The sequence below is a fragment of the Colossoma macropomum genome, unplaced genomic scaffold (assembly GCF_904425465.1).
Source record: "Colossoma macropomum unplaced genomic scaffold, Colossoma_macropomum, whole genome shotgun sequence".
Taxonomy (NCBI): domain Eukaryota; kingdom Metazoa; phylum Chordata; class Actinopteri; order Characiformes; family Serrasalmidae; genus Colossoma; species Colossoma macropomum.
The window spans coordinates 52,306,551-52,450,729 of NW_023494789.1; the positions used below are offsets into that span (position 1 = coordinate 52,306,551).

The following is a 144,179-nucleotide window of genomic DNA, read 5'->3' on the forward strand; positions in this document are numbered from 1 at the left end:
ATTTTGTTTTTTATTTAGTGGGTTTATGTGTTCTGTCCAAATCTATAAATTTTATTTTATAGTGCAATAAAATAACTTTTCTGATCTTCAAATAAATCATCATTGTTGCATATGCTCTTCGTTGTCTCTTTGCATATACATATCTGTGATGGGACTCCTTCTGTGAACTTAGAGGTTAAAATGTACAACCCCAAAAGTTGAGACACTGTCAAAAATGTAAATAAAAACAAAATGCAATGATGTGCAAATCATTTAAACCCTATATTTCATTGAACATGCTTCAAAGACAACATATTGAATGTTGAAACTGAGAAATTTTATTGTTTTTGAAAAATATATGCCCATTTTGAATTTGATGCCAGTAACACGTTCCAAAGAAATTGGGACCACCAACACCTGGTGTTTAATTGACAACAGGTCAGTAACATGATTGTGTATAAAGAGCATCCCAGAGAGGCGGAGTCTTTCAGCAGTAAAGATGAGGAGGGGTTCACCACTCTGTGAAAGACTGCACCATCAAATAGTGAAACAATTCAACAATAACGTTTCTCAACGTAAACAGCAAAGAACTTTTGCTTTTCATCCTCTACGGTACATAATATCACTAAAAGATTCAGAGAATCTGGAGAAATCTCTATGTAAGGGACAAAAACCAGTATTTGCTGGTCGTGATCTTTGAGCCATTTAGAAAACTTGTCTGTCTATGAAAACAGTTAGGCACTGCATCCACAAATGCTAATTGAAACTCATAAATGCAAAGAAGAAACCAAATATAAACAGGATTCAGAAATGCTGCCACCTTCTCTGGGCCTGAGCTCATTTAAAATGGACTGAGGGGAAGTCCTGTGGTCCGACGAATCAACATTTGAATTTCTTTTTGGAAATCATGGACGCTGTGTCCTCCGAGCTAAAGACCACTCAGCTTGTTATCAGTGTACAGTTCAAAAGCCAGAATTCATGATGGTGTAGGGATGCATTAGTGCACATAGCATGGGTGATGTGCACATCTGTGAAGGTACCATAAAAGGAACATGTTTCTGGAGCCCTTACATGCCAAAAATACTTAGGTTTCCCACCAAATCTTTTCTTCTTCTCCCCTTATACAGAAAACTAGGGGTTAACACTGCCCTCTAGCAATTGGGAAAGGAATTTCCCCAGTGACAGTGACTGCATACTGTCACACACCCCCTCCCTCAGAAAAAGGTTTGACCCAACCATAATTTTTTTTCAGATTTTTGACACGGAAAATATCCTTTTTGTCCATCTAACATAGCTACTAAACAGTTTACCCTATTGACGTTTGAGGATCTTGGCAGGACCTTGCCATTTAGGGGCTAGTTTGGCCATGAACGCATCCCCTGCCCGTGACAATGGGTGAGTCTGAATCCAAACAAGATCTCCTTCTTGAAAATGTGGTGATTTGTCTCTTTTGGTCATAATACCTTTTCTGCCAGTTCTGAGCTTTTGCCAAATTAGTCTTCACCCTATCCAACATCTCTTTTTGCCGTTGAATGGTGGTGTATGCCTCCTGACCATGCTCTGGTGGTCATCGACTTCTGCTGGTGTCATTTCTGTGCTTTTCTTGCCATGCTAAATTAATGGCAAAGCAGAATTCAGGTATTCAGCAATCCCAAGCACGAAGGTTGTCTTTTACATAAGAAGCAAGCATGCACTTCAATGTACGATTAATTCTTTCTGTCAAATTAGCTTGAGGGTGATAAATCTAACCATTAATTTTGTGTCACCCCCCATTGCTTACACATTGCGTTCAGAAGCTGCGAAGTGAACTGTGGTCCACGATCAGAAACAAGATAAACTGGAACACCCCAACAAGCAAAAATCTTTTTGGTGGGAATGGAGGATATTAGTTGGCTAAGCGCAGGGGAAACAGTCCCACCCATTTACTGCAGTAGTCCACAATAATGGGACAATATTCATTTTGCTTACTGCTTTTTGGAAATGGCTCCGTGAGATCTATGCCTGGCATGTAGCCTGGCACAACTATAGGGGTTGATTGTAGTTGTCCTGACAGCTTTGGAATTCATGGTTTGTACTGTTGACAGACAGTGCATAATTTACAACACATTCCACACATTTTTTTTGAATCTCTGGCCAATAAGCTACATCCAAAAGTCCTCTGAGGGTTTTCATCTGTCCAAGATGACCACTCATTGGGTTGTCAGGTGCAAAGCTCAGAGATTGTGATCTTAATGTGGGTACCATGATCTAATAACACTGTCCCCCCCTGCTGGGTAGGCACACTCTGATAGCCATTGTGGATTTTGTAGTGGATGCGAGTAGTATCTGGGCTAGCCTCTTTGGCAGCTTGCCATAGGGGTTGCAATGCTGAATCCGCATGTTGGCTTTTACCTGTTTCGTCCCAGCCAACTGGTAAGTCACTGGTAGGAGTATTTGCTTGATAAGCAGCAATGGTTTGCATACTGGTGTCATTAGATAAGCTGCATGACAGAGAATCTGGTACCACATTACACTTGCCCTGCGATACTTGACTGTGAAGTCAAAACCTTGTGCCCACTGGGTTAAATGAGATGAAGGCTTGAGGTGGTTAAAAACCCAAGTGAGGGCGGAAGGGTCTGTTATAACCTCAAAATGATGTCCTTCCAAATGATGTTGCCACCTTTCTACTGCCCACACAACCGCTAGGCATTCCTTTTCAGAAAAAGAATAAGCCTGTTCTGCTTTGTTCAAAAGTGTCCCAGTGGCATAAGCGACCACATGTTCTTCCCCATCTGTCCCTTGCAACATGACGCTGGAAGGCAGCTGCAGCATTTTTAAGTCTAAAAGGAAGGCATGTAAATTCATACAACCCTCGACAAGTAACGAAAGCAGTCTTTGGTATGCTAGCCTCTAATCTAGCATACTACCTAAAACATCTAGTGTATTGATAATGTGAGCACCATGCAAGGACTCAAAGATCTCCTGTATCTGAGGCATGGGGTAGGTATCCAAATGAGTCTTGGTGTTTAACCCATGGTAATCAACACAAAAGTGAATCCCATCATCTTTCTTCGGTACCAGAACAACAGGGGAGGCCCAAGGGGTGATGGAAGGCCATATGATGTTCTTCTCCAGCATGTTGTTGATTTCCTGTTCAACGAACTTCTGCTTCTCCAGTGACACCCTGTAGACTTTCTTTCTGATGGGTATTTGGTCGGTTGCGTTAATCTGATGCTGGAGTCTAGAAGTGAAACCCAGTGCATCAGTACACACGTGTGGCCACTGAAGCAATAAGTGGTGGAGTCTCTCTTTGTCCGAAATGTCCACATCAGCTCTGTCTCTCAACAGGTCAAGATGTAGCAGGGTTAGTTGAGAAACATTTGGCCAAGGCTGGGCTAAACACAGTTGCAGGGTATCTTACAAAATGGTCACCCCAGCACTGTGGAGAAGTCCATGCCCAGAACCAAAGGAAATGCTAGGTCTCTGTTGTCCAGCACATACAATTTCAGATTCAGCCCATGCTCATGGAACCTGCAGTCCCATTCAACCATACCTAAAGCACTCTGCACTGCCCCATTAGCCAAAGAAAATGTCTGTCCTCCCGAAGGCTTCCAGACCTCCCTATGTGCCTTTAACTTCTCTCAGAGAGAATACCTTACGAGGGAATAAGTGCTTCCTGTGTCCACTAGTGCATGTATTATTCAGGACTTGATCTGAATAGGGAAAGCAACTGGCTGCCATGGGTTAGTTCTGCTGACAGGTTGTCCCTCAGTAGCAGGCATAAGGTATGCTAGTGTTTTTTGGCTTGTTGGGGGAAGAGGTCTCTTCTTCTGAGCTTCACTCTTAGCACTTGCATAAAAGGACTTCATCTCAGACATGTCTCTTTCAATGAGGGTCCCCACTCTCACTAAGTCTGCCACAGTTTTCACTGTACCTCTTAAAAGACTAGCCAAGTGAGGATTACAATTTCTCAGTATGGCTTGGACATTGTATCTTTCTGGCATGTTTTGTTTCCACCTGAGGTAAAGAGCACAGTACTGGAAAGCAAAGTCTCTTAGGCTCTCTGTGGTCCCTTTACACCTTTCATGAAGCCTTTTTTCTACTTCTGCCTCAGATTCATCCATTAGAAAGGATTTCAGAAACACAGCTTTGAACTGTGGCCAGGAGCTGATATACCTTCTTTCTGCAGACCACCAGTCCTTAGCAGTCCCCCACCAGAGCAGATGTTAAGACAGCAAACAATTCAGCCTCACTCAGTGGGTGGACAGCTAAAAACTCTTCACACTTCTCCACAAACGTGACTGGATCCATGTCCTCGTCCCTGCAAAAGGACCAGCAGGGTATTCAAGTGGTAGGCTAGGCCCATCCAATACCTCAGGCTGAGTGGCTGCCATGTTGTGTGGTGTTTGGAAAATGCCTGTAGTTATTTCTCAGAAATGGGGGAAAAAAGTCAAAGACAAAAAGTCAAACCAGCCTCTCTTGTCACCAGCAGTTCACAAATAAGCACCAAAAAAGTCCTGCAAACACAGTAATTTGTAAATAAATTAACTGCTGAAAATATGGCCTGCTAACATTAACCTTAGCATTAACATAAGCCTCAACCAATCCCCAACACAATGTTTATACCTAGCACAAAGTTAAGTTTTAGAAAAAAAACAAAACACTTACTGAATGAAAACGGAAGGTAAGTTCCTCAAACAAAGGACTGTGTAAGTTGAACAGCAGAGGCTCCTCCACAACAACAGATGCTTGTTTGTTGGTGTCACTATGCTGCTCAACTTCTACTCTGCCACCATTTTATAGGATATTAGAGACACTTAAAGATGAACTAGCTCCCCCTAGAGGCCTGGGTGTATAAAAACTATATATATATATATATATATATATATATATATATACACATATATATATATATATATGTATGTATATATATAGAATTTATATTTATATATATATTTAATATATAAAAAAATCAATGGTAGCCGATGCTTCATGGCGTTTGTTTCAGTTCAGTGTCTATGAATTTCAAAACATCTGCAGGAGAGGTGAAGGGCTTTGCTCCTTCTGATGGTTTCGGCTGAAGAACACGGTGAGCCCGGTCAATGATCAAGGGTTCCTGGAAGTGCTTGTCGCCCAGCAGTTTAGGAATCAGGGCAGCCTTGAATTCAGTTGGCTTTCCTTCTTCCTCCTCTTCTGGACTGCAGACAACTTTAATGTCATTGCGACGTGACCAGCCCTCTAAATCATCAACGTTTGCCTCAAGCACTTTGTTCGCCTTCCGGGTGTCAGCGAGGGCTACCTCAAGGGAGCTAATACGGGCCTCGTGGTCTTGCACCTGCCCCTCAATAGCCTCTGTCCTCTCTGCAAATGCCTGTATTGTTGTTTGCAAGGACTGTTCGAATTTGTCAAACCTCTCATTGATAGTTTGCAAAATCTTATTCGATATGTTCTCCTGTATCAGTGGTAGCTCTTCATCAGATTGATGGTAGCTAGCATCCTGACTAAGAGAATCATTGCTAGCTGCCGCTGGCTGCTGGCGTTCCTGCAAATGCTTGGATGTTTTCGGCAGCATTACAAAACCATGAATTGCAGTCGCGGCCAGTAAGTGACTGAACTAAACAAATATGTAAAAATTAAATGAGAGACGGTGAGAAAATTCAATTTTATAAACTTAGCGCACAGTAGCTCGGAATATATGCGTCTACTCCATGCACTGTTGTCTAGCGCCCCATTCAGGCATTTTTTTTTGATAGGCTGGCGTGTCCATGTGAGGCTATAGCCTATCAGTTACATTTTAAGATGAAAAATGCTAAAAGAAAATACACAACAACAAAAAAGTAATCACTACAGAAACATAGTAATAAATAGTTATTCATTAAAAATAATAATAATCCAAAGGTGCTACCTGTCACCACTGGTGAGTTAATTAATTTCATTGTTTGCAAATGAATAATTGTGGTCGCAATTGCAAACAGTTTTGTTGGAGTCTGGAACCCTGTAATATAAGATCTGTGTTCTTTGACATTTAAGTGCCTTCAGCTTTTAAGGATCAGTTTCAACTCTGTGTTTTTAAGTCACAGGTCCCAAGTAGTAAACAAACTAGGAAACATGGTACTTCTCTGGTGATAACTTCAGACAATACTTTTTGAGATCTATTAAAACTGTTTAACCCTTTTATAAAGTGCTGCTCTTCGGTTGTTTTTAAAATAATATGTCATCAAGAAAAACCAAGACTTTCAAATGTAAATCTCTTAAATCTCATTTCTCCATTAACCTCTGGATTTAACTAATAATGTTGATGTATTAGTGACACCTTATAGCACTTTCCAGAATGCTAGTGTACAAACAAACACAGCTTTGTGCTTGTCAACTCTTCAACTTCAGCCTAGAAGTGCCCTGATTTTAAATCAAGCACTGAGAACGTCTATGCATAGCTTCACTGCCCAACAGCAATGGGAGATGAAAGAGGAGTGTCTCAGTGTTACTCAATACGTGTTCTGACATTCTTGTGATGTTGCTTGAACTTTTACTGGCCAAGTTGCATTCCAGTATATAAGAATGCATACGTCAATGATGGTTGAGGTACACTGCGTTTTTGTTCCGCCTCAAACGCTTGCCAACATGAAGAAAGGCTTTTCTATCACTGCACAGCCGTCACAACTGGCAGAGGATACAAATCAGACCCACAAATGTAAGTTTATCATTTCTCTTATTTCAAGAAAACAGTGCACTAACATCTGCTTTAAAAATAGAGACAAGAAATAGATAATAAAGTTGTCAAATCTCTGTTTCTTTCATACAAATAATATCTATTATTAAGAACTATAAGTAAAATATTTGGGTATTAAGTGCTGGTGCTATAAAAGTTGCAAGTGTTGTAGCACAAATAACATTTTTTGTAGTGCAGAGTTAAAAAAAAAGGACATAAACTTCTAAAAAATCTCAATAGCTGTAATAATCTTTCATTTTAACTGCGACAAACAGAAGCAGCATGTAAAATGTTTGTTTTTTTTAGTTTTCATTTTGTGAAATACACAGATGAATCATTTTTCCCCCAGATACCCTACACGGGGGCAATATTCACTCTCAAGTAGTGTTTTTTTTTGTTTTGTTTTGCATCATTGAGTGTGAGGAAACCTATTACCTAAAGGTAAGGCTCATTGTTATTTAATGTTATTTTTAATGTAACCTGCTTATTCTTAAAAAGGAGGCTAAACATAGTGTCTAAGCTAAAGATGGCAAAGACAGTAGACAGTCAGACAGCCATAGCTGTGGAAAGAGCTCTTAATAAAGGCAATCCATGACAATGAAACCCACCGAAGACAAATCTGACCTGCGGCAGTTATTTTTAATCGTGACTAACACCGATGGGAACCCGTTACAAAGGTCTGCGGGCAGGAGTGGGGCAAAACGTTTAGGCTGCGAGTGGGAGCTGGACAAATGGTGCAGGTATTCTACAGGAGCGGAATAAAATCTTGCAGGAGTGGGACTAAAAAAATCTGTCCAATGCAGACATCCAATCTCAGTCCATAGAATTCTCTAACCTATGTATCATACTGTTATCTGATGGAATCAGCTTTACTAGTTCCACAAGTAAGAGTATTGATCATATCTTTGTATTTCATATGCTTTGTCTGTTTCCTGTTTGTAATTTAAGTAATTTAGCCCCTTTATTACATTTTAAACCTCAAGACAAACAGTACACATCAAATAATTAAATGTCTATGTTTCTGATTAGGAATGATTAAAAGGGCTATTTAAGGACACATTAGCTTCTAGCAAAGGATATACCTGTAAGCCAGAGACAAAGGTAAGTGGCACTATAGACAGTAGCCTCTGTTCACTGGGCTCTGAGAACTGCACCATAGCAAAGGTACTTGCATACTATGAAGTCTACAAAATCATCCTCGTTTTTTTTTTCAAGTTCTTCCAAGGTAACCTGTTAACAATATTTTTTCCAAAAATTAAAGTTTGTTCTTCAAGTTCTTGACACTGAGAAACTCTCTCTGACTCACTGATGGCTTCAATATTTCGCAGAACTTAAAGGTGTTTTCTTACTGCTCCTATGTCCTGGGGAGAAAGATCATGCATTAAAATGATGCAGTGCTTCACCTTGAATGTTTAACCCAAATCTAAGTCATGGTAGGCAAATACCTTTTGTCAAGTTAAGCTTTTCAGTGACTGACTCTTTCCATTCTGTAGACAATGGGGAATTTCCAAAACCCAAAAACTGATGCTCAGCTTAAAGGCTGAATTCATCTGAAGCTAGTAACTCAGCAATGATACATTTACAGGGCATCATGATCCGTCTCACTGTGTAGGAACTGACTGTGCGTGCATTCACAAAAGGAAGAACAGCTTGAAACAAAGCTTTCTGGCAGTGACAGGGCCAGTGGCTCTGACACTGTACACTTCCTTGTAATCAAATGCTTAGAACTGTATGAATGGTATTTTTCTGTCTTTCCGGTGTAACTGCTGGTTCCTCGGAAAACTATGTCACCAGGCTTAGAGGACCACCTTAACTGACTGAAGTATCTTCAACACTGCATAAGATCCATATAGAAGTGAATAATTCTTAGGAACTTCAAAAGACTCTCCTTACAGAGCATCTAATTTATTGTTCTTTATGAACATGTGACGGACTGTCTAGGGAAAATGAAGGCTATAGAGGAGAAATTCAGAGCCAGCAATTTTTAAGGAAGCTGATGACTACTTTAGTGTGTTTATAAAGAACTGGTTGGCCTTTTTATTCCCTTGGAATTATACGGCTCAGTCTGCATTCTGAGCACTTGGAGATATTGAGCTTTGAAGATTTTGCATTCCTTCTCATCCTAAGAACTTCTGCTTGTAGATATAAAGTTCTGGCAAAACATAAAAGGAAGCAATGATTTTCACGGAACACACACAGTTTACTCGTAATTTGTTTTAAAACATAATATTAATGTTGTAACAGAGTGTCTACATATCTGAAAGTTAAATTCTATGCTTTCTATGACATTTTTAAATGTATTGTTTTAGGACAAACATTTAAATTCTTGAGAGATTATTTACTTAATTAATAGAGATTAATTAATAATTGGTAGGAACCATTAGTTTAAGTTTGCTTTAGTTAGACAGCAAACAGCTACTGTTATAAACTGTCCCAGCAAGTAAGTGTAGCAGGTCTGTCTAAAGGCAGTCTGAGGTTTTGTATCAGAAATGTGACACTTGGAGAAAGAAGAAAAAGAAAGATAGAAGAATGAATGAAATGAATATTCATGTTGTAATTAAGATCCTATCAATTGAAGCGTATACAATTTAATTACCTTTAAGCCTAAACATTTATACAATTTAAGACAATAAGACTTTTTAAAGAGCTGTAAGAAGACAGAGTTTCAGCAACATGTTTTCATGTTTCATAAGTTTTACAAACGCACAGTCACTGAGCAGAGTGGCGACATGACAAAGAAGCAGAACCTGATTGGTCCTTTTGTGTCAGCTGATTGGCTCACAGATAAAACCTTATAGAACTAATTTAGATTTTGGTGATATAACCTTTTTTGTTTTCTAGATAAAGTCTAACGATGCATACAACTTAAAAAACACCTCACCATAATGTTGTCACAGAATTAGAACATGTGAATAATTCAGTTTTGACAAAAATGTCAGGCAGAACCGTTTAATTCCAACGGGATCATTTTCTTCCCCGACTTCAAGTTCGAAACTTTAATGGGTTGTTCACTCAAGTTGGCATGACATAAGAACCAACGAATAGTTCTCCTTGTGAACCAGTGTCTAAAAGGCACTCGTATGCTTCTCTGACAATTTTGATTTGTGTAGTACACTTTGCACTAATTAACCCTTTAGGTAGTGTGTATGCATACCAAGTAGAATAAGAATAGACTGTTGCACCATGTTTTTTACCACCCCATTTCCAAAAAAGTTGGGGACGCTGTGCAAAATGTAAACAAAAACAGAATGCACTTATGTGCAAATCATTCAAACCCTATAACTTCAAAGTTCAGTTTTGAAAATAGTATAAAGACGAAATATCAAAAGATGAAACTGAGACATTTTATTGTTATATATGCCCATCTTGAATTTGATGCTAGCAACAGGTTTCAAAAAAGTATATAATATAACACAACTAACTATATTAATTGGCAACAGGTCAGTAACATGACTGGGTATCAAAAGAGCCTTTCAGAAGTAAAAATGGAGACATGTTCACCACTCTGTGAAAAACAGCACAGGCAAATAGTGCAACAATTCAAGCATAACGTTTCTCACTGTAAAATATCCGTAGACTTGGGGATTTCATCATCAGTGATACATAATATCTTTAAAAGATTCAGAGAATCCAGATAAATCTCTGAATGTAAGGGAAAAGGCTGAAAACGAATACTGGTTGCCCGTGATCTTCAGGCCCTCAGACAGCACTGCATTAAAAACAGACATGATTCTGTAGTGGAAATCACTGCATGGGCTCAGGAACACGAAGGCAGAGACCCGGACAACAGGAGCATCACGTTTAGACAAAGCTTTACTGTTCAATAGTAAACGTGTACACATACACCTTTAAAGGTTTGGGAGTGAAATGGAACAAAGACATAAGACAGCTGACAATAAGACATCCAGCTAGACAAAATCAACAAGATGAACTGGTGACTGGCTTACAGGACTAATCTATGAAGCTCAATGTGATCGAAAAGTTAAACTGACTTTCAGTACTGACAAGGCTGAGAGTAATAGTATTGTATGCGAAGCTAGCTGCAATGGTGGAGTATGGACGGGAGCCAAAGCAACGAAAATAATAAAAAACCTCTAACCTGCCTAACAGGAACTAACCTGCACAGAATACAGTGGGTGGTACTCACCCCTTACCTAGTGTGTCTATACAGTGTGTTACTACAGTGTCAGATATAAAGGTGAGCCCAAACTGCCTGTTCACTCATCGCGCTAGAAGGAGATACACAGAGAGTGAGTGAGAGAGAGCGACAGAGTACGAGAGAGAGAGAACGAGGAAGAGACACAGTGAGGCCAAAGCAGAACTAAAACTAACGGGGCTACAATTTTAATAACAGCATAAGTCACCAAACTGCCAGCAAACCAAAGGCCTCACAGACACACAATGCTGTCCTCCCCTCACATGTTGCCAGATCAGCCTTTTATCTTCAGCCGTGATTCTGATTGGAGGATGAGGGAATAGCAGTAGACATCTTATTGGAGGGCTGCCACTCACACAGCCACTGGTTGGGTTGCACTTGTTAATAAGTAAGGTAGACAGACAGGGAAAAAAAAAAAAGACAAACAAGAAACATGCACGCCGTCCTGGCATGTAATACAGTTCATCACTGCATCCACAAATGTTAAAAAAAAAAGTTAAAACTCTTCCATGCAAAGACAAAACCATAAACATGAACCATGAAACATCGCCGCCTTCTCTGGGCCCAAGCACATTTCAAATGGACTGAGACAAAGTGGTAAAGTGTCTTGCGGACAGACTAATTAAAATTTCAAATTCTTTTTGGAAATCATGGACGTCGCGTCCTCTGGGCTAAAGAGCAGAGGGATCATCCAGCTTGTTATCAGTGCACAGTTCAAAAGCCAGCATCTGTGACAGTATGGGGGGCATTAGTGCACATTGCATGGGTGATTTTCACATCTGTGAAGGCACCGTTAATGCTGAACAATATATCCAAGTTTTGGAGCAACATATGCTCCATCCAGACAACATATTTTTCAGGGAAGGCCTTGATTATTTCAGCAAGACAACGCCAAACCACATTCTGCATGTATTATAATGGCATCACTCTGTAGTAAAATAGTCTATGTGCTAAACTGACCTGACTGCAGTCTGTCACCCACTGAAAACATATGTCACATTAAACTATAAACATGACAAATATGATCTGGTGAGCAGCTGAAATCCTATATCAAGCAAAAATGGGAAAATGTTTCACTTTCAAAACTACAGAAGTTGGTCTCCTTTTCCTTTTTTCCCTTTCATTTGTTGCATAGGTGCTGACTGTGCTTTAAGCTTGGTGATGTCTTTTCAGCAGCTCTGCTTCTGAGGGGAGTTCATGAGAATTCATGTATTTGGCTCTTATGGGATGGGAGACTGCCTGGATGTTGCCTTGAGCTCTGATGACCCAGGATGTCTCTTTCACATTGTTTCGATGGCATGTTTGTCTTTTTCAGTACAGCTCGACAGTAGAGAGCCCTGTCTTTCCACTGCTTTTGTTGAAGCTCAGAGAACAATACATCATCTCTTTATCCTTCACAGCGTTGGTTTTCAACTGCAGTCCTACTGACGCACTGTCCTGAACAGTTTCAGGCTGTCCTTGCTTTACTACATCTGATCCAACTCATCAGCTAATTATCATGCCCTTTATGAGTTTGATTAGGTGTGTTAGAGCAGCGAATACTTGAACCTGTGAAAGGTGGGTTCAAAGGACTGCAACTGAAAAGCGCTGCTTAAAATGTTTGGTGGGTTCTGATGTAGGAAAACCAAGAACTCTGCAACAGACACTCCCTGGTGATGCTCCATGCAGCAGCATTTTGGTCCAGCATGACAAACCCAGCAGAGGCTCTGCAGAGAATAACAGAGACAGCTTGTTATGGGAGAATATTAATCTCTTCAGTAACTGCCATGCCAGAAGAACAGTGCCAGTGTAGTCTGGTGGGATTCTCTCCTCTGTGAGAGGGGAAAACTGAGAGAATGTAGATTCTAAACTGGAGTGCAGCTTCTGGTTCACCTCCTCAGTTTCTTCTCTAAACCTGCAGCAGCAAAGCTCTTTTGGCTCTTGCTGAGTTACAAGTGGACCTGGCTGTACTGCAGGCTTAGCTGATCTCAGATGGTAACAACTGTGAACACTGAGAGGCTGGGCAGCTCTGACCATCTCTACTTTCAAGTTGGTTTGTGGCTCCATTTCTCCTTGAATGGGCCAATAGGTGGATGGTCTTCCGCAAAGCTACATGAATTAAGCAGGGCAGGAATGAACCTCTATCCTCCACCCTCTCATAGTGGCAGCTCATTCCTGAACTCATTAGCTCTCATATGTATACTTCATTTCTTGGCCTGATTCTTTGGTAAATCTTGCCACTTTTCTGTGCAGTTCTGAGCCACTTCCTATTATCCTGTATTTTTTTTTACCTCTGTCTGAGATTTTTTTAGAAGCTGTGGCCTCTGCTTTGAACTTTGTTTATGATTCTTGGTTTACCCATAATAAAGCTTATTTGCCTAATCCCAGCTCATTACAGGATATCACAGTCAAACTTCAGAAACTGTAATTTCACCTGTATAATACGTAATATATATTGCTAAGTATTACAACAAATGGTGCGTTCCTGAAGCTGACTATAAAGAATATTGAAATGTATTTCATTTAAGTGTCTTTGTTTACGTGTTTCCAGCTAAATAGATCAGTCAGATAAGGAGCTCCACAATACATTAATAATTCATCATTGCAAGCTGATAAATGTGATAAGAATTTTTCTAAAGTGAATTTTTTTTTGTAGGTTTCAACATCGTGGTCAGTCATCATGACAGCACATCAGCAACACGTGCCATTCCTAATCATAGCTTTCATTTTGCTAAGTAAGTGCCTGTATTCTACTACATTAAACATAAGTGTCATTCACTAGATAAAGATAAAAGCAACATTTAGGCTATTTGAGGTGATGTATCTGTAAAACATAAAACTTACCTGGAAATGCGTGTTTATCCAAAAAGGATGTGAGCAATGTGTGCGTTTATATTGCACTAGTTAAACAATAATTGTTCATTTGCATGAAAGTTCTTAGATTTGCATGAAAGTTCTTAGATAACCTGCTAACCTATTAAGCCCTCTAGAGCAGGCTGAGCCAGCAGCAGAAAGTTAACCAACTAACAGGTTAATGGTACAAAAGTCAGGCTTTAAGACTTAAAAGAAAGAGTTACTTGAAAACTGAGAAATACAAGGTAAAGAATGTTACTTAAATGCCTGTTACAAGCTTAAAATGTCTGTAGTTAAACTAGAGCTAAGATGAAAATGTGATATAGCACTGAGCTAACCCTGATAGCTTGATGCTGACACACAGTGGTCGATATCTGACTAGCACTATCAAAATGCTGGTTTAAAATGTTCTAAACGTCTGCATTAGACATTGCTGCGTAATGGCACTGCTTTATGGTTTTGACTCTGTGTAAACACAAAAAGCATTTCTCTCATGCAGCTTCAGGTTTTGGTTGACAGATTGATTACAAACAAAAATCTCAACAATAAAGAATGCTTGTTAGGATGATATACAAATGTAACAAATTGTCCGTTTATGCTGTCTGTTTATGTCACTCAAAGCATCATAGGGCGCAGGAATAAGGTGGATAGAAAAACATATAATAAAAATAATCAATTGCAAAAGTATTATAGTAATAAGATATTAAGATAAAATATAGTACGGGGTGTCACAAAAGTAAGGAAACCCATACAAAATGAAAACGAATTGGTAGACAGTGATCCAATTTTAGACACAAGCTGTGGGGGGAGGGGGAAACCTGTTAGGCCATGTCACCAACATGGCGGCCATCCTGAATGCGACCATCTTGGATTCAATTTCAGTTTTACAAATGGGACGATAGATGTGCGACACGTTAAACGGGTAGAGAATTCCACCAGAAAAACAGAGGTGGTATCTCTGCCTGAATGCGAGCACAAGCATCAACAATTCTGTCTTTAAGATGAACAACATTCCAAGTAAATAAGTGCCTTCACATGACCCCTCAGACAGAAATCCAAAGGGGCTATATCAGGAGAATGTGGCGGCCACTCGGTTAGACCCCTACAACAAATTCACTTTTGGAGAAACTGCACATCAAGATAGACAATGTGTCAGTAATTAGGTGGGGTGCATCTTCTTTGAAGAATACAGGAAATATTCCATCCTCTGACAACAATGAAGGAAACACGTCTTCATCTAACAGCCTTTCATAATGGCTTGCACGTAATGTTCCGTCAATGAAGATGGTATGGTATGGTGTGTATGTACCCCATACATGACTTTAGGTGAGGCAACCGTATTAGATGGATCAGTCCAGTGAGGGTTTGTTTCCGACCAGGAGTGGTGATTGTTTGCTGACCTCAGCATTCACAAAGAAATTTGCCTCACTGAACAGCACTTGAGAGGGAAAGCGAGGGTTTACATGAAGTTGCTGTGTCACCCATTCTGCAAATTCTATCCAATGGTCTGGGTTGTCCTCAGTCAGGTGTTGCAGCATTTGAATTTTGTAAGGGTGCCATTTATAGGAAGACAAAACTCGCTGAATTGAGGCATGGCTAACCCCACATTCCAGAGACAGACGACGGGTGCTATGGGGCGGGCTCCTGCTGAATGAGGCCAGAACAGCAGTTGCTACATCCATACCTGTTTTTGGTCGTCCAGCTTTTAGTTTATTGGCAACAGAATCTGTTTCTCAGAATTTGGCAAGAATTTTGGCATCTGTCCTGTGGGTAATGGGATGCCTGTTTGGGTGGTGTTTGTTGAAATGTTCTGCGATGATGTGTGCTCCGTTCACCAGAAATAAGGATGATCTTAATACGTTCTGCTTGGGATAACACCATCCTTCACATCGCCTGTACAGAAAAAAGAGAGAATGAATAAAGTTGCGTTGACATAAAGCACACTACTGTTTTTCTGCTAAAATTCTCTACCAGTTTGATGTGTCACACACCTACCTACACATCTGTAAAACTTAAGTTGAATCCAAGATGGCAGCATTCAAGATTGCCACCATGTTGGTGACATGGCCTAACAGGTTCCCCCCTCCCCCCACAGCTTGTGTCTAACATTGGATCACTGTCTGCCAAACTGTTTTTATTTTATATGGCTGTTTCCTTACTTTTAAGACACAGTGCATAATACTTATACCACTACTAATAATACGAAGAAGTAAAAGAAGTGTAATAGTAATAAGTTGAATCTTAATCATACCAAGGATATGTTATGTTTTTACCTTACACAGGTATCTAAGGTGACAAAAATGCACTGTGTATAATATTTAATTTTTTTTGTCATAATATTTATTTTCTCCCCCTTTGTTTCTTCTGCAGGTGGAAGAGTAAAGACCCAGACTGGTAATTTACATGGTTTGGTTCAGATTACAAAATATTTTAATCTTGTTTAGCTTTGAAAACAACAAAAAACACTTTCCTACATTGTGTGCAGATCACATGGTGCGTGATATATTAAAGTAGCAATGTATTGTAGCCTGAGGTCAAAACACTGTGGGACGTTTGTGCATGTAACAATAGAGGTGAGGAGGCAGGATGCAAGTTAAAGCTAGTTTTTTTTTTGAGGATTAATAGAGTTTATAAAATAGGATGCAAGCAGTAGTAGTGAATGCAAGCAATGAAGAGAACCATAGAAAAACAGGAAACAAACAACAAAGAAAAAATACAAACTAGAAAACTAGAAATTCTCGCTTTCCCAAAGAAGTGCATTGTGAGCTCTTGAGGTGTTTCTCAATGCACTTTCACCACAGAACTTGCAGCTTCACGTAAGCCTCATAGCACAAGCCACATTGGAGCTAGCCATCAGCGAAGTGGAGAAAGCCGAAGTGATCCGTGTCATTACATCCCTTCGTTCTCCTAGCTGCTCTATAGTCTTGCGGGTCAAGACATGATCTTGTACAAAGAATACAAGTCCAGGGACAACTGTGAGAAATTTGGGGCTAAATGTTGGGAGGAACGTAGACTTATTAGGGAGGGAACAGACTGAGAGTGAAATTTTAACATTTTTAATGGCAAAAACAAAGCAAGTTTTTCACTGTGGAAAGATAGATTGCAACTTGCTGTTAAAGCCTATACAGGCACACAAGCTCAAAATATGGCCACAACTCTTCCCAGTAGGCTGAGTGGTGAAGCTTTAACATGTTAGCTGTCTTTACTTCTGTCTGCACAACAGAATTATAAGCAAAGCTGAGTGATGTTTTAAGGAGGAATCAATTTTGGTTTCTTTTCCAAACTTTTGTGAATGCAAGACCCCAAATACCTAAAGAGCCATTAAAAGTCTATGCAGCAGAGATCACACAACTTGTGCTTGAAGCTTGTCCAAATTGTGACAAGCCTGCTATTGCCATCTGATTACAATTACTACTGGGACTGTGCACCACAGCATGCCAGTGCACATCACAGCTCTTCACGGGGTCCAAGACAACACCGCTATTCACCAATCCCTCAATCCTCTCTTCGGCACACACACACACCACTTTCCCAGTGATTATGACCGCGTCCAGCATTTCAGCATTGACCATCTTGCAGAGTTCCAGCTCTGCTTCCAGTACCCAACAAATCATGACAGTCACTTCCCAGCCATGAGGTCTGTTTCAGAGAGGGCCGTATAGAGTCTGTGCTGTTTCTCTTCAGGGACAGATTAGTGTCTCCCAGGAAGTGTGATCAGCATGTGAGCTTTGAGGATGAGGACACTAACCATCATGGAAATACATGACAGTCAAGTCAAGTCAAAGTTTATTTATATAGCGCTTTTTACAACAGGTGTCGTCACAAAGCAGCTTTACAGAAAATTCTGGGTCTGAGCCCCCATGAGCGTCGCCAGTGGCGACAGTGGCAAGGAAAAACTCCCTAAGAGCAAAAGGAAGAAACACAGAGGAACCAGGACTCAAAAGGGGAACCCATCCTCCTCTGGTCCACACCGGATAGCAAACAGCGTTAGTATAAGTATTATAGTACAAAACGGGGAAAACAGGTGGATCAATGGTTAATTAGATTAGTTTTAGTTAATGCAGCAGCAGAGAGAAACCAGAAGGTAACAGAGACATGAGGCTCCCTGAGATGTCGGCGCCCCTCCGCTCCACCGTCAGCAAACCTGAGTTAACACGTGAGCAGCGGGACGACAGCACCAACACTCCCAGTTTACCATAATACTCTCTGACCATGAACCCCAGATCTGCACCTTTTATCTAACAGGGAAAACTAATTACCAAAGGCTCCACTAAACAAGTGGGTTATTAGCCCAGACTTAAAGACTGAGGCTGAGTCTGAGTCCCAAACACTGACTGGAAGATTGTTCCAAAGCTGGGGGGCTTTGTATGAGAAGGCTCTCCCCACTAATGTAACTTTATTAAATCTAGGTACTAGCAGTAAGCCAGTACCTTGTGATCTAAGTAGGCGTGATGGTTCATAGTAGGTGAGAAGTTCACTCAGGTACTGAGGGGCGAGTCCGTTTAGAGCTACTTGTGTTTTGCAGCCCTGATGCCAGCCTTTAGGTTGTCTCTGGTAGTTTCAAGTTTCTCACTGTTGCCAGATGTGAAGACTGTATTGCATACTTTCAGCGGACTGTGGACTTCACTGTTCATCCATTGCTTTGCTTGAGTTACATTATAACATTTCTTGATGAATCCACTGACATGTTGCCAATTCATTTATGTCAACTGTGTCTCTGGTGGCTGCCGTTTTAAACGTCCCAATCAGTTCACTGAAAGCAGTTGTGTAACACTGACTCTGCCCCTTCAGGCCACACACACACTGTTCTCACTGTTGCTTTAACCTGTTTCAGCAGCTGCCAGTATGTGGATACCATTACTAAAGAGATGTGGTCACTCTTACCGAATGAAGGCAGGGGAGTGGTGCTGTAAGCCTCCTTGGCATTTTTGTAAACATGATCCAGTGTGTTTTCCCCACATGCTGGACAGGAGAAGTGCTAACAGAAGTCCCCCATCCTTTGTTTTGAGGGATGTGGCTGTGTGGTCAGTGCAGTTCACTTTCAGTCTCTGTAGCATGATAGCTGAGTCCGGTAGGCTGCTATGAAGCCAGGTTTCAGTAAAAATAAAAACACCATAGTGCCTGGTTTGGTGATCTATCACAAGCCTGAATCTCAGTTCGTCCAGCTTGTATTCAAGACATTTGAGAGTAGTAGGCTGGGAAGTGGTATCCTAGTTAGCTCTGCTAGCCTTGCTTGGACACTCGCTCACCCACCCCGTTCCTGTTTACATTTGCATGCACATGGTCGGCGTATTCCTGCCTGAGGTGAGTCCACAGTCGACTTTAGGCCTCTGGGGCGAGCAATGGGATCAGGAAATGGCAGTCCCTACATTGTTTTCTGATGTCTAGTAATGTTAGTCAGTCCTAAGCAATGTTTAACTTGCACATTTTGTACACAGTGTGAAATGTACAAATACATAAATAATAGGCATAATAAAAGCTGCATGTTAGCAGGAAAGGTAGCCGTCTCCAGCACCATCAGAGGTATTAAGTAGTAATGTAGGCTGCAGCCCTTTAGGACTCATCAAACTCCAGCACCAGTGCCAGGAATCAAGTGTCATATTAGTCCGAGTGATTTGGAGTAGCGTGATCATCTGTGGAGTCAGTTTCAATATCTTCATGGAACTGAAACATCAAAGTTGATGAGTAAAACAGCTCTTTGGCCACAGTTCTGTGCAGCAAAGTGCATTTTGGAGTACATAAACTTGATTTTGTTGACAGTTTCTTACTAGATTGCTTTAAGTATATCAGGAACTTTTTTCTGTCATACACAATGACCCATAGAGTGAACAGCTCATTGCTGGAAAAACACTTGTGAACATGACTTGTGAGTACTTTCTGTTTATGAAGGCTGCATGTTGAATGGCTGCATAGCTACAACAATTATGGAACGTTTTGTTTTTGGGCTGTCTTAGTAAAGGGTGCCCACCTCATCCAGACACTTTGATGTCATACACCATGGAGCCCCATACATCCTGAATCATATGTTATCCTAAAGGGATGACTACATTGGTAGATTAAACTCTCAGGACAATTAACAGAATAATGTAGACTTGGAACCGATGTATTGTGGCTGCTTCCAACTGTCCCCTGTTACTAGTATAAATAACTGCTATGTGCTTAAGATGTTCCCACAACCAGACCTCGACTGCTGTACTTGCCTTCTTGTCTTAAGTGGGGTCAGCTTGAGTGAACTTAAAAAACACATCTGTATCGACTAGAACTTTTTACCTTGAATCACTGGTGTTTTTAATTGGATGAAGTCAAGGACCAAAATTTCAAAAGGTCAATTCACCATAAAAAAAGCAAAAGACATTCGACCTTTCACACTTAGTTTCAATTTCAAGACATGAAGAGACCACAATGCCATCCAGATACAACAAAAGGGAATGGAACCAGTGATCACCCAGAATTCTTTGCATTAGTCGTTGAAAAGTGCTTGGCACATCACAGAACATGAATGGCATCCTATGGAACTTAAACAACCCAAATTAAGCACAAAAAGTGATCATCAGAAAGTGTGGTCATTCAAACAGCTTTATAAATAAGAAAATAAATAGATTATTTACATTCAAATTTAAAGATATGTAATAGAAATTAAAATCACAATTAAACCATCACTATAAACAGTATTTGGTTGATACAGTATTTAGCAGCTAACATTGTTAACAAGTAGTCAGATCTACAAGTTATATCAAATGAAGTGTTTCAGTGAAATGTAATAATTATATTTAAATACGCTGTTCCAGACATAACTTGGAACAGCAAGAAGTGGGGAGAGAGTTAGTCTCATATTGTTATGCGTATGTGGGTCCGTGTGGGTGTCCTTCAATTCAGTCTTTGGTAACTGAGGAATCCGATGGCTTGTGGAAAGAAACTATTGCACAGTCTGGCTGTGAGGGTCTGAATGCTGCGGTACCTTCTTCCAGACGGCAGAAGAGAGAATAGTTCATGTGAGGGGTGTGTGGGGTCAGTCACAGAATTAGTGGTGTGTGGTGTAAATGTCCGTGATGGAGGGAAGAGAGACCCCAATGATCTTTTCAGCAGTCCTCACTATTTGCTGGAGGGTCTTGCAGTTGGAGGCGGTGCAATTCCCAAACCAGGTAGTAATGCAGCTGCTCAGGATGCTCTCTATAGTGCCTCTGTAGAATGTGGTAAGGATGGTGGGTGGGAAATGAGCTTTCCTTAACTTCCACAGGAAACAGAGATGTTGCTGGGCTTTTTTGGTTATGAAGCTGGTGTTCAGGGTCCAGGTGAGGTTCTTGGTGCTCGCAACAATCTCCACAGGGGAGTTGTTGATGGTGAGCAGAGAGTGGTCACTCTGTGCTCTCCTGAAGTCAACAACCTTCTCCTTTGTTTTGTCTACATTCAGATATAGGTTGTTGACTTTGCACCAGTCTGTCAGTCACCGCACCTCCTCTCTGTATGCTGACTCATCGTTCTTGCTGATGAGACCAACCACAGTAGTGTCATCAGCAAACCTCATGATGTGGTTAGAACTGTGAACTGCCGCACAGTCGTGAGTCAGCAGAGTCAACATCAGTGGACTGAGCACACTGCCCTGGGGGGCTCCAGTGCTTAGTGAGATGCTGTTCCTGATTGGACTGACTGAGGTCTCTCAGCAAGAAAGTCCAGGATCCAATTGCAGAGGGAAGTGTTCAGGCTCAGCTTTCCAACGAGATGCTGAAGAATTATGGTATTGAATGCTGAACTGAAGTCTATGAACAGCCTCCTAACATAAGTGTCCTTCTCAAGATGAGTGAGGGCCAGATGAAGAGTGGCGGCTATGGCGTCATCTGTAGAACAGTTGGAGCGATATGCAAACTGCAGAGGGTCCAGTAAAGGAGGCAGCTGGGTCTTGATGTGCCTCATTACAAGCCTCTCCTTACCCACTTGCCAAGTTTAAACAAGAAAAAACTTGAGCCCCTGACAGTGCATCGAAGGACTCCCCAGATCGTGGTAATGGGTAATCTCGGTAATCTTTTCTGATCTTGGCATTCAGCTGCCTTCTTCTTCACCACCACATTGGGAGAACAACAGAGCTGATCAGCCTGGTTCTGAAAGTAAAAAATGCCATTCATAATCACCACAGGGGATTTGAAATTTTCACTGGCCAAGGTAGACTTACCATGAGCTACGAGACTGAGAGACATTGCTAGACACTCTAATGAAGTACGTCATTCTGATTTCGACCTTGATTTAAAAAATCATGCTAAAGAAACTCACTAACCATAATCAGTGACACGGCTGTTACCGTGGAAATTTTAACAGCATGTCGGAAGGTTAAGGCAAATTAAGTCAAATTTTATTTATAGAGTGCTATTTACAGCAGCTATTGTCACAAAGCCGATTTATAGGGGAAGAAACCTTGAGAGGAAGTCAAACTGTGCAGCAGTGTGAAGTTTGAGAGTAAGTTTGTCAGCTCTGTCAGGGCTGGTATAAAGACAGGAGGTACAGGGCTGAGGTGGGTTTTCGCAGACAAATATTAGGTAGCTAACAGCTAACATGACCTACACACAGATCATGGCATCATGCCATGCTGCACGATAAAAACATGTAGAGAAGAATTTCATGAATATATATTTTCTCTTACAGAATTGTTTTTGCTCATTTCCTTAAAGACGGCGAGATTTGCTTTAAAAGAGGGAAATATTTTCTGAGTGTATTGCACTGTTTAATAATAAGCTACAACAGTAGATATGACTAAGCACACTCACTTCATAGGTAGATCATCTCTGTTATTTCTCTGACACTTTTAAAAAACTTTATATTTCAATGCCCAGCAGTACTGACCTGTGAAAATACAAAAAAGAGGGACAATGTTATAATGTTTCAATTTTTTTTTTGTTTTGTTTTGTTGTTTTGCTTAGAAGTAGCAACACAAACACCAACCTACCAATCCCTGACAAGTAAGTTATTCTATTTTTGATATAGCACATTTTATTTGATTTTTAATTGATTTTCATGGCCGAGCTTTAACAAATAATAAGTTGTAATAGGACAATGTGCTTTTTAATGATCATTGTTTAATCATTTTTAAGATCTATATTGTTTTTGCTCAAATTCACATAAATTATTTTTCTCCACTAAAACTATTCATTCTTCTCAAACCATAAAGTGTACAGACATGGACTTTGGTCAATAGATAGTCCTACCTGCTACACGAGATGAACTTAAAACACTGTCAGGCATCGTCAGGCCAATTATGTATTGGCCTAGATCTCCTATACCATGAGGCATACAGACATAATTCTGGATGGTGCTGATTTATTGTTTCATGCTAATCCAAAATTCATCACAAACCCTAAACACCCTCTGCCTTCCCCCTGGAAAAATTCAGCAATATTTTTTATATCTCTCACCACACCTACTTTTGCAAAATTGTCCTAGGTTTTTCATCCAAAATGACTGACCACTGGAGGGCTCAATTTAGAAAATTTTGATTAAGTATATCTCATATAACATTTCACTTCACTTATTAGTCACAATTTAGTGACTAATAATTTAATTTGCTATTATAATGTGTTTTATTCCTTTTACCAAAAATAGTTTGAAAATAGTTCTTTTGACATTAGTGGTATGATATTCATCTAATCTTTTCAAAATTTGTCTTGAAGTAATCTGTGGCATCTGGAAGGAAATGCTTATCAAAAATATCGACTTTTTGCCACATATTAACTAATCATTGTGGCTTTGGCAATTCTGAAACAAATTTCTCATCAACTTAAAATTTAATTCACGTGCACATGAATTGAGATTCAGATAAGGCATGTAAAACTTGACCCAGATTGGCCTTCAAGGGGTGCTACAGTGCAAAATGAGACTAAAAATCATTAAAAATCCTGCAATTATTTCCTTTGTCCTACAAAAAGGTCTCTTGTTCTTCAAACATCTTTGCAATAACTAGTTATGTTAGATATTGAACTGCTTGTCTGGTATTTTTTAATTTTTTGTTCAAATTCTGCAGCTTGCTATAACAAGAACTAACAATCAACCTGTGTTAAACTTGATACATACCTTGACTGATAAATATCTTGACTTCACTTGTTCAATAATCATGACATATAAAGGACTTTTGTGTAGTCTGACCCACTATCATTTTCATTCTGTCTGTAAAAAAAGCCCCAGTCTGGCTCATTAGACCCCTGGTGCTTGGACCCCATGGATTGCCAATTGCAGTTAAATTTTATGTTTTTATTGTTATAATAGCTAAACCAACAGGTAACAGACATTCACGAGTAGATTCAAAATTTAAATAGGTTACTAATGTAACAAAAGTGGAATGCATTATAATATTTATTTTTGCTTATTGTTTTCCTCTGTTTCTTCTACAGCTACAGAAGTAACGAACCAGACTGGTAATTTGGAGCTTTGATTCTGATTAGCAAATTGTTTATATTCTCGCTCTTACATTCAGACACAGATCATGAGGTGTTTGAGAATTTTTGCTTTTTACATTTTCATACCTGAACTTCCACTAGTACATTTTTAAAATTCACCCTTAATTTTACTTAGATCGTTTTCAGGCATAAGCTCGCCAGTCATCAAGTTCAGCTGTACTCATGCTTATTTCACAAGGGAACATGAACTGAAATATTCTAGTGTGACTGGTTTTAGAATTTAGATACTAGTTTAATTGTTTGGCTGAGTGATGCTGCACTCTGATGCCAGTTACTAATTTTTTAGAAGATCTCACCGTTATGTCTGGGGGTCTGATGAGAGGGAGCCCAATGCAGATCATTTACTCCACCAATAGAGTAATTCTAAATAATTATTTAATTATTTTACCTGATTACTGGCCCTAAATTGTCCCGTCCCAACTTCGAAGCCTTTTTTTTTGGAACTGTTGCAAGCCTGAATGGCAAGAATGGATGTATAATTACAAATAAAATGAAGCTGACCAGACAAAACTTGAAATATTTTTTGTTAATACTGTCTGCAATGAAATACAAGTCAAAGTACATCTTAGAAATCACTGCTTACTATTTTCTTTTTGCATTTTCCATACCAAAATTTGAAAACTTGAGGAAGAAAATAATAATAAAAAAAATAAATAAAAGAAAATAAAAAAAAGCCCCATTCTGGCTCACCTCATTGAGCTGACTGGTGTTTGGACCCCATTTACTGCTGCTTGAAATTATATTTTTTGTTTTTATTGTTATGTTAGGAAAAAAAAACCCCAAAAAAACCTACCAGCTACTCACAATTTATTTTCATGGCAGGTTTTAGAAAAGGATGTTAACATCTCATTAAATCTTTGTAACTAATTTATTGAATATATCTTAAATATAAGTAGGTTGTGCCTTAACATTGAAATAGGTATCTCATATAACAAAAGCACAATGCATTATAATATTTCTTTTTGGTCATCGTATCTAAAATTTTCCTCTGTTTGTTCTGCAGGTACAGAAGTGACGACCCAGACTGGTAACTTTGATGTTTTGATTCTGATTTGCCAGTGCTTCATTGTGTTTTTTCTCCTACACTCAGATGGAAATCATGAGGGCTTTTAGAATTTTTACTTTTTACACTTTTCATACATGTTCTGACAGTGGCAGAATTTTTTATTATTCTAATTGTCAACTTAAGTTAGATTTTTTTCAGGTCTAAGTTTGCCAGTCTTAGAGTTCAGCCGTACTCGTTTGTACTAGTTCACAAGACAACGTGAACTGATTTTTTGTGTGACTACGGTTTAAAAGTCTACAGTAAGGCAGAACTTAGATACTACTTAAATTTTTTGGCTGCTGGCATCAAATTTAAAACAGGCATATATTTTTCAAAATACAATTGTGTTATTTTTGTATTATGTTCAGTTAAGTATAGAGCTTAAATAATTTGCATGTCATGGCATTTTATTTACATTTTGCACAATGTCCCAACTTGTCTGGGAATTGGGTTGTATTATAAAAGTTCTTATATACCTGTGTTCTGCAACTAGAACTCATCTCCGTGATCTGTTGTACATGCGGTGTACATACAGTTTGCCTTTTATCTCACTCCTAGGTCTCTGACTGCCTGTTGCCTGAATCGCACATTTAGTTATGGCACTCATCATCTCATTAAATAACTTGTTAATATTTTGATTTCAAACATCACAAGGATATGTAGAAATATCAGAAAGCTTCTCATCACTTGGTGTCTCAAAAAAGCTGAAGGCTGACTTGTTTCCTCTCTCACACTACCAGATCATCCACGCTATCATTTCTGATTGAGCTTGTTGGAATGGCAAATTGGGGTTAAAATCAGTGGAAACGTTGTCTAGTGCAGGCCCAGCTTTAATCAATGATCATTGAAGTTTAGAAAGAAAATGTGCTTTTTCAACAGTAGTATTTTAATTTTTTTTGTTTTAATTCTTTTGCACAAAAGACGTTACAAGATCAACACCAGCACCTACCTACCAATCCCTGGCAAGTAAGTTACTGTTTTTGATATCTACTTTTTATCCTAGTTTTAGGGGTCCAAGCACCAAAGGTCCCCATTGTTTTCACTCATTCACAAATTATTTTTCTCTGCTAAAATTATTCATGCAGACCAAACCATAAAGTGTACAGACATGAAACTTGGTTAATAGATAGTCCCTCCCACTAAATCACAATGGGCACACAAGATGCACATTACTGGCCTGAGGAGGAATGACAGTGTTTTATTTAGTACTTTGAAATTACTAATGATCTTTTAGATGACTTTAGGCCTAAACAAGCCATATGAACTTGGGTTTAACTGACATTAACTAATCACTGTGGTTTTGGCAATTCTGCATTAAATTACTAAAACTCAAAAAGTCTCATCATCTCGAAATTTAAACCACTTGTACTTTAACTGAAATTCAAATAAGGCATGAAAAATCTGATGGAGACTGGCCTTCAGGGGGTGCTACAGTGCACACAGAGACTAAAATCATAAAAAAATCCATTTGCCATTATTTTCTATTTCCTGCAAATAAATTACAGATCTCTCTGATTTAAACACTGTTGCCATTGCTAGTCATGACAGAAATCGCACTGTCTAGTATTTTGGCTTTTTTGTTCAATGCAGCTTAATATGTGAAGATCACAGAACTAATATGTACAAAACCTACATCTTTACTGAAGGCCCTTGTTCAATTATCATGAGATATAAAGGACTCTGATGAAGTCTGACCCTCTATCATTTACATTCTGTCTGCAAAAAAGGCCCCAGCCTGGCCTATTAGGGATAACTGAGCTAACTGGTGCTTGGACCCCACATATTGCGGTATTATATCTATATAAATCTATTTTTGGTGTCCTATTTTTTTCTTACTTCTTCTAAATTTATTTCATGGCAGATTTTATGAAGTGGTTTTAACATATGGTCAAAACTTGAAACAGATTTATTGATTGCATCTTAAATATAAGTAGGTTATGCTTTAACCTTTAAATAGGTATCTAATGTAAAAAATAAAGACTAATTGAATCATAAGGTTTTATATTGAATGTCATATCTATAGTTTTCATCTGTTTCTTCTGCAGGTACAGATGTAACAACCCAGACTGGTAAATTTGATACTTTGATTCTGATTAGCTATTTATTTTCTTGCCTTAGACTCAGATGCTAATCATGAGGTGTTTGAGAATTTTTATTTTTACAGTTTTCATACCTGAACGGACAGTGGCTCAGTTATTTTATTTTCAGGTCTAAGACTGTCAGTCTTCCAGTTCAGCTGTACTCGTGTCTATTTCACAAGGCAACATGAACTGAACTATTCTAGCGGGGCTGCAGTTTAACAGTAGTAGGCAGAACTTAGACACTAGTTTAACTGTTTGGCTAAGTGATGCTGCACTCTGCTACTAGTTACTCATTTTTTGGTAAATCATACAGTTATTTCTAGGAATCTATTCAAGGTCTAATGAGAGGAAGTCTATTGCAGGACACTCACTCCACCAGTGGATGTGACTAAACACACTGACTTCATAAGATAATCATCTCTGTTATTTCTGTGACTTTTTGAACTGTTTCCAGCCTCCAGCAGTGCTGACCCGTGCTACAGCTACACTGTGCTGGACGAACCTTGGAGAGCCACCAACTACTTCAACGTTGCAAATTTGAAGTGTGATCAGTATGTTACATGGGCTGGCTGGTACAGACTCAAGTATTATGGACAGGATGTCCGGATGCCAGAGTCATGTGTTAATATGTACATGTGTGGCACTCACGCCCCCCTGTGGATCAATGGTGCTCACCCACAGCTGCAGGACGGAGTGGTTACCCGCCAGATCTGCGGTCACTGGAACAACGACTGCTGTTACTTCAGATCCAACCCTATTCGAGTGAAAGCTTGCCCAGGAAATTACTACGTCTACGAGTTTGTCCACCCATCTACCTGTTGGTTGGCATACTGTGCAGGTATTTATCTGAGACGATATACTGTTTTTGCAACTGTATAAACATTCTTCAGCTGGGTTTACACTTTGACTTATACATTCTTAACAGATTTCTATGACTGAGATCATCATACAGTTAATGTCAGTCTTTTTCATAATGTCTTGCCTTTTTGTTGTGAGGACAATCACACTACACAATAAGGCAAAGAGAGGGAATCACACACAACACGTTTCACTACAAATAAGCTCTCATCACCCCAAATCTACCCCATCATGACATTGTAGAAAGAGAGCTACTCTGAACCTGGTTTGTGCTTTTATTTGCACAAAGGAAATGTTAAAACTCAAACTTTGGATGAATCTGTGGTTGAGAAACGCATTCTATTCTGTTCAGCAACCAAAACTCACCTCCAGGATCCACAACACATTCAGTGTATATACACTTTGCCTTTTATTTCTCTACTAGCTCACTGATTGGCCGTTGCCTGAACCGCTCATTCAACTATGGCACTCACCATCTCACACTACAGAACTTGTTAATTTTTTGATTTATGAACATCAAATATATTTGGAAATATCAGAAGCGTTCTGATTTCTCAAGATCTAGACTGGAAAATTGAAATAATTTCTTCTCTCACACCACCAGATCAGCCACGCTAATAATCGCTTTTGATCAAACTTCTCACCTGAAAAATTGTGTTTGTGAATATTTGTTGCAATGGGCAAACTGAGGTTTAAATCAGGCTAAATGATGTGGTGTAGGCCTGGTTTTAATATTTCATCATTAAAATATAAGGAAATGGACAGTGTGCTGTTTCAACAATGTTTTAATTGTTCTTTGTTTTAACTGTTTTGCCTTAAAGATGTTGGATTAGCATTAGCAACACCAACACCAACACCTGCCAACCAATCCCTGACAAGTATGTTATTCTGTTTTTTTTTTTACATTCTCCTTTTATCTACATTTTTATTTATGTTCAAGGTTTTTGCACAGATTTACATAAATTATTTTTCTCTGCTAAAACTATCTGTACTGACAAAACCATAAAGTGCACAGATATGGAACTGTACTATGGGTCAATAGATACTCCTACCTGCTACTTAGGCATGAGATGAATCTGATTGGCATGAAGGGGGCGCTAAAGAATAGTGTTTTGTTTTGGCCTACATCTCCCTCAAAATACAGAACACAGACAGAATTCTGGGTGTTGCTGCTTTACTGGCTGATACTAAACCAAATGTCTCCTAAACAGCCCTCCAACCCCGCACCACAATTTTGAGATAATTTGGATTTTTACAACACCTACTTTTGAGACTTTGTCCTGGGTTTATCATCCAATCCTCAAGAAACTAGTATCAAAATATCTGCAAGATCCTGAGCCTCCATAACTATCCAAACAGTATAGACATTTGTAAACAACAAAGCCACCACATGCCAATCAATCCTTCTGGATCACAGCATTGATGACTTAAGCAGCAAAAACAAAAACAATTTGTCTGATTGACGAAACTCTACTGTGTGTCAAAAGATTCTGAGAGCCTGTCAATTTTGGCACATGTATCTCAGTAGGGGGTGCTATTAAAGCTATCCAGCTGTTTCTTAGCATCTTTACAGCCGATCCAGCTTAAGATTGGCACACTGCATCTTTGAGCTTACTTATAACCAGAGATTCTATATGACAGCAATCATCTGCCATTTCGATTTGGGGACTAACCCAGCTTGCGCAATCAAATCAGAACTCAAAATTATATTCAGTTTTTACTAAGTTATTATCACTGCCATTACAAACTACATCTGTTTAGTCCTAAATATACTGGCACCACAAGTGACTTTTACTGATTACTAATGATGCTAACATTTGGTTAAATCTTAACAGATGTATTCATTATGTCTTAAACATAAGCAGGTTATGTTTTAACATTTAAATAATTAATAATAATAAAAATAATTAATAATAATAATAATAAAAAAATAATAATTAATAATAATAATAATAATCTAATTTTAAAAAATGTATTGTCATATTTATTTTTGTCCTCTCTTTCTCCTGCAGGTACAGAAGTAACAATCCAACCTGGTAATTTTGATACTTTGATTCTGATTAGAAAATGCTTGTTCATATTTTTTCATAATGAAACAATCACAATAATCAAAATGAACTGACTGTGGCATATTTTCTTATTGTTCCACTTCAGTTTCCGTTCGATTTTTTCAGGACTAAGTTCACCAGTCTTCCAGTTCAGCCAGGCTCAAGTGTATTTCACAAGGCAGTGTGACCTGAAATTGTAATAGTAATAGGCAGAACTAAGATAGTAGTTTAATTGTTTGGCTAACTTTTTTGGTATAACTCAGTAATTTTTAGGGATCCATTAGTTGAGGTCTAATAAGAGGCACTGCAGGACATTTCCTCCACCAGTAGATATGACTAAGCACGCTGACATCATAGGTTGATCATCTCTGTTGTTACTGTCCCACTTTTTAAAATTGTTTTTATCTCAGTCTCCAACAGTGCTGACCCGTGCTATAGCTACACTGTGCTGGACGAACCTTGGAGAGCCACCAACTTCTCCGACGCTCCGAATAAGAGGTGTGATCAAGTTTCGTGGGTTGGCTGGTACAGACTCATGTATTATGGACAGGACGTCCGGATGCCAGAGTCATGTGTTAATATGTACATGTGTGGCACTCACATCCCCCTCTGGCTCAATGGTGCTCATCCACAGCTGCAGGACGGAGTGGTCACTCGCCAGATTTGCGGTAACTGGGCTGGCAACTGCTGTAACTTCAGATCCAAACCTATTCGAGTGAAAGCTTGCCCAGGAAACTACTATGTCTATGAATTTGTCAACCCAGCGGTCTGTTGGGTGGCGTATTGTGCAGGTAAATATTTGAGAAAAATATATACATTGATTTTTTTGCAACTTTTTAAGTATTCTTAATCTGGATGTACATTATATGACTTTCACAATCCCAACAGATTTCTAAGATTTTCTAAGTTTCACTACAAAAAAGCTCTACAAACCACCAAATCTACCCTGTATCACATTATACAAAGGAAGCTAAACTAGACCGAATCTGTTCGTGCTTTGAAGCGCACACCAGAAACGTTGAGTTTTCTCAAACTGTGGATGAATATGTGGTTGAGAAACACAGACATTCTATTCAACAGCGAGAGCTGAAGAAATATTTTATAACAAACTGCAACTAACATGAAATTGTAAAGACAGTGCCTTAACACATTACATACATTATAAGCAATATAATCAATATAAAGACTCTTATTTGTCTGTGTTCAGCAACCAGAACTCATCTCCACAATCTGCTACACATGCGGTGTACATACACTTTGCCTTTTATCTCTCTCCTAGCTCATTGATTGGATGTGGCCTGAATTGCTCATTCAGTTATGGCACTCACCATCTCACACTACAGACTCATTAACGGTTGATATAGTTTGGAAATATCAGAAGGCCTCTTATTTCTCAGTTCTCAATTGAAAAAGCTAAAAAAAAAAAATTAGAAGTTTAGTCTCTCACACCACCAGATCACCAATCGCTTCTGATCACTGAAATGGGGTTAAAAAAGTCATGTTAAAATCAGGCTAAAAATCTTATTGTAGGCCCAGCTTTAATCTTTTATCACTTTTTCAACAATGTTTTAATTGTATTTGTTTTAACTGTTTTGACTAAAAGACATCAGAGTAGCAACACCGACACCTACCTACCAAACACTGACAATTATGTTATTCTCTGTTGGATATCCTGCTAGTTATCCAAACCTTTATTTATTTTTGTGGCAGAGCATTTAACAAACATTTAATTGCAACAGGATAGACAACTAAGATCTTATCTTAAACTTATGTAGATACATTATAATATCTATTCTTGGTCATCATATTTATTGTTTTTCTCTGTTTCTTCTGGAGGTACAAAAGTAACAACCCAGACTGATAATGTTGATGCTTTGATTCTGATAAGCAAATGCTTGTTCATATTCTTGCTCCTACACTCAGATACAGATCATACGTTTTTTTTTGCTTTTTTTTTTTAAACATTTTTCATAATGTGGTTATGTGCATTACAGCATGTTTGCTGTAAGCATGCAGCATTTTAAAGCAGAGGGATGTGAGGAGGCAGATGGTCTGAGTATTTATGCCTCTCATTCTTGGTCTCCGCTGAGATGGAAACCACTGGAAAATAGAGTGACCGGGATATGACCGGTCAAGCATGATCTTTCCTGCCCTCTTCCTCATCCCAGCTAAGTAGATCTCAAGATCTTTGAGGTTGGAGACCCATCAGTCGATGATTTTCTCTGCACATTGCACCGTTCACTGTAGCTTACGCTTGGTGTGTGAAGATCCACAGCTTAACCAGAAACAGGAGGATGTGATGATGGATTCTATTATGGCAGTGTAGAACTGGACCAGCAGTGCTTGAGGCAGCCCAAATTTTCTGAGCTGTTGCAGGAAATACACGCACTCCTGTGCCTTCTTCATAACTGCTGTATCTGTCCCGTTTGAGGTCCTGCTGATTGGAGGTGCCCATGAATTTATAAGTCTCTGCTCTGCTGACTGTGGACCCGTGCATTTCCAGTAGACGCAGGTTTGGGTTTCTTTGTGAAATCAATGGTCATCTCCACAGTTTTTTGTGTGTTTAGCTCAGGTACTTAACTCTGTACCATGACACGAGCCATATTACTTCCTCCTGGTAGGTCGACTCATCTTTGTTTGAGATGAGACCGATCAAGGAAATGTCATCGGCAAGCTTAATACGTTTAACAGATTCACTGTCAGAAGGGCAGTCACTGGTGTAGAGAGAGTAGGGCAGAGGAGAGAGCACACAGCCCTGTGGAGCACCACCCGGACATACTGTTTCCTGTTGGACAAGAAGTTGTGGATCCAGTAGCAGACAGATGAGGGACATTGAGCTACTACAGTTTAGTCAGGAATGATGGTGCTGAATGCAGAGCTAATGTCTACAATCGGCACCTGGTCATTATTCTTAGGGCCGTCCAGGTGTTGCAGGATGTAGGAAAGGGCCAAATAAACGGCATTATCTACAGACCTGTTAGCGCTATACACAATCTGCAGAGGGTCCTAGGGGGTATCAGTCATGACTTTGGGAGGCTAAAGTAAAACTCTGTCAAAACACTTGACTACAAATGACTACAGATGTTAGGGCAACTGGTCTGTAGTCATTCAGGCAGGAGATCCTCTGCTTTTTAGGAAATTGTATGATGACACAGATCTTAAAACATGCAGGTACGACAGACTGGGTCATGGACTGACTGAAGAGATCAGTGAGGACGGGATAAAGCTGTTCAGAATGGTGCTTGAGTGTTGCAGGTCAGACACAGTCAGGACAAGCAGCTTTCCTAAACTGTTTTCTGAGTACACGGCTGACCTGCTGTTCAGTGATGGAGATGAGAGGGGGTTGTAGGTGTTGTGGAGGTGAGAGCAAATAGGGTGAGGTGGGAAAAGGCTGCAGTGTGTAGCAGACAGACTGAGGATAGACTGGGGGCTGTCCTTTGTATTTCAAATTTTGAATAAACATTACTGCGCTTGTTTGGGAGCAAGTGGTCAGCTGCTATGGTTGATAGTTTGGCCTTGTTTGTTTGGAGTCCTTTCCAGAGGGAGGAACAGTCATTTGAGGAGAACTGCTGCTCCAGTTTTTCTCTGTATTTATGTTTGGCAGTTTGACTTAGTTCAGTGCATACTTTATCCTTTTGTATGTGTCACAGTGACCACTGCTCTGAGCCTCTTCCTTGGGTGTGTGCAGTTTCCTGAGCTCAGTGAAGAACCAGGGTTTGTTAGCTACTGTTTGATGGGATGCAAGTCTCCTCACAGAAGCTTATTTAAGAGGTGACTGCATCTGTAGTCATCCAGGTTATTATTTGCAGTGGTCCTAGTTGGTTGAGTCCAAACACTCCCTCAAACCCTCTATGGCATCAGGATTCTTACTGATTTCACCTGAGGCTTTGTGATTTTAAGCTTTTGCATGTATGAGGGGATAAGCTGGATCAGGGAATGGTCAGAGCTTCCCAGTGGGGTACAGGGGGTAGCCCGGTATACGTCCTTGATAGTGCTGTAGCTGTCTTCTTTGGTGATCAACTGTTCGTATTTTGTTAATTCAGCACTCAGACTGGTGTGGCTTAAGTCTCCCATAATGATGATTGGAGGGTCTGAGTGTCTTGTGGCTTGTGCCAGAGGGGGAACATAGACGCTGATCAGAGTCATAAAGTTAAATTCCCAGATTAAGTAGAATGGCCTGCAACAGATGAAAAGCATTTCCAGTTCAGGAGAGCAGATTCTCACAAGATCTTTGGTTGATGTAAAAAACACACTCCTCATAGAATCAGCTATTCCTGCTCACTTGTTGCAGGATCCTCCTATGTTTTGTGCAGCTCTCCATCAAATGCATATGTAGAGTACATTATGCACATTTGTACATAAATGCATTCACTGTGCAGCTGATGCCTGAAACTGGCTTAAAATGCTCATTAATGAAAATAGCTTTAAATGTCAAAGCAAATGTCTACATCTGTGCATCAAGCCAGCAAAAGTAAGACATAAATGGAAAGCATTTTCATTCTTGCCATGGCAGTATGCTTTAGCCTAGGATGCTTGATGGTTTAAGTTTTAAAGTGTGCAGGTGTTTTCTTACACTTTTGGTGCGTAAATCACAACTGTCTGAGTTCTGTCAGCTTTACTGATGTGCACTGATTAGGCATGATGATAACGACTGTACTGCCATCTGCAAAAGCCTAATGTCAATACATTCTGTGTATAAAATGTTGGGAACTGTTCAGAACCATAATTCCCTAAAATGCACTCTGGTACTTTAGAAATATGGCCATAGCATGCTAAATGAAGCAAAACTAAAGTTTTTGTTCCTGGCCTATTTATTTGTTATGTTTTTATTGTTTTATCTAAAAGATGCTGCAACAGCACATGGACCAATGAACATCCAGCCACTGCCAGGTATTTTTTCCTACATTAGCTTCTCGGGGCAGTTGCCTCAATATTTTTTAAATTTTCATTACAGAGTTTTTAATTAATGGTATTAATGTTTTGCTTACTTTCCAAAGAGCATGTTATTGCACTGAGGATAAGAGTTTCTTCAGTAAATAACCTTGAGCAGTCATCCTCCAGTGAGGGTTTTTTTGAATGAGGTAAGTGACAGTGATCATGGTAACACTGTTAATAAGCAATAATAATTATTGTGGTTGCTCTTGTCCAGTACTGTCAACTTTTCTGATAACTTTTTATATAATCAAGTTTACAAGTGGCACATTTTATCAATTTAAATGAATAATTTGGTGATGCTTTAGTTACAATGGTGTAGTAGCAGTGAATACATTCAGCAGATCAGCAAGAGACTTTTAATTAATTCTGTAAATGAAGTTTGTTTAATAATCTGCTGAATTCAGTTGTTTTTCACTTCATTTGAAGTGTTCACACTCAGATCTGCAGATGTTTAACCTGAGAGGAACTGAACATTAACATGTTTAATACAGACCATCTCAACAAGCTGTTACAGACACACTGACACCATTCTGTACCTGGAGTTTAACTGGATTAATTTAGGTTAAGGTTAGGGTTAGGATTAAGGCCAGGGTGAGGGCTAGGTTTAGGTTTTGAACTGAGGTTAATGGGCGTAGCATTAAGTCTACTTCAGGTAACATCAACAGTACATCTATGTAAATAAGTAATGTTTCAACAGTAGATCTTAAAGATGTTTATATATTCAGATGCTTCAGTACTGCTACTTCACTATGTTGTTCATGCGTTACTGATACTTTGTTAGGAGTTTTTTAATCATCTACAATAGAAAAATGTGTTTAAGATAATGTCTTATCAATAATTTGGTTAAAAAAATTAAATGTACCTTCTTGATTAATTTGCAATTATTTTTTGCTCAGGGTATCCACAGGCTTACAGTCTCCCCCAATGACATTCAGAATAAGGCCTTAAAATATCTACTGACAGATAAAAAACCTTGTCCATTTAAGCTCGAACTGACCCGATTATCATTAAAACTCAGGCTGTGAATGTACATCACCACCACTGTAATGTTCAATGTAACATTGAAAATCCCATAGCGGCTCCAGCAGAAATCTGCTAAAATTTTATGCTCATTACCAAGTGGATCAACAGAACAATGCTTAATCTTTATCATTCTCTAAAGGAAGCAAAATCATGGCCTTGGTAAGGGTTGGAGGGAGATGAGTTGAATTCTGCTTGAAGGCCTAGTAATGATTTTAACAGTTCTGGAGTGAAGTTTATGGCTATTTGCCTGTTTAATTCCAATAATGATGGGAGATATCCTACATTATTTCATGAAGAGCATAGGAGAAGATTTCAAGTTTAAGTTTACCTGAAAAAGGTCAGGTATAAACAAATGTAACAGCTTTCTACATTTTACATGGAGAACAGCTTCAAGTGCTTCTCATAATGTAGAATTAGAAACAGACTCTGATTTATTGTTACCTCACCCCCCCAAAAAACCCAACCCAAAATTTTAAATGGATGTGTAATCAATAAGGGAGTAAGAGTGGTGCACAGGAGAGATAAATACCTGAATAAGAAGTGAAACTTCTTTTTAGGTTGAATGCAGCCATTTTCTTAAATAAAAAGATAAAACATTATGATCATGTTATACATCATCAACCATGTTTGATATAGTAACTTTTTAACAATCCAATCTCTCAACCTGAAATCACTTTTTGTGTGAGTACTCCAAAGTAAACTACTCAAACCTCACAAAAACAAAACCCAAACCTTCATAAACAAGTGAACCAGTCTACAGCATTCTTAAGGGGGAAAATATTCCATGGCAAAAGAACACAGTGGGTAAAACAAAAAAAATGTAAATGAATAAAAAAATAAATCACATTTGAGCAATAAATTAAGATTATCTTATTTGAATCAGCCAGTCCTCTTCTGAACCACATTCAATAAATTCAATTTGTACTTAATGGCCATTTTAATTAGATATTAAATGAAAGCGTGGTCTCTGACACATGTAAATAAATGTAAATAAAAACAGAATGCAATGACCCAAACAGACCCATATTTTATTCACAATAGAACATAGAACACATATCAGATGTTGAAAGTGAGACATTTTACCATTTAATTAAAAATATTAACTCATTTAGAACTTGATGGCCGCAAAGCATCTCAAAAAAGTTGGTACAGGGGCAACAAAAGGCTGGAAAAGTAAGTGATACTAATAAAAACAGCTGGAGGAGCAGTTTGCAACTACCTCACATGACTGGGTATAAAAAGAGTCTCTCAGACTCAGGCAGAGTCTCTCAGAAGCAAAGATGGGCAGAGGTTCACCAATCTGAGATAAAATGCGTCTAAAAATTGTGGAACAATTTCAGAAAAATGTTCCTCAACGTAAAACTGCGAAGACTTTGGATATCCCACCATCTACAGTACGGAATATCATCAAGAGATTCAGAGAATCTGGAGAAATCCCTGTACACAAGGGACAAGGCCAATGGTCAGTATTGGATGCTCGTGATCTTCGGGGCCTCAGGTGGCTCTGCATTAAAAACAGGCCTGATTCTGTACTGGAAATCACTGCATGGGCTCAGGAACACTTCCAGAAATCACTGTCTGTGAACACAGTTTGCCGTGTAATCCACAAATGTAAGTTAAAAGCTGTATCATGCAAAAAAGAAGCCAAATATCAACACGATCCAGAAACGCTGCCGTCTTCTCTGGGCCAAAGCTCATTTAAAATGGACTGAGGCAAAATGGAAAACTTCTGTGGTCAGATGAATCAAAATTTGAAATTCCTTTTGGAAACCACAGATTCCGCGTCCTGCGTTACTGTGGCTTCAAAGAAGAAGAGTCTGGGTGCTGAACTGGCCTGTCTGCAGTCCAGACCTTTCACCTATAGAAAGCATTTGGCGCATCATGAAACGGCATGAAATTCGGAAAAGTAGACTGTTGAGCAGCTAGAATCCTACAGCAGACAAGAATGGGACAATATTCCTCTCCCAAAACTCCAGCAATTGGTCTCCTGACTTCCCAGACATTTACTGTTGTTAAAGAAGAGGAGATGCTACACAACGGTAGAAGCGGCCCTGTCCCGACTTTTTTGAGATGCGTTGCTGCCATTAATTTCTAAACGAGTTAATGTTTTTCATGAAATGGTAAAATGTCTCACTTTCAACATCTGATATGTGTTCTATGTTCTATTGTAAATAAAATATGGATCTATAAGATTTGCAAACCATTGCATTCTGCTATTATTTACATTTACTTACATTTTACACAGTGTCCCAACTTTTTTGGGATTGGGGTTGTACATGAGGAGCATTCAGAATGCAGTTACTGGTTAAACACTTTTAGAATGCTTACCTGCTAAATAAAAAATCAGGGAAGCAAAATATGCCAATTAGAGGAACTTTAAAGAAGACCTCAATTAACAGCTTCTCTATAATTCCTGAAGCTTCTGCTAAAGTCTGAGTAGACTGATAAATCAATGTGATCGGTTATTAATCTCAGCGTTACTGAGCTCTGCTAAAGCCTGAGTAGACTGATAAATCAATGTGATCAGTTATTAATCTCAGTGTTACTGTGCTCTGCTAAAGCCTGAGTAGACTGATAAATCAATGTGATCAGTTATTAATCTCAGTGTTACTGAGCTCTGCTAAAGCCCAAGTAAACTGATAAATCAAAGTGATGAGTTATTAATCTCTTTCTAAAGATTTCCTAGATTATTCTTTTACAGTATTATATTGTGGAGTCTTTAAAAGGCTCTGGATGGTTTGTTATTGTTCAGTTAAGTCCATTTAATTGGCCTTGATTTAAAACACAGATTATGCAATTAATTATTGAAATAATTGAAGGAATGTTTGATTAGTAATATAGTGGAAACTGACAGTCCTAATCACGTTCTAACCTGTTGGTGTGTTTTTATGTTACAGCTTAAGAAAGAACTGATTAGAAAAGGCCTCCCTGGAAACTTTACTCTACATCTGAATAAAGTCTCAAAATGGAATGATGGGAATTAAGCCAAACAGAAACCTGAAAGCTGATAAATCACTTGCTGCTCTCTTCTGATCTCTGCCTTGAACAGATTTAATTGCAGGTTAATCATTTGCTTGAAAATGATGTGAAAGTTTTTACAACGTCAGAGTGGTACAGTTAAAATGTCATTCTGTTATGGTTGAAATGATTATATTACCTTGGCATTCTCATATGTTTGTACTGCACTTTACAATAGTGTAATCAAAAATCTGGACATCATAAAGGACAAACACTCCATAAACAGAGATTTCTGCTAAGAATGTCTAAACACTTCTAATGGTTACAGCCAAATCGCCCAACTCATTCTTTAAGTAATTGCAGAACTTAGAAAGTAAAAAGCATAATCTGATTTTGTTTTAGAAAAGCTTAAGTCATCTTTCTCTCTGTAACACCTCGCCAATAAACATTTACAACAGTTAGACTTTAATACTTAAACTGACACTTTTGTGTTGATTTATGTGCATTACCCCTGATTTACAGATAAATAGCTATATAGATATATAGATTCTTAGATACATACATATAGTCAGTTCTATAATTATTGGCACCCTTGGTAAAATGGGTAAATCAACCTAAAAAAAAAATAATGTAGTAACAAGCAACTGAACTAGTTTTATTCAACTCAAAAAATTACATTGATTGAAAGAATTGTTCATTCAAAGTATTAATTTAGTTTGAATAAAACTAATTAATTTACTTGTTACCGCATGAAGTAATTTTTTTTTAGGTTGGACTGTCGAGCCATTTTTCACAGTGTACGCTGTGTTAGCTGTTACTCTGGTTGTAAAGTATTGGGGCTTTTTTGTATAAAATATGTATTTTTTTGCACTCTGTTTCTCTTCATTTTATAAACAGAGGTAGGTAAGTAGAGCTGTTGGTTAATTGACTTTTTTCTATTTTATTTTATTTTCCTGTATTACATGGAAACATTATATTCTTCATATGCTTACTAACTTATGGGTAAAAATTGGTGAATGAGATTTTGGTAGTTGAGTTGTAGCTCCTGAATACATATATATTTCATTCTACTTTTATTTCTTTTTCTTATGTTATTTGGTCAGTCACAAATTTTGATTTGAATTGCAATAATGACTTTCCTAATCTTCAAATAAATCATAATTGTTGTATTTACACTTCTCTGCTGTCTTTTTGCATATTTTTCTGAGATGAGACCCCGTCTGTGAATTTAGAGATTAAAATGTATTATTTAGAGTCCCAAAGTGACGTGGTTGGGTTTAGACTTTGGAAGCATATTTAAAAAAACTTGTACACATGAATTTGATCTTGAAATGGTCATACACAAATATTCACATTTAAGTAATCATTTATAAAACAGCATTTTGATGTAAAAACGAAAAAAAAACTTGTGTTGAAAACGACGACTTCTAATCAGCATCCAGTGCATTAGTTTACTAGCTCATCGCGAGGCAGCCTAACACAAAAACCTACTGATTTCCCTCTGCTGCTTTTCAATAATAAAACATGCTGCTATATTTTTGTGCAACACCAGTGCTGTCACTGCAGTCCTACATTAATTTTGATCAAAGTCTGTTTTACTTGAATATCAAAATGAATCAGGATATATATCACCAACCTAACTGACAAAACCATCCACATGGTTATATTCACACAATGCAAATAAGGCAATAAAAAACAAAAATGTGGATGCATGGTTTTGGGGCAGAAGCTTTTTTTAGGGCAGAAGATGATGTTTACTTGCTATATTTAAGTGACCTGTGATTTTATACCTGTCAATGTGTTTCTTAAGCACCTTTTCACAGACAAAGACAATGGTTCTATATAGCACCATGAACACTCAAAGAACCCTTTGCATGCTTAAATGGTTCTCTGCATGATGAAATGCTTCTTTAGGTTGACAGAGAATGTGCTGCAAAGGATTCTGCTATTGTTACAATGTCAAGTTTGTAACAACAGAAGAACCTTTTCTGGTGCTATATAGAACCATTTTCAAAAAGGTTCTATAAAGTATATAGACCCATGTACAAAACATTCTCCATCAAACTGAAGAACAATTTCTTCAATAATAAAGTGGTCTTTCATAAAGAACACTTGAAAAAGCATCTTTCGGATTGTAGCCATAAAATGAAATTTCAGAATGTTTTGGAGATTCAACTATTCAGTCTTAAATTAGAATATTTTTAAAATATTTAGCTTGAAAATATTTAACTTAAGTTTTAATAACATTTTGATTAGATTGTATTGTGGCATCGGCCATGAAGAATTTAGGGGGTGTGGCAATAAAAAGTGACTCTCGGAGTGCGCCTCACTCCCAGGTAAGAAGGACACTCATTGTAACTGATGTTGTTGCTGTTATTAGTGTATTTGTGTTGTGTGAAGTAAACTGTGTCTGAGGAGAGGATTTACCGCTTTCCCTGTGTTTTGTGTTGGGTTAAAAAGGGGCTGGGCATTTGTAGCTGCCTGCTGAAGTGCCTGTTAAAAAAAAGAGCATTTGCCCGTACGTATCTTGTTCGTACGATCTCCGTTAATGGTAGGCACTAACGCTGCACCAACTACCCCACAGCCCAGCACAGAATGTCAAAAATAACACATGCTCACCTTTAAGCTGACAACAATGACTTATTTACAGTAAAAGTCTGTCCTACTGCGAGTGATGTGCTTCCCAAGGGCCTCCACATGTGGCCGCTCTGTAACATCCAGTAGCAGGATGCTACGATATTTTAGTCCAAAATCTTCTCACAACTATCAACAGACAGGCAGTGAATTCATAACCATGTCATGTAGGAACTTTCTGTGAGGGAGCTTTTAGAGGTGGACGTCTGGTTCCTATCACCACCACTGTGAACAGTTCTGACTCGGTAAGTTTATCTAGAACGGAGCGTTTCACACCAAACCGCTCTGAACCACTCTGAACCGCTCTGAACCGCTCTGTTACATCTTAAACGTTTAAATATTGTGATATTTATAATTCTTAAAGGCAAATAAATTTCCTTATTCTTACATATTTATGTTTAGTCAGGCATCATGTCAGCACATCAGCACTGCGGGTCGCTCTTAATCATCTGCTTTATTCTGAAGAGTGAGTGCTTGTTTTCTGTTAAACTGAACATTTCTTTTAGACCATGATGACAGAAACTTTGGGCTATTTTGAGAAGATATAAATGTACTACACTAAAATGATCTCCAAGGGTTCTTTACTAAAGAAAGTGGTTCTATATTGAACCATGAACACTCAAAGGACCATTTGCATGATTCATGGTTCTTTGCATGGTGAAATGGTTCTTCAGATTGATGGAGAATGTGTTGTAGATGGGTCTATACAGAACCTTTTTGGGAAAGGTTCTAAATACCACCAAAATGGGTTCTGCTATGGTTATGATGTCAAGCTTCTAACAACACCCTTTGTGGTTCTATATAAATCCATGTTCAATACGTACATATACATATAGAAATATCAATATTTAGGAATAAAACTAAGTAGTTCACTGCAAACATCTTATGCTAATTATAAGAAAAAGTAAGATAAATATGTATAATAGATTAAATCTTAATTTTACGAACATTATAAGAAAGTTTAGCTTGGTTGTTTCAGACATTCTACATGACAAAAACGTTTCCTCCTTTTGTTGCTTCTGCAGGTGGAGAAGTGAAGATGGGTAATTTTAAAACTTTGATTCTGATTTGCAAGTTTTTATTTTTCATTTTATTTACCTTTATTAAATTCTTGTAGCCTGTATATGCAGTGTGGGATTACACCTGTTTACAGCAATTGGGTTTTGATAATTGCAAGGCCTGTACTCCTGAAAAAGATGGTTCTTCAATGGTTCTTTAATAGAGAAATTAATTCTGTCTAGCACCATGAACACTCAAAGAACTCATGATTGAATGTTTGTCATGAAATAGTTCTTCAGACTGATGGAGAATGTACTGTAGGTGGTTCTGTTGACAAAGGTTTTATATAGCACCAAAAAAGGTTCTGCTATTGTTACAAGCTTGATACTGTACACAACAGAAGAACTCTTTTTTGGTGCTATATGCATCACATTCTCCATCAATCTGAAGAACCACTTCACCATTCAAAGAACCCTTTAATCATGCGATTGGTCCTTTAGGTGTTCATGGTTCTATATAGACCCATTTTCTTTACTAAAGAACCCCTGAAGAACTTTTTAAAGAATGTATACTGAAGATATTTACTGTAGTGATGTTTACTGTAGTGTTTTATTGACGTATTGAGAAGTAACAGTTTACTTGTTTATCTGCACTACGCCATACTAAGTACTTTAATTCTCCTTATAACACCCAGCATATTCTGCTGTGGAACCGAATACTGTCATTACTCTCATTAGTCTGTTCACCTCTGCTCTCCAGACTCATTCAGGTATTAGTTTTAAGACTCATCATTAAATAACTACTACAAACAATTCAGCATTTTTGTTTTAAATAAAAAGAAACAGTATGTGGTGGAGAATGCATGAAGTCTGGATCCACTCTAAAGATAACAGGTTGAGAGAGGATCCTGTGTGTTTGCATTATTTTGTTTATTCCAAAACAGCAGAAGCTAAAGCCACAAACACTGTTAAACCCAGACAAACTGACATAAATGGACTTAAAAGTACAATATATGAAGGGTTTCATTCCAAAACACATCATAAACCTTTTCATGATACCCGTTTATGCCAATAGGCTTTACACATGAAAGAAACATCAGTGCTCTGTAATAATTAATATCAACTTTATTAGAGAAATAAACATTTTCCATTATACGGCACCTATTATTCTTTTTAAAAACTCTTTATACCCAAAATTGTCACAAATGGATATGCAGCATTTTGGAATGAAACCATTCATGAAATGTTACAAATTTCAGTTGTTACTGAAGCAAAGTTCCTTGGGCTAATGCTAATACTAATATTAATGCTACGGCTAAAAATATTCCCTCTGTGTTGGGTAGTGTATTGTTCCCATGCATCCACCTTTTTACACAGCGAGAGAGTTTATGTACTAATGTTTGATGGACTGGCTTTGGCAGGGAACTGTGATGTGCTGCTGAAGACCTTAACACCCTCAAAAGACTCTGCATTGCCAAGGCCCACCATCTTTCTTCAGGGCCTACTAGGCTAGTTGGAAGCTGTAATTCCTTCCAACCCCTAGTCATAACACAGGACAAAAAGGACGGCCATTCCTCCTGGTGGGATCAAACATTTACTTATTAATGACTTATTCTTGATATTTATCACCAACTCAGAGACTCTCACATCCATACATAATTCTCCTGTACACAGCTCATGTGACTGTATTGTGGCCTACTTGTTTACTGGGGATTTGTGTGCAAATGGATAGGTAAAGGGTAAAACTTTGTTTAGCATTTTGATTACTTCACCTCTACTGCTTTCTTCTTGGCTGCTTCTATACACAACCTCCAGAAATCATTTTTTCCCCAGGTTCAGGCCATACTCCAGGGGGTAGGTTACATAGTGGTGGTCTGTGCAGCGGACACTGTACTACTGTTTATTGTTGCTAGTTGTTCGGTGTGTTTTTCATTTATCATTGCAGCCCGACACTTGATTTGGGCAGTGGCCAGCCTAATCTGGCAGAGCGACTGCTGGCAATGGAGGACAGAGGCAGCAGCCTTGAGAACAAACTTCAGGAAATCTACAGCCACACAGAGAGTCAGGGGAACAGGAGACCAACTGCAGATCATGAGAGCGGAATTAGAACAAAGTGATAGAGCCACTGAAGACTGACTGATGTACCACTTGGAGCAACAAAATGAGAGGCTGTAGGAGCTGGGAAAGTCAGTATTGGACTGTTTTAAGAGAATGGACAAACAACTGGAGAAACAACTTCAAAGTAGCACTCATAGCATCAACACCACTTCCTTCAGCTCAATCCATGACCTGTACTGCAGACACAGCCCAAACAAGTTCTGCTTTCGATCTGTTCAGCGTACACCTAAAACCACCCATCAAGCTGGAGTTTCCCAAGTATGAAAACACTGATGAAGTGTCAGACCCCATAGCCCAGGCATGTCAAACTGCGGACCCTCCAGGCCAACTGCCGCAGAAATTAGTGTTTACCCTCATTTAACGCTCTAAATCCAGTTCATTAAAGCCTTGCTAATTAGAGGATGAGCTGAATCACGTATTTAATGAGGCAGTGTGCTTAAGTCTGCAGTGTTTTGGTGCACAAGCCTTAGAACCTAACATGTTCTCTAGCCTTCGTTGAGAAGAGTGATGAGTTTTTGGCTGTTCTCCCACTAAGCAACCATGAAATACTGGCAGCACTCACCTCTGAAATATCAGGCACTGCCAAAGATTGGTGGAAGGCTGACAATTAGACTTTAGTCCGGAGCTGGACGACAAAGCTGAAGAGACAAAAAAAACAAAAAAAAAAAAAAAAAAACATCGAAGACAAGGTGTCCATGAAAGTGTCAGAGATTTCCCTTTCCAGTACCACACTCTGTACCTTAGATGGTGGGAGAACATGTCTGAGAAAGATCTGGTGCAGGCCATTCTCAGGAACTGCAATTCATAGCTGGTGAGTTTGCTGAGGAGGACTGTGAGCACAGCGGATAAGCTGGTGAGGATTGGCACACTGGTGGAACAAGACTTGTATGCTGTAAAGTGCTATTACAGGGAAGAAAAGCACTGCAGGCATCAAAAGACTACCAAGATATTACACCCAATCTGATTACATGGCAAACATGCATTTATTCCCTGCACAGAGCATTGTTGAGCCTGTTGATTCATGGTTATGGCAGCAAATGTAGTGTTTAGTAGCAAAGGCAGATGCTACAAGCCTGAACAAAGAGCAGTTGTGGCATAAACTAAACCAGTGGTAATCTCTATGCACCAACCACCTGGGGCGAACAACAGTTGTACTGCATCACATCACCACCATTGATGAACTCCCAGTATGGCATAGACCATACAGAGTATCAGTGCAGAAGCGACAGTTCATCAAGGAGGCAATAGATGATAGGCTCCAGAAAGACATAGTCTAACCATTGTCTTCCCCTTGTGCAGTGCCAGTGGTCCTTGTTCCAAAGAAGGATGGCATCACAAGGACCTGTGTGGACTAGTGTCATCTTAATGCTAAGACCAACCTAGATGTGCATTCAATGACATAGGTGCAGGAGGTTCTTGAATCTCTGCATGGTAAAGCGTTTTCAGTACTCTTAATCTCGAGCGGGTACTGGCAGCGTCCCACAGACTGGATTCACAACCTGTGATGGGCTCTATGAATTTCTAGTTATTCCTTTTGGTCTTAAAAATGCAACTGCCTCATTTCAGCATGTGATGGAGACTGTCCTGTGTCACCTACACTGACGATATTGGGGCCTATTCTGCATCAGTGACACATCATTCTCACCATCTTCAGGAGGTATTTGAGCATCTTTACAGAGCAGTGTTGACAATCTCAAGAGATGTAATCTTCTGCAAAATCGCTTGCCTTCTGGGCCTCATGGTGTCCAGGGAGGGCATATGCACAGCAAAGTGGAAATGGTGTGTGACTTCCCTGAACCACAGTCTGTCAAAAACAAACAGAGATTCTTGGGGTTGGCAGGATGGCACCATCGTTTCATCCCACACTTCTCAGAAAGAGCTGCAGATTAGCATGTTATTACCCATGCCTTGAGGCTCATAAGGGGAGAAGAGAAGAACTACTCCACCTCAGAGGAGTGTGTAGCCATGTTATGGGCTGTAGAGAAGTGGAGAGTGTATCTAGATGGACATTTCCTTGTGGTCACGGACCATGTGGCACTCACCTGGGTAAACAATCACCCCAAACCTCCACATTGACCTGGTGGGCCATCTAGCTCCAAGGTTTTTATCACATTTGATATTTATGTGATAGGGAACTCCTGTTTAGCTGGTGTGGGATTGAGGTGGCCAACCTGCTTCACACCACCTGTTGGCAATGGGGCCTGGTCCACAAACCAACTTTGGACTACAATGCTCAGACAAACCTGACTGAATGGACCAACTGTACCCTCAAGACTATGACTGCTTTATATGTTCAGCATAAGCACTGTTTGTGTGACCAGTGGCTTCTAGAGTTTTGTTTCGCCATTAACACTACATGTCAGGAGAAGACCTGCTGAGGTGACTGGGGAGGAAGCTCAAGAGACCCTTGGAGAGGCTTTTGTCAACTGCTGTGTCTTGAGCATGTAGGTCCTTGAGAGGCAGCAAGCACTTTTACTTTTCCTCTCTTTGGGGAAAGGTGGAGAACACACACACACACACACACACACACACACACACACACACACACACATCTCCAATCCTTCCTTCACACACACACACACACACACACACACACACACACACACATATCTCCAATCCTTCCTTCACACACACACACACACACACACACACCTCCAACCCACCCCTTCCTTCCCACACATATACACACACACATAGATATCTTCAGCTCACCTCTCCCTTCTCACACCCATGCTTGAACTTGGACACAATTAGCCTACAAGACTATGGATTCTGAGGAAAAGGTGAGTAGATAATACATTTCCCACCATTTAGACCTTTGATGTTAACGTTAAGATTTACATTTACAAACGATTAGGTTGGGTGTTTTTGTCTTTCTGGAACGGGTTGTGATTTGCGCCAGAGCAGTCATCCATCTGGCTTGTAGCTTACAGCTCGCTAGGCTGTTTCTAGCAGGGGCATCGCCTGGCCTGGGGCCATCTTTTTAACCAGCCCTGAACCTTCACCCACTATTCAAATGAGAGAGAGAGAAAGAGAAAGAAAGATGGAGAAAAACATACAGCGCTCTATTAGAGTACAAGGGCACAGAAGGCACTGACATCATTTTCCTGTTGGAATATGCTCCCTTAGTTGGACCAAGTGACAAAACATTCTGCAACAAGGCTGTGTTTATTAGGAGGAAATGGCAAAACCTGGAATGAAACAAGAAATTATCTAAAGACAGTTCGATATTAATTCTTTATTCACAAACATCTCCATCCCACCACCCTTCACACACACACACACACACACACACACACACACACGCACAAAAACACGGATATCTCCAACCCCCCCCCCTTCACACACACACAGATATCTCTAACCCCCCCTTCCTTCACACACATACACACGCATCAATATCTCCAACCCAACCCTTCCTTCTCTCACACACACACACACACACACACACACACACACACACCATTCCGTCTAATTTACTCTAACTTTGTCTAATGTTAATTTTAGTTTTCATTTGTAACGTATACAACTAAAGAATAAACCGTTTATATCTGAAACTTCAGGTTTGACATTAGTAACTACTTGCCATATGAGTTACGATTGGTTATCATATAGATTCATGCTAAGATTCTAATTAATACTGATAATTCTACAATTAAAGAAAGGTAAATAAAAAAACCTGACACATTTTGTTGATTTGATGCTAGGTTTCAACTTCCCTTTTCTTCTCTTAAGTGGGCACCTCCCAATAGCAAAAAATCTTTTTTCATCAAAATGTTTTTGGAAAATATCTGATAGTATTGTTATACATGCTGGAAGTCTCTGTATGATAAGTTGAAAACAGATTTTATTCAAAGAATTCCTGCTTCTTTGTGTGATTATCGAGACGGCTAGTAAGAATAAGGAAGTAGAGAAAGCCTTTACAAAATATACTCATCGCAGAAACTTAAGTGTCATTTTTTTGGTTCAAAATCTTTTTATTCAAGGAAAAAGTAGTAGAACTGTTAATCTGAACGACAACTACATGGTGTGTTTTGAAAATCCTAGAGACAATTACAGATCAGCACACTGGCACATCAAATGTGCCCAGGAAACAGGAAGTACTTTTTAGTACTTTTATTTAATGTTATCGAGACGTCACTGCATGACCTTACAGCTAATTATTTGTAGACTTGAAAGCTACAACACCAGAAGAGTTTCATTCTGATGTTGAAGACCCTACACACTTAAAAACAATTCAAGTGTTCTTTAGTAACCCTACAACACTATGTTCTATATTTATGCTCCCTTGCACTGTGTTGCGCTCAATCTTTTTTTTTTTTCATTTCCAAACTGGCCTACACTCTTTAAAAAGATGGTTCTTCAAGAGCTCTTTAGTAAAGAAACTGGTTCTATATAGAACCATGAACAGTCAAAGAACCCTTTGCATGATTAAAGGGTTCTTTGCATCATGAAAGGGTTGTTCAGATTGATGGAGAATGTGCTGTATTGACTCTATACAGAACCATGTTGAAAAGGGTTCTTTATAGCACCAAAAGGGGTTCTGCTGTTATGACTAGCTTGACAATAGCAGAACCCGTTTTCATGCTATAAAGAACCATATACAACACATTCTCCATCAGTCTGAAGAACCATTTCACCGTGCAAAGAGCCATTTAAGCATACAAATGTTCTCTGAGTGCTCATTTCCTTTACTAAAGAATCCTTGAAGCACCATCTTCACCCCAATAAAGAAAGGTTGTATTACATAAGGCATCATCGGGCACATCTCATATTATCCTTGTGTGAACCAACCTTAAACGTTCTCAGAGTGAACATCCTGCTCACGGCACAAGAGCATGAGATTTTGAAAAAATGTTTTGCTCATAAAAGAGTATCTGGACACACAAAAATGAAAGCTATTAACCAATCTGGAGGATCTGTTCTACCCTTACTCAGCATAGCAGTTCCCTTCATAAGTAGTTTCATAGCATCTGGTAGCAATTAAGATGCAGACTGCTAAAAATGTGTTTGGTTCAGCAACAACAACTTAATAAACTTAAACACCTCTGCTGAAAAAGGAAATGTTATAAAGACAAAGGAAAATGATTTAGACGAGATGATTTGACATGTTTTGGGGAGGTTGTATCTAAATGAACATTAGAAGGCCAAACTCTACGCATCAGCTCTGCAAAGGTTTTTAATCCTCTGGGATTGGGGATGCACCAGCACATCAAATCAGATGTTTCTCTGTGTTTCTTTTCATATCTTTGCGATAATTCAGCGCAGAAATACAGTTCAAACACTTCCTGAATCTGTAGAGTCGCCCTTTCCATTCCATCTTATCATGAGATCATACGAGACTCACATCCGGAGTTATGAGCCTATGAAGAGGGGCTGAGATACACGTCATCTGCCTCTGACTATGTGGAACTCGTGAATTCGTGTGTCCGTCTACATTCTGTGTGAAACTGACCAATGAACACTCAGGAAGTCACTAAGAACTGACCATCACATAGAAAACCTTTTTTTTGTTCAGTCACCTCGGATACAGACGTGAATTGGTGTGTAAAAAATGTACAGCTGCTGAAGTTGCTGCAGTGGTTTTGTAAAGTAGTGATGAGGAGAATCTTTTATTTTTTTTAGGTGTATTTAGTTTTATTTTTAGAAAACAATTATCTACTACTTTATTACTACATTCCACTACTTTTGTGAACCTAAGACTTTGGTAAACCCATTTCAAGCACCAAATCAATTTGTCCACATGTATAAAACTATGTTTTCAGAAGAGATATTCAGAATTTCTAAAACTGTATTTCATTTTTTCAGCTCTAGGGCAGAATGACCTCTTTACACAGAGCTCCAGGTCAAAAGTGCCTCATTATAGAGAGAGCTGAGATTGTTCTGAACATTTTCAGATATAATGTGTGGCTATTATGGCATATACAAGAGCCTTTAAAGACATATTTAAGAATATGCACAAAAATCAAGAAAATGCCCTCAGACCCCAGAGGGTTAAACATAGTCAAACCAGAAACTAATAAACTGCTCAGCTGACTCTGTGCCTACCTAACAACTCTGAAAGCAAGAGGGAAGCAGTGATCACCAAGGATGCCCTGGGGGGCTCCAGTGCCCAGTGTGATGGTGTTAGAGATGCTGCTCCTGATCCAGACTGAGGTCTCTCAGCAAGAAAGTTCAGGATCCAATTGCAGAGGGAAGTGTTCAGGCTCAGCAGGCTCAGCTTTCCAAGCAGATGCTGAGAAATGATGGTATTGAATGCTAAACTGAAGTTTATGAACAGAATTCTAACATAAATGTCCCTGTTCTCCAGACAAGTAAGGGTCAGATGAGGAGTGGTGGCAATGGCATCATCTACAGAGCGGTTAGAGCGATATGCAAAATGCAGAGGGTCCAGTAAAGAAGGCAGCTGGGTCTTGATGTGCTTCATTACAAGCCTCTCGAAGCACTGCATGACGATGGGTGTGAGTGTGATGGGACGGTAGTCGAGTTGGCACGGAAACAATGGCGCTGCTTAGCGGGATGTTTAAGATGTCTGGGAGAACATCTGCTAGCTGGTCTGCACATTCTCTGAGCACGCAGCCAGAAGCGTTGTCTGGCCCAGCAGCCTTCCGTAGATTGATGAGTTTCCACAGGATTTCCTTACATCAGCTGCAGACAGACACAGTACCTGATCACTGGGTGGAGAAATGGTCTTCCTCGCTGGTGCATTATTCTTTGAGCATGTTCATGCTTCACCTCTCTGATGGCTCGTGACGGTTTGGTCCTCTCTGTTCTTAGGGCCACTTTGTCACCTGCTCTAAAGGCTGAGTCAGGGCCCTTTGGCAACGTGTGCACCTCAGCAGTCATCCACAGCTTCTGATTTTTGTGTGTGGTGACGGTCTTGAAGACAGTAACATCATGAATGCACTTGCTGATATAGCCAAGTTAACAGGATCACTGTCAGTGGCAGCCTCCCTAAACACGCCTCATGCAGTTTGCTCAAAACAGTCTTGAAAAGCAGAGATGGCTCCTGCTGGCCAGGTTTTTACCTGCTTCTGGACTGGTTTGGAGTGTCTGACAAACAGACTGTATGTTGGGATCATTCCCATGGTAAATAAAACGGTCTGTATCTGATTTACAAACTCTACCAATGGAGAGCAGTAATTTGCACATTTCTTACACCATTCTGTGTTGATGTAAACACACACACACCTCCTCCAAGTGTTTTTCCCATTAGAGCTGCACTTCTGTTAACATGAAACAAAGCCAGCCTATCCAGCTGAATGGCGGCATCAGGAATGTTGTCGCTAATCCACGTTTCAGTAAAAACCAAAACGCAGCAGTCTCTGAACTTTCGCTGGGTGGTCTGCTGAAGTCTGATGTAGTCAAGTTTATTGTCCAGTGAGCAGATATTGGAGAGTAAGATAGCTAGTGTTAGCTTTTAGCCTAGCACGGACCCTAGCCCTCTTCCCATGCTCTTCCTTGCGCAGCGCTTACGGTGGACCCTCCCCCAGCCTCCCTCATCAGGCAAAGCCAAGGACTGCTGGCTCCTGTGACCAGGCCCGTTGTGAGCTTGGTTCTCTTAGCAAACTGAGCTCACATAGCCTCGGCAGCAGGTCATCTTCAAGGTTGACTTCTGGCTATTTTCTTATCAGGGTCCACCGCCATCTTGGTCATTATCAATACCTAACAACATTGTTCAACATAAAAATCTAAAATCTTACCTTTGAAATCTGATCTGTTCAGTCTCCATGACGAATTCAGTTTTCACTCGTAAGATGTCTTTCTTTTCTAATACCTGAAAAATCTCAGACGCTGCAGACTCGATCTCCACCGTCCCTCTGATCACCTTCATGTGTTAATGTTGATGATGAAATATTACAGTGATGGTGGTGAATAATGAGGAGACGGAGCTGAACGTGTGTCTGTTTATTAGGAGAAATAACATTAGCATGCTCAGTTAAAGCGTTTGGGAAATGGAGACTGAAACTGGGGATTGGTGAGGCTCTGATAAACAGCAGGGGGCGCTCTCACAGTATTCACTACTTACAGTTTATCATGCTTTGGCTTTGTTCACTTTTTTCTTAGTAGATATACTACTAGATTGGTTGTCTGCAATTTAGTAAATTTGCCAAATATGTATCAAATTTAGGCTAATAATTTGCTTCATCTTTTATTGTTCACCATAGTCTACTTGATCTATTGTTATGTACCCTTATGTCTGTTGTTTGTAGTTAAGATTACCATTGAATGCCCCCCCCCCAAAAAAAAAAATCTTAGTGATGTTATGTCCATAACAATATCAGTTAAACTGGTTAAGCATCTTGTACTCTCCAGTTTCATAATTTAGAAATTTTAAAAAGAAAAAAGGAATGTTTGCGAGTGTGCACGAGTATGTCAGTCTACTTTGCATCACAGGTCCAGTGTGCTGTGTTTTTAGTTCAGTCCTAAAGTAATACTCAGTAGTTCTCAATGTAGCTTCAATTTTTTGCATGCAATTGCTTATTTATTACTGGCTAGCTACTCCTCACTGGAGCAATCAAGATCACCCATGTTGACATAAAGTTGAAAGGGTTTCCATAATCTGATGTTTTTAAGTGTAAAAGGTCCTAGCAAACCACCAAGCACATGCTTCAGTGCTGCAAGCATGTGAAATAAAAGAGCATTCTGTTTTCCACATTGCTTCCCAATGGCCACATCTCTTCTTTTAGTACATTTATCGTTAGAATCATCTAGTTTAACTGCAGTTTTATCCTGATCTAATTACAATGGAAAAGTGGAACTGGAAATTCATAGGGTTGCATATATAGTATGTTCAGTGGGAGGGGCTTGAACTTGATTAGCTGGTATTCTTTAAAATATGTAAAGTTTGAGAGATCGGTTTTAGAATAAAAAAAATCTAATATTAATGTATTTATTTGCTTATTGGTTTTAGCGGATTTGGTAAGGTACATGAAAGAGAATATGTTTAAAACATACAAGAGGCTAACAGGTTTTGAAGGGGCTATGCTAATCTCAAAGTCAGGCAAGGAAATGAAGTAAAAAAGGCCAAACACTCAGAATAATCAAGAGCAAACACACAACAAAAGAGCCAAAGCAACCAAGCCTGTCATTGATTGTGCCAAGCAGCCTCTTTTGCTCTTTCCCACTAGGTAACTTCGCAATAAGGAGAACTGTCTGAAGACGTGGACTGGAGTGCTGAGTGGAATGAGTGAGTAAGAGTAGAAGAAACAGACTTGTTCAGGGATTGAACTGACACACTGACATCCTGCACTGGGTGGATTAAACAAGCAGAGGCAAAAACACACATTTTGTGATTTTGAAAAAGGGAATAGACTGAAATAAGGGAGTTCTCTAAATTCGGGCAGTAAATGTTCTTGGGTTGTACTTGGATTCTGTGTTACAGATACTGTGGGATTTCACTCTCCACAAGTGCTGCAGATCCGTCACTGGAGTTTGATTCAGTTTCACTTCTTATCCGTCTCTGCGACATCATTCTAAATAAGATCAGGTATGTCATTTTCTTCCTCTTCCAGAGGCATTACATTAGGGGAGTTCCATGCGAAATCCACACAAACCAGCGCTAAAGGTCAGCAAAATTTTATGTTAACTGAAGTTGCTGCTTTTTCTTTCACCTGTTGCTGATTTTGACCTTCTTCTCAACATCAACCCCCATGTTAAGCCAGAACAATCTGGAACATACAAGGTCTAGCATGCATTCTATACACGTCCCATGCTGTCATGTAGGCTTTCTAACACTAGGGGATGCAGTTTATTTGGTAACACAAACAGGTGCTGTGTCTGTTTCCTTTAGTCTTGTTTTATAAACAGGACTACATGTAAATGAAAAAGGTTACATTCCCTAAGCAATATTTGCAACTCTTATAGTTGAACTAGTTGGTCAGCTCTCCAAGGAGACGTCTTGATAGGTTTCCTAGTTCAAACAGGTTAGAGCCCAAATCTACCCTTCAGCTCAGACACTACTAGAAACAAAAGCCAGTATTAATACCTAGAAAGAAAGATGCAGTTGAATATAAGTGCAATATAATGCATTTCAATAGCTACTTACTTTAGTGCTCACTTAAGAACCTTATGAAGAGATGGTCTTCAGTCTGAGTTTGAAGACTGCGAGGGACTCTGCTGTTTGAACAGCCAGTGGAAGTTCATTCCACCACCTAGGCTCTGCTAGAAAAGCTTTTGGCTTTATAGGCATGCATCAGTATTTTAAATCTGATGCAGCTACAGGAAGCCAGTGAAGGGAACATAGCAGTGGAGTGACATGAGTGAACTAAAGGCAAGCCATGCTGATGCATTCTGAAAGAGCTGCAAGGGTCTGATGGCCTGCATAGGAAGACCAGCCAGGAACGAGTTGCCGTAGTCAAGCCTTGACTTAGGCAAACCAGCCCAACCAGACATGCCAACAGCTTTTTCCCCAGAGCTACCATGCTCATTATCCACAGTGGACACCTCACACTTTAAACTTCAACTAAACCAGCAACCTCCTTACTGTAATACAGTAACTCCTCTGTAACATAATTCTTATCAGTTGTACAGAAGTTGTGCACTGCAAATTTCTGGTATGTGCAACATACTTCGCAAAATAAAGTGATTCTGATTATGACTGAACTACACCTAGGTGACCTCCTGAGACAGAAATGGCCAAATCCTCTGGATGTTGTTGAGGAGAAACCAGCTTGACTAAGTCAGGTTCACAATATAAGCCGAGAACGATAACTGGTCATCCAGAATCACATTACGGCTTCTTGCCTCTTCAGACAGAATGACAGAGGAGTTTTGAATGAGATGGCAAGATCTAGGTGAGGACCTGTAGTTCCTGGGATGAACAGCAGCTCAGTTTTGGATGGAGCTTCAGGTGCTGAGCTGCCATCCATGAAGCAATGTTAATCAGACATGCTGAGATGTGACTGGAAACCTGAGTATCAGAAGGTGGGAAAGAAAGCATTAATTGGGTACCATCAGCACAGCAGTGGTAAGAGAAACCATGAGAGGAAATTACATCACTAAGAGAGTAAGTGAAGAGTGAAAAGAGAAGAGGACCCAGCACCAAGCCTTGTGGGACACATTTATATTTATAGCATTTAGCAGATGCCCTTATCCAGAGCAACGTTCAGATATTGCTAGAAAGAAAAGCCCATGCTGAGAAAAAGGAACAGAATTAAACATAGTGCAATACATTTTAATAAGTGCAGTACAATACATTTCAAGTATTGTACTTAAAGTATTGTATTTAACTTAGTGCTCACTTAAGTGCTGTAAAAAGACATGGTCTTCAGTCTGCGTTTGAAGACTGCAAGAGAGTCTGCTGTTCGGACTGAGCTGTACTTCAACCTCGAAGGGCTTGAGGTACAGTTCAAGTTTTGACCACTGCCATCAGGGAGGGAGGAGCTGGTCCGTTTTTGGCTTTGTAGGCATCAGGGTTTTAAATCTGATGCAGCTACAGGAAGCCAGTGAAGGGAGCGCAGCAGTGGAGAGCCTGCATAGAGTGGACTTCACCATGTTACTCCAGGTCTCCATGTCAGTCTCCATATTCCACATGCGTCTGTAATATAGGTAAGTATCACACCGGGGTATCACATTGCTCAGCCTCTCTGGGAAAGCTTATGCCAAGGTGCTGGAAAGGACACTCCGACCGATAGCCAAACCTCAGAGTGAGGAGCAACAATGCGGAATCTGTCCCGGCTGTGGAACAATGGACCAGCTTTTCACCCTCTTGCAGATTGTCTACATGTGTTTCGTGGACTTAGAGAAGGCTTACAGTCATGTTCCCAGTGATATCCTGTGGGAGGTCCTCCAGGTGTATGGGGTGCCAGGGCTACCACTCCGACACATTCAATCTCTGTACTCCCGGAATGAGCGTTGTGTGCGTGCACTAAGTATTAAGTCAAGCTCATTCAGTGTTAGTGTTGGACTCCAGTGGGCATCCTGATGCCTCCCGGTGGGGGTTTACCAGGCACGGATTACTGGGATGAGACCCCGGGGTTGTCCTAGGACTCGCTAGAGGGATTATATCTCCTAGTTGGCCTGGGAGCAGCTTGGGGTCCCATGAAATGAGCTGGAGGAAGTTGCGGGGCAAAGATGCAGCAAAGACGTTTTAATATCATCAAATGCACATGGACAGTCCTGAGTCCATGCCCACGTTGCTCTTTTTTTCCTTTATAACATGCAAAGCCGCTGCTCTTTCTGAGAACCGGGGCATGAAGTGGTGACAGTAACCTTTCGTTCTCTGCATGCTGAACCAACTCCTGAATATCCTGTCTTGTGTCTTCAGAAATTTCAGTGATTTCCCCTGAAATCTACCATTTCCTGGCAGAACATGTCTTGTATTAAAAGAGGCAGAGTTAAAACCTTTTTTCTGTTCTTACAGTTGGCTTGGACAAAGGCTAGAGAGTGTTGGTGTGGCCCTGACAGGTACGTGCAGAATTTTTATATAAGCTGAGCTTTTTTTCTGTGGGCCTTGTGCCATTTTCTGTTTTGTTTTCCATGGATTATAACGTATCAAAGTGTTCTAGTAAATAGAGCTTCACCCTGTTCTTCCACTATATGGAAAGGAGGAGGTGGAAGCCAAATTTCTTCTTGCTCTAGTTCTTTTGAAATCAGCTCTTTTTCTCCCCTTATCAGTGTCCAAATAAAGTTAGCTGAGAGTATGGATGTGGATATTCGTTGTGACCAAAACAGCCCAAAACTCATTATCCCTCCTCCACCAAACTTTACTGTTGGGGCACCATGCATTCCAGTGGGTGTTCTCCTGGCATTCCGGTAAGCATGTCTGGCATTCATCCATCAGACGGCCAGATACTGAAGTGTGATTCATCACTCCAGAGAATATATTTCCACTGTTTCCACTAATCTTGTGTCAACCACAGACTCGATGACTTAAGATGGTCGATGATACAGAATTTGTAGAGCTTGCTGCCACACCAGCTGCCGAGGACATCACAGCTGCACTGCCAGCAGCCTGTCTGCACCTGAGGACCTTGCCCTGCTCAGTCGACAGCCTCTCATGCAGCTCCGGTGCTGGCCTTCTAGGCAGCATCTGTACCAACCTTATGGATCACTCCTCAGTCAGCCTCCCAATCACCTGCTCAGCAGGCCCTCACCCTGACCCAGGCCCTGTCCCACTTCCTGATCTTGGTTCAGCCCCAGTCCCCATTTCTGGTCCAGCCTCTGCTCCCACCCTGGACCTCTTTGCTGGACTGCCCTTCCCTCTGGACATCCTATCTTTTTTGACTGTATCTTCCCAAAGTCCACTTTCTTTTTCATGCTTCACAAACCATAATCCTGTCAAACTGACTCAATATTTCCAGCTCTATAGGGTAGTCAAATATGGAGCTACACAATATACTAATTCAATCATATGTTGGTACATAATGTAATGAATTTTTTTTAAAGTAAATTTCTTTTGTAGGTTTCAACATCTTGGACATTCAGGCATCATGACTGCCCATCAGCTACAGATGCCCTTCTTAATCATCACATCTTTTCATTTTCCTAAGTAAGTGTTTTCTATTAGGTTAAAATAAATGTTCCATTTACTAGATGAAGATAACAGAAACATTTGGGCTATTTCAGATGATGATCTTTAAAAAAGTAAAATTATGATTTTTTTTTCTCCTTACCTGGTGGAAATGCACTTTTATACAAAAGGTCGTGAGCAATACAGGAAGTTTATACTGCACTGGTTATATATATATTGGTAGCATTTTTTACAGATTTGTTAATTCACATGAAAGTTCTAGATAACCTGCTAAATTGGCCACTTCCACCAGTGCAAATGGTCTGTAGCAGCGGTGCCCCTTAATTTTTGGCATATGCTTAGCAAGAAATGGTTATCCACCTTATTTTTCACATGTCAGCTGTGTTTTGATATCGTGGCTGAATTTTCGGTTGGGGAACAGAAGCATCATTCATTATATTAGTTACTGTTTTGTCCCACTAAATTTCTCTGAGGCATTTCTGGAACAACATGCAATGTGTGACTGTCAGTACAGCCTAGTTAAGATTAAATCAGGTCAACTATAACCAGATTTATTCTGCGCTCACTACAGGCTGAGCAGGTAACAGGAAGCTAACCACAAAATAGGCTAACAATAGACAGACTTCAAGATCTTAAAGAGTTACTTGAAAACTGAAACATACAAAATAAAGAATGTTACTTTCATGCCTGTTACAGGCTTAAAATGTCCAAATAGCTCAGGTTTATAGCCAAGATAGCACTGAGCTAACCCTGCTAGCTTGATGCTGACTTATTCTGGCATAAAAAGTATGTAAGTAATTTGACTATAGCTAATAATGCTTGAATCCTCTGCTAAATCACTTCTCTCACAAAGATTCAGGTTTGTGTTGACAGATTGATAACAAGCATCAGCAGACAATCATCCCAACAATAATAAATATTCACATTTTTATTTATTCCCACATGTCTTCCATGTAAGGATAATATAAGAATTTAACAAATTGTCTGTTTATGCTTCACTGGAAGTTCTGTTCATAAGTCACTCAATTGGCATCACTGGGCGCAGGAATAAGGTGGATAGAAAATTTAAATAAGAACAAGTAATTGCAGTATTATATGAAGTATTACAATAAGGTAACACAACATATAACGTACTAGTAATTTTAATAAAAAGAAGAAAAATAAGTAAGAAGTATAACAAAGTTAAATCTTAATCATACAATGGCTGTGTTTTTAAAAAGGTATTTGATGTGACAAAAATGCACTGTGGTATTTATTTTTTGTCATCATATTTATTTTTCCCATTTTTTTCTTCTGCAGGTGGAAATGTAAAAACCCTGACTGGTAATTTTCATGGTTTGGATCTGATTTCCAAATATTTTGTTTAGCTGTGAAAACAGAACACTTTCTTTCCTGCTTCTAAATTGTGTCGATTGCATCATGTTCGAGGTATTGAAGTGCACTGTCAAGTTATTGAGTAGAAACAACATACTTTGCCAGAGTCCTTTATGACTAATTCCAAAAAAGTTGGGACAGTAGGGAAAATGCAAATACTCTGACTTATATTTGAAGAAAATCAGTACAAAGACAAGATGTAGATGTTGTGTTTTAACTTATCAACTTGGGACAGGAGCAATTCAAGATTAGAAACATGGTGAAATCTTAAACAGGTGACGCAATTACCCTTGGGGTGGGTGGGGGGGTATTACTTGGTAACCTGCTTATCTGTGAAGGTGAACTCATTTTGTAGCAACAGATGCTGCCTTTCTCTGTCTTTGTCTTTGAAGCCTTTGATAACAGAAGAATGGCAAAAAATTCCACTTTCTCGACTGGATCTGTTTGTGTCATCAGTCCTCAAATTATTATTACGTGCTGTTTAAAGGAAAGATGAGGTAACACATGGGTAAACAAGCTTCTGTCCCAACTTTTTTCCAACATATATGTAGAATGGGGGTGGCTACAGGGGTTTGTGCACCTGCACCTTTGCTCTTTAATGTCTATAATGGTCTCCCTTATCAAATGGTCAAATAACACTTTTGTTTAAAATGATGCCCAAATGTTCAGCTTTTTTTTTATTAATAAGTCCTGCATATTTGATCACCCCTTTTTAATAGCCATTCAATCACTACTTAGTAGCCATTGTCAGGTTTTCAGTTTTTAGTGTTAGCAGCAATACAGTACAGCCTGATCTCAAGACACTGTGGGACATGGTGAGTGTAACATGAATGGAGATGAGGAAGTAGGAAACAAGTGAATGCTTGTTTTACCTGGGACCAGGTTAACAGAGTTTATAAAACAGGATGCAAGTAGCTAACAGCTAACATGACCTACATCCAGATCATGTCATCATGACATGCTGCACAATATAAAACCATGTAGACGAGAAGAATATCATAAATATATATTTGTATAATATTGCAAATTAAAGGTTTTCTTTCCTAGATTTGTCTATGCTTGTTTCAGTAAAAACAGGGAGGTCAAAAGAGAGAAGTATTTCTTGAGTGTATTCCTCTGGTGAAATAAACAAACAAATGCTAAAGTTTATTTACTCAAAACACACTTCCCTTCAAACTTCTACCTAAAGAGCTGCTTTACACACCAGCTTTGCTGTTTCAGTTCCACAAGAGTGCCAAGTCTGGCTGATCAGACTGGCAGCTGATCACACTACCCTACTTTAGTTACAACCCAAAAGTGATAATTACGGGGTTCTAATGTTCTATCCCCCACATAACTTACATCTCAGCTGTTTAAGTTATCTGGACATCACTGAGGTAAACATTTTGTGTTTGTCACAAATGAAAGAATGCTTCATATTGAAGGGGGCTGCAATGTTGGTTCAGGGTTACGTGAAACCTGTGATCTCTGATTCGTACACAGTTTTGTTATATATGCTACACCAGTGAATACCCATATGGAAAAAAAAAATATGGACATGCATTTTTATAGTTTTTACATAATTGAAATACATTTAAAATACACTGCAATCCATGCCAAAATACAGTCCAAACACTAAAATGTAAGCTCACTGGGCGATAGTCACCTGAGACTGAAACGTAAATAACAGCATGTAATACCTCCACGAGCTGCAATTCAATTGGGCCTGGACAAGTTTCTGGATGTAGGCAACAATGTTCAGCCATTCTCATCAAAGAACTGCGCAGTTTGGCCAGATTTCGTGGAGCCTTCCCTGGTGTCTTACTCACTGTTTCAGTTAGTCCCACAGATTTTCAAGAGGATTCAAATCTGGGGATTTTGTGGGCTGGTCCAGATGTGTGAACGCTCCTGAATGTTCATCATACAGCCCTGTGAACACGAGAATCGTCATCTGTAAGATGATAAGCAAAAGGCAAACCTGGTTGTCCAGCAGCTCAATGTCAGCACTGTGGTTCAAATGTACTGTCACCTCAACCAAATGACCCATTTCCACATAATTAAAACACCCCCAGAACATCACAGAGCTCCTCCAGCTTGAGCCGCACTTTGTACGCAGTCCTCACTGAAGGCTTCCTGAGCTCTACGATGAGCACAACGCCGAACATCATTCACACACAGGCAGAAATGAGATTCATCTAACCACATAACACATTTCCAGTTATGAACAGTCCAGTTTTGTGTCTCTTCACCCACTGTAACCAGCAACTCTGTGAGCAGAAGTGAGCGAAGGCCTCCTGTGTGCCACTCTGCTCCATATGTTCATGGTGTGCAGTTCCCTGCAGAGAGTTCTTTCAGAATTTGGTTGTGAAGAACCTGCCTTGACTTTTAGAAGTAATTCTTGCCTGGAAGTGAAGTAATTTTTATTCACACGCCGTGAATCATGCCAGCGGTCCCTGTCCGTCAGTTCCGTCTTTCGGCCACAATTCTGATGAGAATTTCCTATAGGCTGTGATTTTCTCCACTGCTGGTCGACCCGTATGACCGTACGCTTCGATACACCTGCGGGTTCAGCTATTTCCTTCACACTGTGGCCTTTGGTGCCCAAATGCAATCACTCCTTTTTGACAATCATTAACATCTGCTTTGTGACCCATTTTCCACACATCGAATGAGACATTCACAGCACTCTACCACCTTTTCTCAATCTATGAATCCTCTTACACACCCACAGGTATTTATAGCTCGACCATCCTCGTGCACGCAAGGTGACAAATTTTTTGTTCAGGGAGCTTATTTCACAATATATCGCCATATTAACCAAATATAGTTTAAAATACATTTACACATAGACATTTACCGTACAAAAATAAAATGTATGTAAATGTATTTATCAAATACCAAAATACCTTTTGAAATGAATTTGTATTCAGTATCTTAATTTTAAATATTAGCAAATGAACATTCAACATGACAAAAGCAAGTGTTGTAGGTACTGATGCTCTGTAAAAATGCAGTTATGATTTGATATCTTGTTCATTTAAAATACATTTTGTGAGCATTATCTTAAGTACATGGTTAATGCAAACTGCAATGCAGAACACTGAAGTCAGTACCGTTCACTCAGTTCATGTGCATTTAGGTATATCTTATCATATAATAACAAACACACATAAATGCATTTTAAAAAATACATGTAACAAATACATTTTTGGCCATTTTCATGCATTGCAAAAATATAACTGATAAATAATTTGGAATATATATGTTTTTTTTCCACATGGGTATGACTAAGTACACTCACTTACTCCTTTATTAGGAGTCCAAGCACAGAAGGTTTGTTTTTGCTCAGATTCACATATTTCAACATTTTCTGATAGAAGTATTCTTGCAGACCAAGCGATCCTGCTGTGATTCTGAGTAGCAAATGCTTGTTTATATTCTCTCCTACTTATGGATGCAGATCATGAGGTTTAAGAAGGTTTACTTTTTATATTTTTCACATATGACCTGCCAGTGGCACAATATTTTTAAACTCACCCTACAACAAAAACGTCAGTTTTTTTTTTTTTCAGAGCCAAGTTTGCCAGTCTTCCAGTCCAGCTCTACTTATTTCACAACATGAATTCAAATTTTTTAGTGTAACTGCAATTTAACAGTAATAGGCAGAACTTAAATACTTGGTTAACTGTTTAGCTAAGTGATGCTGCCAATTACATGCTTTTTGTTCACTGTTATTTCTGGTGATCTATTAAAGGTCTAATGAGAGGGAGTCTATTGCTGTAATTTACTCTATCAGTAGATATGACTAAACACACTGACTTAATTGGATAATCATCTCCGTTGTTTCTGTGACAATTTTTTAAACTGTTTCCATGACAGTTTCCAACAGTACTGACCCGTGCTACAGCTACACTGTTCTGGACGAACCTTGGAGAGCCACCAACTACTCCAACACTGTGAATGCGAAGTGTGATCAGTCTGTTTCGTGGGTTGGCTGGTACAGGCTCATGTATAAAGGATACAGCGTCCGGATGCCAGAGTCATGTGTTAATATTAACATGTGTGGCACTCACGCCCCCCTCTGGATCAACGGTGCTCATCCACAGCTGCAGGACGGAGTGGTCACCCGCCAAATCTGTGGTAACTGGAATAGCGACTGCTGTAACTTCAAATCCAACCCTATTCGAGTGAAAGCTTGCCCAGGAAACTACTACGTCTATGAGTTTGTCAGCCCGTCTGGCTGTTCGTTGGCATACTGTGCAGGTAAATATTGGAGATCATACACATACAATATTTTGTGTGCAACTGTATAAATATTCGTAAGCTGGGTGTACACTGTACAACTTTTACAATCACAGCAGATTCTAAAACAGAGAGAATCACACATTCAACATCAGTCCTTTTCAGAAAATCTTGTATTTTTGTTATGGAGTGCTTACACTAGACAATAATGCAATGAGAGGGAATCACACACAAGTTTCAGCTGCATACAAGATCTCAGAACTCCAAATCTACCGTTATCAAGTGATTCAAACAAAGCTAAACTGTCCCGGACACGTTTGTGCTTTTAAGCTCAAACTGCGGATAAATATGTGGTTGAAAAATGCAGACAGCATTTTATCCTACAGTGAAAGCTGAACAAATATTTTACTACAAATATGTACCGATCCAGACATTAAAGATTTAGAGGTACATTATACACATTATAAACATTATAAAGGCTCTTATTTGCCTGTGTTCAGCAACCAGAAGTCACCTTTGTGATACGCTACACATGCTGTGTACACACACTTTACCTTTTATCTCTCTCCTAGCTCTCTGACTGGCCGCTGCCTAAATCACTCATTCAGTTACATTACATTTTTACATTTTCATGGTAAACATCATAAAAATATTTGGAAATATCAGAAAGCTCCTAAACTCTTGAGATTTTGATTGGAAAAGCCAAAGACTGAGTCGTTTCCTCTCTCACCATCAGATCATCCACACTATCAATCACTTCTGATGAAGTTTTTACCAGGAAAATCAATTCAGATTGTAAACATTTGTTGGGCAAATCAGGGTTAAAAGCAACACACACATACATATTAGTGTATAGTAGTGTAGGCCCATCTTTAATCTTTATTCATTTAAATGCTTCTTCAACAATAATGTTTTTATTGTTTTTTTGTCTTGCCTAAAAGATGTTAGAGTAGCAGCACCAACACCTACATACCAACCCCTGACAAGTAAGTTTTTCTATTTTTGATAATTAATTTTTTTATCTTAAATTTTTAAACTGCAAAAGGATGGACATTGTGTGATATTTTAATGATCATTTTGAAATCATTTATTAGGGGTCCAAGCATAGAAGTTGGACAACTGGAAAGTGTAATTTTACAGTAACTTACAATACAATTTACAATAACAATGTTTAGTTAAATTGCCGTATTGTATTTTGCTGAAAAGGTCTGGATGCTACTGTCCATGTTTAACAGGTTATAACCTGGAACTATAATTTATAAGCACTCAATAAGGGTAAGACAGCAGCTATTAAGAATGAATAAGCACTACTTTAATTATGATGTGGCAAGTACATTAATAAAGAACTTCTAAACATAGCTAGATCTTTGAAAGCTATTTCCATATCATTTTTAAAACTTGTATAACATTTTGGCATTGATGAATAAGAATGGTATTGCAAATTCATTGGTTAATATGTTTGAAATGCATTTTTATTATTTGCACACTATTTATTGTTTAAGTAACTTGTAAACATTTCTAAGTTCCATCTTTAATAAACTCAATAATCACATGGATGACTTTATGAACTTGTGTTTGAATAACATTGTTAAAAGCTGATGAATGATTTTTTCAGGTAGTTTTCAGCCTTCAGCTCACTTGACTTGGTTTTAAATACCCTGGGCGAGTGCTACAGACATCTGAAACTCATAATTACACTTTCAAACAGTTCTTCTAATCATTCTTCATTCAGTTGTCAGCTATTAATGAATTATTGATTATTAATTATTGTTAATGATTAACACAGCATGCATTCACATTATTTTTTACACTGATATGACACTAGCACAGTGCCATAAATGAACCTTTTTTGGTTGTAACATCATCTGTTGGAACTTGTCTCACAAAACCATTTTTATTAGACACTTGTAGTTTGTTAAAAATGGATATTTGACAGAAAATTATGTAATTTCTGGGGATATTTGTTGAGGTCTAATGAGAGAGATATGCAGGACATATACTCATATACTCAAATACTCATATACTCATGAGTAGATATGACTAAGCACACTGACTTCATATGTTGATCATCTCCGTTGTTTCTGTGACTCTTTTTAAACTGTTTCCATGACAGTCTCCAACAGTGCTGACCCGTGCTACAGCTACACTGTGCTGGACGAACCTTGGAGAGCCACCAACTACTCAGACACTGTGAATGCGAAGTGTGATCAGTCTGTTTCGTGGGTTGGCTGGTACAGACTCATGTATAAAGGATACAGCGTCCGGATGCCAGAGTCATGTGTTAATATTAACATGTGTGGCACTCACGCCCCCCTCTGGATCAATGGAACTCATCCACAGCTGCAGGACGGAGTGGTCACCCGCCAAATCTGTGGTAACTGGGATAGCGACTGCTGTAACTTCAGATCCAACCCTATTCGAGTGAAAGCTTGCCCAGGAAACTACTATGTCTATGAGTTTGTCAAACCGTCTCACTGCAGGTTGGCGTATTGTGCAGGTAATTATTTGAGATAATACATATACAATATTTTGTTTGAAACGGTATAAAAATTCTTAAACTGGGTGTACTCTGACTTTTACAATCCAGATTTTGACCCTGGAAAAATATCACACACTTAACGTCGGCGTTTTACAGAATGTTTTGTATTTTTGTTGTGAGGGTGCTCACACTGGATGATAAGGCAAGGAGAGAGTATCACACATATAGAAAGTTTCAACTATGAAAACACTCAAAACCCCCAAAACTACACTGTCATCACATGCTACAAACAAAGCTAAACTGTGCCAGACATGGTTGTGCTTTTGAATGCACACAAGACACGTTGTAAAAACTCAAACTACAGGTGAATATGTGGTAGAAAATGCAGATGTTTGTTCTACAGTGAAAGCTGAAGAAATGTTTTACTACAAACAGCACCAAACATGAAATTGTAAAGACAGTGACTTAACGTCTGGATCTGTACATTATAAATACAACCCCATTTCCAAAAAAGTTGGGACACTGTACAAAACGTAAATGAAAACATAATACAGTGATGTGCAAATCATTTCAACCATATATTTATTTGAAAATGTACAAAGGCAACACATCACATGATGAAATTGAGAAATTTTATTGTTTTTTGAAAAATGTATGCACATTTTGAATTTCATGTCAGCAACATGTTTCAAAAAAGTTTGGACAGGGGCAACAAAAGACTGGTAAAGGTATGTAATGCTAAAAAACACCTGAAGGTTAACTGGCAACAGTTCAGTAACATCACTGCGTAAAAAAAAAGCATCTCAGAGAGGCGGAGTCTAAAGATGGGGAGGGGTTCACCACTCTGTGAAACACTGTGTGGGCAAATAGTGCAACAATTCAAGAATAACTTTTCTCAGCATAAAACAGCAAAGAACTTGAAATCTCTGTATGTAAAGGAAAAGGCTGAAAACCAATACTGGCTGGCTGTGATCTTTGGGCCCTCAGACAGCACTGCATTAAAAACAGAAATGATTCTGTAGTGGAAATCACTGCATGGGCTCAGGAACACTTATGTAAACTACTGTCTTTGAACACAGTTCATCACTGCATCCACAAATGCAAATTACCATACAAAGAACAAATCATATTTAAACAGGATCCAGAAACGCCACCACCTTCTCTGGCCTTTAGCTCATTTAAAATAGGCCAAGGCAAAGTGGAAAAGTATTCTGTGATCCGACGAATCAAAATTTGAAATTATTTTTGGAAATCACGGACCCTGCGTCCTCCAGGCTAAAGACCATCAGGCTTGTCATCAGCACACAGTTCAAAAGCCAGCATCCGTGATGGTATGGGGGTGTATTTGTGCACATGGCATGAGTGACATGCACATCTGTGAAAGCACCATTAATGCTGAACCATATATACAGGTTTTGGCAACATATGCTGCCATCCAGACGACGTCTTTTTAAAGGGAGACCCTGCTTATTTCAGCAAGACAATGTAAAACCACATTCTGCACGTATTACTACATCATGGCTCTATAGTAAGAGTCCGGGTGCTAAACTGGCCTGCCTGCCAAACATTTGGCGCATTATGAAATGAAAAATACGACAAAGGAGACCCTGAACTGTTGAGCAGCTGAAATCCTATATCAAGTGAGAACAGAAAACATTTCACTTTCTAAACTACAGCAGTGTCTCCTCAGTTCCCAAACACTTACAGAGTGCTGTTCAAGGAAAAGGTGATGCAGCTTAGTGGTCAACATGCCCCCGTCCCAACTTTTTTGGAACATGTTGCTGGCACCAAATTCAAAATGGACATACATTTTTCAAAAAACATTAAAATTTCTCAGTTTCAATATTTGATATTTTGATATTAATAGAATAAAATCAATTAATTAAAATCAATAAACCATTAAAACTGCAACTATAAAGTAACTTAATACTTTATTAATATACTATTTAACAATTCATAAATAACATTAATATTTCTAAAATACTTTATAAATGAAAACTTTAATAATAATAATAATAATAATGATGATGATAATAATAACAACAACAACATTTTATTTGATAAGCGCCTTTCAAGACACCCAAGGGCACTGCACAATAAAGATAAAAAAAAAGTTAACATGTACAAACAGGAAAAAACAATACACATAATTAAAAAAAAATCACAATTCTGGTTCACCCAAAAGCCAGCTGGAAAAGGTGGGTTTTAAGACTAGCTCTGAACAAAGCCAGAAAGAAATAATAAAAGTGAAACAACAGCTAAAACATACAAAAATCATTAAAAGTTAAGTAAAATCAAATAAAACAGTGTCAGGCTGAGTGGAGGTGGTTAGAGACTAGAAGTTTAAAATGTTAATGTGACACCAGTGAGCGAAGCTTTAGGGTTTCCTGTAGTGAATTCCAGCCACTGGTGCTGCAGCTAAAAGCAGATTTTCACAGTTCAGTAAAAGTTCTTGGCACCTGAAGGGTGATCCAGCCACTGGAACGAGTCTGGTAACATGCTTTATTTACACTGAGCATTTCTGTGATGTACGATGGCATTTGGGCAGTAAGCGAGTGACAGATAAAAATAGGCCAATATGTCTCCTGACACATAGCCAGAAACGACCAGCCAACCTCTTCATACAGTACACAGTGATGGACACTGTATGGGTCACTAGTAAGGAATTTTAAAGCAGAGATAAGTACAGAGTCTAGTGATTTTAGAGTAGTTGCAGATGAATATCTGTATATCACATCACCATAATCCAGGCTAGACAATAGTGTTGCTTCAACAATCTTTTTCCTTGTGTGGTTCAGGAAACATACTTTGTTTCCATACAGGGAGCCAAGTTTTTGTCTCAGTTTCCATGTAAGCTTGTTAACATGGTATTTAAAAGTGCACTTGTTGTCTAGCCATATGCCAAGGTATTTGTACTCACTAATTCTTTCAATGTCAGATCCTTTCAGGGCTGTGATTTTGAAAGTGTAAAAATCAATGTTAGAGACTCTGGAAAGCAGCAGAAAATTAGTTTTCTCAACACTTTAGACTAGTTTATGATTGTAAAAAGCGACTGTAGGGCAATAAAAAACGCTGCAGTTTTTCAAATGTCTTGAGTTGGTCATTCACTAAGGATTCTAAGATTTTGGTTAAGCATTACAGTTTTGAGATGGGCTTGAATTTAAGATCTGAAACATCACATCCTTAGTGAAGTGGAATTACATTTGCTGTTTTCCAGATGCTGGGAATTCCGCATGATAAAACAGATTCTTTAAAAATATAATATATATATATATATATATATATATATATATATATATATATATATATATATATATATATATATATATATATGTGTTCTAAAATAATCGGGGTTGCAAGCCTCAGAAAAAATCGTCCAAACTATCCTCACCTGTACTTTTTTAGTGTTGATGGTGTTAAGGGCTTTGACTACTAAGCGAGTAGAGAAGGGATGAATTGTAAAGAGAACATGTCTTACAGCAGAGGGTGTATCTATTTCACTGAGAGACACTTCTGTATTAGTATTATCAAATAAATGTCCAGCATCTGCAAAATGAGTATTAAATGCTTGATCAGAAATCTGTTGATCATTACTTAAAATACAAGTTGAAATAGGAATTTATTTGTTCTTTAAGAAGCTGACTTCCACAATTTGAAAGAATTTAAAGCTAAATTCAAAGCTTTTCTGATGTAGGAGGTACATTTATTCCTTAGCTGCCTGAACATAGATCTCAGAGATTTGATCCGTCTCGAATTCTAACATTTTTATAAGGAGCACGCAAGAGAGGGTCTCATAGGGTCTGTGAGACAGTTTGGGGGCGGAGGGATGACCAGAATGGCTTAATGCTGATAGGGATTAGCTGGATTAATAGAAAGGTTACCTTTCTGCTTTATTCCCCTACTTGAGTAGCTGATCCTAGGTTGAGTGCTAATGATTACAGGGATAGCTAAGTACTCATTTCTAATTTCAGGTACTCATTTCAGGTTAAGAACAGAGTAAAACACATTGTAGAATCTGTGAGCCAAGCCTGCTGGGATGAATCCTGTCGCTCCTATAAAAGGACAAGACAATTCCAGAATAGATTAAAATTGTCGATAAAAAAATCCCCCCCCCCAAAAAAAAAGCCAACTGTGGAGGTTTAAGAAGTGGCTAAAATTTCCCATGCCTCTTCCCAAGGAGGAGACTGAGCAAGAGATACAAATCTTTTTGCCACAGTTTTTGAGTCCGTCAAACAGCTGTGTGACGTCTTTCTACAAGAATTCAGTTTTTTGTCTTTGATGCTGTTACAGCCTACATGAAGAATGACTTTTTGGATGTCTGAATGCTTAGCGGGGAGGCTAGGAAACTGCTGCGTAATGTCATCTACCTTGGCACCTGAGAAGGAGTAGGTGATTGGCGAGTCTCTGTTGACCAGTGGACAAGTGTCCCCACCTTCATTGAAGGGCACTGATCCCGGAAATTACCCGGCTCCCCACATCACCAGCACATCTGCCCAGGCTTTACCCCAGGCCCCATGGGCTCAGCCAGTGCCACCTGTTTGGAGAGAGAGGACAACGAAAAGAGAAGCATATGATGGCCAACTGATGAACTGGTTGTGTGGAAGGCTTCTGCGGGGTTGTTCCTGCCCCTGCACATGCCTCCAAGTGAGCTTCCGCCATTGGGATGGTCTTATCCAGGGACTCTAGTTGGTGGCACTGGACCCATGTGGCTGTTTCATCTGGCAGAGGCACAACAAATTGCTCCTAAACCACCAGATCAATCACAACCACAGAGCCTCAGTCTTCTAACAGAAGTCTGAGTGATCTGCTGAAGAATGCCATTCTTCAGCTCTGTGTAGTTCAGCTGTGACTTGAGTGGAAGCTGTTGGGAGGCATGTTGTGCTTCCTTGGTAAGAAGGAGTATTAAGTGGACCTCTCAGTCCTTCTCATCCCATTGGATGGTCTTCTCAAAGAGTTTGATAAATGCTTCAGGATTGTTCAGAGGCGTCATCTTCACGAGGGAAATTATGTTCTCAGGTGGTGGATGGGTGTTCTGAAGCAGGCTCCTCACCACCTTTCAGTTCTCCTCTTGCCCCTTCACTAGAAGTTGAAATGTACTTCATTGAACTTGGCACATCTCGAGGAGAGCCTGGTGTTGTGTCTGCTGAAGCTGGGCGTCATGGAAGCCCAAAGGAGAGGCTTTGTAGCATCTACAGTTCTCTAAATTCCTGGGTTTCGGCACCTACTTTTGCAAACTTGTTCTAGATTTATTCTCCAGTCCTAACAACTTCTATCAAATTATGTGCAAAATATTGAAGCTCTATAGTTATCCAAACAATATTGACAATTGTAAACAAGGCAGCCACATGTTGACCAATTCGTCAGAATCATAGCATTGATGACTAAACCAGCTGTAACTCAAGCACTTTGTCTGATTCTAATGAAACTTGTGTCTCAAAAGATTCTGAGGTAGCCTGTGAATTCTGGCACATGTATGTCAGTAAATGACACTATTAAAGCCAAATGGCTCTCTCATCATCTGTACATCCAATCAAGCTGAATACTGTCATGCTGCATCTTTAAACCTATTTATAACCAGATTCTCTAATACAACCCCATTTCCAAAAAAGCTAGGACGCTGTGCAAAATGTAAATAAAAATAGAATGCAGTGATGCAAATCCTGTAAACCTTATATTTAATTCAAAATAGACAACATATCAAATGTTGAAACTGAGAAAGTTTCTTTTTAAAAAAAACATGCCCATTTTGAAACTGATGCCAGCAACACATTCTAAAAATGTCATTTTTTTGTTTCATAATGAACAAAATGTTTTTAGGACAACAGGTCTGGACTGCAGGCAGACTGCATCTTAGTGTACAGAGTTCAGTAGCACCTGCCGGAGGGGAGTAGTTCAAGAATCTGTAATGATCTTTCCTGCCAGTCTCCTGGTTCTTGAAGAGTACAGGTCCTGGAGAGCAGGAAGGGGAGCACCAATGATTTTTTCAGCTGTCTTTACTGTTTGTTACAGTCAGTTCCTGTCCTGTTTTGTGGCTGCTCCAAACCTTGGTTGACACAGGGCTGTTGGATAATGTGAGGGGTGCAGTGCTGAGGGGTGCCTCCTAAAGTCCACAGTCATCTCTACAGTCTTAAGCATGTTCAGCTCCAAGTTGCTCTGACTGCACCAGAGCACCAGCTGTTCAACCTCCAGCCAATATGCAGACTCGTCGCCCTGCTAGATGGGTCTGATGACCGTAGTGTCATCTGTAAACCTCAGGACTTAGATGAGTCCTTAGTGGTGCAGTTGTTGGTGTAGAAAGAGAAGAGCAGTGGGGAGAGTATACATACTTGAGAAGCACCTGTGCTGACTGTCCATACACCAGAAGTAACCCAGCTGCATCTCCTGGGGTAAGTCCCTGCCTGTTGAGGTAAGGACTGCCTGCCTGTCAGGAAGCTGGGGAACCACTGACAGATGGCCAAGGATACATTGAGCTAGGAGAGTTTGGAGGAGAGGATTTCTGGGACAAGGGTGTTAAAGGCCGAGCTAAAGTTCACAAACAGCATCCTTGCATACGTCCCTGGGCAGTCAAATGTTTTGCAGGATGTACTGCAGTCCCATGTTGACTGCATCATCCACTGACCTGTTTGCCTGGTAGGCAAACTGCAGAGGGTCCGGCAGGGTGTCCTGTGACATCCATCAGGTGGGCCCGCATCAGTCATTCAAAGAACATCATGACAACAAATGTCAGAGCAACAGGCCTGTAGTCATTCAGTCCTGTGATGGGGGTTTCTTGCGGACCAGGATGATGGTGGAGCATTGGTGAAGCAGGGGGGAACTTCACACAGCTCCAGGGATCTGTTGAAGATCTATGTGAAGACTGAAGCCAGTTGGTCAGCACAGGCTTTAAGACAAGAGAGGGAAACACCAACTAGACCTGGTGCTTTCCTGGTCTTCTGTCTCTGGAAAAGCTGACTCACATCCACTTCATAGATCTTAAGTGCAGCCTGAGTGTCTTGGGGGTAGGGTAGAAGGGTTGCCAGAGGTGTGATTGGTGTTGTTAAGCTGGAGCAATTGAGGGGTGTGAATTTGTCCTTCTCACACCTGCAACAGAAGTCATTCAGGTCATCAGCCAGGTCTTTGTTTGCGGGGTGGTGGTCTTCCATAGTTTGTTATGTCTTGAAGGCTTCACCGCACTGGTGCAGGGTCACTGGCTGAAAACTTGTTTTTCAGCTTTTCAGTGTAGCTTCTTCTAGCCACTTTGATCTCCTTTGTCAGTAAGTGTTTGGCCTGTCTGTACAGAGCCCTATCTCCACTACTGTTGCATCTGCGTTGGCCAGATAAAGCTCTCTTAGATCGGTTGTGAGCCATGGCTTGTTACTGTTGTATGTGCAGAAGGTCTTGCTTGGCACACACATTTCTACACAAAACGCGATGTAAGATGTCACAGTATTAGTTCATCCATGTTGTCAGTTTCAGCTTCAAAAACACTCCAATCTGTACATTCAAAACAGTTTTACTACAGGCTTTGCAGATTTCAGTTTGGAATAAGGTGGACCAAGCAAGTGAGTACCCCAAGCTGCCTGGGGAACAGAGTGACAATTAATATGCTGCCTATATTTTGGAAGTTTGTAATTTAATTTTGCTCTGCTAAAGTCCCCAAGGACTATGAAGAGTGAGGCCGTGTATTTTTGTTCTTGGACGGATATTTGTTTGGCCAGGGTGTGCAGTGTGTTATTCATGCAGACCTGGGGTGGAATGTAAACACCAACCAGGATGAAGAAGAAAATCTCCTGCGGTGAATAAAAGGGTTTCCAGTTCATGAACAGTATCTCTAAGTTTGGAATGCAGTATTTATTCAGCACTGTGACACCTGTACACCAACATTCATTAATGTAGAAGCAATTTCCACCACGCTTTGCTTTCCCTGAAAGCCCTGTTATGCAACCTGCTTGGTGTAGACGAAATCCCAGAAAATGGAATTCACTGTTGGGGATGGAATTCGCTGAGCCAGGTCTCAGTGAAGCAAAGGGCAGCAGAGCATGAAAAGCTCTGCTTCATCCGATTGAGCAGAAGCAGCACATCCATTTAATTGGGCAAGGAGTGGAGTTTCGCCAGATGAATCGTTGGGAGAACAGTTCGAAACACAGTTGGAGCTTCACCTTCACACGGCACGATTCCCCAGTCTGCATCTTTCCCCATCTCCCCCAGAGAGCCGCTGTTCCTCCAACAAAGATCATCTAGAGTGAACTGCTTTATGTTAAACAGTTCATTCCTGGTGTAACTAATCAGGTTTGAGTAACAAGAAACAGAAAATGAACAAAAATAAAGAAAGTACTGGAGATCGCTGTGCTGAGGCTGCCACTTGTGGTGCCATCTTGCTGGATTGTCATTCAAATAGTTTTCTAATGTAACAAAACAAACCACATTATAATATTTATTTTTGGTCATCATGTTTATTGTTTTCCTCTGTTTCTTCTGCAGATATGAAAGTAATGACCCAGACAGGTAATTTTTATGTTTTGATTCTGATTAACAAATGCTTCTTCATATTCTTGCTCCTAAGCTCAGATGTACATCATGAGGTTTTATAGAACTTTTGGATTTTTACATTTTTCATTCCTGCACCGCCATTGGCAGTTTTTAATTCAACCTTGACTTAAATTCAGTTTCAGGAATGATTTTGCGAGTATTTTAATCCAGCTGTACTCACACCTAATTCATAAGGTAATGTTTCAGTGTGAAATGAACTGTTCTAGTGTGACTATGGTTTAACGGTGATAGGCAGAATTAGACACTAGTTTAATTGTTTGGCTAAGTTTTTTAATTTTTTGGCAAATTTAAAGTTATTTCTGAGGATCTATTTGTTGAAGTCTAAAGAGAGAGAGCTCATTTCAGGACATATACTCTACCAGTGAATACGACTAGGCACAATGACTTAATTGGATAATCACCTCTGTTGTTACTGTGACACTTTTAAAACTGTTTCCATGACAGTCTCCAGCAGTGCTGACCCGTGCTACAGCTACACTGTGCTGGATGAACCTTGGAGAGCCACCAACTTCTCCAACACTGCGAATGTGAAGTGTGATCAGTCTGTTTCGTGGGTTGGCTGGTACAGGCTCATGTATAAAGGATACAGCGTCCGGATGCCAGAGTCATGTGTTAATATTAACATGTGTGGCACTCACGCCCCCCTCTGGATCAACGGTGCTCATCCACAGCTGCAGGACGGAGTGGTCACCCGCCAGATCTGCGGTAACTGGGGCAGCAACTGCTGTAACTTCAAATCCAAGCCTATTCGAGTGAAAGCTTGCCCAGGAAATTACTACGTCTATGAGTTCGTCAAACCGTCTGACTGTTCCTTGGCATACTGTGCAGGTAATTATTTAAGAGAATATGTGTGGTGTATTTTTTTTCGACTGTATAAACTGTATATGTACAATCAAATACTTAACATCATTTTTTTATAGAATGTCCTGTACTTCTGTTGTGAGGGTGATCACACTAGTTTACAAGGCAATGTGAGGGAATCTTACTCATAACAAGTGTGGACAATAAAAATGCTCTAAAAATCCCAAATCTACCCAATATCATGTCACACAAACAAAGCTAAGACATGTGGTAGAAAACCAGCATTTTATTGAACAGCTAAAGCTGTAGAAATATGTTACTACAAACTATACAAGACATTGAATTATAAACAGTGACTTAATGTCTGGGTTCATATGTTATAAGTACAACAAAGGCTCTTATTTGCCCGAGTTCAGCAACCAGAACTCAGTCCATGACCCGCTGCACATGCTGTGTAAATACACTTTGCCTTTTATCTTATCTTTTATCTTTTTATTTGGAAATATCAGAAGACTAAAATCAGGCTAAAAATCATCCAGTGTAGACCCAACTTTAATGTTTTATCAAAAATGCAGGAACACAGACAAAATGCTTTTGCAACAATGTTTTAATTTTTTTGTTTTTATTGTGTTGCCTAAAAGATGTTGCAGTAGCAGCAACACCAACACCTACCTACCAATCCTTGACAAGTATGTTATTCTGTTTTTATATTTTAATTCTTAACCTATTTTTAAATTATCTTTCAGTTTTTAGCTATTTTAAATTGCAAAAGAATATCAAGGCATTTTTTTCAACAATTTTTTAATTGTCTTTATTTTGTTTTTGTTTTGCCTAAAAGATGATGGAGTGGTAACACCAACATCTACCTACCAATCGCTGACAAGTATATTCTTCTGTTTTTGATGTCCTAGTTTTTACTCTATTTTTTATTTAGTTTAATGGCAGAGCTTTTAGCAAATATTATATCAAATTAGGCAGGATACACAATGTCCTTTTCAATGATCATTTTTAAATCATGTCTTAGGGGTCCAAGCACCGAAGGTCCCTTTTCTTTTGCTCAGATTCACAAATTATTTTTCTCAGCTAAAACTATTTGTGCAGACCAAACTATAAAGTGCTCAGACATAGAACCTGGTGAATAGATAGTCCTTCCTGCCACTCAGGCACACAAGATCAACCTGACTGGCCTGAAGGAGGCGCTACAATTGTTTTATGTTTTGGCCTTCATCCATTACACAATGAGGCATACAGACATAATTCTGGGTGCCGCTGATTTATTGGCTCATACTAAACCAAAACTCATCAAAAACCCAAAAATGCCCCACCTTTTACCTCTAAAAATAGAGATATTTTGAATTTTTGTAACATCTACTTTTGCAAACTTGTGCTATTTATTTATTTATCACCCAAACCTCATGAAAAATGGTTATGGTGTCAACTTATTTGCAAAATCTTGAACCTCAATAGCTATCCAAACAGTACTGACATTTCTAAACAAGACAGCCACAGACTGATCAATCCATCTTGATCACAGCACTGATGACTAAAGCAGCTGTAACTTGTAAAAGCTTCGTCTGATTCTAATGAAACTTGATTGGGTCTCAAAAGATAAATTTTGTCAATTTTAGCACATGTATATCAACAGAAGGTGCTATTAAAGCTAAGCGGCTGTTTATCATCTGTATATGTGATTAAGCTGAATGTTTGCGGGCTGCATCTTAATTATGACTAGAGATTATCTAATATAAAGGGTGAAGGCAATAATTTGCTGTTTTGGGAAAGTTTAATGCCCGGTTTGGCCTATCAAATCATAACTCATAATCATCTTCAGTTTTTACCAAGTCATTATCACTGCTTTTACAAACTATATGCTTTTAATTCTAAATACACTTACACAAAAATAATTATTCTTTTCATGTAAAGCTATATATAATGTAACAAATGCAATATATTATAATATTTACTGTTTTCTCTGTTTATTCTGCAGGTACAGAAGTAACGACCCAGACCGGTAATTTTGATACTTTGCTTTGTTCACATTATCATTCCTGAACTGCTATTAGCGCAGGTTTTTCCCCCATTCACATTGACTGCAGTTAGATTTTTTTTTTCAAGAATGATTTTGCCAGACTTGTAGTCCAGCTGTCCTCACACCTATTTCACAAGGCAGTGTTTCAGTGTGAAATGAACTGTTCTAGTGTGACTGCAGATTAACAGTAATAGACAGAACTTAGATACTAGTTAAATCAATTGGCTAAGTGATGCTGCACTCTGCTGCCAGTTACTCACTGTTATTTCTAAGGATATATTTAGCCTTTGTAAAATCCACAACATACCACAGCTCTGACGCCTCACAGCAACTGAACTCTGTATCACTGCGCCACGGCACAAAAATCCCTTCTGCTGTTAACAGATTAAACTTTTACTAATGTCGATCACACGGAGCACCGAGTGTACTGATGAAGTAAGAACCTGAGGGGCCGAAACCTTATTTTCTTATTTAGAACTAGGCTGGTCAGCTAACCAACAGGCTAAAAGATAGCAAACACGCTAAACAACTCCAACATTAATATCACAAGCTTGAATTAAAATACTCACGATAAGATTCACTGAAAAACGGCAATATAAAAGTCTAAAGAATGTCACCTGAATGTCTTACGTGCTTCAGATGTCCTTGTTTCAGTCAGAAGTAGCATCAAACCCAGGCTGAATCCCAAACAGCTCCGTACTCCCTTGCTAAATAGCGTGCTGTGTAATGTGAAGTTTAGAAATTCTAGCTTCTGCTGTCAAATAGTGACTGCCTGTCAAGTATGAATGTGGATGAATCCTAAATGGCCAATGTGTAATGATATTTTGCATTGCTGGGGTGCAGGAGTATTTAAATTCCTACATAGTGCACTGTGTAGGGAGCAGGGAGCCGTTTGAGATTCAGCCCCAGTGTAAGAAAAGTGGCGTCGTCAGACTGGCAGAAGACTCGTGGTGGTAATTTGGTGACCAAAAAGTACTTATAAACTGAAAGTATTTGCATTAAACAGTGCTGTGTTACAGATGTTCACTGTTATACGAAAAATGTTCAAAATCATGAAATGTCTGCAGTTTACAGTGATTGGCGACCGAACATTCTTCCCCTCATTCAGCGGTCAATGATTGCTTAAAAATGATACCGCACTCTAAAGGAACTACATTTCTTGGCAGAATACTTGTTTATGTTGATTAACATTAATAACAAATAAGTATCTAAAACATCGTGTATTTAATATATTTTATGTTGGCTGTCATTTTATAAAAACAATAAGCCACTTGAGGCAGTGAGTTTCTGCGATTTTATCATGGGTAAGGGAGTCACTCCACCAGTGGATATGACTAAGCACACTGAATTAGTAAGTCGATCATCTCTGTTGTTTCTGTGACGCTTTTTAAAATGATTTTTATCTCAGTTTCCAGCAGTGCTGACCCGTGCCTTAACTACACTGTGCTGGACGAACCTTGGAGAGCCACCAACTACTCCAACACTGTGAATGCGAAGTGTGATCAGTCTGTTTCGTGGGTTGGCTGGTACAGGCTCATGTATAATGGACAGGACGTCCGGATGCCAGAGTCATGTGTTGATATTTACATGTGTGGCACTCACGCCCCCCTCTGGATCAATGGTGCTCATCCACAGTTGCAGGACGGAGTGGTCACCCGCCAGATCTGCGGTAACTGGAATGGCAACTGCTGTAACTTCAAATCCAATCCTATTCGAGTGAAAGCTTGCCCAGGAAACTACTACGTCTATGAGTTTGTCAGCCCGTCTGACTGTTGGTTGGCATATTGTGCAGGTAATTATTTAAGATAATGTACATAATGAACTTTTTGCAACTGTCTAAACATTTTTAAGCTGAGTGTACACTGTATGACTTTTACAAGCCCAACAGATTCTAAAACTGAGAGAATCACACACTTAACATCACTTTTTCACAGAATGTTTTGTATCTTTGTTGTGATGATGCTCAGTGAACAGTAAGTCAAAGAGAAATTATCACACATCTAACAGGTTTCAGTGTTACAGCATCATCTCATGATAAAAACAAAGCTATAAACTGTACCAGACATGTTTGTGCTCTTAAACGCACACAAAAAATGTACGAAAAAAAAAAATAACTTCATATTTTTTATAAGGGCTCATCAAGAGTAAGATTAGTTATTAAGAACTAGTAAGTTCTACTTTAGCTATGGTTTTGCCATTTCAATAATAAAGAATTTCTAAATAGAGCTAATTTTCTAAAAAAAAAAAAAATGTAATTTAAGCATTTAGTAACAGATATTAATAACTACTGATTAGTAAAGATTTTTGTTTTTTGTAAATAAAAAAAAAATTGTAGCTACTACTCTAATAATCTCAATGCTCTTTTGAATGACTTAAGGCCTGTGTGTGTTAAACATTAATCACTGTGGCAATTCTAAATTAAATTACAAAAACTAAAAACAGTCTCATCTTCTCACAAATGAAACCACTAGTACATAAACTGAGATTCAGAATGAGGAAATGTAACACTTAACCCAGATTGGCTTAAGTGGGCACTATAGCAAACAATGAGATGAAAAATCATTAAATATCCAATTTCCATTATTTTCTATTTCCAACGAATACATTTCAGAACTTTTGTGGTTCAAACATGTTTGCAATAGTAAGTGATGTCAGAAACTGGACTACCTGTTTGGCATTTTTACCTTTTTGTTCAAAATTTGCAGCTTGATATAAGGTCAAAAGCGCTTCCTGGATCGGGCAGCCCATGTAACCCGGCCAGGCTCAGCCCAAATAAACCCCTACAGCATAGACCCCTGCAGCGGAAACTGGCAGGGTCTACATGCGGGAGGTTAAGAGGTACCAACTAGATGTGGGGCTCACCTCCACCCACAGTGTCGGCTCTGGAACCAAACCCTTTGATGGGGTTGGTCCCTCGCCCACTCATGAGTTGCACAAGGTGAGAGGCGCCGGACGGGTGTGGGGATACTCACGAGTCCCCAGCCGGCTGCCATGCAGTTGGAGTTTGTCCCGGTGGACAAGATCGCCTCAATGTGAATTAAAATTTCAGCGAGGAAAACTTAAGCACACACAACAGTTCAGAGTATTCAGCCTTCTTGGAGCAAGTGGGCAGGGTTTTGGAAAGAGCCCCGCCTACAGACTCAACAGTCTTGCTGGGAGACTTCAATGCTTATGTTGTCAATGACTGGGAGACCTGGAGAGGTGTGATTTGGAAGAACGACCTGCCCAATCTAAACTCGAGTGGTGAGTTGTTATTGGACTTCTGTGCTAAACATGAATTATCCATAACAAACACCAAGTTCGAACACAAGGATGTTAATAAGTGTACATGGTACCAGAGCTCCTTGGGTCAAAGGTGAATGATGGACTTTGTTGTCGTTTCATCTGACTTGGGACTGGACACTCAGGTGAAGAAAGGTGCTGAGCTGTCAACTGATCACTATCTGGTGGTGAGTTGGATCAGATGGCAGTGAAGACTGATGGTCAGACCCGGTAGGCCCAAGTGAATAGTGAGGGTGTGCTGGGAACGACTGTCAGAGGCCCCTGTTCAGAATGATTTTAACTCCCACATCCGTGAGAGCTTTTCTCATGTTCCAGAGGAGGTAGGGAAGATGGATGGAATGGACCCTGTTCAAAACCTCCATTGTGGAAGGTGCCAGGCACAGCTGTGGCCAAAAGCTTGTTGGTGCCTGTCAGGGAGGTAACCCAGTAACCCCTGGTGGACACCGGTGGAGAGGGAGACTGTGAAGCTGAAGAAAGAGGCCTTTAGGGACTGGATGGCCCAGAGGACTCCCGACTCCGCAAGTTGGTACTGACAGGCAAAAAGTCGGCAGCGGCAACGGTGGCGGAAGCAAAATCCAGGGCGTGAGAGGAGTTCGGCGAGGCCATGGAAGAAGACTTTCAGTCAATGGACCAGCTTTTCACCATCTCGAAGATTGTTGAGGGGGCATGGGAGTTTGCCAACCCAGTCAACATTATGTGTGGAGACCGGAGTGTGGCATCTCAGCTTTTGGCAGATGATGTTGCCCTTTTGGCTGGATCACTTGGATGCCTCCAGCGCTCACTGGAGCAGCTTGCAGCTGAGTGTGAAGCAGTTGGCATGCGGATCAGCACCTCCAAGTCTGAGTCCATGGTCCTAGCCCAGATGGCATGCCCACTCCAGGAAAGGGGAAAGGACCTGCCCCAGGTGGAGGAGTTTAAGTATCTCGGGGTCTTGTTTACAAGTAATGGGAAGAGGGATCGTGAGATTGGCCGCAGGCTGGGACAGGCGGCAGCAGGAATGCGGTCACTGAACCTGACTGTAGTGGTGAAGAGGGAGCAAAGCAACAAGACAAAGCTGTCTGTTCACTGGTCGATCTACACCTATGGTCATGAACTGCCTGAAAGAATGAGACCGTGAATACAAGCGGTGGAAATGAGCCTTCTTTGCAGGGTGGCGGGCTACCTTCTACTTGATAGGGTGAGGAGCGCGGAGTAGAGCCGCTACCCCTCCGCATTGAGAGTAGCCAGCTGAGGTGGTTCAGGCATCTTATCAGGATGCCCACTGGACACCTCCCAGTGGGGTTTTGCCAAGCACGGCCTACTGGGACGAGACCCCGGGGTATCTCCAAATTGGACTGGGAGCAGCCTGGGGTCCCCCGGAATGAGCTGGATTAAGTTATGGGGGACAGGGTCGTCTGGGATTCTCTGCTCTCCCAACTGCTACCGCGACCCTACCTGGACTAAGTGGTTAATGATGATGAGGATGATGAGGATGATGATGATGATGATGATGATGATATAAGGTCAAAACACCAATATGTACAAAATTTTTAAAATATCCACTGAAGGCCCTTGTTCATTAATCGTGACATATGAAGGACTTCCAATGAAATCTAACCCTCTATCATTTATATCCTGTCTGTGAAAAGACACCAGTCTGGCCCATTAGACCTCACTAAGCCGAACGGTGCTTGGACCCCACATATTACCGCTTCCTTTTTTATCCTAATTCTTTTACACTTATTTTCATGACAGTTTTTAGGAAATGGTGTTAACATGTGTTTAAATCTTAATAACAGATTTATTGACTGTATTTTTCAACATCAGTAGATTAGAAATCTATTTAAAAATGAAAACATAATGTAAGAAAAACACGTTGCATTTTTTTTTCTTAGGCATTGTGTTTATTGTTTTCCTCTGTTTCTTCTGCAGATACAGAAGTAACGACCCAGACTGGTAATTTTTATGTTTTGATTCTGATTAGCAAAATACTTAATATTTGTGCTCCTACACTTAGATGCAGATCATGAGGTGTTGTAGAGTTTTTGCTTTTTCATATTTTTCATTCCTAAACTCCCACTGACACAGGTTTTTTTGTTTTAATTCACGCTTAATTTCAGTTCAATTTTTTTTCAGGACTAATTTCACCAGTCTTTCAGTCCAGCTGTATTCACACCTATTTCACAAGGCAACATGAACTGAAATTTCTTTGCATGACTGCAGTTTAACAGTAGTAGGCAGAACTTAGACACTAGTTTAACTGTTTGGCTGAGTGATGCTGCACTCTGCTACCAGTTACTCATTTTTTGGTAAATCTCACTGTTATTTGAGGATACATTTAAGGTCTACTGAAAGTTAGCCCACTGCAGGATATTCACTCCACCAGTGGATATGACGAAGCACACTGAATGAGTAAGTTGATCATCTCTGTTGTTTCTGTGACTCTTTTAAAATTGTTTTCAGTCTCCAGCAGTGCTGACCCGTGCTACAGCTACACTGTGCTGGACGAACCTTGGAGAGCCACCAACTACTCCAACACTGTAAATGCGAAGTGTGATCAGTCTGTTACGTGGGTTGGCTGGTACAGGCTCATGTATAATGGACAGGACGTCCGGATGCCAGAGTCATGTGTTGATGTTTTCATGTGTGGCACTCACACCCCCCTCTGGATCAATGGCACTCACCCGGAGCTGCAGGACGGAGTGGTCACTCGCCAAATCTGCGGTAACTGGAACAGCAACTGCTGTAACTTCAGATCCAACCCTATTCAAGTCAAAGCTTGCCCAGGAAACTACTACGTCTATAAGTTCGTCAAACCGTCTGACTGTTGGTTGGCATATTGTGCAGGTAAATATTGGAGATCATACATATACCATATGTTTTTTGCAACTAACTACACATTCGTAAACTGGATGTACACTATATGACTTTTACAATCCTAACAGATTTCTAAGCCAAAGAGCATCACACAGTCTTTTTCAGAATATCTTGTATGTCTTGTATCTTGTTTTTATGAGGGCAATCACATTAGATGGTAAGGCAAAGAGACAGAATCACACAAAAGTTTCAGCTACAAACAAGCTCTCAAAACCCCATATCTACCTCATTATCACATTATACAGTGAAAGCCCAACTGGACTAGGTCAGTTTGTGATTTTAGGCACACACAAGAAACATTGCGCATCCTGTGGATGAACATGTGGCTGAGAAAGAAACATTCTTTTCTACAGCAAGAGCTCAAGAAATAACTTACTACAAATTGCAGGTGATGTAAAACTCTAAACACAGTAAATTAACATGTGAATCTGTACATTATAAATGTTATACAGGCTCTTATTTGCCTGTGTTCAGCAACCAGAACTCATCTTTGTGATCCCATCCACATGTGGTGTACATATACTTTGCCTTTTATTTCTTTCCTAGCTCACCGATTGGCTGTTGCCTGAATCACTCATTCAGTAATGTCACTCACAATCTCACACTACAGATCTTGTAATGTGATTACTAAACATCAGACATGTCTGGAAATATCAGAAGGCCTCTAATCACTTGAAATCTCAATCAGGAAAGCTAAAGATTGACTTTAACAAAGGAAAGTGACTTATTTCCTCTCTCACACCACCAGGTCATCAGAAGCGATTCAGAGTGTGGATGATCTGGTGGTGTGAGAGAGGAAATAAGTCACTTTCCTTTGTTAAAGTTTGGCATAATGGTAAAATCTGGTTTCAGGTAAGGCTAGAAATTGTGTAGTCCATGCCCCGCTTTATGCTTTAATCATTAAAATGCAAAATGTTAGACAATGTGCTTTTTAAACAATAATGTTATAATGTTTTATAGAATTTTCTCAAAAACATTCTACAGGGCTGAAACAATAATACCAACCGTGAGCACAATTTGTCCTCATCCACCACATCTGATTGTGAATCTTAAATAAGTTTCCAGGTGAAAAGTTTGTATTTGTACCTTTTCATAACCGAATGTTTTAAAAACAGAACAATGAAACAAAAAGCCTGGAGACGAGACGGGGTGTGTGGAGTCAGTACAGCTTAGAACATATCATTTCAGTGGATTATGGTTCAGTTATGTTCCCTGACTAAAGGTACTGAGATGGACCCTTGAGGGTTCCACCCCAATGACGGTTTACTATGTTTATTTCTGAGAGCGTAAAGAAAATCAACACATAACTGGCCGTGGCAAGTTTCTAAACTTCAGTAAATATGTAATGAATATGTAAGCCACATATCCGATATCTCTGCACACTTTAGACAAGACTGTTCTGCAAATGCATATATACGAGAAAGAGAAGCACATTTTGCAGTTTTCCATGCACACGGCCCATAAACTGCACGTTCAGGCTTGTGAACCAGTTTCATATGTAACATGCAGTAAGCAGCTGTTTATGCCTGAAACTGGATAGAGAACTTGCTGCTTAAAATCCTCTTTAACTAAAATAGCTTTAAATGTCTTCCTCTGTGCATCAAATCATAAGAACATGATAAAGATTTCCATGCCTGCCATGGCAGTATGCCTTAGCTTGGACTGCTCACCGGTTTAGGTTTTAAAGTTTGCTGGCATTGTTTTTCTGCACTTTTGTTGAATGAGTTGTTGTGTAAGTCCCAGCTGTCTCATCATACTTATGTGGGCTTCAGTGATGTGCAAAAAAAGGTTTATTATTGTATTGTAACATTGGATTAGGTAGGATGATGACTGCACTGTTGTCAGCAATAGTCTATAGCCTGATCTCAATGCATTTGTGTGCATTAATGAAGCTTCTCAGAGTCGAAGTGATGATCTAGGATTTCTCTCGTTTACTATGACCTTACTAACAGGAACAGAGCCTTGATCAACACTCCTACTCTGAGAGGCTTCATGAACCTGGTTCATTGTGTATAAAATGCTGGGAACTGTTAAACACACTGCCCTAAAATGTACTCAGGTACTTTTAAATTGTAACCTTAACCCTAGCCTTGCTAACTGCTAACTTTTTTCTCCAGTTTTCTGCTCCAGCCATGGTCAGACCTATTTCACAAACTACATAAACTACTTTATGGTTTGGCTCTGTGACACTGAACACTGCTGCCAGTCCACTTTTTTGATACAACTCTGTTATTTTGGAGGCTTTTTTTTATTGTGGTCTGATGGGGGGCTTTGCTGGGCTTATGCAACACCAGTGACTACGCTCACTGACTTCATAGGTTGATAATGTACATAGTTTCTGTGACATGTCTATGAGTTTGTCAAGCCATCTACCTGTATGGTAATATAATGTGCAAATAATCTTCAAATCCTCTAATGCAGAGGAAACGACTCTGCAGTTCAATGACAATATTTGAATTATTTATTTGTTTTGTCTTGTCTAAAAGATGTTACAACAGCACATGGAGCAACCAACATCCCACCACTGCCAAGTATGTTACTTTAGCTTATCAATTTACAAATTTCATTGTTTTTCATTGTTTTTAGTCAATGGTATTAATGTTTTGTGTACTTTCCAAAGAGCATCTTGTTAAACAAAGAAAGAGACGTTCTTCAGCAAATAACCCTGGACAGACATCCACCAGTGAAGGTTTTTAGAAACAGGTAAGTGACAGTAATCACAGTGACACCATTAATAAGAAGTAATACCTACTGTGGCTGCTCATGTCCAGTATAGTTAACTATTCTAATTACTTTTCATATTATCAAGTTTATTAGTGGCAAGTTTTCTCAATTTAAAATGATAATTCAGCAAAAAGTTATTGAAATGTACAACCCCATTTCCAAAAAACGTTGGGACACTGTGCAAAATGTAAATAAAAACGAAATGCAATGATGTGCAAATCATTTAAACCCTATATTTGATTTAAAAAATAGTACAAAGACAACATATCAAATGTTGAAACTGAGAAATTTTTTTTTTTTGGAAAAATATATGCCCATTTTGAATTTGATGCCAACAACACATTCCACAAAAGTTTGGACAGGGGCAACAAAAGGCTGGTAAAGTTGTGAAATGCTAAAAAAAAACAAACACATGGTTGTTAATTGACAACAGGTCAGTAACATGATTGGGTATAAAAGAGCATCTCAGAGAGGCGGAGTCTTTCAGAAGTAAAGATGAGGAGGGGTTCACCACTCTGTGAAAGACTGCACCATCAAATAGAGCAACAATTCAAGAATAACGTTTCTCAACATTAAATAGCAAAGAACTTCTGCTTTTCATCATCTTTGGTACATAATATCATTAAAAGATTCAGAGAATCTGGAGAAATCTCTGTATGTGAGGGACAAGGCCAAAAAACAGTATTTGCTGGCTGTGATCTTTGGGCCCTCAGACAGCACTGCATTAAAAACAGACATGAGTCAGTAGAGGAAATCACTTCGGAAAACAGTTCATCACCGCATCCACAAATGCAAGTTAAAACTCTAAAACGTAAAGAACAAGAAACCATATATACCATATGTAAACAGGATCCAGAAACTGCCGCCAGTGATAACATTTTGTGCATTATGAAATGAAAAATATGATAAAGAAGACCCTGAACTGTTGAGCAGATGAAATCCTGAATCAAACAATAATGGGAAAATATTTCATGTTCAAAACTAAAGCAGTGTCTCCACAGTTCCCAAATGCTTACAGAGTGTTGTTAAAAGAAGAGGTGATGAAACACAGTGAACATGCCCCCATCCAAACTTTTTTGGAACATGTTGTTGGCATCTTATTCAAAATGGGCAAATATTTTTCAAAAAACTATAAAAATTCTCAGTTTCAACATTTCATATGTTGTCTTTGTACTATTTTCAATAAAATATAGGATTTAAACAATTTGCACATCATTGCATTTTGTTTTCATTTACATTTTGCAAAGCGTCCCAACTTTTTTGGAAATGGGGTTGTACGTTTCAATAAATTTTTACTGAATTATCAATTTAAATTGATAATTTTCGTAATTTCATTTTTTTCATAATTTGAATGATACTCAAGGTATCCACAGGATAATGAAATATACACTGACAGATGAAACTGCACAGAAAGGTATACTTCACACTTTAGACTCTGCCCACTAAAGAAGAGGGAGATTATTCCACTGTTAGAAGTCCACTTTCTTGCTAGTTATTAAAGGCGGACTGTGCGGTTTGTAAGGATTCAATATTAAGAGGAAAACCTTTTTGTAAATTTAGCCTATACTCAGAAAAAAAGATCAGATTTAACTGTTGAGGCAGAAGTCAAACGATGACTTAACTACAGTAAAAGATCATCAGCATCATTACTACATTACAATGAAGAGCGCTAGGTCTTTGTGAAGATGACATAAGGAGAACAGATAAGCGTTCCAATGCCAAAGCAAACAGCAAAGGTGATAGAGGGCACCCTTGCCAAACGCCCCAATACAAGGCATACTAAGGAGAGAAGACTGAATCAGTACAAACAGGCTAGTGTGGGTGTAGGAAGCACCTTTATTCATGAAATTAGATTATAGTTTTACAGTAATATATTTTGGGGTCTGGAAGGTTTGTTATTGTTCAGTTAAGTATGATTGTTCTGCCTTGTTTTAAAACACAGATTACTTAATTAGTTGATACTGACATTCCTAATGAAGATCTAACCTGTTGGTTTGTGTTTTTATATTACAGCTTAAAGAAGAACTGGTTAGAAAAGGCCTCCCTAGCAACAATACATCTGAATAAAATCTGAAAATGGAATGATGTGAATTAAGCCAAACAGGAACCTGAAATCTGTTAAATCTCTTAGAGCTCTTTCTGATCATTGTATTGAACAGATTTAAATGTAGGTTAATCATGTGCTTGGAAATTATGTTAAAGTTTATACAATGCCATAGAGTGTTACTGCTAAAATGCCTTTCTGTTATGTGTGTTACACTGGTATTAGCATAGCATAACAGTATTGCATTCTCACGTTTCTGCTGTAATACTGTACTTTAGTGTAGTCAAAAACTTAAAAATACATATACAAATATAAATATATAAACTCCATAACCAGAGAATTCGGCTAAGAAAGTATAAACATATCCTAATGGTTAAGGCCGGATGGCCCTATTTATCCTTTAAATAACGCAGTAAATATATATTTTTTATTCTTGTTCTTATGTTGTTTGGTCAGTAATGGGTTTTTGTGTTCTGTCAGAATCTGCACATTTTGTTCTGCAATGAAATAATTTTCTTAATCTTCAAATAAATCACATTTGAGTTGTATATGCACTTCTGCACTGTCTCTTTGCATATTTATCTGTAATGGGAACCATTTTGTGAATGTAGAAGTTAAAACATACAACTTGGTTGGGAGCCCCAAGGTGACACAGATGGCTTTAGACTTCAGGTGCATATTTTATAAAAGATTTGATGCACATTTCCAACCTGATGTACGAACATTTGACAATTAGTCCCTGCAACTATTAGTTAGGAGGAATCATGAGTGGGGGCATCCACAGAGGACATGGTGTGTGTGTGTGTGGGTATGTTGTTATTTACATGCCACAAAATAAGAACTACATATTATTCAGTACAGAATCAAAAGGAGAGATACATTTACAGTAAGTCACGTCTAACCTTTTATGAAAATCTCCAGCTTTATCTTCCCACAACAATCCTATAACGCAGACAATGCAAAGTGATGCATGCAGAAGAGAAACACTGACAGTCTCAGCTCTCTTTCCATTGGAAATCAGGTGAAACAGCCTCAAAATTCTGTTCTTTATTACTAGATTATCAGTTTTGTGACCAAATTAAAGAGGATGCTATACTTCAGCCACAACTTTTACTGAACTGTGCTTATTATGTACTTTTATGTGACAAAGATGAAGCTTCAACTCAAACACCATCACCATTTCCAGAAAATTATTATTATTATTATTATTATTATTATTATTATTATTATTATTATTGTGTTGTTGTTGCAAGCAATTTGTCTAAATAAAAAAGATAAAACATAGAAAGAAATACTCCACACCAACCCACACTCTCCTACACTCCCAACCAGGTTTAGTTGTTTACAGCGGTTATTTTCCACATGGTTACCAAAATAAAAGGATTCTGCTACAGACAAAGACACATCCCACAGGTAGAGCTCCATCACTCCCGAGAACACAGTTCCACTGCTCCACAGCCCAATGCTGGGCTCTAGCCCAAACTTGGCATTGGACATGGAGACCTTAGGATCATGTGCAGCTGCTTCATTCTGTTGGTCAGTGCTTTTCTATGGAGATTATACAATCTGTGTACAAATATGATTAAGTTTTTTCAGCATTTTTGTCCTGCAAATATACCTTAAGCTCACTGGACTCATTCTTAGACAAACTGATGCATTTCTGAACAACATCTGTGGTCTGTCAATAAGCTAGACAACAAGTTTGTTGTCTGAAAGTATCTTGAACTTGTTTCCAGTGGCCTCTTTCATGGATGAGCTGTTCTGAGACCAGAGCAGGTGCAGTCTGGGGGTTTTGTGTATGTAAATGCTCATATACCTGTACACAAACATTTACAAATGTGTACAAAGCATGTTCAAGCATGAAGCATGTGATGCATCTGAATGTGTTCCGTGTTGTGCTTAGAGGAGTCACTGACGAAGCAGTGTTTCAGGGAAAGGAGAGGGAATGTAATGAAGGCTCCGCTCAGTTTATGCTGAGCTACGTTTACTAGTAATATCTACTATTGATAATTAATTTACAGGTACAATTTACAGTTCCATTTTGTCTGAGGAGAAAAGACCTTGTGTAGAAGGAGACGAGTCCTAATCAGCATCCAATGCGTTGATTTTTCAGTAATAAAACATGTTGCTGTATTATTGTGTAACACCAGTGCTGTCACCTAAAAAGTTAAGCCTAATTATTATTTTCATTATTTTCGAAGTCTGTTTGGTTGAATATCAAAATGAATCAGAATGCACATCCCTAATATCACTAATATAACTGGTCACTGTCCAGACAGAACTACGTATCCACGTTTTCTTTCTGTTTTATTGCCTTATTTTAAAGCCTCAGCTGCCCTTTGCATTGTGTGAAAATTTCATGGACCAGTACTAAAAATGGCATAAGATAAAATGAAAAACATTACACAAAAAGTATTTCTTAGAGCTGCACATAACGTTTACTTGCTCAGAAAAACAGTAATATTAGAATAAATACAAATTATATTAATATAATAAACAGTGTTTTCATGAATGTGAAGGTGCTTTTTAAACTCATTTTCACAGCACACACACGACGTTCTTCAAGGGTCCTATAGTAAAGACAATGGTTCAATGTAGAAGCATGAACACTCAAAGAACTATCTGCAGGCTTAAATGGTTCTCTGCATGGTGAAATGGTTCTTCAGGCTGATGGAGAATGTGTTACAATGGGTTCTATATGGCACCAAAAAGGGTTCTGCTGTTGTTACAATGTCAAGAAGCTTGTAATGATAGAAGAACCATTTCTGGTGCTATATAGACCCACAAACAACACATTCTCCGTTTATCACCATGCAAAGCACCAGTTAAGCATGCAAATGGTTCTTTGTGTGTTCATTGGTCTATACACAACCACAGTCTTTCATAAGGAACCCTTGAAAAAAACTTCTTTGAGAGTGTAGCCATAAAATGCAATTTCAGAATGTTTGAGGTTCCACTACTCAGTCTTCAATTGGAATATTTATGAGATTTTTTTAAATATTTAACTTAAATTTTAATAACATTTTGAATTAACTGTATTGTGGCATCAGACATGAGAAATTTAGGGGGTGTGGCCATGAAAAGTGACTCTCAGAGTGCGCCACACTCCCAGGTAAGGAGGACACTCATTGTTGCAGTTGCTGCTGATGTTGCTGTTATTAGTGTACTTGTGTTGCTTGTAGTAAACTGTGTCTGAGGAGGGCTTTAAAGTTAACTAAAGTGTCTACCCTCCTAAACTGTCGGGTCCTGCTGCTTTACCTCCTTCCCTGTGTTTTGTTTGGGTTAATATTGGACTGGGCATCTGTTGCTGCCTGTTTAAGTGCCTGTTAAAATAAAAGGGCATTTGCCTGAACAAGCAATGTTTTATTTGTCCTGTTCTTCGCTGACGCTACACTATGCCTGCATGATCTACTATTATATATTATACATTATATCGAGAAAAATGATCTAGAACTGACTGACTCTACAGGAGATGCAGGTACATAATGTTCCTGTATCACTTCAAAGGGTTCTGTATTTCCTGTGGAACTAATCCAGACGAGAGAGCAGTTTAGAGGACAGGAACTGTTTGTAGAAGATATTTACATCAAGCTGTTCTATTGGAGGGTGAAGCACAGACAGCTCAGAGGTGATGAAGGTTCTGGGAGGAGTGAAGATCAGCAGGAGAATAAAAACACCACCAAACCCCCCACAGCGTTTCACACGGAGACGAGCGCTTCACTTCTTCAGACTCGCTCTGTCCTACTAAACTGGTACGGCTTCAGACTTACATCAAATAATGATTAACCGACTTTACTTCTTTTATTAACAAGGAATGTACAGTCTTACAGTGCAGGGCTGAAAATAATCCTATTTGGGTAGCAGGATGTGTTTATTTAATAACAGCAAGTTTTATTCTACACTACAGTTTAAAAACTTGAAATAATTAGTCATATTATTAATTGTTGTTATTTAATAATAACCAATAATGAGTAAATTAAAATATTGTAAATGATTTAAGATGTTTGTATTCAATATTTCAACAGCATGAATTTATTCATTGTTGAATTATACACTGTAAGTATGGATCTGTAGTAATTTCTTGATAAGTTAAGCCTGAGATTTGATCACCATGTTTGAAATATGATGGATTCTGGATATTAGTGTTATTAGATTTTTATTCTTGATGTTCTGCTCATCATTCTGGACTTAATATGAATTGATACATACAAAGTTGTAGTTTAGCAGCATCACTGAAGAAACAAGACAAGAAACTATTTTTATTTATTGAACTCAAATAATTTAAATGAACCACCATTTTATTTAAAGTATTTATTTCAGTTTAATAGAACTATTAACTTGTTACCACATGAAGTAAATTTTTAAGTTACTATTTTTTACAGTGTAATATAATCATTTTATATACTGACCTGCAAAAAATGGATTTATTTATCTGAACAGTGATTCCAAACTTCTGACCTGTAAACGTGTTCTCTAGCTAATTAGAATTCTGATTTTATTTATTTATTTAATTTTTACTATTGTGATGTTTTACCTGGAACAATGGATCAACTTCAGTTAAACAGGTGTGAAAAGATTTGCCAGTCAAATTTGTCAGGTGCTCAAAGTGTCACTTGTAAACAAATTCTAAGTAGGATTTACACACTTCAAATCACAGGATTAAAAATATTAAAATATTTCAGGACTATTACTGTTACTATCACGACAATAATTTTCTTTAGAATCATTTTAAGGGGAGTCCCAGGGATTTTCCCCCCAATAACCATTCAATTCCTACATAACTCAGTGTGTGAGGTGTAAACAGAGAGATTCAGAGTGGTTTGGTGTGAAATGGTTCAGATGTCTTTACAGTGGTGGTGATGGGAACCAGGGGTCGCCATGACTACAACACAAATATAGACATTTTATTTACTATCCAGAACCACCAGTGAACCTACACGAGTCTTCTGAGTTTATATGGAATGTTGATGATGGAAAACAGTGGAAAATCTGAAATAATAAGTTTTCTTTGGGACTATTTTGCCTCACAGCGCCCTGAATGTATCCCTCCACCATATATGGAGTTTAAGTTCTCAAAACAAGTCAAGTCAGCTTTATTGTCAATACTACAGTATGTACAGGGCATACAAAGTATTGAAATTGCGTTACTCTCAGACCCCATGGTGTAGTGATAACATTAAATAGATGGTAAACAGGAAATGTGTGAATTTAAATAGACACAAAAAAACACAACACTTAATCGTAAAAAAATAAACACTAATAGTAGAAAAATAGAATAATAAAAATATATATAAATATAAGAAGGTCCTGAAATTAACACTAAAGTGACATAAGGCACATACAGATACAGTTCTACACTCAAAACTATCAGACAGTGTCTCAGTCATCAGGCAGTGAATTCATAACCATTTCATGTAGGAACTTTCTGTGAGGGAGCTTTTAGAGGTGGACGTCTGGTTCCTATCACCAACACTGTGAACAGTTCGGACTCAGTAAGTTTATCTAGAAACCAAACCGCTCTGAACGACTCTGTTTACATCTGAACTATTTCATTATGCAGATATTTTGCAAATTTGGTGGGATTGCACTTTGGGTAATATATAGTTCCTTATGTTTACATATATTCATTATGTTTAGTTAACTGATTTGATAGTTGGTATTTGTTTCCAGCTCAATAGATCATTCAGATATGGAGCTACACAACAAAGTAATACATTAACATATCAATAACTCATCACTGCAACCTGATACATGAACTTTTCTGAAGGAAATTCCGTAGATTTCCTGATCAGGAACCATGCCAGCTCATCAGCGCGGGTCGCTCTTAATCAGCATCTTTATCTTGATGTGTAAGTGCTTCTATTCTAATAGAATAAACATGAGTTTCTTTTACTAAACTTTGATGGTTCTTTAGTAAAGACACGGGGCCTCATTCTCCAGTATCTCCCTGAGTTTGTTCTCAAGTGTGTTCTTGAGAAAAGTCCTAAGAAAAAGTCTGATTCATGATGTGTGTAGATTCTGTTCTTACCTAAGAACAAAGCCCACATAAGAGAACACTGGTGAGTCAGAATTTTGAAAAGGGTTCTATATAGCACCAAAAAGTGTTCTGCTATTGTTAAGATGTCAATGTTGTAACAATAGCAGAACCCCCTTTTTGGTGCTGTAACCATATACAACACACTCTCCATCAGTCTGAAGAACAATTTCACCATGCAGAGAACCAGTTAAGCATGCGCATGATTCTTTGAGCATTCATGACTTTATATAGAACCGTTTTGTTACTAAAGAACCTTTTAAGAACCATATTTTTTAAAAAGTGTAGACCATGATAACAAAAATGTTTGGGCTACTTTCAGGATATATAAATGCAAATGTACCAGGAAACACTCTCAAAGAGAATGTCTCACTAATATAAATGAATACAAAATTATTACACTATAATAATAATAATAATAATATTATTATTATTATTGTTATTAAATAATATTATTGCACAAATCTTATGGTTATCATGAGAAGAAGAAAAGAATGAGAAAAAAATAATTATACTAGATTAAATAGTCATTTTAAGAAGGTTATAATGAGGTTTAGATTAGTGGTTTCAGACATCCCATATGACAGTTTTCTCTTTTTGTTTCTTCTGCAGGTGGAGAAGTGAAGACCCTCACTGGTAATTTTCACACTTTGTTTCTGATTAAAAAGTGTTTATTTTTCTTTTTGTTTACCTTTTTTAAATTATTATTTTACTCTTCAACCTCAACATTCACAGAAAGTACAGCAGAGCCTGTAAATACAGTATGGGATCACATCTGTTTACAATATGGATTATGATCATTGTGAAGACTTTACTGTAGCGATATTTAAAGTGTTTTATTGAAGTACTGAAAAGTAGCAGGTTATTTGTTTATCAGTATTAAGTCATATGATAAATACTTTAATTCTCCTTAGAACACCCAGCATATCTTGCTGTGGAGCCAAATACTGTCATTACTCTCAATACTCTGATCTGCTCTAAAGACTCACTGTTACTCATATTAGGACTTATTATTCAATAACTACTATGAATTACATAGTAATTCAGTAATGATGTTAACCAGTCAGCACTCAGTAGCAGTGATGTTAACCAATCAGCACTCAGTAGCAGTGATGTTAACCAATCAGCACTCATTCCATTCATTTCAATTAATTTTGCAATACATTGTTGTAATTTTCAAAATTCAAGGAAACTCTTGCATGAAAGACTATAAACATTTTAACTGTTCAGCTTTCAGGCCCATTCATTCAGGGCTCACTCACACACGCCATCTAGTGTTTTACTGCCATGTTCTTGGTATAGCAGGAGAAAAACAGAATGGCTCTCTTAAACAGGATCTATTTAAGCCCACTGAGTTCATACACTGATCATCTGTATTGTTTGTGTGACTGTTTTCTTTACTGTTTCCTTTTCAGTCTCCAGCAGTGCTGACCCGTGCTACAGCTACACTGTGCTGGACGAACCTTGGAGAGCCACCAACTACTCTGACTCTGTAAATAAGAAGTGTGATCAGTCTGTTTCGTGGGCTGGCTGGTACAGGCTCATGTATAACGGACAGGACGTCCGGATGCCAGAGTCATGTGTTAATATTAGCATGTGTAGTACTGACGCCCCCCTCTGGATCAATGGTGTTCATCCACAGCTGCGGGACGGAGTGGTCACCCGCCAAATCTGCGGTAACTGGGCCGGAGACTGCTGTAACTTTAAATCGAATCCTATTCGAGTGAAAGCTTGCCCAGGAAACTACTACGTCTATGAGTTTGTCAGCCCGTCTGCCTGTTGGTTGACATATTGTGCTGGTAATTATATATACAGAACATTTTTTTGGCTAACTGTATAAACACACACACACACACACACACACACGCACACACACACACACACTTACACACACTTAGACCTTGGTTTTTGGAACACCTGCAGCAAGCACCACAAAGTCTTCAGGATGTCACACTGGCAATGTCAAATCAGCACGTTCATTCAAAACATAAAATACAGTCAGATAATAGTTTAAAACTTCAACTGCAAACTGGGTGAAGGGTTGGACAGTGTCTACCTTCAAACTCCAAATATTGATGTGTATGATAATAACGGCACACAAAAAATGCATAAAGCGGTCTTAGATTGCTTATGAAATCTTATCATTTTGAAAATAAAAAAAAAAGAAATACAGCATTTAGTTCACTTACATGACCACCAAATAACTGAATACAGTGCATCACTCAATGTGTGTCAAAACGTCTATCTAACAACAACAGCTAAACTGTTAAACAGTGCTGCTAACTAGGAGAGAGGAGCTGTTTAGCATCAGTTTAGCTAGCATGACTCAAATCAGTGAAGTCAAGTGGGAGAGACAATGCAACACCACAGTACAGGACTGATTCCTACTAACTGACAAGTGTAGATAATAAAAGCTAATGTCTGAGAGCGACTGATGTTGGAGTGACAGCTGAAATCTAACCTGTTTCGCTGTGTTTGGATCTGTAGCATGTTAGCTAACGTTAAGCTAATGCGTTTAGTTAACTCATATCATTTTTAAATACCATTATAATTTTAACCTCTGTGGGAAACCTTATCACCATGATCCTACTCAATGCTAATTGGGAGCATGGTGGTGTACAGAGCTTTAGAAACACCTAGAACCAAAAACTGAGCTTGCTGGGGGGGGGATGCCCCCAACCCTCCACCTAGCTAGCATTCATTGTAGATAACATTAATTCCATCCATCCAATGTTAGCTAAGTAACTAGCTAGATTAGTTAAATTACTCAAATGAAACTAACTAGCCGGCATCATGACAGCCCACTTGGACACAGCTGATGTCTGAGGATAAATGGCATTGAACTAATCGGTCCACTAGTAAAATTCTACCTACCTGTATCACCCTTCGGCGGATTCAGCTGCCTGTCTGGTTCTTGTCATAAATCACATAACCACCAAGATAATGGTGATGTCCACCAACTTTTACTATATATACCTTGGAAAAAAATACAGAGGTCCATGTCTCAGTGACCTCAATGGTGGGTTTGGCCATGATCAGGAGTGTCTTTTTTACAATGAAAACATTTTTTAAGAATAGCTTCACATTTTACATTTACATAATATTTAAATTCTACCGTTGTGTATTTGGTTTTGTTGTCACTGTCGCTCACTCACGTCGCCTGCTGTTAGGACAAGCAGCTTTTGAAACTCTTTAAACATTCAAATGCAAAATTATTCACTGTGTTTTTCAATTGTATTTTTTATTGTTTTGCCTAAAAGATGTTACAACAGCAAAACCAGCGTTCTACCCTGAGATAAGTATGCTACCCTGATTTTGGTCTCCTTACTCAAGGCAGTTACCTTAAATTTAAGATTTTTTACATTTTAATGACAGTGGTTTTAGTAAATGATAACATTTCCCCACCTTTCCAAAGAGCACCTTGCTGGACTAAGAATGAGACTGTCCTCAGCAGAGGACTTCAAACAGTCGTCCACCAGTGAGATTTTTTTGAACCAGGTAAGTTACATTAACTATACATCATAATTAACCATCATGCTGCAGTTATGTTATCTTTTAGATCATCTTTCATATTATCAAGTTCAAAGATGTCAAAATGAATCTGTATAAATTAAAGTAATAATTAAATAAGTAATTATTATTAATTAAATAATTAGATAAATAATAAATAAAATACAATTTATATTCAAGATGAATCGACAATAATAATTAGGGTATATGTAATGAAGAGAGGAAACCCACACCAGCAGGATGTCATAAATGCATTTATGTTTGCTGTTACAAATTGTGTGTATATGAAAGGTATATGAAGCTAACGATGTTGTTTATCTAGTTCTGGGCTGACCAGCTCTGCAGACAGCTAACAGGCTAACTGGCTAGTAGTAATCATAGTTGGCCTTCAAGCTGAAATATTTACTGATAGGTTCACTGTAAAACAGCTGCACACAAAGCAAAATGTTACTTAAATGTTTGTTACTTAAAGGTTTCATCATCATCAAAATTCTCAATCATCATTTTTTATGCTTGAGCTGCCAGAAGTTGTACCAATCCTAGAAGGCCAATGTACACCATTTGTTTTATCATATATTGTTTTATCATATATTTTTATGTGTATCATATTTTTGCATATTTTAAACCCTTCAAAAAGCTACACAGCTGCATTTTTTTCTATAAGTTCACAGATTACTAAAGTAACTTTAAATAATTGATAGATATTGCAATTACTCAAAAACAATCCATATTGATAGCCCTACACTTTTAAAATGACGTTTTTGTTCAGGGGTTCTTTAGTAAAGACAGTGATTGTACATAGAACCATAAACGCTCAAAGAACCATTTGCATTCTTAAATGGTTCGTTGCATGGAGACTGATGGAGAATGTGCTGTGTTAGATTCTATATAGCACCAAAAAGGGTTATTCTATTGGTATAAGTCATTATATCAACCGCAAAACCCTTTTTGGTGCTACATAGAACCATTTTCAAAAGGGGTGTATACAGAACCATATACAACACATTTCACCATACAAAGAACCATTTAAGCATGAAAATTCTTTGAGTGTTCATGGTTGTATATGGAACCAAATGTCTTTACTAAAGAACCCTCGAAGAACCATTTTTATCAAGTTCTAACTTTTTTTTTTTGGCAGCTTAAAGAAGAACTGGTCAGAAAAGGCCTCCCTACCAACATCACTCTACACCTGAAGAGCATCTCAAAACAGAAGAACATAAAACCAGCCACACTGGAACCTGGAACCTGTTAGAGCTCTTAGCCCTCATTACTGATCCGTGTATTGATCGACATTCAATCGTAGGTTAAAGGTTTAAAATGAGTAATAAAATTGCTGAGCATTATAATTTTAAATAAAAGCTGAATTAAAATGAAAAGTTTTTAGATATTTACTAAAAGTTCGTACTGAACTTAAGTTCTTGTGAGGTATGCAGGTGCATTAAGACTATTAAGAGCTTTTAAGTATTTAAAAAAGCTTTAAAATCTATCCTAAAAGACACAAGCAGCCAGTGTAGCTCTTTCTAAACGGAGGCTGATGTGCACATTTTGAATGAGTTGTGGAGGATGTATTGTTTTCTGATGAAGCTCAGTAATTATAAAATCATTATAGCTCATTATAAAATCAATTCCACTCAAAAAAAGAATTTACTCAACTTAAAATTATAAGGCAATACTTTTTTTTTTAAAGTTAACTCAACTTGAGGAAACTAGAGTTCACCCAACTTCTATCACAATCTTCTATCACAAGCTATCACAATACCTACATTTAGAGTCGGTTATTCATTCAGCCTAATGAGAAACTGTAGAACAGACTCAGTTTATATCACAATACCTACATTTAGAGTCGGTTATTCATTCAGCCTAATGAGAAACTGCAGAACAGACTCAGTTTATATCACAATACCTACATTTAGAGTCGGTTATTCATTCAGCCTAATGAGAAACTGCAGAACAGACTCAGTTTATATCACAATACCTACATTTAGAGTCGGTTATTCATTCAGCCTAATGAGAAACTGCAGAACAGACTCAGTTTATATCACAATACCTACATTTAGAGTCGGTTATTCATTCAGCCTAATGAGAAACTGCAGAACAGACTCAGTTTATATCACAATACCTACATTTAGAGTCGGTTATTCCTTTAACCTAACGATGAACAGTAGAACACGACTTGGTTTATATCCCACTTTACATATTCTTCTTTTTAGGGATTTTAAAGTTCATATTGATAACCCATAAGGCAGTAATGCTATAAATTCATTAGACTTTTAAAGAAATTTGATTTGAAGCAGAAAATTATGTTTGTCGACATGTGATCTTAAACCTGTTCTTAGTTCGCTCCTTAAGATGTTTAACATTTTAACCAGTGTGCAAAATACTCCTTGGTATTTGGGGGAACCCACGTTGGCTGCTAACTCTCTCTCCACAGCGGCGCTGATGCTTTAATGTCGGTAAATGTTTGTTTTATCAGCTGTTCTTCTGTAAAGTCTGTTCTAGTGCGGTTCTGCGCTCTTCCTCACATTAACTGAGATCTTCCTCATCTTCCTGTGAGAAATGAGGAACAGTGACTCTTCACTCCAAACTCTTGGTTTTCAGGTTTTTTGTAAACATGCTATGGCACACTGTAAAGTTTTTCAGAAGTATTCCGAGCAGAGTTACAACTGCTAGACTATGAAAGACCAACTGGGTGAACCGAATTGCTACAGCGCCACCCTGTGGCAGAGCAGTGCTGCAGCTGTAGTTAGTTAAGAATATTAGACAGAAGCTCGCCAGTTGTGAAGAAGGATAAATAATGACCTTTTTTCAAAGCTCTTATGATCTCAGATCTGCAGATTCTGACCGTCTGAACTCCTTCAGTAAAACACAGAAAACGTGGAGAGACTCTTTCAGTTATTCTGCTTCTAAACTGTGGAGCTCAGTTCAGCTTTTATTAGACAGTCGAGCTCAGAGCTCACTTTTAATAAACACCTGAAAACGCAGCTCTTTAACTCAGAGCTTAACTACTTTCTAAAATTTTTAATGTGATCTGTGTGTCTTATATGATTAATTGAATACTCTTCTATTACTGCTACGCTTTATCACCTGTCTATAAAGCACTCTGTACCGGCATGAAAACGCTCTATAAATAAAGATATTATTATTATTATTATTATTATTATTAACCAAAATACCTTTAGGTACACATGTTTGTCATCATGGTCCTAGACCACCTGAAGGTCATTACAAACCCTCTACTGGAACTCCTGCTGTTCACATACAGGTCTGTTGATGATGTGGTCAACTTGGTCCTGTACTTCATGCTACAGCATCTAGACAGTCATGGAACATACGCTAGAGTTCTGATTATGACTTCAGCTCTGCATTCAAAACCATAGTGCTGCAGAGATGCTGCAGGTCAAACTGTCCCAACTGTGTGCCAGATCCCATCTGCTGGTGGTTCATGGACTTCATGACAAACAGGAGCAGCAGATGCGGCTAGGAAAACACACATCAGAGCCCTGGACCCCGGTGTATTCTGAGACAGTTGAAGAAATTCAACCTGCCGCAGAGCCTGATGACCCAGTCCTTCACATAATCAAGTCCATCCTCACTTCATCCATAACCACCTGGTTTGGTCCCTCCACCTCGCAAGAACGAGTCAAACTCCAGAGCATATTCAGGACAGCAGAGAGGATCATGGGATGTATCTGCCAGCACTTCAGGAAGTCTACAACAGCAGAGTGATGAAGGGCACTGGCAAAAGTACAGCTGACCCCTCTCATCCTGGACACACACGCCCCTCTGGTAGAAGATTCAAGACCATCAAAACCAGCACAGCCAGATGTGCTAACAGGTTTTTTCCTCAGAGCTGTAGCTCATTAACCACAGTGGACACTCACACTTCACACTTCACACACTGACCATCAAACCTCCTCACTGCATTACAGTAACTCATTCAACAAACCAGACACTTCACAGACGGCAGACACAAACAATCATTTGCCGACTGTCCGAGTGGAGCTTCCTCAGAGGAGGGGACACTGTGCCTTACTGCTGAAGTTCACAAAAATTAGCAAATGTGTGTACAAAGCAGGTTCAAGCATGAAGCATGTGATATAATCTGAATGTAGTCTGTGTTGTGCTTAAGGAAGTCTCTGAGGAAGCAGTTTTTCAGGGACAGGGGAGGGAAAGCGCATCTTCCCCAGCCAGCTGTTTGACTTTCGATTGGCTGGACCCATCAGGGAGGTGTGGAACTAATCCAGACGAGAGAGCAGTTTAGAGGACAGGAACTGTTTGTAGAAGATATTTACATCAAGCTGTTCTATTGGAGGGTGAAGCACAGACAGCTCAGAGGTGATGAAGGTTCTGGGAGGAGTGAAGATCAGCAGGAGAATAAAAACACCACCAAACCCCCCACAGCGTTTCACACGGAGACAAGCGCTTCACTTCTTCAGACTCGCTCTGTCCTACTAAACTGGTACGAATTCAGACTTACATCAAATAATGATTAACCGACTTTACTTCTTTTATTAACAAGGAATGTACAGTCTTACAGTGCAGGGCTGAAAATAATCCAATTTGGGTAGCAGGATGTGTTTATTTAATAACTGAGCAACTTTTGTTCTACATTACACTCTTAAAAAAGATGGTTCTTCAAGGGTTCTTTAGTACAGAATTTCAGTACCAATATCTGCACATATTTATTCAGTATTGTTCTTATATGCTGTTACCTGCACCTCCTCGTACATTCATTACTGCACTGCCTTTTTATCTCAGGATAGATCTAACTGCATAGTTTTGTATATTTCTATTTGTATATATGCCCGTAGATGGTTTATTGTATATATTCTTCTTTTTACATTGTATCACCCTTATTTCTGTAACTGTGCTGTGTTGTGTGAATGATACTGGCTGCTAAATTTCCTTTGGGATCAATAAAGTATCTATCTATCTATCTATCTATCTATCTATTATCTATCTATCTATCTATCTATCTATCTATCTATCTATAACCACGAACACTCAAAATACTCTTCATGAATAAACGGTTCTTTAAAGTGTGAAAAGGTTCTTCAGATTGATGAAGAATGTACTGTAGATGATTCTATATAGAACCTTTTTGAAAAGAGTTCTATATAGCACCAAAAAGCGTTCTTCTGTAGTTATCATGTCAAGCCTTTAACAATAGAAGAACCCTTTTCAGTGCCATATATAACCATATACAACACATTCTCCACCATCTGAAGAACAATATTACCGTGCAAAGGGTTATTTGAGTATTCATGGTTCTAAACAGAACCTTTTTATTTACTAAAAAAAACCTGAAGAACCATCTTTAAGTGTGTGTAGTTTGAAAGTCTGGAATCATTTGTCATAGTAATAATTGTTATTTTGATCAATAATAACGTACAAATAGATTGATTTACTGTAAGATACGCAAAGTTATTTAAAATGCTTTATTTAATATTTCAACAGCAAGAAGTTATTACATGCTGAATTATGTACTTACAGTGTATAATTCAGCATTTAATAACTTCTTTGACGTTTGACATTTCTAAATTTCTTGATAAGATGTTCTACAGCTTTCTCAGTCACTGTAGAATCTCCTTCAGCTCTGTTCATCATTCTGGACTCATCTATCATTTCTACAGTGTTATTCACAGCTGCATATTAATGAATGTAAATTAGCAACATCATATTAGAATCATTTACACATAAACTAGCAACAAAATTTGAGTTATATTAAGGAAAACAGTGGAAAACAGTGATTCCAAACTTTTGAACCGTAATGTATTTTGGCTCATATTGACTAGAATTCTAAATCAATTTCAGTGTTTTTTTTTGTTTTTTTTTTTTTACTATTTTCTTACTATCTTCATGATTTCCTGTAAAATGCCAGCTTGGGTAGTGTGGGTGTGAAAGGTTTCCCAGTCAAATTCCAGGTGTTCTGTGTTTCACTTGTAGGCAAATTCGGACTGAACCCTCACGAAAGATTTACACCCTTTAAATGGAGGATTTAAACAAATTTCTTAGTTTTACATTCTGTTAACAAAGTAAACATGCACTGCCAGAAACAGACTTTCCACATATTTTTCCCCTTTAAACATTGAATTTCTGCATAATTCCATTGCTGAGACGTACACAGAGCTATTCAGAGTGAGAGCTGGGTGATATGACAATATTTATCGTTATCGTGATAAAGTACGTCACAATATTTCACAGTATGCTATTCTGGGCATATAATGGATATCATCAGTACTTAATCACTTCCTAACTGGAGGTTTAAAAAAAAGAGATTATACTTTACTATACTACAGCTTAATTGGATTTAGTGCAACACAGTACATGAAATAAATACAGTATGAGTGCAAGTAATCGGATTCAGAAGTTTTGGCAGTATTTTTAAAATAAGGCTCTACTTTGTCTCTTCTAACTTATCAGATGTTGGAAAACAAATACAGTGACATCTTGTTTAAGGATCACAATATTACATTTTGCCATATATATTTATAGAAAAACTTGTCGAATCAGATTTCTTTACAGTGGCGGTGACGGGGTGTGTCGAGTGTGAGGTACAAACAGAGAGATTCAGAGCGGTTTGGTATGAAATGGTTCAGATGTCTTTACAGTGGTGGTGATAGGAACCAGGGGTCGCCATGACTACAACACAAATATAGACATTTTATTTACTATCCAGAACCACCAGTGAACCTATACTGCGAAAATTGACTCATCGGTTCAACCTTAAAAAATGACTTTATGTGGTAACAAGTAAATTAACTAGTTTTATTCAACATAAATAAATACTTTAAATTAACAATTATTTCAATGTAATTCTTTTAGTTGAATTAAACTCAATTGCTTGTTACTACATGAAGTATTTTTTAGGCTGATCTGATGAGCCATTTTTACAGTGCAGTTAAATGATTTGATGGTTTGTATCTATGTGTCCAGCTCAGCAGATCGGTCAGATATGGAGCTACTCAGTAAACTAAGGCTATGTTCACACAGCAGGTAAAAGTGGACCAAATCTGATTTTCTCACCAAATCTGATTTTTTTGTTTGGCTGTTCAGATTATCTTTTAAATGTGATCTGTATGAGACATCAGTCTGAACAGATCAGCTCCTAAACTGACCCACAGGAGCAAAAGAACAGAGCGTCACGCTGCTTCACGGCTCATCGAGGAGGTAAACAGTCATGACGGCCAGCGAACTCCAGTCGCTCCCGGAGCTTTCAGTTTTGTCCTCGCCAGCATCACAGGAGCCATTATGAGGTTCCAATGGTTGACAGCTGGACTCATCACCCACAGTGTGTTCGAGCTCGTTGTAAAAAGGGCACATTATTCGGCCACGGCCGCTTCTTTGGTTCGTGTCCTCGGATTCTGTTCTCTGACGCTGCAGCCTCGGTCTCCTCCGGCTGAGTTCGGCCGTTTTGTTCGAAACCTCTTCAAACACGGAGCGGCTGCGATGAGTCTCTTCTAATTTTTTGGTACAGAAACATCAGACTAAATGTTTATGAGTCACAGCAGCATGAAATTCTGACAATCGGATACATATCGGATTTCAGTACCACATATGAAAGCGTCTCAAATCGGAATTGAAAATGTCAGATTCAGTGTGTTTATCTGTTCACACTGACACACAGACACACATCTGTGTCACATACAGAGAAAAAGATCGGATTTGGGCCACTTTTACCTGCTGTGTGAACGTAGCCATAGTGTATAGTGTAGTGTAATACACATGACTGTAGCCTGATATGAGTTTTAACAGTTTGTTTTGTAGATTTCTTGGTCGATCAGGCATCATGTCAGCACATCAGCACTGCGGGTCGCTCTTAATCATCATCTGCTTTATTCTGATGAGTGAGTGCTTGTTTCCTATTAAACTGGGCATTTCTTTTAGATCATGATGATAAATTTTGGGCTATTTTGAAAAGATGACAATGTGCTACACTCTTTAGAAAAGATGGTCCTCAGGAGTTCTTTAGTAAAGAAAATGGTTCCATTTTGAGCCATAAACACACACTTTCATGCTTAAATGTTTCATTGCATGATGAAATCATGTGCTGTAGATGGGGAAGGGTTCTATACAGCACACAAAAGGGTTCTGCAATATTTACGATCCTTGTAACAACAGCAGAACCCTTTTTGGTGCTGTACAGAACCATATACAACACATTCTCCAACAATCTGAACTATTTCACCATGCAGAGAACCATTTAAAAACCATTAAGAACCATCTTTTATAAGAGTGCAGGATATGCCATCACAGACTGGATCAATAAAAATACATACAGTTGTATTAATATTTTTGGAGTAAAGAATAATTTACTTCAAAAATCTTAGAATAATCATAAGAAAAGTGAAAAAAAATACATAATGTATTTAATCTTATTTTAATTTTTAAATCTTAAAAGTTTATAAGAGGGTTTAGCCCAGTAGTTTCAGACATTCTACATGACAAAAAACATTTCCCTCATTTTGTTTCTTCTGCAGGTGGAGAAGTGAAGACCCAGGATGGTAATTTTCACACTTTAATTCTGATTAGCAAGCGGTTATTATCATTTTATTATCCTTTTTCAAAGGATTGCACATATAGCCTGTACATACAGTGTGTGATTACACCTGTTCACAGTGATTGGATTATGATAATTCTTTAGTGAAGAAAAAAAATATATATACAGATCTTATTTTGTGTCGTGAAAGCGTTCTTCAGATTGATGGAGAATGTGCTGTAGACAGTTCTATTGAAAATGGTTCTAAATATATCACACAAAAGGGTCTGTTATTGTTACAAGCTTGACATCGTACACAACAGAACCCTTTTTGGTGCTATATAGAACCATATACAACACATTCTCCATCATTCTGAGGAACCATTTCAACATGCAAAGAACCCTTTAATCATGCAATTGGTTCTTTTGGCGTTCATGGTTCTATGATTCTTTTCTTTTCTAAAGAACCCTTGAAGAACCATTTCTTAAAGGATGTACACTGAAGACATTCACTGTAGTGATGTTTAAAGTGTTTTCTTGATGTATTGAGAAGTACAGGGGGCAGTCGTGGGCTGGAGGTTAGGGAACCAGCTATGTGACTGGAAGGTCAGTTTGATCCCCTGAGCCGACAGTACGTGACTGAAGTGCCCTTGAGCAAGACACCTAAACCCCAACTGCTCCCCGGACGCTATGGATAGGGCTGCCCACCGCTCCGGGCAAGTGTGCTCACTGCCCCCTAGTGTGTGTTCACTAGTGTGTATGTGGTGTTTCACCGCACGGATGGGTTAAAATGTGGAGGTGAAAGTTCCCCGTTGTGGGACTAATAAGGGTCACTTCATCTTAAGTAGCAAGTTAATCGTTTATCAGTACTAAGCAATATGATAAAAACTTTAATTCTCCTTTTTAGCATCTCACTGTGGAACCGAATACTGTCATTACTCTCATTACTCTGTTCATCTGTTCACTCTATTCAGTTATTAATTTTAAATCTTGTCATTCGATATCTACTATAAACAATTCAGCATTTTGTAAGAAATAAAAGGAACAGTGTGCGGTGAAGAATGGAAGTCTGGATACACCCTGAAGATAAGCTGAGAGAGGATCCTGTGTTTGCATTGTTTTGTTTATTCCTAAACAGTAGAAGCTAAAGCCACCAACACTGTTCGGACAAGGCAAACTGACAAAAATGGACAAAAGTACAATATATTAAGTTCATTCCTAAACGCATGATAGACCACTTACAAGAACATTTTCATGATATGCATCATTGCAAATAAGCTTTACACAAAGAAATATCAATGCTGAATAATGATTAATACCACCTTTATTAGAGAAACTAAAAAATTCCCATTATTCACCAACTAATATTCTTTTCAAAAACTTGTTATACCCACAACTGTTACAAGTGGAAAGAAATCATTCCTTAAATTTCATTTGTTACTGAAACAATGTCTCTGATGCCATCATCAAGTTTGCCGATGACACAACAACACCTGGCAGCATCACCAAAAACAATGAGGCACCATACAGGGAGGAAGTGAAGCTCCTTTAATTAAACTCCTTGTTAGCAAAACCAAGGAGCTGATTCCTGACATCAGGAGGAGGAGCAGAGTGCACGCACCGCTGAGCATCAAAGGGATGACTGTGGAACATGTGAGCAGTTTTAAGCTCCTCAGTGTCCACATAGCCAAGGATCTCACCTGCTCACTCAACACAGTTGTCAAAAAAGGCCCAACAACGCCTCCACTTCCTCCAAAGGCTGAGGAGAGTCAACTTGCCACGACAGCTCCTCTGTAACTTCTACAGGTCCACTGTGGAAAGCACACTAACTATCTGCATCACTGTCTGGAATAGCAGCACCCTGCTGCAGAACAAGGAGAAAGAGAGCTCAGTAGCTGATCAAGGAGAGATTCCGGAGTGGCCACTTGCAGCAACAAAATGAGAGGCTCAAAAGGGTACTGACTTGGAGATTCAGGAGTTGGGAAAGTCAGTAATGGATTATTTCAATGAACAACTGGAGAAGTGCCTTCAAGGTCTAGCACCTATAGCATAAACACCACTTCCTTCTGCTCACTCCATAGCCCGTACTGCTGACACAACCCAGTAACGTTATGCTTTCAACAGTCCGTCCAGTGTACACTTAAAACCACCCATCAAGTTGAAGTTTCCTAGGTATGAAGACGAGTGAAGAGTCAGATTCTGTAGCCTGCATTGAGAAGTATAAGGCGTTTTTAGCTGTACTCCCAGTGAGCAACCTTGAGATACTGGCAGCACTCACCTCTGTACTACCAGGCACTGCCAAAGATTGGTAATAGGCTACAAAGAAGACTGTCAAGTTCTGGGCTCAGTTCAGGGCCATCTTTCTCAGATCCTTTCTGTCTGAAGACAACAAGCTAAAGCAGAGAGAAGAATAAGAGATCAAAGGCAAGGTGTCCTTAATATAAGAGATTTCGATTTCCAGTACCGAGCTCTGTGTCTTAAATGGCAAGACAACATGTCTAAGAAAGGTCTGGTGCAGACCATTCTCAGAAGAGTGTAATGTAAATGTAAGAGAGGGACCATGAGCACAGTGCACGAGCTGGTGAGGATTGGCACACTGGTGGAAAGGGACTTGTAAGCTACTGGAGCCAAGTACAACAACACACTGCTGGGGAAAGACCAGGCACTGAATACTACCAAGAAAGGCTCAGCCCAGAACCCTGGTCATGTGTTTTAAAACTCTTCACTCCAGAAAAGGACTCTGACATTACCCCTAACCATACGGGGGGGCAGCAGATCTCAGCCATGGTAGACACATGCAGTACTTGGTACAGGAGGTGTTTGGGGACATCATCAAGGAGAAGGAATGGAAGCCCAGAAGATGTCAAAACTTTCTCCTTGCTAATGGATAGGACCAGGTTGCAAAAGGTTAAACTGGACTGTGAGCTACTTACCCAACACATACACCACTCTTTTTCAGAAGAAGCAATCAAGATTTAGCGTTCCCCCCTTCATTGTTGGCCTCGATTTCCTCCATTCATCTGGTCTCAGTCTGAACTTTCAGAGTTTACAGCCTTTCCTACAGTCAGTTACACCCAGTCTGACTACATGGCAAACATGCATTTATACATCGCACAGAGTGCAGTCAAGCCTGTTGATCCAAGGTTATAGCAGCACGTGAAGCATTAAGTAGCACTACAAGCGATGCTATAGACCTTGACAAACAGCTGTTGTGGAAGCTACTAAAGTAGCAGCAGTCTGTGTAGACCAACAAAAAGGTGCCACCACAGATGTATTACATTGCATCACCACAATACATGAACTCCCAGTACGACAGGGACCATACCAATTGTCAGTGGAGTGAAGTGACAGCTCATCAAGGAGGTGTATAGACTATATTGTCCAGAAAAGCATAGTCTAACCATCATTTTCCCCTTGGGCAGTGCCAGTGGTCCTTGTTCCAAAAAAGGATGGCAGCACAAGGTGCTGCAAGGACTACCATTTTCTTATTGCCAAGACAAACCTAGATAGGTATCCAATGCCACAGGTGCAGGAGATTCTTAAATCTCTGCATGGTGCAACTGTTTTCAGTACTCTGGATCTCAAAAGCAGGTACTGAGAGCCAGACAGCATCCCAAAGACTGGATTCACAACCTGTGATGGGCTGTATGAATTTCAGGTTCTTCCTTTTGGGCTCAAAAATGCCACTGAATCATTTCAGCATCTGATGGAGAGTGTCTTGTATTTGGGAGGTATTTCAGTGTCTTTACAGGCCAGGGTTTACACTCAATCTCAAAAGATGTAATCTGCAAAATCTCTTGCCATATTGGGTCAAATCGTGTCCATACGCACAGAGTGGAAGTGGTGCATGACTTCCCCGAACCACAGTCTGTCAAAGACATACAGAGATTCCTGGGCTTGGCAGGATAGTACTACTGTTTCATCCCACACTTATCAGAAAGAGCTGCAGTACTCAATGCCTTGAAGAAGAAGAAGGAAAGTTAAATATGGACTGAGGCGTGCAAAAAGTCTTTCAAGAATATTAAACAAGCCTTGGTAATGGCAACAGTCTTGATTTCACCTGAGTTCAGAAAATCCTCCTGATCCAAACAGATACCAGCCAACAGGGTCTAGCGCTATGCTTACACAGGAGGTTGATGGGCAAGAGCATGTTGCTGCCTATGCCTCAAGGCTCTTAAGGGGAGTAGTGTCTAGCTGAGGTGCGGGCTGTAGAAAAATGGAGAGCGTATCTAGAGGTACAACACCATGTGGTCCTGGATCATGAAGCATTCACTTGGGTCTAAAATGACCCCAAACCATCCTCCAGATTGAGCTTGTGGACCATCAGGCTCCAAGGTTTCAATTTCAATGTCCAGTACAGAAAAGTGCACGATTATACCTGTATCCCCCAAGAGCCTGTGCCCAAACACCAGGGTCAAATGTTACAGGTGGTGCCTACAAAGTAATTTGGAAAGCTTTTTTGCAGTATGCTCATGACAACCCTTTCAGTGGGCATACCGTAAAGAGAGTGAGACTGGCCAAAAGTACACGCCCTGCATCTCAAAGTTCTCTGGCGTGCTGCAGTCCACCCCAGTAGTTGAGCCTAGGTATACACTGGGCGTAGACCTCATGGGACCATCATCCAGAAGCCCATGGCAGAACAAACATCTTCTGGTTATCACTGACTACCATAGTAAGTGGGTGGAAATGTCTTCTCTGTGTGTTGCTAAGCACCACAGATAGCCCACATCCTCATCAACGACATGGTTACTTGATGGAGAACTCCTGTTTACTTGGCGTAGGATCAAGGAGCCCACTTTACCTCCCACCTGCTTCACACAACCTGTCAGTAATAGGGCGTGGTCCAAACTCACTACAGCCTACCATCCTCAGACAAACCTGTCATTATACCAATATGACCCTGTATTGGTACAATGACATTTGTTTTGAATTGAACTAAATAACAGGTAGTGATTGTTACTGTTGACTTAATTTTGATTTTTGCCTCTCGATGAACGTGCAATGTGAAGCACTGTTCTTTTGCACATGGGGATCACCTGAGGAGTGTTATCTATTCAGACTATATCGAATACAGGTCACACTAAAAAGATACTGCAAACAGCTTAACAAAAAAAATTGATTTAATAAGAAAATCAGATTTGAGGCACCTTTACTTTCTGTGTTAATGCAGCTTAAGTGATTTGCTTTACTCAGTCAATCAGTTGATCAGTTCACCAACCAATCAGCACTAAGTAGCTGTTTAGTGTGCTGACTGGTTAACAATTCTGCTACTGAGAGGTGACTGGTTGGTGATACAGCTACTGATCGCTGGTTGGTTGCCGATACCGCTACTGAGCGCTGATTGGTTGGCATTACCACGACTAAGCGCTGATTGGTTGGCGTTACTGCTACTGAAAGCAAATTGGTTAGTGCAACTGCTACTGAGCGATGATTAGTCTGCTTTACTGCTACTGAGTGCTGAGTAAGCAGCATCCTGCTGCCTGTAATCTGTATAACTGCTATAGAAAAAACTGAAAGATACAAGTTCTATTTATTTTTGTGCTACATTCTTCTACTTTCAAAAATTTTGTCCTGTCTGAAGGACTAGAAAAATATTTTGATTTTTGACATTTTTAGCATTTAACTCCCCACTCACCCCTTTCATTCAGGGCTCATTTACGTGTTTTGCCGTCATGTTTTTGGTATAATGAGAGAAATAGGAAGTGGCTCCCCTTAAAATGAATCACTTCATATGTTTATCATCTGTATTGTTTGTGTGACACTGTTTTCTTTACTGGTTCAATGACAGTCTCCAGCAGTACTGAACCGTGCTATAGCTACACTGTGCTGGACGAACCTTGGAGAGCCACCAACTACTCAGACCCTGTGAATTGGAAGTGTGATCAGCATGTTTCGTGGGTTGGCTGGTACAGACTCATGTATAATGGACAGGACGTCCGGATGGCAGAATCATGTGTTAATATTTACATGTGTGGCACTCACGCCCCCCTGTGGATCAATGGTGTTCATCCACAGCTGCAGGACGGAGTGGTCACCCGCCAAATCTGCGGTAACTGGGCCAGCGACTGTTGTTACTTCAAATCCAACCCTATTCGAGTGAAAGCTTGCCCAGGAAATTATTATGTCTATGAGTTTGTCACACCGTCTACCTGTATACTGGGATATTGTTCAGGTAATGCTTTGAGATTTTATATATATACACACAAAATGTTTTTGCTTACTATGTGCACATCATTAGTCCTCTCTGCATCTGCAAGCGAGTGTTCAAATGTAGTATAGCATCTCATCGCAAAGTAGAAACAGTAGTAGTAGTAATTTATTTCAGTCCTTGTTTAAAACTTTCCGAAAAACACACACATATTATTAAATAAAAAAAATGGCAAAGACAGACAAAACAAAAAAATACTGACCGAAATAGCGTAAGCTGAATCTTATTTCACCTACCCTTTTTACCTGACATAGTTTAATAGACAATCCTTTCACTACTAGATTTAGACAGTACAAAACAAAAACAACAGCAAAAACAAGAAATTCCAAACATGTCAAACTCAATAATGATCAAATCTCAGTTTTATTTTTAACCACCTTATATTTAACTTTTTTTTTATTTGCTAAGTACACTACACATTCTTAATTCCTTCTATTCCAACTATTCCAAGTTGATCTCTTTGACAGATAAACATCTGTGATTTATATTTGTCCTTACTAAGCTCATACTGACTCTCTAATTTTAAACCACTGCTAAATACAGTCGAGAAGTATTATTTTGTGTTTTGTACATTATCTGTGCAATATTTAAAGTAGATCACAAAACTTTAAATCATGTAATTAATAGTGTTTTGGATGGTTCATTATAATCTAATCAATCTACAGTTCTTACAGTTTTCTTCTGTAGCAGAAAAACTGTATTAGTGTTGGTTTTGTCTGTGTTTTCCCGTATGTCTACACGGGGCAATATATGGAACTATGAGCGAACAATACAGTATATATAGTGACTTCTGATTCAAAATATCTTTAGTTTTAGATAATACTGCAATGGTTTTGGACATTTGTTTTAATATTATTTATTTGCTGTTTCCAATATAATTTTTGATCAATTATTACACCCAGAAATGTATTTTCATACACTCTTTGTATTTCAATATCACTGATCATAATTTTGATTTTTGATCTAACGATTACCAAATATTTAAAACTTTGTTTTTACTTAAATTCAACGATAACTTGTTTATATCAAACCATTTCTTTAAGACGTTTAATTCCCTTTCCTCTGTTTTCAGAAGCCCTTTCAAACCTTTCCCAGAGCAATATAAATTAGTGTCACCAGACAAATTTTAACATGACATTTTACAAATATTATTTATATACAGTATAAATTCAGGTCCTAGCATGGACCCTTGTGTAACCCCATAAGTAACCTTCAACAAGTCACATTTGGCATTACTTATCTGTACATATTGATATCTATCATCAAGGAAACTTGTTTTAGCCATGAGTGTACTATTCCTCTACTACCAATAAAAATTTCAAATACAAAATAATACAAAGTCTTCAAGATGTCTACACTGGAAATGTTAAGTCTGCACGTCCATTTAAAACACTAAACAAAGTGCAGACCTATCAGCTAATAGCTTGAGACTTCAACTGCAAATTCGGTGGTATCAACTTTTTTTTATATAAACCTTAAACCAGCTCCCAACATTGAGGTATGCAGTAATACCGGCACATAAAAAAACTGAATGAAATGTTTTACACTGCTTTCGCCACCTCATCCTGCATTTCAAAAATCAGAAGACAATCAAATAATAAGCTCAACATGCTTACACAGTCATACAGTCACCAGATAAATAAACAGTGCATCATTCAATAAATCTCAAAACATCTGTCTAATAACTGTTACATGTTTAAAAGTGCTGCTAACCAGAAGGGCTGGCTGGCATTAGCTTAGCTAGGAGGCTAACAGCTTTGCCCACCACAGATGGCGTTCAATTCTGGCTAACTAAAGCACCAACACAAGTTTAGATGATAATGTTTCTGAGGGAGTGAAGTCAAGTTGGAGGACAAGAAATAAAACCTTTAGCTTCCTAGCTAACCTAACATTAGCATAGCAAGCAGGCTGCAGATCTGAACTGTACCACACAGCACAGAACAGGTTCGATTCGGACCGACACACACGAGTGTAGATGATAAAAGCTATGATGGAGTGACAAAGTTGTGGTGTTTGGAGCTGTATAGCATGTTAGCTAATGCTATGCTAAAGACAGCACTGATCGGGAGGGTCTTATTACTGCAGCTATGTAACATTTAAATTCCCTATCAGCAGCTTAATGGGAGCGTTCTGGTTTTGTTGTCACTGTCGCTCACTCACGTCACTTGCTGTCAGGACAAGCATGTTTTGTTTGAATAGTCTTCAAACTACAAATGCAAAGGAATTGACTGATCTATTTCAATTATATTTCTTTAATTTTTTTATTGTTTTTCCTAAAAGATGTTACGACAGCAAAACCAGCATTCTACCCTGAGAAAAGTATGTTATCCTGATTTTAGTCTCCTTACTCGGAGCAGTTACCTTAAATTTTACACTTTTTACATTTTCATGACGGTGTTTTAGTAATGATAACATTTCGCCACCTTTCCAAAGAGCACCTTGCTGGACTAAGGATGAGACTCTCCTCAGCAGAGGACTTCAAACAGTCGTCCACCAGTGAGATTTTTTTGACACAGGTAAGTTACAGTAACCTTACAACATGATTAAACGCAGAGGTGAGTAGTGACTAGCTACATTTACTCAAGAACATACTGAGTATTTTTACATCGCAATACTTTTACTTCGACTATTAGTGAGTAAAAGAATCTACTGTTTCCTCCAGGTACAATTTTGCTATTCATATTTAGTTACCAAGTCAGTGTTTTATTGCTGACAACATGTACTGCTTTGTGATTGATCACATTTCTGACTTTTAATTTTATTTTCAAACAAAATAATACAAAAAAAGACTACTTCCTGTGCTTAATGCTAGATTTACTAAGAACTTCCACTGCAGCTCTATACGTTACTCAGAACTTAAGTACTTGTATTTTCACTGAAGTCATTTTACTTGTCATTACTTGATCCAAGTATCAATACTTTTACTTGAGTATTAATTTAGGCCACTGTACCCAACTCTGATTAAACGGCATGCTTATGATCAGTAATGTTATTTTTCATACTATCAAGTTTAGGGATGTCACAATTATTTGATTAATATTTAAATCAATTATATAAGTAAAAAATAACTTTTACAATTTATATTCTGGATGAATCAACAATGATAATTAGGGTATCTATAAATCACCACAAGGTGAGCCATTACCACTCAAGTCTGTTTTGTGTGCATCATTTTAAGAGAGGAAACCCACACCAGCAGGATCTCATACATGCATTTATACAGCATCAAAAAGGGTTCTAATACTGTTACAAGCTTAACATCGTAACAACAGCAGAACCCTTTTTGGTGCTATATAGAACCAACAGTCTGAAGCACCTTTTCACCATTCAAAGAACTATTTAAGCATGCAAATGTGTTTTCAGTGCTCATGGTTCTATGAGGAATGAGTGTCTATATGTAACAACCCTTAAAGAACCATCTTTAATCAAGTTCTAACTTGGTGTTTTTTTTTTTTTACAGCTTAAAGAAGAACTGGTCAGAAAAGGCCTCCCCACCAACATCACTCTACACCTGAAGAACATCTCAAAACAGAACAATGTAAAACCAGCCACACTGGAAGCTGGAACCTGTTAGAGCTCTTAGCCCTCATTACTGATCCCTGCACTGATGAAGATTCAGTAGTAGGTTAAAAGATTAAAATGAGTAATCCAAGATAAACACTTGTGTACATTAGTTATGGGGATGTTTACATGTTTCAGAATTAGAATAACAAAGAAAACTGTAGAACAGACTCAGTTTATATCACAATACCTACATTTAGAGCCGGTTATTCATTCAGCCTAATGAGAAACTGTAGAACAGACTCAGTTTATATCACAATACCTACATTTAGAGCCGGTTATTCATTCAGCCTAATGAGAAACTGTAGAACAGACTCAGTTTATATCACAATACCTACATTTAGAGTCGGTTATTCATTCAGCCTAATGAGAAACTGTAGAACAGACTCAGTTTATATCACAATACCTACATTTAGAGCCGGTTATTCATTCAGCCTAATGAGAAACTGTAGAACAGACTCAGTTTCAAAAATGATGTTTTATTTTTTTTACTCTTGTAAACTTTTCCAGATCCTTCTGAAGCTGCCCTGGTGAAGCCTCTCATTTTAGACCGAATTCTAGCCTTGCTTTTCTAAGTAAAGTCTTAGAAAACAGCTATTTTCAAACACTTGTTTGCTATCAGATATGCATTTAAGTTATATGAGAAGTTTCAGTCAGGTTTTTGTTTTAACCACAGTTCTGAGACAGCACCGGTTCTGTTTGTGGGCCGGATTCTCAGAAGCTTTCTTAAGAAAAAACGATTTTCACCTCATCAACTCTCACAGTCCGAGACGAGTGAGAGTCTGTTGTAAGACTAAGAAACATTGAAGAACAGAAAGTTTTCAAGAATAACACTCGTTCTTAGAATTATTCTTAAGAAAAAAATGAGGGAATTCTTAAGATGTTATTTGAATAATGAATTATGTATTGAATAATAATAATGAAATGATCATGTCTCCTGTTTATGAGGAGGTTCGGCAGGTTAAAAACATGCCTATAATTGAGCTCTAAGACTCGACCTCTAGTTTTACAGCCCTTTACCTTTAATAAGCTAATAAGCTTAACCCCTTTAGGTCATTAAGTTCCTTTGTATGTTTACATTTTGGTTTGATGTACTTTGCACTTCCTTTTAATTCGCTGTTTTATTAATACTACAACTTTGTCTTTATTTTTCCTTTTTATATTTATTTTGTTTTATTTATGTAAAATACCTTGAGTTGCCCTTGAGAATGAAATGTGCAAGAAAAATAAACTTGCCTTGCCTGACAGTATCAGAGTATATAGAATACTTTTAATGATGTTTTTAATATTTTATATCATATTAATTATAGATCACTGTGCAGATTTACACTAAATTGTGTGTATCCACTGTTATTTTTTTATAACTTTTTAATGTTTCAATTACACTGTAAACAATAAGATGCAGGACACACAGCGCTTTTGAGGCGAATGCTCCTCATTAAACCCGGCACAGAACTTCCCCACAGCTCAGCACAGCACAGCACAATAAACACATGCAGCTAATAAAATCCATAACAACTTACTGACGTCATCTGCCTCTCACCGTGTGGAACTGGTGGATTCGAGTGTCCGTCTACATTCTGTGTGAAACTGACCGATGGACACTCAGGAAGTCACTAAGGACTGACCATCACGCCGGAAACCCTTCATTCTTCATTCAGTCCACATCGGAGACTCTTGTGAAACGGCGTGCAGAGAGTTTACAGCTGCTGAAGCTGCTGCAGCGGTTTTGGAAAGTAGTGATGAAGATAACGGAGCATTTAGATATGAAACATATGAGGATCATGATATATGAAGAGCCTTTAGAGGAGAGATTAAGAGGAGATGAACAAAAAATGCCCTCAGACCACAGAGAGTCAGAAGTGGCCAACACAGAGTAATAATAAACTTGGGACATTCTTTCTTTTTTTGCAAGGCAGTTTCCAAATAATGCCATTATTACCTGAACATGGTTTGCATAAAATTTGTCATTTATAAATAGTATATGACAATAAATAGGTATATGTAAAAAAAAAATAAAACAATATCTTTGTAGAATTTAACATTTTTCACTATAAAACAAAAATGTATGTGTTGTGATGTTTTCTCCCATCATGCTCACTGAAAAACTAATATAATGCTAACTAGCTGGCTAGTATGTGGCAGTAGTGCATGAATGAAGTTGTCATTTGGGGAAATGTTGAGCATGTGGACCAATGAACACATGATGGGTTGAAGAACACACCGTAGACACACCCATCCAGACGTCACCTCACCACTGTCTGTTTTCAGCTCTATTGGCATGGGATTAGTTCTCCATAGGGAGGTGGGTGACAACAGTTTACCACAGGACGTCTTATGTTTTTGACTGATTCGCACAGGATAAGAAATAAATGAGAACAAAAGACAGATTTGTGCTCCGCCTTCACTTTTTTTGCCATTATTTCATTAACCCTGACCATTTACCTTTTCGTCTTAAGTGAATGCAGTGCATCATTAGCATCGCCATTAGCTGGGAATTCACAGCAAAGAGTCCACTTCACTGCATAAAATCAAACTTTTTTCATTCATTTTTACATCTCCTGAGTTGTACACCTGAGACAGGACAGCAACGTTACACACTGACTTGATTTTGGCAGCAGAGAACAAAAGTACACATTTCTTCAAGTGCCTCATTACTTAACAAAGTCCTATCCACAGAATATAACAGCGTTTTCATCGACGCGTTGATTCGCACAGGATTAATATAACCTGAGTTTATTTTTATGGCTCGTTTTATAGAAGGTAAAATCTGGAGCACAATCCATAAAAATGACTGACATGGCACATTCGGACGGAACTAAAATCACTGGAAACACTGGTAAAAATTACATTACCCATCTCCTCATGTAAACCTACACTCTTAAAGGGTTCTTTAAGGGTTCTATAGTAAAGAAGATGGTTCTATATAGAACCATGAACACTCAAAGAACCCTCTGCATGATTAAAGGCTTTGCATCATGAAAGCGTTCTTTGGATTGATGGTAATTGTGTATGAATGTGCTAAAGACAGTTCTATATAGAACATTTTCCACATAGCACCCAAAAGGGTTCTTTTATTGTTACAAGCTTGACAGTAGAAGAGCCCTTTTGGGTGCTAAATAGAACCATTTACAAAAAGGTTCCATGTAGAACCATCTACAGCACATTCTACATCTAAAGAACCCTTTCATGATGCAAAGAACCTTTAATCATGCAAAGGGTTGCATGTGTTCATGGTTCTACATAGAACCATATTCTTTAATAAAGAACCCTTGAAGCGCCATCTTTAAGAATCCCATCCGAACAGGGCTTTAGTGTTCACCCCTACACTGTATGAGAGCTGTATTCTCAGATCAGCTGCAATAACACTATGAAAAGGTCCAGTCATACCTCTCTAACGATATTAATAAACACAAATATAATACCAAAGTCCTTTTTTCCACCGCAGAGCGACTAATTAACCCTAACTTTTCTGCTAGTGTGTCTCACGGTGACTTCTAAAGTGACTTAATAAAAAGTTTGGAACTCCTCTTCAAAATACAACAGCCTTGATAAGACAGAGCGTAGCTCAGCCAGCTGGAACAAGCTCCTATAAGCTTCCTGACAAGCCACCTACACCAGAAAAAGTTGGGACAGCATGCAAAATGCAGACAGTCTGACCAAAAGATATTTCATGTTTTATTCTGGTCAACTTCATTTTATTTGTAAATATATATCTATTTCTGCCATTTAGGCAAAACAGGCTAAAGAAAGTTTGGACAGGGCAATTTAGGGCTAGTAATGAGGTAAAACAGTTAAATGATGATGTGATTTGAAAGAGGTGATGTCAACAAGTGATTGTAATCATGATTTGGTTCAAAAGCAGAATCCAAAGGCCGAGTTCTTCAGGAGCGAAGATGGGCAGAGCATCACCAGCTTGCCTACAAATGTGTAAGAAAATTACTGAAATGTTTACAAACAGTGATCCTCAAAGAACGACAAGAAGGTAGGACGGGATCTGGATATTTCACCCTCTACAGTACGTCACACAAAAGACTGAAGGAATCTGGAGGAATTCCAGTATATAAATCCTCTGATCCCTCGGACGGCACTGCATCAAGAACCGCCAGTCATCTATAAACCATAGAGCCACATGGGCTCAGGATTACTTTGGCAAACCTTTGCCAAGCACTACAATACACAGTTACATCTACAAATGCTAGCTGAAACGGACCATCACACACAGCCGTTCAGCTCCCCCAAAAACTAAAGAAAAGGAGGCGGCGCCCCTCCTAGTCCTCGTAAAGCTCAGAGAAAAGCTGTGGGAGTGAAACTGCATAGAACCGCGTGGAAACCGCTGCTGTAGTGAAACCCAACTTAACAACAGGGATTTTCAGCTGCAAAGGCAACCAGAAAAAACGCTGTTTTCAGTGTGTTTCACTCACAGGTTCTCTCTGCATCATGCAGGGTTGCCAGATTCAAAGGTGCAAACTACAGGGGGTCCTGGGGAGTCTGGGACCCTCTAATTAACCTCTTTGATTTGGCTTTCTATGAAATCTTCAGACTTGAATGTGTAGAAGTACTGAGTGGATCTCCCTACTGACAGCTACTACCCCTGTTAAATATTAATAATAGATAGATAGATAGATAGATAGATAGGCAGATAGATAACGTTATTAATGCCAGAGGGAAAGTCGTCTATTACAACAGCACAAAGTTCAGTAAAGAGCAAAACAAGAGCAAATGAGTAGTTTTACACTATTATACATGATAATAACTTTAATAAACAGACATTAATACTAAAAAACAGCAAAATGAAACCCAATAGTTTAGTACCAACTCTCAGCATGTCAGCATGAAAATCCATTAAATACTCGGCTCTCAATTTCAGCGCAGACAAAACGTAAACTCACCAGATCTCAAAGTTACTCCACTGCAACACCAGACAGACATTCACCTTCACAGTGTTCAAACCTCACGTGTTGTAAAAAGCTAGTGTGGCCCTTTATCATGTCTATCATGACCAGCTGCAGGCCTGACCGCGTCTCTCTCACCGGGCAAGCTGAGTAATCAGTAAATCTCAGTACCTGCAGTCGAGGTTCAATCCGAGGATCGTGTCCTGCCGCAGTTCTCTCAGCGCAGGCTCTCTGCTCGCCAGGTCAGCCGTCTTTGCCCTCTGACCCTCGTGAAGAAGAGTCCTCTGAGCCGCAGCTCGCGCGTCCTGAAAACGAGTTCTTTGAAAACTTCCCTTCGACTGTAAACTCCACACTGAGGCGATATAAATGACTGAGCTCTGCAGTCCAGCTGTGCACGGTTACAGTCCAGCTGTGCACGGTTACAGTCCGGCTGTGTACGGTTACAGTCCAGCTGTGCACGGTTACAGTCCAGCTGTGTACGGTTACAGTCCGGCTGTGTACGGTTACAGTCCGGCTGTGCACGGTTCAGAAAAGCTTTAAATCGGTAACAACACACTGTCCGCCGTCTGACAGTCTTAAGGCCTCAGCGAACAATGTGATGTAATTGCGGGGAAAACGAACAGCCGCAGACGTTCGTTGGGCGAACTCCGCGGACGAAGACGCTACGCGACAAAGCCTCTGATTGGTCAGTAAAAACAGCCGAGCTGTGAAACAGAGATGAGCGACTCTGAGGAGCTTCGGCTTCGGCAGACGCTGGTATTTCACTGTGGATCTCCTCGGGGTCGGAAGCCCGTTACTGTCGCACTAAGCAGTACTGAGGCTCACAGGAGGGCGAGGCTGGAGTTCCTATTCACCAGATTCGTGTTCGAGTTTTCCCGCTTCACCTTAAATGGCGGCGGTATTCTGAAAGACTCGTTTTCCAGCCGTCATTAAACTATCATAAAGCGTCATAGCGTCACGCGGAGCATCCGCGACAGGCGACACCAAACCGCAGAAGGTCCGTGAGGTTGTCAGCTCGCGGAGGCGCTTTCAGCTTCGCACACGCTCGAGAATTTAGTGTCGCCGGAAGTGCTGAGGCCTTAACGAAGCGCAGTACCGAGGTTCCCGAGCAAGAACCTCTACAGAACTCGCTGCTGCGTGTTTCTCACGCTTCTCCCGGCTTTTCGTGTTTTTTCCCCTTTTTTCTCGGATGACGCAGATGACTTCCGATTGGCTACTGCTGCTGGACCAATGAGTGCGCTTACATGCACTTAATAATCCGATAACTGCGGTAACCGGTTCAGTGTGTTTACACTTAATAATCCGATAACTGAAGAAAATCAGATTGTGTCAGTAACCGGTTCAGTGTGTTTTCATGCTCTTGTGTAATCAGATAATGGGGAAACTCTGGGTCTACATGAGTCAGACAGTAATCAGAATAATTAATTCTGCTTTGGAACCAGCCAATAAACTCACAGAATAAGACGTAACGTAACACTTGAACATCTTGAGCGGCATTTTTTAAAAACTTTAGTGGAAAATATGAACATATAGAAGATGAAGAATATTAAATCCTCCATTAGTCGAGCGCGCAGTCGGTTTCAGCGTCACTCCAAAAGTGCTGTGTTGGTTTTGCGGGTGCTGCGTTAAACGCTGCTCGCTTATTTCTGGTACAGCAGTCTGTTTTCACACATTGAGAAATCTGAAAGAAATCAGAGTAAGAGTTTACATGCACTGAGAAATCTGATTACTGAATTAAAATCCAGCCTCTTTATCAGATTTCCAGACCTTACTCTGATCCATCAAATCAGAGTGTGCTGTTTACATGACCATTTGAATAATCTGGTAACTGCAGAAATCTGATTATGATTGGAGTATTGAGAGCATGTAAACACACTCAATAGGACAGAGATAAGACAGTTAAATTTGTAGTTTATTTTTATTTTTTACTTTTTTACTTTTAAACTGATTTATAGTTCTCTGTTCTTTTTATTTTTGTTTTTTTTTCTTTTTTGACAATTCCACATGAAGTTTTAAACTGACACTCATATACAGATTCAGTGAAGCTCAGTGTTTATCTGCTTCACTCATAATCAGTCAGTTATGGACAAAATGGATGCCAATGCGCTCCAGACCAAAGACGAAAAGGACCATCTAGACAATAACAAATTTTAGTTCCAAATTCTGACCCTGACCACAGCACAGTTTAGAATCAGTGGGGTTTCAGCTGATAGTCTGTTAACAATTTGAGCATCTGTAGATAATTTATATTAGGCTTCAGTGTACCATCCAAAGAAAGTCCATGTTTATTGTTATTATTAACACCATTATAGTTTGTAGTTTGGTTTATAGTTTGTTTATTTGACATGGACCTTAGAACAGTAGTGGAACAGTAGTATTGGAACTGCAACATACAACTATGTACAAGCACCAGATGTTTAGTGTTTAAAGCGAAATGCTAATTTAAAACACCTTGTTTACACCTGTCCACAGGAGGCCTTTTAAAAGTTGAAAATACAGTAAAATACAGGTGTGTCTATATGAGAATATTAAGTGTGAGAGCAATACTGTTCCTCTTTTAGCCATGATTAAACACATATTGGAAACAGTGAAGTTTGCATAGCATTTACATAAAAAAGAGCTGCATTTCCAGCTGTCAGTAAACAGTCTCAGTGCTTCTCTTTTAACGGAGACGGCCGACTGTCCGAATGAGGTTTTGTGCACTGTGATGCGACAGTTACCGCTCGATGAAGGCTGTGTGCTGACTCTGCTGGACGGCTGTTGTCTTGAAACATGTTCATTAAGCAGAGGAGGAGTGTGACCATTTCAGCTGGAATAGCTTATAAAGCTTTCAAAGTGCAACATACTGCGTTTCTCCGAGACGTCTCAGCGGTGCCACCTCACTGCGTATTTGCCCATAATTTTTATTGTCTGGTTATATAGGGATATGATGGGTTTTATAGTTGATTGTGAGGCTTGTTGTTGTTGTTTGTATATTTCGGTCCTTGCTTATGATTTATTTTACCTAATAAATTCTGATAGACAGTTCTTTCACTACTAGGTTTAGAAAATACAAAGACAATACACAAAACAAAAGCTAAAACAAGAGATTACAAATATTTCACACACAATAATGATCAAACGTCCATTTTAATTTGTCTACCCCCTTATTTCTGAACAATTTTTTTATTTGCCAAGTGAAACACACATTCTTGATTCCTTGTCACAACTATTCTCTAAGTTTCTCTCTAAGATATACGTCTATTTTTCATATTTGTCCCTACCTGTTTGTTTATTTAAACATACTTATTTCCCTAAGCTCATACTGGCTTTAATTTCAAACACCTTCTGAATACAGTCAGGAAGGACATTATTGTGTGCTTTGTACATTATCTGTGCAATAGTAAAGTCACCTACATTACAAAACTATAAAGCATGTAAATTAATAAATAGTGTTTTTCTTGGTTCATAATAATACAATCGATTTACAGTTCTTACAGCTTTCTTTTGCAGCAGGAAGGGAATATATGGAACTATGACTAAACGATACAGTATAAATAGTGACTTCTGATTCAAGATATCTTTAGTTTTATATTATATTGCAATGGTTTTGGACATTTTTGTTTTTTATGTGTTATTTCCAGCATAATTTATGGTCAATTATCACACCCAGAAATGTATTTTCATACACTCTTTCTATTTTAACATCACTGATAATCTTAACTTGATTTTTTTATTTGCCAGTTAACAAATATTATAAACTTTGTTTTAAGTGAGAATATCATGGCATACATGTAAAGCTAGGCTGTGCTAAATGGTACGTACTTTCTAATAAATCTGAAGCACTTTTTTAGATGTGAATCTAAATGATTCCTATTATTATTATTATTATTATTATTAACAGTTTGTCTAAAAAACCCTCACAGGTTTGTGTGCCTTGTGACCTCTTTCAGAACTTCCAGTCAGCACCTGCTTTGTTCAGGTGTTCTGACAGGTGTTTTGAGATTAAAGCAGGTGCTGACTGGAAGTTCTATGCAAAAATACATGAACAAATTTACATTTACAATTATGCAAATCGTTTTCAAGCACGAAGATTGTGACCTGCCACACCTGAATAGTGGTCTGTGTTATGCTCGGGGAAGTCTGTGATGAAGCAGTGTTTCGGGGAAAAGGGAGGGAACACCGTGAAGTGAATTAGTTCTCTACATTTGCTAGTAATATCTACCATTGCTAACAGAGCCCTTGCAACAAAACAGCATCTCGTCAGTGTCCAAAGAAACACATGCATCTCCTTTTTTGTTGATTTTTATTTTTCTGCATAATTCGAGTTACTGCCCTCTACACTGTGTGAAAATGCTGAATGGACGGACAGAAATGCTCCAAAACACTTGACTTTCTTTGAATAGGGACGATCTGTGACATTTTTGGTGAAAATCATATAAGCATATAAGTACGGTATGTAACTCTTAGAACCCTATGATAACACGGTGTAACGTTTGGTATTACAGTCATTTACAACCACAACTATAAAACCATTCAAACATGCAAAATGTTATTTTCAGGAGACCCTGGGCTGCTCAGGTATGTCATTACTTGACGTAAATGCTAACAGATTTTTGATCAGATTGATTCAGATCTTTATGAATTTCGTTAATTTTAGATCAAAAATGTCCTTGTCGCCTCAAGTTTTGAAAATTATACAGATCTTACAAACAAATGTCACCGCAGATACCTTTCAGAAATTGTTTGCCTAGTGAGCTGTGAGCTGAAAATACAACAATTTTGATGGTGGCTCATTCTGTTGCTTATTATTGAGTAAAAATATATAATTAGCATAAGACTGTAAAAAAAATTCCAAAAGTATTTATCAAACATCTTTTTGCAATGTGTGAAAATGGCCAACAACTATAATTGTTAAGAGTATTTTTAAAATGCATTTATCTGTATGTGTTATTATCTGTGTTCAGTTGTGTGTCTGCACTGTGATCTGCACTGTACTTTACATTAACCATGTACGTCTGCAGTCAGGAAATCAGCATTACAAAAAGAAATCTGGGTCCGAGCCCCCATGAGCGTCGCCAGTGGCGACAGTGGCAAGGAAAAACTCCCTAAGATAAACAGGAAGAAACCTTGAGAGGAACCAGGACTCAAAAGGGGAACCCATCCTCCTCTGGTCGACACCGGATAGTAAACATTGTTAGTATAAAGTATTATAGTACAAAAACAGGGTAAAGGTGGAGCAATGATTAATTTGAATAGTTTAGTTCATGCAGCAGCAGCAGCATCAGTGGGGTCAGGTTGTGTGGGTGAGGTTTGCACGGTGAGCAGCAGCACCCGATCAAGGCAGCAGAGGCAGCAGCATCAGCATCAGGATGGGCAGCTGTTCAACTCGGCAAAGGAAAGAGAGGAAAAAAAACACAGTCAGTTCTACAATGGGTGATTGGATCTACTACAACACTCGCTTCTGTCCTGTTGAAGGATCATTTGAGGCTCATTCGAGATCGTGAATACAAGCGGCTGAGATGAGCTTCTTCACAGGGTGGCGGGCTACACTCTACTGACAGGAGCTCAGGTGAGGAGCTCAGAGTAGAGCCACTACTCCTCCACACTGAGAGGTGCCAGTTGAGGTGGTCTGGGGGTCTGATAAGGAGGCCCCCCCGGCCGCCTCCCGGTGTAGGTTTACCAGACATGGCTGACTGGGACGAGACCACGAGGTCGTCCCAGGACCTGCTAGAGGGATTATATGTCCAAGTTGGCCTGGGAGCGGCTGGGGGTCCCCGGAATGAGCTGAAGGAAGTTGTGGGGGACAGAGTCGTCTGGAATTCTCTGCTTACCTTACTGCTACCGCGACCCTAGCCAGATCAAGCAATTTAAGAAGATGGATAAATGGAACTGTAAAAAATAACAATAAAATGTTCTGAACTTCATAGTAATTTGAGTGTAATATAGACCCCCTGTCTGCTTCTCAGAATGAAGTTTGTATTTTTATATTTTAAAATCAGTAGCTGCACTGATTAATTAAACAGCGCATTTTCACAGCGGTGAGCTAAAACTGTTGTCCGCTTGGGGCCGGGTCACTAAAACGATGTGCATCAGTGGTTTGATGTGTCAGTTATATGTATATATCATTGTCTCTTGCCTCATTATAGCACTATACGCTCTGTTTGATATAACTTAGCAACAACAACAAAAAAAACAAACTAAAAAAGGCAAATCATTTTGAATGATGTCACGTCACACATACACTGTTTAACGCTCCCCAAACTTAAAGTGGAAAATCTGAAATAATAAGTTTTCTTTGGGGACTATTTTGCCTCACAGCGCCCTGCATGTATCCCTCCACCATGAATGGAGTTTAATTTCTCAAAACGATCATAAAACAGTGTCTCAGTCATCAGGCAGTGAATTCATAACCATTTCATGTAGGAACTTTCTGTGAGGGAGCTTTTAGAGGTGGACGTCTGGTTCCTATCACCACCACTGTGAGCAGTTCTGACTCAGTAAGTTATTATGTGTCATTGAGGATTAATAGAAAAGTAGATTTTTTTGTCAGCGCTATTCAGAGTTTAATTTCAATGTCATTCACTGTCACTCAAAGCCGTCTGTTCTGTATGTTATCAAAGCCTCTACCACCTACATAATCTATACTTTACAGTTATAGAGAAAGGTGACCTAGAACTGACTGACTCTACAGAAGATGCAGGTACATAATGTTCCTGTATCACTGCAAAGGGTTCTGTATTTCCTGTGGAACTAATCCAGATGAGAGAGCAGTTTAGAGGACAGGAACTGTTTGTAGAAGATATTTACATCAAGCTGTTCTATTGGAGGGTGAAGCACAGACAGCTCAGAGGTGATGAAGGTTCTGGGAGGAGTGAAGATCAGCAGGAGAATAAAAACACCACCAAACCCCCCACAGCGTTTCACACGGAGACGAGCGCTTCACTTCTTCAGACTCGCTCTGTCCTACTAAACTGGTACGGCTTCTTTCTGTTCTTCATGTGGAGGTTCACTGAATTCATATAAATAACATCATAACGTACATTATCAGAATTTCATCAAATAATGATGAATTTCCTGCACTTTTTTATATTAAGAAGGAATGTACGCTCTTAAAGAGCTGGGCTGAAAACATCCCAAATTTAGGTAAGATGGTTCTTCAAGGGTTCTTTAGTAAAGGCAGTGATTCCATATTGAACTATGAACACTCAAAGAAATATTTGCATGATTTAATGGTTCTCTGCATATGAAATGGTTCTCTTAGACTGATGGAGAATGTCCTGTGTGTGATTCTATATAGAACCTTTTTGAGCCTTTCAGAACCTTTTTATTCTTCTATAGTTACATTTTCAAGCTTGTGTCAATAGAAGAACTCTTTTTGGTGATACATAGAACCATTTACCACACGTCCTCCATCAATCTGAAGAACAATTTCATGATGCAAAGAACCCTTTAATCATTTAAATATTTCTTTGAGCGTTCATGGTTCTATATAGAACCACTGTCTTTACTAAAGAACCCTTGAAGAACCATCTTTTTTAAGTGTTTAAGTGTGTAAAGTTTGGAATCTTTTGTGATAGTAATAATTGTTGTTACTTTGATCCATAATAACAGAGTAGATTGAAATATTGTAAGCGAGACAAAGTTGTTTAAGATGTTTTATTTAATATTTTAACAGCCAGAATATAATGAATGCTGTATTATACGCTATAAGTCATAGTTATTTCAAGGTAAGTTTCTTGATATGTTTCTAAATTTCTTGGTAAGATGTTCTACAGCTTTCTCAGTCACTGTAGAATCTCCTTCAGCTCTGTTCATCGTTCTGGACTCATCTATCATTTCTACAGTGTTATTCACAGCTGCATATTAATTAGTCGAAACATGAAGCTGTAAAGTAGCAGTATAATGTTATAATCGTTATAAACATAGCCGTATCATTAAATTAAAGTTATGTTAATGAATGAATGTTAATAAGCGATTCCAAACTTTTGAACTGTAATGTATTTTGGTTAATGTAGTTTTTTTTTATTTTCTTTTTTAACTATTTTCATGTTTTTTCCTGTAAAAATGACTAAACTTCTTAGTTTTATGATTCTCTCACCAAAGTAAATGTGCTCTGCCAGAATCCCACAGATCTTTGTCCCCTTAAACCATTAAATTCCCCATAATTCACTGTGTGAGATGTAAACAGAGAGATTCAGAGCGGTTTGGTGTGAAATGGTTCAGATGTCTTTACAGTGGTGGTGATAGGAACCAGGGGTCGCCATGACTACAACACAAATATAGACATTTTATTTACTATCCAGAACCACCAGTGAACCTACATGAGTCTTCTGAGTTTATATGGAACGTTGATGATGGAAAATAGTGGAAAATCTGAAATAATAAGTTTTCTTTGGGGACTATTTTGCCTCACAGCGCCCTGCATGTATCCCTCCACCATGAATGGAGTTTAAGTTCTCAAAACGATCATAAAACAGTGTCTCAGTCATCAGGCAGTGAATTCATAACCATTTCATGTAGGAACTTTCTGTGAGGGAGCTTTTAGAGGTGGACGTCTGGTTCCTATCACCACCACTGTGAACAGTTCTGACTCAGTGAGTTTATCTAGAACAGAGCGTTTCACACCAAACCACTCTGAACCACTCTGAAAGACTCTGTTTACACTGTTAAATTATGCTGAAATGTAGAAAATTTGGTGGAATTGTAAAAGATACACGAATAACTCATCACTGCAACCTGATTCATGAGTTCTAACATTTTTATGTATTTATTTATTGTTGTAGATTTCTTGGTCAGTCCAGCATCATGTCAGCACATCAGTGCGGTGGGTCACTCTTGATCATCATGTGCTTTATTTTGACGAGTGAGTGCTTCTTTTCTATTAAACTGAACATTTATTTTAGATCATGATGACAGAAATGCTGGCCTGTTTTAGTAGGATATAAATGTATTAGGATATTTTCTCAAAGACTGGATAAACAGAAATACATATAGAAAGATTAATATTTATGAAATAAAGATAAATAATTAACTGCAAAGGTTTTTGAGAAAATAAGTGAAATAAATAAGTACAATAGATTAAATCTTAATCTTAAGAAGGTTATGAGAAGGTTTAGCTTAGTTGTTTCAGACATCCTACTGAAGACATTTGGCTCATTGACATGATGTGCAGTGCTCCACATAAAATTAATTTTATCTTCAAAAATGTCTAAATGTGTCAGGTTGTGCAACCATCCAACCATATTTGTTGATTAAGTAAACTATCAAAAAAAGTAATTTAGTTATAAAATTCTAAATAAAATAGTTTGGCCTGATTTTGTGTTCAAAACTTTAAAAGAGCACAACTTACTGAAAACTTTGGTCCGCATGTTCTTACTTCCTCAAACGTCAGACGCCACAACCAAAAACAAAGGATTTTTATTTTTTCACATGCTTTTACGAAAGAGGGCCAGGGAATTGCATCATAAAGACCCCAAGTGACCTTCATGGTGTAATGCCAAGGTCACAGATAGTAAAAGATAGTAAAAAATGTGAGTTTTGTGTTTGAGTCGTGGTTAGAATGGTTACGTTTACCATGTCAGGTGGTCTGACCTCAGGAGAACCATGAAAATGTGGAATTATTATAATAATGTTTGAAGTTGAAGGACAAGTTTCTACAGACGTCTCAGTAGATGCCTGTTTAATTTAAATTAGTCTGAAAAGTCAGGCGGCTCAACCAGTCAGTCAGATGGAGAAACCAGACCTGCACTGTTTAATACGTGAAACAGGCAATTAAAGGATTTGATAACATTCACTATATTTGAGATAAAAAATATACAGAGATAAAAATGCAAATATATAAAATATATATGCAGACATAAAAATTCACATCATGTCCTTTTTAATAAAATTTAATAAAAATTGTAACTTTGAAAACCTTATTTGTCACTGACCCTTTTACTGTAGCAATGTTTAAAGTGTTTTATTGAAGTACTGAGAAGTAACAGGTTAGTTGTTCATCTGCTCCAGGGATCTGGGAAGTGAGGGGGGCTGCAGAATCCCGATTTCAGGATTGCAACTGCTAAAAATAATAATAAAACACTGTGAACGTTGTAGTAGTTTAAGCGTAGCGTAGAGCCACGTGTTTGTTTTAGAGCGAACTTTGTATTTTTTTTATATATTGAAATCTTCAGTAGCTGCGCCGTTTACGTGATTTTCACTACAGTAAGCTGGAAACCTTTGGCTGATTTGCGGACATGTTGCTCAAACAGTCCCAGAGCAGCCTAATATTGTTTTTAGACTTAAAAAGAATTCTCTAACGTAATGAAGTTGTTATCAACTGTTATATCTCACTCTCGGAGTGTGTTTCAGTGTTAAATCTCACCGTCTAACTGTGCCATATATCAACAATCTGATTGGTCATCACTCAGTTCATTTACATTAAGTGAGACCAGAACAGAGCAGAGCGATGATGCGCGTCAGTAGATTGATGTGTTGGTTATTTGTATTTATTGTCATTACTCGCCTCAACAATAATCTGATGTTGTGTTTGATGTAAATTAGCAATAAATAAATAATCAATCAACTTAAAAATTAAGTTGCCTGACATCATCGGTTACATCCAGGGGTGGACAGTAACAAAGCACATTTATTTGCGTACTGTACTTAATTACATTTTTTGAGTATCTGTACTTTACTTGAGTATATATTAATTTTGGAAATTATGACTTTTGCTCCACTACATTTAAAAGACAAATACTACACTTTAAATACTGACGGTTCCTGTCACTCTTGTCAGTGGACAAATTTTCTTTTCTAAAATGTGATATTAGGCCATATTTTCTTCGTTAGAGGAGACAAACCAATCACAGTAAACTGCTCTTGTGCTGTCAGTCAAGTTCAAAGTGTGAACTGCATTGCTGTAATGACGGCTACGACTACGGCAGATAAATATGATAAAGACACAGATAAAGTTCCTCACCAGAGCATATCTGAAGTCCATGTTTGAGTTTATTGAAATGAAGAAAGATGTGTATCGTTTTAAGTGTTCACTCTGTTTACCATACAAACTTCATTAATGTTGTATTGCGACCGATGTAACTGGTTTTCGAGCGAACTGGTTCTCCTTGTAGCAGATTCCACAAGCTTTTCTTCTACAGGTTCTGCAAGCAGGTCAGTGCATTCAGTAGGTTGTTTCAGAGTCATTAGGTTCTGTAAATGAATATCTGCATATATATCTGTAACTTTTGTTAAACCTACATACAATTGTAAAAAAATTTAGTAACAAATGCAAATAGATGTATTTTTAAAACATATTGAAATACATTTCTAATATTTTTTTTTCCCCATATGGGATTACATTACACCCCAGACAATACAGAAACTCTAGATGACCAAACAGGCTTGGCTAGCATGTAATATATCATATATACTATTCTCCTATCACTTAATAAGCTAGCGATTTCTTCCAGGGCCGTTATAATCATCATTCATAAGAAAGAACCGCTGAACAGTTTGTCTCACCTGTAGCTTTATGACGGCTAACTTAGTTCTGTGGTCGCCTCTGTGGTGGCAGTCAGTTGATTAAATTGCCCTCTTGTGGTTGAAGCTGGTACAGTACGCTAATTCTTAGCATTTAGCTCCCCAGAGAAATCTTTTTTCCACTTGGTTCCTAAAGGGTGAGAAAAAAAATTCTGCTGCCCCCTGTTAGCAAGCAAGCCAGCAAGCAAAGTTTATTTATATAGCGCTTTTTACAACAGGTGTTGTCACAAAGCAGCTTTACAAGGAAATGAGCATTACAGAAAGAAATCCGGGTCCGAGCCCCCATGAGCGTCGCCAGTGGCGACAGTGGCAAGGAAAAACTCCCTAAGATAAACAGGAAGAAACACTGAGAGGAACCAAGACTCAGAAGGGGAACCCATCCTCCTCTGGTCGACACCGGATAGTAAACATTGTTAGTACAAAAACAGGGGAAAACAGGTGGAGCAAATTATTAATTTGATTAGTTTAGTTCAGCAGCAGCAGCAGCAGCATCAGTGGGGTCAGTTGTGAGGGTGAGGTTTGCACGGCGAGCAGTGGCACCCGATCAAGGAAGAAGAGGCAGCAGCATCAGACGCACAGGATGGGCAGCTGTTCAACTCGGCAAAGGAAAGAAAGGAAAAACACACAGAGTCAGTTCTGTAATGGGTGACTGATTAATTTGATTAGTTTAAATGATTGATTAGTTCAAATGATTCATTTTGATTAGTTCATGCAGCAACAGCAGTTAAAACTGGCTTAACATGCTAAGTGTTAGCCTTTTGTGTGTGTGTTACCAGAGCTGGTTATGAGGAGTCTGGCCTCTTCCTATTCCCCCCGTTATATCAGAAACAGGACTGCTAAACAGCAGAGGGCGCCCGCGAGCAAGTCCTCACTGAGTGAATGGAGCTCAACGGCTAAAAACGAAAAGTTAAAATAGTTTCTAATTACTGAACCAGAACTTTCCTTTAGTTTACCCATCTGGTGCACCTCAGCAGTACAAACTGGAGAGAGAAATCTTTTTTTGGAGGTTTCTGATGGCTGAAATTGCACAAGTTATGCTAGTAATGTTTTTTCAGTTGTTTTTGGTGTTTCGTACAGGCAGAAAAAAATAAATCATGTGGAACGTAGCCTCAGGAACTCTTTCAACTTTTTTTATCTTAGCCTTCAGTGCTTCCGCAGAAATTACCGAGAACTAAACATTCCGCAACCATCTTCTCTGCACAACAACAACCACTTGTCATTGTTGCTTTTGCTGTGAAGAGAGCTGCTTTCTGCACCCTGGTTGCGCACGCATCTCTGTGAGGACGCTGCACAGAAACGCGTCTATAAATTATTCCGCATTTTCTTTGAAATAAAAAAGAACGGTGCCTATTAAAGAATGGAAGTGTGGATCCACTGTAATGATAACAGGTTAAGAGGATCTCAGACAGGACAAACTGGCATAAACTGACATGAGTACAATATATTGAAGCTTTCACCGCTATTAAAAGAGACGCAGCTTACACAGGAACACAGGAAGTGGGGGGACTGAGGGGGCTGCAGCACTGATTTCAGAACTGTAACTGCTAAAAACAGTTATAATACAGAGATCTTAGCCTTTGTAATCATACGAGCACAGCAAAGACTCATGGGTGCTTGTTTTCGACAGGAGTTCTTATTTTCCCAATTTTATGTAGATATTTTCAAAATCTGCAGTAGCTGTAACTGTTTAAGTTAACGAAGGATTTTCATTACAGCGACCTGAACTGCTCATTGTCCATTTTATCAGCTCCACTTACTATAGAGGTGCACTTTGTAGTTCTACAGTTACAGACTGTGGTCTGCTGGAGTTTTTAAACACTGTGTCCACTCACTGTCCACTCTATTAGACACTCCTACCTTGTCAGTCCACCTTGTAGATGTAAAGTCAGAGACGATAGCTCATCTGCTGCTGCACAGTTTGTGTTGGTCATCCTCTAGTCCTTCATCAGTGGTCACAGGACGCTGTTGGCTGGATATTTTTGGTTGGTGGACTATTCTCAGTCCAGCAGTGACACTGAGGTGTTTAAAAACTCCAGCAGCACTGCTGTGTCTGATCCACTCAGACCAGCGCAACACACACTAACACACCACCACCACGTCAGTGTTACTGCAGTGCTGAGAATGACCACCACCCAAATAGTACCTGCTCTGTGAGGGTCCATGGGGGTCCTGACCACTGAAGAACAGGGTAAAAGGGGGCTAACAAAGTATCAGAGAAACAGATGGACTACAGTCTGTAACTGTAGAACTACAAAGTGCACCTATATAGTAAGTGGAGCTGATAAAATGGACAATGAGTGTAGAAACAAGGAGGTGGTCAGAATGTTATGCCTGATCTGTGCATACAGAGCATACATGTTCTGATGTGCCAGTTAAATGTATACTGTGACCTCTCACCTCATTATAGTGCAGTATGACGGCAAATGACTTATCATTTATATTTACTGCTTAAATCTGCAGCACCCACAGCCTAAAACATCTTCCTGCATGCCTGAGTAGTGGTTCTTTACTGTCCAGTTGTTGTTAGCCACAGCCACAGCATACAGAAGCCAAGCATTTTCTCACACACTGACCCACACTTCCCCCCGGGCCTCCCAAGCTCTGCCCTTCACAATAAGAGTCCTTAGCAGAATAACCCCATAAATAAATGCTGAACAAGGCATTTCTTGAACAGGCTACAGTATGAAGGATTTTGTTTCAAAATGCATCAAAAACCACTTTCAAGAACTTTTCGTGAAATTTGTTGTTGTGAATAGGCGTACATACAACAAATATCAGCTATATAATGATTGATACTATTTTTATTAGAAATGCTTTCCATTATCCATTATCTAATAAACCTATTATTTCTTTTCAAATACTCTTCATTCCTGAAATTGTTACAAATTGATAAACAGCATTTTGGAATGAAACTGTTCATTCATGAGATTTTACAGAGATTTCAGTTCTTACGGAAACAAAGTGTGCTGTGCTCTCGAGATCTCTTACAGCTATCTTTACTCATGACTTAACACTTTCAACACTTTCAACACTGCTGAAAGCTCGGTTAGCGTCTCTGCTACTGAGCGCTGATCGGTTAGCGTTACTGCTACTGAGCGCTGATCGGTTAGCAGTTACTGCTACTGAGCGCTGATCGGTTAGCGTTACTGCTACTGAGCGCTGATCGGTTAGCGTTACTGCTACTGAGCGCTGATCGGTTAGCATTACTGCTACTGAGCACTGATCGGTTAGCGGTACTGCTACTGAGCGCTGATCGGTTAGCGTTACTGCTACTGAGCGCTGATCGGTTAGCGTTACTGCTACTGAGCGCTGATCGGTTAGCGTTACTGCTACTGAGCGCTGAACGGTTAGCGTTACTGCTACTGAGCGCTGATCGGTTAGCGTTACTGCTACTGAGGGCTGATCGGTTAGCGTTACTGCTACTGAGCGCTGATCGGTTAGCGTTACTGCTACTGAGGGCTGATCGGTTAGCGTTACTGCTACTGAGGGCTGATCGGTTAGCGTTACTGCTACTGAGGGCTGATCGGTTAGCGTTACTGCTACTGAGGGCTGATCGGTTAGCGTTACTGCTACTGAGGGCTGATCGGTTAGCGTTACTGCTACTGAGCGCTGAACGGTTAGGGTTACTGCTACTGAGCGCTGATTGGTTAGTGTTACTGCCAGGGTTGGGATAGCTACTGAAAAATTAGTAGTTAGCTACTTTGTAGCTATTTTTGTAGCTGCTACTTTTTAGTTACTTTCAAAGCGCGACTGTCAGAATGTTTGTGAATCTCCACCTGAGACACCAAACTAGCCCAACTGTGAACAAGACACTGCATTTAATCATGTGCCAGAAAGAAACGCTGCAAATATACAAAAGATCACCGAAAAGTGAGTTTAAGTGACCAACAATCAAACTTACACAACCAAAGGCGTGATTTCCAACTAAAATTTAGACTAAAGGCAAAGTCAATCATTCTGGTTTTTTTTCAAACAAAAATCTACAAAAATAGCCGAATACAAACCAAACAACTTTGTGCAAAGCGTTGTCAATAGCTGAAATAAAACTGCTCCAATTTAAATACTTCAACAAGGTCTGTACAGACAGACACGACATTCAGAGTCCTTTATTAAACTTCATTAACACTTCAGCCTCAAAATCCTCATCAGTGACTCTGGCTCTGTTTGGGGTGAATCAGGCCTGAATAATCTGTCCACTGCTGCAGAGCTGCTGCGACTCCACAGCACAACTAGATTTTTATGTAAAATAACATAATAATCCTCCTTTACTGTAAAATCGTTACAACACACAGTTCTAACACAGTTTTCACAATAAATGGTCTTAAACGCTGGAGTTAATGTAGAACTGCTAATTCACCCTTTAACACTGCAGACTGATGCGCTGCTGGACACACAGCAGTGCACATAATAAGAAGGCAAAGAGAGAGATTTAAGACAAACATCAATAATTTGGAGATGAACAGACTTATTTGTATTTATAATCACTCCAGCTGGTTTCCTCATACATTTAATCTGCAACACTGAAGTCGCTTCCCAATCTCCTGCTCATCGTTCCAGTTGTCCCGTTCCACCTTAAATGGCGCAGCAGTACAATCTGGTGCCTCAGGCACCATTTAAGGTGGAATGGAACAATTCGAAAGAGAAGCTGGCGATTGAGAAGTGACTTCAGCCTCATAAAAAGTCGAACATTGAGAGACGTTTTACAAGAAACTCACGGAAAAGTTTCCCAAGATGTGCTGATTGGTTGGCGCGATCATCTGTGTTGTTTGACTTGAATTCTTTACTGTTTCCTTTTCAGACTCCAGCAGTGCTGACCCGTGCAATAGCTACACTGTGCTGGACGAACCTTGGAGAGCCACCAACTATTCCGACACCATGAATAAGAAGTGTGATGACTCTGTTAGTTGGGCTGGCTGGTACAGGCTCATGTATAATGGATGGAATGTCCAGATGCCAGAGTCATGTGTTAATATTTACATGTGTGGCGCTAACGCCCCCCTCTGGATGAGTGGCACTCATCCACAGCTGCAGGATGGAGTGGTCACCCGCCAGATTTGCGGTCACTGGGAAGACAACTGCTGTTACTTAAGACCCAACCCTATTCGAGTGAAAGCTTGCCCAGGAAACTACTACGTCTATGAGTTCGTCAGCCCGTCTGCCTGTTGGTATGCATATTGTGCAGGTAATGTTTTTGAGATATTATATATATAAAAAAATGTTTTTGCTAACTATGCACACATCATTAGACCTTGTCCTATCAGCAAGTGGGTGTTCAAATGTAGCCTCACATCACATCACAAAGTCTTCAGGATGTCTGAACTGGAAATATCAAGCCTTCACATTCATTCAAAACATAAACAAGGTAATGATCTACCACCTAATAGCTTGAGGCGTTAACTACAAATTGGCTCACCCACAGCTAAACCAGCTCCTAATATGATACACTGTATAGGTCAAACCAGAATGTAAAAAAGGACAAAAATGAGTGAAATAGTTTTACATTGCTTTTGCCACCTCATCCTGCACTTCAGGAATACAAATAAGTGAATACAGTACATGAAGACAGAAAGCATCACCTGCCTGTCACCGAACCTCCTGGACGACACTGCTGCATACAGAGACTCTGAATGTTCAATCATAGACATCACTTCACCTTAACACTGGATAAAGGTAACAGTACTGTAGCCTTTTAATGACAGCACATTAGCAGTGTATGGCTGTATATTATTTTATTATTATTATTAATATTATTATTGTTGTTATTATTATTAAGTCAGAGTCAGAGTCACTGGTGTTGAGGTCAAATTTGAGCCCCAAGTCTTTCTCGATTTTCTCGAGTCTACAGTCATCAAATTCGCGGCTTGAGTCTGACTCGAGTCCTAGTCATGTTACTCGAGTCCACATCTGTTAATCATAGACATAGCTTCACCTGCCTCACAAATTATTTAATCTTAGACACTGTTTGACCTAAACACAAACTATTTAATCATAGACATTGTTTCTCCTGCCTCAAAGTATCTCATTATATACTTTATGTCTCCTGCCTCGCAATTCTTTGAGTGCTTCTCATATTCATATTAGCAGATCATCATTACAGGCTTTTCTTTTTCATGAACACCTCTCCTGTTAACAATATGCGCAATATATCATAACCTGCTGCTGTAAATACGACAAATCTGTTTCATATGCTATGTAAATATGCAAATAGATATACTTTATTTCTACTCTTATACCTAACTTATGTCTATTTTATTTCTATTTTTTATTTTCTGCATAGTATATGTAAGTTTATGTGAAATTATCACCTATCTATCTATCTATCTATCTATCTATCTATCTGTCTGTCTGTCTGTCTGTCTGTCTATCTATCTGTCTGTGTGTCTGTGTGTCTGTCTGTCTATCTGTCTATCTGTCTATCTTCCTGCTTTAATGCTTGCTCTGCTTCCCCTTTTGTGTTTTCTTTTTTGAGATGTATAGGAACCTTGAGATTGTGAAAGGCACTATAAAAATGTATGGTATTATTTATTATTATTATTATTATCATTGTTGTTGTTATTGGTATTATTATTATTATTATTATTATTATTGTTGTTGTTGTTGTTCTTATTATTGTCATTATTATTATTATTATTATTATTATTATTATTATTATTGTTTATTCATTGATGTTTTGATGCTCATGGTTTTCTCTGTGACACACTTCTATCAGTAAATCTCAATGGTAACAGTGACTGATTTTCACCGATCTGTTTCTGTGTTTCTCTGAAAGGCCTCTAACAGTCGTCATCTGTTGTCATTGCTTAGTGTACACACTTCTGTCCAAAGACTGTTTTTCCCTTTTCTCTATTTTCTAGATGTTACATTAATTATATAACTTTATTCTTTGTTCATATTGTTCACTCTTGTGTTATTGTTTCCTATCCAGTGTGGTCCAGAGGAGGATGGGTTCCCCTTTTGAGTCTTTGTTCCTCTCAGTGTTTCTTCCTTTTGCTCTTAGGGAGTTTTTCCTGCCACTGTTACCGTTGGCGACGCTCATGGGGGCTCAGACCCGGATTTTTCTGTAAAGCTTTGTGAAAACAAAGTTGTAAAAAGTGCTATATAAACAAACTTTGACTTGAATTGACTTTACAGCTACACATCCTTTCAGACCCACAGCGCTTCGACTCAATAAATGAAATAAAATAAAATAAAATTCAATAAATGTCAAAATGTCTATCTAATAACTGCTAAATGTTTAACATGGCTGCTAACCAGAGGAGCTAGCCTGCTAACGGTTCTGCTCACCACAGGCGATGTTGGAATCTGGGAACTAAAGCACCGACACAGGTTTAGATGGTAATGATTCAAACCTGAGGGGCTGAATTCAAGTGAGAGTGAAAAAAAAGCAAAAGAAAATAAAACCTGTTTGGCTCTTTAGCCTCCTAGCTAACCTAGCGTTAGCTTAGCAAGCAGGCTGCAGATCTGAACTGCACCACACAGCGCAGAACAGGTTTGATTCCAACTCACTCACTCAAGCTCAGCTGATAAAAACTACAGGTGCTGGAATGACAGGAGGTTGAAGTTGAGCCTATTCTGTGGTGTCTGGAACTGTATAGCATGTTAGCTAACATAGCTAAAGATTAGCACAAATCATTTTGACATGATGTTATCATTTCTGACTGCAGCACACCTTATTAACCCTCTACCACCCAGCGCTGATCGGGAGTGTCAGGTTGATGTTTTGAAGATTAGCTACACATTTTTTACATTTAAATTCTATATCAGCAGCTAATGGGAGCTTTTTGGCTTTGTCGTTGTCACCTACTCACGTCACTTGCTGATAGGATAAGCATCTTTTGTTTGAATAGCCTTCAAATATTCAAATGCAAAAGGTTTGACTGACCTTTTTCAATTATATTGTTTTAATAATTGATTTGTTTTTACTGTTTTGCGTTAAAGATATTACAACACTAAAACCGGCGCTCTACCCTAAGATAAGTATGTCATCCTGATTTTGGCCTCTTTACTCAGAGCAGTTGCCTAATTTTGTTTACATTTTCATGACCATATTTTTGGCTAATAAAAACATTTCCCTACCTTTCCAAAGAGCAACTTGTTAGACTACGACTTTCATCAGCGGAGGACTTCAAACAGTCGTCCACCAGTGAGATTTTTTTGAACCAGGTAAGTGACAGTAACCGTATAACATGATTAAACATAATTAAAGGGCATGATCATGTTCAGTAACTTTAACTTACGTTACCTTTCATATCATCAAGGACTCAAATGATAACTCTATTTAAATGTATTATTCCAGTAAAAACAATCAACTAAAATTACATTATTTCAGAGTCAGCAGACTGCTATCAGGCTAACAGGCTAACTGGCTCCTCCAGTAATAATCAGACTGAGGCTTTACTGTAAAATATTTACTGATGGATTCACTGTAAAACTGGCACATATAAAGTAAAGAATATGCTGCCTGTATGTTTGTTACAAGCTTCAAATGTCTGTTTTTAAGCTCAAGCCAGAAGTAGTATGTAACCTAGAAACTGAATGTACACCACTGTTAGCTTGCTGTTAATGTAGCATTGAAAATCCCATAGGATGCTCATGGAAATTAGCAATATCAAAGTGGGGTCAATCAGATAAACAAAGGCTACTTGCAAAATGAAGATTTTTACAATACACTATATATAACGATATGCACGACTGTCATGTGTTCATTGTTAAATGAAAAATGAATTACATTCTTTAAAAACTATGCATCTTATTTATTGATCAGTCCACTTGTCTTTAAAGTAACTGTATAAAAATGATTGATAGATTTCTTGATCACAAATACAGTCATTAGTGAAGCCCTAATCAAGTTCTAACTTGTTGTTGCTGCTGTTGTTTCTTTTTACAGCTGAAAGAAGAACTGCTTAGAAAAGGCCTTCCTACCAACATCACTCTACACCTGAAGAGCATCTCAAAACAGAAGAACGTAAAATCAGAGACACGGGAACCTGGAATCTGTTAGAGCTCTTAGCACTCATTACTGATCCCTGTATTGATCAAGATTCAATAGGAGGTTAAGGGGTTAGAAGTTGTAGTTGTAGAGGATGTACAGTTTTATGAGGAAGCTCCGGAAAAAGTGCATAATATAATAATAATGAATTTTACTCAATGTAAAAAATTAAACTTCAACTCAAAATCATGAGACAACTTCTTACACTACTTTTTTTTTTTAAGTTGACTTGAGGAAACTAGAGTTTACTCAGCTTACACCTCTTAGTTTAGTCAAAAATTCTACTCACCTACATTCTTTAGTTTTGTAAACAATGCAGAATTATTTTTTACGTAATTTCCACTTTTTCTGTTACACAATCTCAGGAGGCATTTTCTCCTCTTGGGCTCCCAGTTTTGGATGACTGGTGCTTCAGTGGGCCTCAAACTCAAGATATCTGATATTGAGTGAACGCTTAAACACACACTGAAAGTCCCCACACATTATTTCAGAGGTGTGGACTCGAGTCAGATGACTTGGACTTGAGTCTGACTCGAGTCATGAATTTGATGACTTTAGACTTGACTCGAGAAAATTGAGAAAGACTTGCGACTTGACTTTGACTTCAACACCAGTGACTCGGATTCTGACTCGGACTTGGAAAGACGAGACTCGAAGTGGCAGAAACGTGGACTCTACACAGTCGATTATTTTTCATGGGAATTAATTTGTTTCCTGTTGTCGTTGTCAGTTATTAGTTATTATTTAATCAGTAACATTGCTAATTGTGCGTTCTCCTCTTTGGACGACTTCACCAGTAATCAGTATGTTTTCTCATCAGTGAAGCTTGTTGTATATTAATCATAGCTTAAAGGAACGGCTTCTTTCCAAAGTTCATGAAATATTTCTCATTTTTACTTCATTCCAAGGTCCGTCTTACATTCTCACCTGCATGTAAATCAGCACCTGTATATCTTTAATTTATTGACGTGTTGATTCCTACAATGTTGATTGATTGGATGAATGATTGATAGATTAATGAATAAATAAATGAGTCAATCCTTCTACAGATATGTGCATATATGAGTTTCAGGATGCCTGAATTTTTTAAGTGTTTGTATCTTGACTAAAGCTAAAACATGAAAATGGTTCACTTAACAACAAAGCAGTATGAGTTTAATATGGATGGGTGCAAAACAATGGAAACACAGCATGAAATACTCACACTGATTGATTGTGCATTAACAAATTGTGTGTTAATTCGTCTTTTGCTGCATATTTTAACAGTTCCCCTCCACCTTTTCCTTCAGTGGAAGGAGACCACTGCAGGACCACCATAGGACCACCGCTGACCAGATATTATATGGGTGGTTGATCATTTTCAGCAGTAACATTCACATAAGTGCTGCACCAGTACGAGTGTTTCTAAAGTTTTTTGCTGCGTCTCGCGGAGTTTACATGCACTAAGAAAGCTGATTACTGAGCTAAAATCCAGTCTCTTTATTGGATTTATTAATCAGATGTGTAGACCTTACTCCGATCTAAGAAATCAGAGTGTGTTGTTTACATGACCATTTGAATAATCAGATAACTGCAGAAATCCGAATATGATCAGATTATTGAGTTCGTGTAAACACACTCACTGACGTGAAAAACTCCAGCGGTAACGCTGTGTCTGATACAATCATATCAACAACACACACACACTACCATGTCAGTGCTGAGAATGGACCACCACCCAAATAAGATCTGGACAGGTGGTGGTGCTATGGTGGTCCAGAGCGGGGCTGATAAACAGATGGACTACAGTCTGCAACTGTAAACCTACAAAGTGCACCAACATGGTAGATGTTTCTGATAAACTGACCAATAAGTGTGAGTATTTCATTGTGTTTGTTCTTCTACACACTGCCTGTGTGTTTGACTTTACAAAAGCAATACATAAACAAACAAATAAACAGAGATAAGCTGCTTTCACATTAAAAACGCATTAAAAACTGCAGTTCTGCACCGCTCAGCGGTATGAGACAATGTTGCATGCAAACGTTGGCATGGTGACGGCTTTACCAGGGCAAATGGGTGATTATTACTGTGTAGAACCGTTCCCTTCACTAAAGAACCCTTGAAAAAACACCTTTTTTTCAGTACTTCTTTTAGTTTAACTGACAAATCTTACACAGTCCAGCTTCTGATTACCAACTCTTTAATGGAAAATTTCAGCCTACAGCAGTTTAGCCCTGCCCATTTAGCCTACAGCACTTTAGCCCCGCCCATTTAGCTACAGCAGTTTAGCCCCGCCCATTCAGCCTACAGCAGTTTAGCCCCAACCATTCAGCCTACAGCAGTTTAGCCCCACCCATTTAGCCTACAGCAGTTTAGCCCCGCCCATTCAGCCTACAGCACTTTAGCCCCAACCA

General features: G+C 38.9%; 3 protein-coding genes across 11 annotated transcripts; all 3 read left to right on the top strand.

Annotated features, from left to right (window-relative positions):
* Positions 1-6,534: 6,534 nt before the first annotated feature.
* Positions 6,535-39,651, top strand: LOC118808721. Of its 8 annotated transcripts, none has more exons than XM_036571611.1 (17): positions 6,538-6,649; positions 7,017-7,108; positions 7,697-7,768; positions 13,459-13,537; positions 16,026-16,049; positions 22,565-22,603; positions 24,029-24,052; positions 25,098-25,121; positions 26,061-26,105; positions 27,185-27,208; positions 27,675-28,058; positions 28,900-28,956; positions 30,091-30,114; positions 30,537-30,917; positions 34,972-35,016; positions 35,124-35,207; positions 38,982-39,651. In XM_036571611.1, the coding sequence occupies exons 4-16, from the start codon at positions 13,483-13,485 to the stop codon at positions 35,204-35,206; spliced, it is 1,209 nt and encodes a 402-aa protein (XP_036427504.1). In that variant the 5' UTR covers positions 6,538-6,649; positions 7,017-7,108; positions 7,697-7,768; positions 13,459-13,482; the 3' UTR covers position 35,207; positions 38,982-39,651. The 8 variants fall into 8 exon arrangements, with proteins under 8 accessions (XP_036427501.1, XP_036427504.1, XP_036427508.1 ...); XM_036571614.1 differs by having other exon boundaries at positions 6,557-6,649; positions 7,085-7,108; XM_036571613.1 differs by having other exon boundaries at positions 6,560-6,649; positions 7,053-7,108.
* Positions 39,652-47,466: 7,815 nt separating this feature from the next.
* On the top strand, positions 47,467-99,344 carry LOC118808720. 2 transcript variants are annotated; one of them, XM_036571606.1, is made up of 20 exons: positions 47,467-47,575; positions 53,924-53,982; positions 54,178-54,282; positions 57,157-57,200; positions 58,198-58,284; positions 59,566-59,589; positions 63,499-63,882; positions 64,803-64,847; positions 65,975-66,358; positions 74,801-74,824; positions 75,314-75,697; positions 76,312-76,359; positions 76,509-76,553; positions 77,658-77,681; positions 79,108-79,491; positions 82,893-82,916; positions 83,424-83,807; positions 86,324-86,368; positions 86,458-86,540; positions 99,288-99,344. In XM_036571606.1, the coding sequence occupies exons 7-19, from the start codon at positions 63,627-63,629 to the stop codon at positions 86,532-86,534; spliced, it is 2,124 nt and encodes a 707-aa protein (XP_036427499.1). In that variant the 5' UTR covers positions 47,467-47,575; positions 53,924-53,982; positions 54,178-54,282; positions 57,157-57,200; positions 58,198-58,284; positions 59,566-59,589; positions 63,499-63,626; the 3' UTR covers positions 86,535-86,540; positions 99,288-99,344. The 2 variants fall into 2 exon arrangements, with proteins under 2 accessions (XP_036427499.1, XP_036427498.1); XM_036571605.1 differs by lacking the exon at positions 99,288-99,344 and adding an exon at positions 88,575-89,159.
* A 28,763-nt stretch (positions 99,345-128,107) lies between these two features.
* Positions 128,108-142,603, top strand: LOC118807617 (pancreatic secretory granule membrane major glycoprotein GP2-like). Its single transcript, XM_036569655.1, has 6 exons — positions 128,108-128,248; positions 130,058-130,137; positions 137,593-137,976; positions 140,733-140,771; positions 140,881-140,957; positions 141,682-142,603. Exons 2-6 carry the CDS (start codon positions 130,080-130,082, stop codon positions 141,793-141,795), a joined length of 672 nt encoding a protein of 223 aa, XP_036425548.1. The 5' UTR covers positions 128,108-128,248; positions 130,058-130,079; the 3' UTR covers positions 141,796-142,603.
* Positions 142,604-144,179: the final 1,576 nt, after the last annotated feature.

Bases quoted from the DNA above. Each gene is read 5' to 3' on its own strand.
- LOC118808721 (XM_036571608.1), top strand. From the start codon at position 6,580: ATGAAGAAAGGCTTTTCTATCACTGCACAGCCGTCACAACTGGCAGAG. The intron at 25,122-26,060 runs GTAACTTTGATG...TTTGCACAAAAG, and splicing joins AGAAGTGACGACCCAGACTG to ACGTTACAAGATCAACACCA. The intron at 30,115-30,536 runs GTAATTTTGATA...TTTTTATCTCAG, and splicing joins AGAAGTAACAATCCAACCTG to TCTCCAACAGTGCTGACCCG.
- LOC118808720 (XM_036571606.1), top strand. From the start codon at position 63,627: ATGTATAAAGGATACAGCGTCCGGATGCCAGAGTCATGTGTTAATATT. The intron at 63,883-64,802 runs GTAAATATTGGA...CTTGCCTAAAAG, and splicing joins TTCGTTGGCATACTGTGCAG to ATGTTAGAGTAGCAGCACCA. The intron at 76,554-77,657 runs GTATATTCTTCT...TTTATTCTGCAG, and splicing joins TACCTACCAATCGCTGACAA to GTACAGAAGTAACGACCCAG.
- LOC118807617 (XM_036569655.1), top strand. From the start codon at position 130,080: ATGTCAGCACATCAGTGCGGTGGGTCACTCTTGATCATCATGTGCTTT. The intron at 130,138-137,592 runs GTGAGTGCTTCT...TTTCCTTTTCAG, and splicing joins CATGTGCTTTATTTTGACGA to ACTCCAGCAGTGCTGACCCG. The intron at 140,958-141,681 runs GTAAGTGACAGT...TTCTTTTTACAG, and splicing joins GTGAGATTTTTTTGAACCAG to CTGAAAGAAGAACTGCTTAG.